This window comes from Sinohyriopsis cumingii, chromosome 19 (genome assembly GCF_028554795.1).
Source record: "Sinohyriopsis cumingii isolate HCF-2022 chromosome 19, ASM2855479v2, whole genome shotgun sequence".
NCBI lineage: Eukaryota > Metazoa > Mollusca > Bivalvia > Unionida > Unionidae > Sinohyriopsis > Sinohyriopsis cumingii.
In genome coordinates, this window is record NC_142979.1 from 37370919 (window position 1) to 37502409 (window position 131491).

General features: G+C 36.3%; 1 protein-coding gene and 6 non-coding genes across 8 annotated transcripts; all 7 read right to left on the bottom strand.

Annotated features, from left to right (window-relative positions):
• Positions 1–2906: 2906 nt before the first annotated feature.
• On the bottom strand, positions 2907–82279 carry LOC149775457 (alpha-tocopherol transfer protein-like). Of its 2 annotated transcripts, XM_089944106.1 has the most exons (9): positions 82223–82264; positions 55495–55608; positions 50636–50803; positions 44717–44950; positions 39405–39481; positions 31057–31173; positions 22939–23049; positions 19993–20094; positions 2907–8751 (listed from the first exon to the last, which is right to left on the bottom strand). In XM_089944106.1, the coding sequence occupies exons 3-9, from the start codon at positions 50790–50792 to the stop codon at positions 8605–8607; spliced, it is 945 nt and encodes a 314-aa protein (XP_089800232.1). In that variant the 5' UTR covers positions 50793–50803; positions 55495–55608; positions 82223–82264; the 3' UTR covers positions 2907–8604. The 2 variants fall into 2 exon arrangements, with proteins under 2 accessions (XP_089800232.1, XP_089800233.1); XM_089944107.1 differs by lacking the exon at positions 55495–55608 and having other exon boundaries at positions 82223–82279.
• Positions 82280–101275: 18996 nt separating this feature from the next.
• Positions 101276–101347, bottom strand: Trnaa-ugc (transfer RNA alanine (anticodon UGC)). The gene has a single exon. It is a non-coding gene; the product is annotated as a tRNA-Ala (tRNA).
• A 3304-nt stretch (positions 101348–104651) lies between these two features.
• Positions 104652–104723, bottom strand: Trnaa-ugc (transfer RNA alanine (anticodon UGC)). Its single transcript has one exon. It is a non-coding gene; the product is annotated as a tRNA-Ala (tRNA).
• A 15669-nt stretch (positions 104724–120392) lies between these two features.
• Positions 120393–120464, bottom strand: Trnaa-ugc (transfer RNA alanine (anticodon UGC)). The gene has a single exon. It is a non-coding gene; the product is annotated as a tRNA-Ala (tRNA).
• Positions 120465–123777: 3313 nt separating this feature from the next.
• Trnaa-ugc (transfer RNA alanine (anticodon UGC)) lies at positions 123778–123849 on the bottom strand. The gene has a single exon. It is a non-coding gene; the product is annotated as a tRNA-Ala (tRNA).
• Positions 123850–127162: 3313 nt separating this feature from the next.
• Positions 127163–127234, bottom strand: Trnaa-ugc (transfer RNA alanine (anticodon UGC)). Its single transcript has one exon. It is a non-coding gene; the product is annotated as a tRNA-Ala (tRNA).
• A 3312-nt stretch (positions 127235–130546) lies between these two features.
• Positions 130547–130618, bottom strand: Trnaa-ugc (transfer RNA alanine (anticodon UGC)). Its single transcript has one exon. It is a non-coding gene; the product is annotated as a tRNA-Ala (tRNA).
• Positions 130619–131491: the final 873 nt, after the last annotated feature.

The window sequence follows — 131491 nt, forward strand, 5'->3', positions numbered from 1 at the left end:
GCCCGCCTAAATAAAAAAAATTGGCATCCAAATACGCGTGATTATAAGCGTTTCTGAGACCTCTGTCAGTTTTCACTAACATGAACCCTACCAAAGATTCACTTCCTTGAATCAGTGTTTTGCTGCCTCTTATGCCAGATTTTTCTCTTCCATAATGCTGTAGTAGGGTTTTAAGTCCAACATTCCCATAGTCTGCTTGTTTAGTCATGGCTATATTTAATAAATATAACCGGCATATTGTCCATCCAACACGTACATCAGACTCACACTCAACATCAATTTTGGGCTCAAAATCACACACTGGTATTTTCAGTGACATTTTTCCAATGTCCAACAGACCGATAAACATGAAATTCATTGTCATCATAGCTATCACCAGCCAGTATTTGCCGACTGAAAAACGTCGTCTGAAGACAAACCGTGTTGTGATTCAACCATTTTGGTTTCCTGTGTGGTCCTTATTGGAAACACGCATTTGTAAAACTTCCACGATGAAAGTAAGGCTAAAACTCCATAAAATATCTGTTCCAGGGCCAATGAATGAATCAAATTTTGTTTAACAGCCATTCATGTTGAACCGAAGTATCCAGATATCTGGATGTCGCATCAAACGTTGTGAGACGGCTGCAGCAGCGCAAATTACGTCGTGAAATGCACTTTTAAAGTTAAAGTTAAAAGTTTAATAAAAATTGCATACTGCGCAAAGAACATTTTTTATATCCCCGGCGTTGACGTAATTTGCCGAACGCGTATCGCTGCTTTAAAAGTACGTGAATTCGTACAAAGTACATGTACTGGCATCATTTTCTGACCCAATGTTTTATTCACGTTAGACCGCTAGGAGGGGATTAGAGGCAATTTTAAATATATATTCGGGTTTTTTTCTTTCTGACAGACCCACCAGCGATTTCTCATTTTGTTAGCACAACCCACAACAGAAGTGATTTTCCTAACCAAACTTCCACTGTCAGAATTAAAATAGTTCGAAACACAACCTCCTACATAAGTTTTTTTGAAGTGCCGTCCCCGGGGGGGATATATGTTTTACTGGAACAGCCCTAACATGACTATTTGTTGACATATCAACTCAAATCACTAACAGGACTTTTTGTTGACATATGGACACAAATCACTAACAGGACTTTTTGTTGACATATGGACTCAAATCACTAACAGGACTTTTTGTTGACATATGGACTCAAATCACTAACAGGACTTTTTGTTGACATATGGACTCAAATCACTAACATGACTATTTGTTGGCATATGGACTAAAATCACTAACAGGACTTTTTGTTAACATATAAGACTCAAATTGCTAAGAGGACTGTTTGTTGACATGAGCACTTAGGTTACTAACAAGGTTGTTATTAACTTAAGGGGGGGGGAGGTGAAATATAACCTATATATTACAGTTAAAACAAAAATCGATGCTTTTTTGTATACTAATTTATTTTTTTCAAAGCACATGTATATTTACATAAATGTGCATAGAATGAAAATACAAAAGTAGGTATAAAAATAGTTTTTATCAACATGTACCTCTCCAATATACCATATATTTACATAATATATTAATTATTGTCTATATATCAATATGCACTTGTCCAATATACCCTTTAGATGTACAATAAGATTACAGCCTGCCTGTATAAAAACATACAAAAATATCTATATACCTGTGTAAACATGCAATTGTATACAGGTTTCCATATAATGGATATTTTACCAGTGTTAGCCCAACAGTAGTGAAAAAAATTATCTGGCCACACAGCACTGGGGGTTGGTTTAGTTAATTTGTTTTTGCCTCTCTCTCATGCATATATATATGTATATGTATAGTCTTTCCTTGGAGTAAAATGTACCCTGATACAAGTAATTGTAAATATGTCATGTACAGTTTAGATGTCAATGCTTATCAAGAAATTCAACATACTACTTCTAGTCAATTAATTAAATGAAAATAGTACAAAGATAAACAAATTGCCTACACTTTAGTCTACTGAATCATACCTTAGAACAGTAGAAAATCGAAGTGAACATGGAAAGATTTGGTAAAAGTAACCACTTGCTGTCAAGCATATCACATCAATTACACAGAACATAAGCAATCCTAGTCACATAAACTCTGTATAATATCAATCATGGTCACACAAACACTTTATAATGAGTCCATATCATTAAATTATGCGACAAGTCATATTGGTGAATACAACTGTTATGTGACATACCCATGTTGTTAAATGTCCTTGTTCTAACACTATTATGTGATAGGCCATGTTGATGAATGTCCCTGTTGTGACACTGTTATGTGACAGGTCATGTTGTTAAATGTCCCTATTTTGAGTTATGTGACAGGCCATGTTATTAGTAAATGTCCTGTACTGACATTGTTATGCAACATGTCATGCTGGTAAATGTCCTTTTTTGTTTTGATACTGTTATGCATGTCCCTGTTCTGATACTACTATGTGACATGCCATTTTGGTAAATGTCCCTGTTTTGACACTGTTTTATTAGCAAAATCATGGCTATACACTGCCAATAAGGCTTAGTTTTTCCCTAAAAGACACAAAACAAATAAAAATCCAAAAGGGGCAAAAAAATTAAAATATAAAGTGGACACTTAAAAGTATGTGTAGCATGCTCTTTTAAAGCAATTCCCTTTTTTACATCTCTAAGTGAGTGCATACTTATAGTCAACATAGAGAGGCATATTTATTTAAGAAAAGCAAGGTCTACATACTTTGGCAAAGTCATTTAATATTCAACCTATAGGTAATCATACTAATGAAAAAATGCAGAGGCGGAACAATTAGTTACCTTAACAAATCAAAATGTAGATAGAATAAACTCAAGGTAAAACAAAACATCTTTTATCAGTTGCATGAAAGCTGTTGTGTAAATACCATTATACAGAAATAAATAAAGATATTAAAAATAAAGATATCATTCAATACATGCATGCATAACCTTAACCATAACTTTAAAAAGTCTGAAAGACAATTTTACCAAAGTACAACAACTGTACCATGACTCTGTAAGTATTGTTACCTTTGTACAAGGTCACAACAATTGTACCATTTCATGACTCTATAAGAATCATCATCAAATAATATAAAGATTAACTGACTGTAATTTAGAGTGAGGTCTGGTGCTAAATTATATAAAGAGATAACAGATGACTGTGAGAAAGGTAAGGAATGGTGTCAAATGATAGAAAGACAGTGAGCTCAGTTGCTGAATTTTTGAAATAATGTCAACTTATTGCAGTCTGTACTTCAAATCATACTCTCACACAAATTTGATTTCTAAACCCTTGCTTATTGCTGACAAAACTTCATAACATACTCACAGGAAATCTGATTTCTAACAACCAAAGCTGTATGGTTAGAAAAAATATAAATCAAATATTTAAATAATTTAAACAACAAGAGTCAATTTAACTGCTCTTCATATTAACCTGAAATGTGCTAACAACAACAATTTTAAATGACATAAAAACAACCATCTAAAAAGATGCAATGAAATTCTATAAAAAATATATTAACAACATTATATTAGTTAGCAACAATGTTTTAGACAAAAATAAAAAAAGAAAAGACTTTTAATGGTCATTTAACTTTTTCTGAAACATACAACAAGAATGGCCAACTTAATGATGTACCATCTACACTTGCTTATAAGTTGAGTCCAACTTAATGATGTACCATCTACACTTGCTTATAAGTTGAGTCCAACTTAATGATGTACCATCTACACTTGCTTATAAGTTGAGTCCAACTTAATGATGTACCATCTACACTTGCTTATGAGTTGAGTCCAACTTAATGATGTACCATCTACACTTGCTTATAAGTTGAGTCCAAATTAATGATGTACCATCTACACTTGCTTATAAGTTGAGTCCAACTGCAAACTGCACAGAACCAGATCTTCTGATGCATAATGAGTCAGTCAGCATGGGTTGATGCAGTTTTTTAAGGAGTAATCAGCAGAGCAAACAACACAGACTTTGATCTACAGCTTTCTGAAGTTGGACTTGACTTACAAGTGAGTATTGACGGCAATTGATTAATTGATTAACACCAAAAACAAAATAATTGAAAGTCCTTTCAGAACAATTTTGTGGAAACCAAATGTCCAAAATGTCATCATAGACTTGTATGAAACAGTCTTTATAACTTGTAAACAATACAGTACTATTAGTCCATTAATTTGCCTTGTATAGATATAAGAAATGCATTTATTTTCTATTTTGTGAAACTAAAATTGAATGGAGGAAGTACAAAAGCATGATAAAACTCTGAAATTGATTTTAAAAATATTTAGAAGAATCTCATTAAAATCCATCATTCTTAGCTAGGTACAAATATAAGATCTGATTAAATGTGGATTTACATTTCAAACAGGATATGAAAAATATCTAGGTCATGGAATAACATAATTTATAAGGATCTGCTTCAAACAATAGATGCTTTGGATAATCAGGTCAAAAGCTGCCTTACCAAGTCCAAGCAAAAAGAATATGATGCCCTTAATTTAGCTGCCAATCAATAATCAGGCCACAGAAGTGTCAACAAGCCCAATCAAAATGTTTATGAAATGAATCCTGTTTTTACTGTTACTGTCGCATCAACATGCCTGAAGACAAAGTATGTCATGCCATCAATCAAGTCAACAGTGTAGACAATAAAGTCAAAGTTGTGTAAACAAGTCCATGTATACAATGCCATCAATCAAGTCAACAGTGTAGACAATAAAGTCACAGTTGTGTCAACAAGTCCATGTATACAATGCCATCAATCAAGTCAACAGTGTAGACAATAAAGTCAAAGTTGTGTAAACAAGTCCATGTATACAATGCCATCAATCAAGTCAACTGTGTAGACAATAAAGTCAAAGTTGTGTAAACAAGTCCATGTATACAATGCCATCAATCAAGTCAACAGTGTAGACAATAAAGTCACAGTTGTGTAAACAAGTCCATGTATACAATGCCATCAATTAAGTCAACTGTGTAGACAATAAAGTCACAGTTGTGTAAACAAGTCCATGTATACAATGCCATCAATCAAGTCAACAGTGCAGACAATAAAGTCACAGTTGTGTAAACAAGTCCATGTATACAATGCCATCAATCAAGTCAACAGTGCAGACAATAAAGTCACAGTTGTGTAAACAAGTCCATGTATACAATGCCATCAATTAAGTCAACTGTGTAGACAATAAAGTCACAGTTGTGTCAACAAGTCCATGTATACAATGCCATCAATCAAGTCAACAGTGCAGACAATAAAGTCACAGTTGTGTAAACAAGTCCATGTATACAATGCCATCAATCAAGTCAACAGTGCAGACAATAAAGTCACAGTTGTGTAAACAAGTCCATGTATACAATGCCATCAATTAAGTCAACTATGTAGACAATAAAGTCACAGTTGTGTCAACAAGTCCATGTATACAATGCCATCAATCAAGTCAACAGTGCATACAATAAAGTCACAGTTGTGTAAACAAGTCCATGTATACAATGTCATCAATCAAGTCAACAGTGCAGACAATAAAGTCACAGTTGTGTAAACAAGTCCATGTATACAATGCCATCAATTAAGTCAACTGTGTAGACAATAAAGTCACAGTTGTGTCAACAAGTCCATGTATACAATGCCATCAATCAAGTCAACAGTGCAGACAATAAAGTCACAGTTGTGTAAACAAGTCCATGTATACAATGCCATCAATCAAGTCAACAGTGCAGACAATAAAGTCACAGTTGTGTAAACAAGTCCATGTATACAATGCCATCAATTAAGTCAACTGTGTAGACAATAAAGTCACAGTTGTGTCAACAAGTCCATGTATATAATGGCATCAATCCAGTCAACTGTGTAGACAATGGTTTGTGTAGGGAGCTGAGGTTTTGGGGAGAAAGCTCTGATCTGAAAGAACAAGCCCTCTGATCATTGGATTAAAATTTCAGACAAAAACCCATTCTTACATTTTAATAAGTAGAAAGCAATGGTCAGTTCTAGGAATAAAAGTTTGTAATGGATACTATCAAAAGCAAGGAGATATAAGCAATGGTCAGTTCCAGGAATAAAAGTTTGTAATAGATACAATCACATGCAAGGAGATATAAGCAATGGTCAGTTCTAGGAATAAATGTTTGTAATGGATACTATCAAAAGCAAGGAGATATAAGCAATGGTCAGTTCTAGGAATAAAAGTTTGCAATGGATACCATCACAAGCAAGGAGATATAAGCAATGGTCAGTTCTATGAATAAACGTTTGTAATGGATGCTATCACATGCAAGGAGATATAAGCAATGGTCAGTTCTAGGAATAAAAGCTTGTAATATACGATTAAATGGTCATGGTTGGGTACTTATAGATGTGTAAAATTTACCTAATAAGTCACAAAGTAAATAAAGTCCAAAGGACTTTATGTTACCTTTTTAAGTGATTAGGTAACAATTTATACATCAATAAATATCCAACCAGGATCATTTAATCCTTATAATTCCAATTTACTTTCTGTCATCATATCAGCAGATTTCATTAACAAAGCATTAAATTTTAGGGAGCTTTAAGTTTTCCTTCATCAGCCTCTTCACTGTAATAGAATACATAGCCCCATCATCATAAGCCAAGAGTGGTAGATTTTTATGTAGTAATATAGAACAGAACATCATAGCAGGACATGCTAATCAGCTTGTTATGATCATTCTTTTATTTGAAAGAAAATAGTTGATGCTGTTAAAACTAGGTTATTCATGTTTTTAACATTATGCTAGCATATGGCAGGTGTTGTTATAGTATCCACTGGTTTTGCTTCCTGCACATTTCGATCGTTCAAAAGCAAACTCTTGTCCATTTTTAGTGAGATCCCCTGTTCATCAAATGACCCTGACCTTTGATAACATCAACTGCACATGTTATTAATGTGAAATGAAATAATTTCTAAAAATTGACTTGTAAAGCCTGCCATATGCCTTCTTCGGCAAAAGGGGCAAGTGTGTGTGTGTGTGATATGGATTTTTTATGTGCTTTAAGAGTTTTTCCGTTATACTGCTACAATGTCTGCAGTGTGGTAGTTTATAGTTATGTCTAGCACTGGATCATCATGTCACACACAGACAGCATGATGTCTCACCCTTTCACATTATCTTGACACCAGCCCAACCAGTCCTAACAGTAGGGGTTTAAAATTTTGATCGAAAATCACAGGGGTTGGAGGGAGGGGGATTGTTGTTGTTATTATTATGGTGTAAGACATTGATATAGATAAGGCTTCCCAAAAAATGACCTGGAAACAATGTGTAAAAACTTTGTGATCAGTAACATGTGATTGTTTAAATCCAATGAAACTGTAGAAAATGCAGTCAATTCATAAAAATTGGAAATAATGAATAATATCAAATGCAAAGAGATATAAGCAATAATCAAACTTCGAACAACCTTTACAGTCAGAAAATAATCCCACATACTGTACCACTAACAGGATTTCAGATGCAAGTTTGACCTAATAAAATGGTAAAATTAATTAAAGGGGAGACCTGGAGTGATGCATGTAAAATCACACAAGTAGGACTACTAGCAGCAAGTAAGAAAAATGGTTGTAATTCAGAATCCAACATATAGAGATATATATGCAAGAGACTGAACTAAGTCAAGTGGTGAATGGCATGCTTTATCACTTTCATACATTTGAAGTCCAGTGCTGAATGACGTGAGCAATCACTTTCATACACTTCCTGTCAAATGCTGAATGCCACAAGCAATCGCTTTCATACACTTCCTGTCAAGTGTGTGGTGTTGTATGGATATGATATCCATGATCAATTGCATGATTCTGAAGGTTGCTTTTGCTTGGTAGAAATCTCTTGAAAGCATTAAATACGCCTGAGATTTCTTGTAATCCAGAACAGTGAGACAGATTTCATTCAATTCTTAGTAAAACATGAATATTGAAAGAAATACTTCTTTAGATTTCTGACAGTTATAACGTGGTTTCAGTACTGGGGGTGCTTGTCAGGTTTGAATGTTAGACTTCAATTAGCATAAACCTTTGCTACGTTCTTGTTTATTTAGCATAAACCCTTGCAATATGCTTGTTTATTTAACATACATCCTTGCTAGATGCTTGTTTATTTAACATATATCCTTGCTATCGGCTTGTTTATTTAACATACATCCTTGCTAGGTGCTGGTTTATTTAGCATGCACACTTGGTAGGTTTTTGTTTGCTTAGCATAAATCATTGCTAATGATTTAAACTACACCAATTAAGCCATTTACAGAGAATGGATGTTGGAAAATCCTTCCTGATCAAAGACATGTAATCAGAGGACCATACCTAGAGAGAATTTCTCTTCTGCTAAAATATGTTCTTTCTAAAAGATCCATATTGCAAAGAATAGTGAGATCAAAGTTTTATCACATTAAACTAACAAAAATAAAAAGCAAACATTTCTACACAAAATACAAACTAATAAAACTTGAAAAAAAAGTATAAACATACAAAATAATACTTCAGGCCTCTTTAGCAATAAATCTGCAAGCTATATTGAAGATTGACTGGTTTGGAGTGACCTCATATTTATGTTTCCAATTTGCGGAAAGATCCAACTACTCCCTCTACTGCATCTTCTTTCGGTTTTGTCTGTAGCGGCTTGTTTATGATCAGTCCATATTTTGCCTCGCTATCGAACTGAGTGTCACAGGACAAAAGGAAGTCAGCCCATTCCTGTTCAAGAAAAAAAATAATAGGATCAGTTTAAAACAGCAAAACGATGAAAAGAGTTCTTAAGCAATTTTGTATGTGTGTGTGTGAGTGTGTGTGTGTGTGTGTGTGTGTATGTCATTTGAATTTTTAATGTAACTTTAAAAAAAATTCAATCATGTAGCAGTTTATAGTGATGTGTAGCACTTGGGCATCATCATGCCACAGACAAGTAGCATCATGTCCCAAACAGTCACGTTATCCTGTCACCAGACAACCCGTCCTAACACTATAACCTCTTAAAGATGAATACCAAGCGAGGAAGTTGCTAGTACCATTTTTATAAGTATTTGGTATAACTTGGCCAGGGCTCGAACCTCTAACCTCCCTCATCCAAGGCAGCTGCTCTAACCATTTAGGTCACTGGAGTGTTTCAATAACTTTGTGACCAAGTTTGATCATACAAAAAACAGGCTGTAAACCAATTTATATGGAAGCAATAAGTTGGCTGGAGACACCCTGGATACAATTGTAAAAGAGCATGTGTTAAGGATCATTCATCTTATATTTGACCATATTTGTCCATGTGCATATAAAGCAGCCACAGGTGCAATAAAGTTGCCTGTGCTATGGCAACATTATGTGGAATGAAAAATCCACAAATAAGTACATACTAATCTGAGTATTAGACACATATACCCAACAAACTCAGAACATCAGACCCATGTGAGAACATCAGACCCATCTGAGAATCAGACACACTGACTTAACTCGTGGATACCATACCTCCTGATGTACACCATCCACGTTTGGTCAAAGAAATTGAAATATCATGCAGATCTTCTTAAGAGTCACTGTGACCTTAACCTCTGACCATGTGACCCCAAATTCAATATATTTCTGTATCTCCACTGCAAGCCAAAAGGCAAGGCCATTGATATCTGGTATACATATTCTTCTTTCTGTACCTTTCACAAAGGACCTTTTGAACAAAATGGATAGGTTTTATTCCTTGCCTGAAATGCAAGTTATTTATAACATTTGGCAATGGTAAAAAGTAGAGGATTCAAGTTATTGTGCAAATGAAAACAGGGAATAAAGACAGATGGGCAGATGCATAAATGAACAACACAGCATGATAATCTCCATTTTATGATGGGCAAATTCCAAAAATACAAGATGAAAATTTTATTTCAGATTTCCCCTGGTGAATTCACAATGTACTTCAGTCTCTGTGGAATGAAGTTAATATTCAACAAAAAAAGTGTTCTAATGAAAACTGGCAGGATATTCAGTTTGTTTAGTCTTCAGGCAGTAAGCATGGGTTCGGTATGCCTGTCTTACACAGGAGGTACGCATAGGTAAGGTATGCATGTCTTACACATGAGGTATACATAGGTAAGGTATGCATGTATTACACAGGAGCTACACATAGGTAAAGTATGCATGACTTACACAAGGGGTACAGGTATGCATGTCTTACACATGAGGTGCACATGGGTAAGGTATGCATGTATTACACAGGAGCTACACATAGGTAAAGTATGCATGTCTTACACAGGGGGTACAGATATGCATGTCTTACACAGGAGGTACACATGGGTAAGGTATGCATGTCTTACACAGGAGAGACTCAATATCACCTATCTCTGCAAGTTATTATACATAAAGTATGCCACTCCACAATAATGGGTTTTATGTCCCAAAGCTTTTGGAGCTAACATATTTATATACAACATACAGATTTCTATATAATATTTAGCATACAATATCAAAACTTCCATCAAACAGCAGCGACCTACAGGGCAGTTTTGGCTACTTTGTCCACTAGTTCACATCCCTTAAAAACAATTTGACGAGGCAACCAAGTGCAGAATAGTTTTTCTTCCAGCTTTTATGAGAAAATCACTCTTCCCAAGTCCTTGAAGGAAAATAAATTGTTTGCCAGGCTTTCTGTGTGGAAGGGAATACAAAGAGCTTTCAGTTTTCAGTATGGAAGTGAATCCAAAAACCTGAACTTATTTGCCAGGCTTTTAGTTGTGGAAGGGAATCCACAACACTAAATTTGTTTGACTGGCTTTTAGAATATGACGGAATCCAAAAAGCTATAAAAGAAATTTGAGGTTTCAATATAGTTCAAAAGATTGTGCAGTAAAAATGGATGTATGACCCAGTAACTAACTTGAGAAGGTCCCATGAGATATGCAACACCAGATGCAACCCAGTCATCATCTTGTAAATAATCTGCATACTGGCTATAATATGATGTTACGGTTCTATAATCTTATAAAAAATAAAATTCAGCATATAATTTATTTTTCTAGAATAAAAAGTGAAATTTGTAAAGACAGTTACAGTATTGTGAATTAAATCCCAAATAATTATAAATGTCATATCACACTTTCCATGAATACAGAATGTTCAAAATGAATTCCATTAGTCTAGAATGTCCTGATGTACCAGAATAGTACTAAATGTACTGGAAAGCAAAGTCTTCAATATACTGATATACCACTGATGCAGTCCAAAATGTCCTTGAATGAATTTACAATAATTCCAAAGTAGTGTATTATTCCAAGGCAATGAGTGCTTCACTAATTCCAATAATTTGAATTCCTTAGAATATATCTAAACACAATAGACTGAACACAGAACATTAAAGAATAATTTTGTATACCACAAACTGACATAAAAACCTAAGACAAAATAACATGACCAGGATGTGGGTCACAAGTTCACTTCCAGAATATTCTAAATTTGTAAATAACGTAAGACCTTCCACTTAAATATCAGTAAAAAAACATATTTACAACTTACAAACAGGACAGACATCAGGTGCACACATCACATAACCTCTATCCATAATCATGGATAAAAGCCAAGCACACAATATAAATAAAATATACATAACAATGATGCTCTGAATTGATCAATTCTGGAAACAATGAGGATTCAAATGGACACTTTTTGTATTGACAATGAGGATTCAAATGGACACATTTTGTATTGAGAAATATCGAATTTAAAAACAATGACCAAGTCAGTAGGCAAAACACCTTAAAGAAACACAAACCAAGTCAGTAGGCAAAATACCTTTTGGAAACAAGGATCAGGTGAGCAGAAAAACTCCTTAAAAAACACTCTGACCAAGTCAGTAGACAAACTCCTTGAAGAAACACAAAACAAGTCAGTAGACAAAATACCTTAAATGAACAATAACCTTGTCAGTATTCAAAACACCTTAAAATGATCTCAGTCAGACTAAGACCCAAACAAGAAATTTTGCTATATTCCTCTGAAGCATATCAAAAGTAAAATAAGCAGCCCATATAAGTCATATTAATCCTCCAGGTAGTTGTTGTCTGAAGGCTTGGCCAGATATTACTTGTATAGGTAGTTGATGTATGAAGGCCTGGCCAGATATCACTGCTTTAGGTAGCTGATGTATGAAGGACTGGCCAGATATCACTCCTCTAGGTAGTTGATATATGAAGGCCTGGTCAGAAATCACTCATCTTGGTAGTTGATATATGTAGCCCTGGCCAGATATCACAGATCTAGGTAGTTGATATACGTAGGCTTTGCCAGATATCACTCATCCAGGTAGCTGATGTATATTAGATTGTGAATGTAAATTCACACAGACTGAAACTGTAGACAGGAAAGAATAACTTTGAGAACATAGATACTACAGCGTCCATTACTGTTCTCATTATTTATTGTCTTTGTTAGACCATATATCGGGGCCCCAAATGGCTGAGTGGTCTAACGCACTCTCTGTTATGGATCACTGCCATCTCGCCTCTGTCTGCGTTGGTTCGAGTCTAGGAATCGGCCAATGTGGGTATGTGAGAAAGCTTGCCAGTAGCTTCTCTTGGGTCAGTGGTTCTTCCCGGGGGTTTTCCGGGTTCTTCCTCCACCATTAATACCAGCCACCATGCATAACCTATTGTGTGCTGAAAATGGCATTAAACCCCACATCAACAAAAAAAAAGACCATATATCAGGGTCCATTATCTTGGCATTAAACAGACAAGTTATTCATACAACCAGCATGGAATCTGGGGTCTGTCAGTACCCTTTGTGACCCAACCCATGTAGTCATAACTTGGAAACCTTTGAGATCTCCACCTATGGGGCATGTTGCAACTCAGTTATCAAGGTACTAGACTTGAAATCAGAAGTTGCAGGTTCAATTCCCATCATCTGGCCAACATGAATCCTCATTAATGACTTAATCAACATGAAACCATTGCCATATCTATCAAGGATGATGTTGTAACTCAGTCATCTAGGTAATGGACTTGGAAACCATTGAGATCTCCACAATGGGGTATGTTGTAACCCAGTCATCAAGGTGCTGAACTCAGGATCAGAAGTTGCAGGTTCAATTTAAACTAAGTGATTAATATGAATCCTCAAGAGTGGATCAACATGAATCCTCAAGAGTGGATCCACATGAATCCTCAAGTTTAAAAAAAAATCAAATTAGAAATAATATCTATAACGTATTCAAGACCAAATCCTTAATATGCATGGAATTTGCTCACAATCAGTCAGATATAAAACCAACTCATTAACATGCATGAATGTTACTCATAATCAATCTCATTCATGTATGTTTTGACTTAATAAGTAAAATGCAAAAAAAATTCTTGGACTGTTCAGGACTACAAAATAAATTTAAGGACCTCAGGCATAATGAAATAAAGGAAACTGCAAATCAGGTTGTTCATATCCAGTAATCAGCAAACGAACCATGTGACCTAACAATGTTTTTTTTATATACAAAAACAAATATCTACAAGAAATAATCAAGTCCATTATCACTCTATTTGATTTTGAATGGAAATCCATTTACAATGCAAAACATAAACTCTAAAGTAATTTTTCAGCACTGACAAGGTCAATGTAGTAGGCATACTACCAGAGCTTGCAGTAAGATTGTTAATTTCAGCTGGCTGAGTAAAACAAAGCTTTTGATTTTCAATCTGTTAATTACCTACTCTCAGTTCTGTACTTGCTTCAGACCTGACCTTGCTTACTTCAGGGCTGTATGTACTTACTTCCATCCAGTACTTGTTTACTTCAGCCCAGTACTTGTTTACTTCAGTCCAGTACTTGTTCACTACAGTCCTGTATTATGTACTTACTACAGTCCTGTATGTACTTACTAGTCCTGTATGTACTTACTACAGTCCTGTATGTACTAACTACAGTCCTGTATCTACTTGATACAGTCCTGTATGTACTTACTACAGTCATGTATGTACTTCAGTCCTGTATGTACTAACTACAGTCCTGTATGTACTAAGTACAGTCCTGTATGTACTTGCTACAGTCCTGTATGTACTTACTACAGTCATGTATGTACTTCAGTCCTGTATGTACTAACTACAGTCCTGTATGTACTAACTAGTCCTGTATGCATTTAATATAGTCCTGAATGTACTAACTACAGTCCTGTATGCATTTACTATAGTCCTGTACATACTTCAGTCCTGTATGTACTTACTACAGTCCTGTATGTACTTCAGTCCTGTATGTACTTACTACAGTCCTGTATGTACTAACTACAGTCCTGTATGTACTAACTAGTCCTGTATGTACTAACTAGTCCTGTATGCATTTGCTATAGTCCTGTATGTACTTCAGTCCTGTATGTACTTACTAGTCCTGTATGTATTTCAGTCCTGTATATACTTACTACAGTCCTGTATGTACTAACTACAGTCCTGTATGTTCTAACTAGTCCTGTATGTACTAACTACAGTCCTGTATGCATTTACTATAGTCCTGTATGTACTTCAGTCCTGTATGTACTTACTACAGTCCTGTATGTACTTCAGTCCTGTATGTACTTACTACAGTCCTGTATGTACTAACTACAGTCCTGTATGTACTAACTACAGTCCTGTATGTACTAACTAGTCCTGCATGCATTTAATATAGTCCTGTATGTACTTACTACAGTCCTGTATGTACTTACTTCAGTCCTTTATGTACTTGCTACAGTTCGTTATGTACTAACTACAGTCCTGTATGTACTAACTACAGTCCTGTATGCATTTACTATAGTCCTGTGTGTGCTAACTACAGTCCTGCATGCATTTACTATAGTCCTGTATGTACTTTCTACAGTCTTGTATGTACTTCAGTCCTGTATGTACTACAGTCCTGTATGTACTTACTACATTCCTGTATGTACTTAGTCCTGTATGTATTTCAGTCCTGTATGTACTTACTACAGTCCTGTATGTACTAACTAGTCCTGTATGTTCTAACTAGTCCTGTATGTACTAACTACAGTCCAGTATGCATTTACTATAGTCCTGTATGTACTTCAGTCCTGTATGTACTTACTACAGTCCTGTATGTACTAACTACAGTCCTGTATGTACTAACTACAGTCCTGTATGTACTAACTAGTCCTGTATGCATTTAATATAGTCCTGTATGTACTTACTACAGTCCTGTATGTACTTACTTCAGTCCTTTATGTACTTGCTACAGTTCGTTATGCACTACCTACAGTCCTGTATGTACTAACTACAGTCCTGTATGCATTTGCTATAGTCCTGTGTGTGCTAACTACAGTCCTGCATGCATTTACTATAGTCCTGCATGTACTTTCTACAGTCCTGTATGTACTTCAGTCCTGTATGTACTTACTACATTCCTGTATGTACTTACTAGTCCTGTATGTACTAACTACAGTCCTGCATGCATTTACTATAGTCCTGTACAGTAGTCCCCCTCTTGAACGGCCCCCCTGAACAGCGGCCACCCGCTCCTTACGGCCAGAATCCGTTGGCACCGACAAGTTTGTGTTCAAAAGTACCCCTCGCGAAAGGCTACCCGGCTAACGCGACCAGCATATCAGTGCAAAATTATAAAATTTACCCCTCATAAGCGGCCGCATTTTATATATGTATCCAGAAGCAGTATTTTATTCATAACGTGTGTTAAGTAATCCGATTTCTGTTTCCCGATGTCATGTTTTCGTTACTGAAAGAAGTGTTGAGTAAAGTACATTTACCACTAAGTTTAATATTATATCATTTACGCCTCACGAGAAGCCATTTATTCCATAAAAACCAAGAAAGACTCAAATTTTAATCCATACAAAAGGGTACGTACATGTAATCCAATTAGCCTTACTGCTGTGTTATCATAAGATGTCCGGTTTAGTCAATCTGATAATTGTTAAGAATACAGTAGTAACAGCTGAGAAGTGGTAGTATCAATGTACAATACCCAAGTCAGCAGGAAAATGGTTTAATAGCCTTTATGGCTTCCCTTAGTAAGATGTTGGGCTTGTTCAGTTTGGTAATCAGTGGATATTACTACTGACAATAATTGTCAAAATTACGAATCTAGCGGCCGCGAAGTCAAATCTGCGTGATGTTAATGGTACATATCGAAGCCGATTTGGCTTCTCTCACTTAGTTTCAAGAAATGTATAAAAACAATAGGGTACCAGACTGCGACTAACGAATCACGTGACAAGATCACTTCCTTTAAAAACACACGGCAATTTGTTTAGATGCATACAAAATTGTTTAATCAGTATTGTAGTTGGCAACATGACTAACTTACTGTAAAAGGATCGACATGTCATCGAGGAAAATTAAAATTCTCAGTTTAGAGGAGAACGTGAAAGTAATTCAACTGACGGGGGGGGGGGCCTCGAGGATCCTTGCAGAAAACTAACGTCGGGAAGACTACGATAAACAATATCGTGAAAGATAATGAAACAATTCTGCAGAAGTGGAAAGGTGAAATGGACGGAGAAAGGAAGATTGTTTGAACCAGGAGACATTTGTATCCTGATTTGAAAGACAAGAAAAAGCAAAAAGTTTGTCAGTTGAATTGGGATATGACGACTTTACCGCAAGTAACGGATGGTTGCACAGATTTCAAGTGCAACACAATATCAAGTGTTCTGTCATTAGCGGCGAATCAGCTGATGTTAATAATGAAGTTGTCGAAGGTTGGAACAAAAGACTAAACGATATATGCAGGGGATATGACAGCAAGGATATTTTTAATGTGACGAGACTGGTTTGTTTTTTCAGACCCTTACCAACAAAGTGACAGATGATGTGAACTGTAACATAATTATAAAGACAGTTTTAAAACTATATCAATGGTTATTCATAGCATTCTTTTGAAAATGATGACAAAGTTTGTTTTACATTTATTTCACATCATGCATGTGATTTTTTAATTAAAATATTAAATATTTAAAATTAAATGTACCTGTGATTTTTTCATATGTATTTACTATTCGCATTTGTCATCCCCCTCTAGAAAGGCCACCCGCATTATAAGGCCACTTCCCTGCTGCATTAGGGGTGGCCTTATAAGAGGGGGACTACTGTATGTACTTCAGTCCTGTATGTACTTACTAATCCTGTATGTACTTACTACAGTCCTGTATGTACTTACTACAGTCCTGTATGTACTAACTACAGTCCTGTATGTACTTACTACAGTCCTGTATGTACTTACTACAGTCCTGTATGTACTTACTAGTCCTGTATGTACTTACTACAGTCCTGTATGTACTGCTGTCCTGTATGTGCTTACTTCAGTCCTGTATGACCTTGCTACAGCCCTGTATGTACTTACTACAGCTAAAGCCCTGTATGTACTTACTACAGCCCTGCATGTACTTACTTTGCTTCATTCAGTCCTGTTATGACTTACTTCAGTCATGTTCTTGCTTTTTAGACTTGTTTACACAATCAAGTGTGTTTTTGACTTTTTTTATGATCTCTCAAACTAACTTTCCCAATTCAATTGCATCAAATGTTTTGTTTGAAAATGCTGGCATCATGCCTAATATCAATATTGGAGCATGAATGAGCTGGTCTTTGAATTAATTCACATATAATAATCAAAGAAATCCAATGAAATTTGCTGATAATATTTACAATGTCATTTAACTAGCAATGATGGCAGCCACTTTGCAATACCAAACTATACTTAAATAATATACTGTACATCAATACAATCCTGTAAAGCAATACTATTAATGTGCATCAATACTATATATGATACTAAAGTAATTTGCATCAATACTATACTGTACATCAAAACTATAATGTACAGCAGTACCATAATGTACATCACTGATATCTACCATACTGTCTATCAATACTATACGTTACAGATATTATAATATACCATACTGTACATCAATACCATACTGTACATCTATACTAGATACCATACTATACATCAATACTACATTGTATCATAATAACATACTGTACATCAGTATTATATACTATACTGTACATCAATACTACAATGTACATCAATACCAGACTGTACATCAATAATATATACTGCACTGTACATCAATACTACACTGCACAACAATACTATATACTATACAGTACATTGATATTATATACCATACTGTACATCAATACTATATACCATAATGTACATCAGAATTATAATGTATATCAATACTATAATGTACAGCAATACCATACTGTACATCAATACTATACTGTACATCAATAATATAATGTACATCAATACTATACTGTACATCAGAACTATAATGTTCACCAGAACTATACTGTACATCAATACCATACTGTACACCAATACTATATATTATACTGTATATCAATACTATACTGTATATCAATACCGTACTTAAATCATGTGTGGAATTATAAGCAATACAAACCATCAAGCTTAAATCATGTCTAGAATTACAAGCAATACAAATCCATAATGCTTACATACCTTAGATCATGAACACAGCTGAACAATATCATGGATAAAAATATGATGACAACATTCCTGGAAATGTATGACAAAAAAGGTCTAAAATAATTTTAGCGAGTGCAAACATCATTTTCATGCACTTTAAAAAAATATATTTTCAAGGATTTTAAAAGCCTTGAATTTAACAATCCCAATTTAAGTCCTCTCTTTTGGGTTTTAAGTAATCATATGAACCCTAATACACATAATTAAGCTGATGATATAAATTTACATACCAAATATAGCCTGTAGAGTGTTCATGGGCTCAGTCAAACAGATGCAAAATCAAATCAATAATATGCAGAAATGCCATTCATAATCAAACTCATACAATGTACTTATCAGGAATGGAATCATTCTTAAAAAAGTTCCTGATAATTCTCCATGAATCTGTAGGGCACGTGAACAGTGCGCAATTTCACAAGCAACTGAAAACTTACACAACACTTTCAAAATCATCAAAACATGTAAGACAAGTTTATTAACTATTACTCTCATTTATTAGTAAACTTGAAAAGTGTTCATTTATGTACAAGAATATAGCTATTGTATCAATATACAAGCACTCAACCTGTTGACATCATTTCTTTCAGCCTGAATGAAAATGCTTTTTCAATCCAAGGACAGTTCTGAATGTGCTATGTGATCTCTTGCAAGTTCTTGAGCTAGATGTAACAATTTTGGAACAATGCACAAAGATCAGCTATGCTCTATGAATAAGCAACAGAGCTTACTGACGTGACATTTTATCTTGAATTTTAATGAATTTTGCTGTTTAAGCCTTTTCTGATGGAATATTAGTTGAGGCTGACACTATTGGCACATTAGGAGCCAGTCCATACACAGCTTGGGGTGCCTGCAAGTAAGGTTCCTCCATTTCTGAATATATCCCGCCAATCCTTACTGACATCCTTTTGTTCTAACCATTTTCATTTGAAAACTTATTTTTACTGACTGGTCAAATTAAGTGATGTCAATACATTTTTCTCTTTCTATGAATTTAAATTCCAAAGAAGCAATGACATTAATTCAAAAGATATGAAGTGTAGGAGACATAACTTGAAGCTGCAACAAAATGCACAGAGAAATTCCAGCATACATGGTACACTTCCGATATATAGTATCTTGGTACTTTCTTCCCACTCAAATTACATCCCAGTAAAACTTCAGATTTAAATAAACAAAAATAGAAAAAGTCTGCTGCAAATTTTTAAAAAAAGAAAGAAGGTAAACTGGTCTGTTTTAAAAGCACTGGAATTCCAACTAAAACCAAAAACGTTCCAAACCTGCCTTATTTACATACTGAATCCAATGAAATGTGAAAGTCAGAAATGAAACCACTAGAGTGCCAACAAGCAGCTGTTGAAGAGTTGATGACAATCCATAAGGAACAAAAGACCATACTATAAACTGACTTGGCCTTTCAGCTAATACAGGTTTAATAATTACAATACCTATTGTAGTTTGTGTTACCTTATTGGAGAAGGGAGGTTGTTTGCCCCCAAACTCCTCAGGAAGGAACTCTGGGTCTATTATGTCTGCTAACTCTTGGACACGGTCACCATGGAAATTTATCTATAAAATCAGATTAGAAAAATGTTCATTTAACCAATAAACATTTATGGTTTTACAATTAAAATACTACCAGCATGAACATGGAGAAAGCCACTATTCTGGTAAGAGTAAAGGAAATAATCAGGTACAAATAAAGCCACTATTCTGGTAAGAGTAAAGGAAATAATCAGGTACAAATAAAGCTACTATTCTGGTAAGAGTAAAGGAAATAATCAGGTACAAATAAAGCTACTATTCTGGTATAAGTAAAGTTTGTATTCACCAATGAATAAAGCTACAGTATTCAAACACAAAGCTAGTATTACAGTGTGAGTCTGGGCAAAGCTACAATTACAGTATGAGTAAAGCTAGCATTACAGTATGAGTAAAGATAGCATTAAACTTATGAGCATGAGTAAAGCTTGTATTACTAAATGAGTAAAATTAATATTACAGTATGAATAAAGCTAGTATTATGGTATGGGTACAAGTAAAGCTAGAGTTACAGTATGAGTAATGCTAGTATTACAGTATGAGTACAAGTAAAGCTAGAGTTACAGTATGAGTAATGCTAGTATTACAGTATGAGTACAAGTAAAGCTAGAGTTACAGTATGAGTAATGCTAGTATTACAGTATGAGTACAAGTAAAGCTAGAGTTACAGTATGAGTAATGCTAGTATTACAGTATGAGTACAAGTAAAGCTAGAGTTACAGTATGAGTAATGCTAGTATTACAGTATGAGTACAAATAAAGCTAGAGTTACAGTATGAGTAATGCTAGTATTACAGTAAAAGTATAGCTAGTATCACAGTAAGGGTATGAGTAAAGCTTGCATTACAGTATGAGTAAAGCTAGTATTACAGAATGAAAAATCTAGTATTATAGTACGAGTAAATTAAGGTAGCCTTCAATTATGAGTAATATTTACAACAAAACATGTAAAAATTAGAACTTGTAGAATGTTTAATTAAATTAATTTGATTCTTCCTGCAAAAGTTTAAACCTCAGGCATAACTGAAAAGAAAAATGTCAAAGTTCAGATATAAGTAAAAAATCAAGTGTTTTTAAAAAGACAAACATGTTCCAGTAATTTTGCTTTTTGTTTTGCCAGGTGATAACAAATTTGCATGATATATTACCAACTATAAAATGTTTCTTTGGTTGAAAAGAGTTAAGCTGATGAGGTGAAGACTGTCATAAAATTCACTATGAGTTAAAACTCCATGCTGATATGCCCATTCATTCAGGATACAACCATGCATCCAAAAATAGTGGTTACAACATGCCCACTGTGGTGGTCATATTGGACATATAAGATGCCCATTGTGGCAGTCATATTGAACATACACAAAGCCCAATGTGGTGGTCATACTGGACATAGAACTTTTTCATTTAAGGCTACTTAGACTCCATAAATGTATCTTGACATGATCATCGATTCAGTAGCCAACTGCATGTCCTATTAGCAACATTTTCATTTGGGACCAACTAGACCATAGGATGAATGAGAATAAATGTTTCATGGCTATCCCCTAATTAATTTAGGAGGATTAGTGACAGCAAATGTATGCTACGAGTGATAATGAACAGACCATCCTACAAGCTCTCCTTCGCTATGGCGAGAAGAAGGTAGAGATTTCCATAAATTCTGGACCTTCCTCCATTGCCTCATAAATTTTGCTAGTTTTGGGTTTTAAATATACATGCCCCATTGTCTTGATATGATTATGCAATGAGAAACTTTATTTACAAGCCAATCATAGTCGCTGAAACTAGCAACACTTTAGCTAAAACAAGCTTATCTGCAGCCTTGAACTTGGCACCCAAAAATTATTTAAAGTTGCCAACGGAAATATACACACTGCAAACATTAAAAGTACCCCCAAAACAAATAATTTTCTTATGATCTATGATGGTTAACATGGGAGCATGGTTTCATACAACCCCCTGGCACTATTTTTCTAAATATGGTAAACGATAAAATGCCAAAGTTCACAGAAAGATTTAAAATATGACGGATTAAAAGTGTAATGAGTACGGCTTATCAAAGCAAAATCTCAGAGGACAACTAAGTCTCAGAGGACAAATAATTAATCTACATCATTGATATTCACTTTGCAAGCACAGATCAAATAAATGACAAGTCTGCATCCCTGTGTGTGTACCAAGTACCTGACTATGCATATTTTTATGTGGATCTCAGCATCCTGGAGAATCCTGATGGTGGAGAACTTGAGTTATTGCTTGGAAACAAAACTGGTGAGACAGACTGAAATTTTTTTAACATATTATAATCTGATGGCAGACATATTAAAACTGCAAAATGCCTTCAGAAAGAAAAGACCTTCTAAATAAACATCAAGACCAATAAGACAAAATATAACCAGTCCAATTCCTTAAAACATATTTAAAAAATAAACAAGACAATTGCAAAAATTTCAAAATCCCTCAATCACAGAGGCAAACTTTGTTACTTAAGCCACATTATTTCAAAAAATTCCTAAACTAACATGCTCCTAATGTTAATTTTAACCCAATAAATATTTTCTAAAATTTTGCTTTGTAACGATTGGTTCTTTCAATAAAATTAAATGAAAATGACTAATCTGCATGCATACTAAAAATGTTACAAATGATCTGGCCCAAAAATGCCCATTTTCCAGAAAATGTTGTTACTCACCTGACTGCCAACCAATTATGTTTGCTCATCAAACTCAGCCAGCCAATCATGGTTACTCATCAAACTCAGCCAGCCAAACATGTTTACTCAACTGTCTCAGCCAGTCAATCATGCCAACTCACTTTACTCAGTCAGCCAATCATGTTTACACACCAAACTCATCTAACCAATTGCTTACTCACCCGACTCAGTATCTTCTCTTTCATGAAAGGCTTGATGAGGGCAAAGATATAGTCAAAGAGCTTGGGCTCATATATATAGTGGACACCCTTAAATCTCATTGGGAAGCAGTCCTGAAATATACAGAATTACTGCTATACAATGGTATACTGATATCCTGAAATATACAGTATGACTAATATATAATGGTACAGTGTGACCCGCTATATCATGCTCCGTTATAACACAAATTCGGATATAACATGGTCGTACTGTGGCTCCCAAAATTTCACATACATGTATTTTATTTGTGCACAAAAAATTCTTTTCTTAAAAGTACGAAAAACGTAAAACGTTTATTAAAATGTTCAGGAAGAGATCGCATATGAATATTACAATACGATCATGGTGTGGCTCCAGAAATTTTATATATAGCTTTCTCATACAGGATAAAGTAGTTTTTTCTTCTTAGAAGTACAAAATATAACATATAAAATGTTTATTCTGGGATCATGTAGGGCTTCACCAATGTTGCAAACTTGGATATTTGTTCCTTATTGGTGGCAAAATATACCGTCAAGTGATTTTTTTTTTTTATCGGCTACATTGTTGGCTGTTTAAATTTGTATATACACTTTTGGTTTTGGAGTTGAGAAATTCAGAGGCCCCATGAAAGGAAGTCGCAAAATGGATAAAAATTGTGCTGAAATTTATCTACTGCTATATAAACAAATTCTTTCTCCATATTGACAAACAATCTAGTAAACAGTGCATTGTTATATCATAGTCCGCTTATCTTGACATCTAGCATGAGCACTGTATGTTGTGAGATATCCAATCTTTTGTTGTAGACATTTCTAGTAACGAAGATCAACCAGACAAGGCATTATCTTGTAATCTATCTTTCATCAAATTTTCGGCCGCTCACTAGTAATTAATATATTTACAAAGACTGACATCTGTATGTGGATGGTAAGTAAAATTCCTCTTCTTTTCATTCAGATTTAAATCCTTCAGTACACTCACATTTTCTGTAATAAACCCTGTCGTCAGACCAGAACACCTGCATCTCTATTATCCATTGACCCTTTGCTAAATTTCTGACGCATGTGTGGAAGGCAGCATCACACTGCTACCACAAATATTAAAAAATAAAATAATAAAAAACACACCTTACTTATTGGTTTATTCAACAGGCAGGGAGGAACAGTAACTAGACTAGTCCAAAACAATGGCCAATTCCATTTTAAAAATGTACACAGATAAAATAGTTTGCTGTAATTTCAAAGGAAACTTATTACCTTTGAAGAACAGATTGTTATGAAAACATGCTCAGCAAATGGGAAAAAAATCAGTCTCAATCATGCAATACAATTATTTGATGTTGCCACTAGAATAAGAAATGGTCATTTATTCGGTTCTCTAAAGCTGGCCTTTAGCGGTGACTTCAATAACGCATGCACCCTTCATCAAAGAGAGCCAACTACAATCTTCAATAAAAACAAAGAACTTTTCTTCAAAGGAAGTCAGTACCAAACTTAAACAAAAGTAATGGAATCTGATGGATTTTTGCATTTTCCAACATGACTGGAACATGTTAACTCTGCCATGAAAGTTTCCATTTTGCCCTGAAAAAGTTTATGCTTATATACGCTACCAACGGCAGCTTAAAACACAAACTAACTTTTACCAACTTGGGACGTACTGAAAATTACATGTGCTTCGTCATTCGTTACGTGATTGTGTTATTTTTTCCATTGAATTAAGACCAATATGACTGTGACAAAATTATTGAATATTTTATATCTCTGTGTTTGCATATGTTCAATGGAATCACTTGTATTGTGGATTCAATGCATATGATGAGATTTGCCAGTGACTACATGGTGTTGATATGTATATATCAATAGTATTCACGTATATGTACCAATTCGTGGTTCTCTAAATAAGGTAAACTATTATCTATGCCATCTCTGTTTTGGCTACTTGAGTTTTTATCATTTAATATGCATCGATTTAACATGGTAGCTGGGCTGATGTAGCATGCATTTTATCTCACACATTTATTACCTACCCCCCCCCCTGCAATTGTTTGGGGTACATGCATCATTTTCATCAGCTAACTGACCTGGTTGCTTATAACATGGTTCGGCCTATACCACAGTTGGCTCCCAACTACAAGTGTTATAGCGGGGTCACACTGTATACTGGTATGGCTGTCATGAAATATAGCAAACAATATACACAAATGACTTGTAAAACCTGATGATGAACCATGCCTAGTTATAAGAAATGTTACTTGTATACATGATACCCAGGGGATTACTGATCATGTGACCTTTCAATTCATAAACTGCAGGCTAGACAAAGCTGGAAACAATCCAAATCCTATCTGCATCTCTTTAAAGCCCCAAATGTCAGCATATTATACAGTGTCATGGCCTTAGGTTACTAAGTGCAACAGTGCAAAACTGTAAGCGTAATACACAGCATCCCATGCCCATGGGTTACTAAATGCATCACTGTATCAATAGAAGACATCTGTATCCTGCCTTTTGGAACCTCAGTGCAACACTATCAACATAAAACACAGCATCCCCTGCCCTGGGAATCCTAGGTGAACACAGTATCAACATAAAACACAGCATCCCCTGCCCTGGGAATCCTGAGTGAACACAGTATCAACATAAAACACAGCATCCCCTGCCCTGGGAATCCTAGGTGAACACAGTATCAACATAAAACAAAGCATCCCCTGCCCTGGGAATCCTAGGTGAACACAGTATCAACATAAAACACAGCATCCCCTGCCCTGGGAATCCTAGGTGAACACAGTATCAACATAAAACACAGCATCCCCTGCCCTGGGAATCCTAGGTGAACACAGTATCAACATAAAACACAGCATCACCTGCCCTGGGAATCCTAGGTGAACACAGTATCAACATAAAACACAGCATCCCCTGTCCTTGGAATCCTGGGTGAACACAGTATCAACATAAAACACAGCATCCCCTGCCCTGGGAATCCTAGGTGAACACAGTATCAACATAAAACACAGCATCCCCTGCCCTGGGAATCCTAGGTGAACACAGCATCAACATAAAACACAGCATCCCTTGCCCTGGGAATCCTAGGTGAACACAGTATCAACATAAAACACAGCATCCCCTGCCCTGGGAATCCTAGGTGAACACAGTATCAACATAAAACACAGCATCCCCTGCCCTGGGAATCCTAGGTGAACACAGTATCAACATAAAACACAGCATCCCCTGCCCTGGGAATCCTAGGTGAACACAGTATCAACATAAAACACAGCATCCTCTGCCCTGGGAATCCTAGGTGAACAGTGTCAATATGAAACACAGTTGCATCCCGTGTCCTTGGAATCCAAGATGAATACATGTCAACATAAAACACAGCATCCCCTGTCCTTGGAATCCTAGATAATACATTATCAACAAAAAACACAGTGTCCTCTGCACTTGGAATCATAGATGAACACAGCATCCCCTGCCCTGGGAATCCTAGGTGAATACAGTATCAAGATAAAAGACAGTATCCTCTGCAATTGGAATCCTATATGAACACAGTGTCAACATATAACACAGCATACCCTTCCACGGAATCCCAGGTGAACACAGTATCAACATAAAACACGGCAAACATCCCTTGCACTTGGAATCCTATGTTAACAGAGTATCAATATAAAACATGTCTCCTACAATTACAATCCTAGATGAACACAGTGTCAACATAAAACACAGCATCCCCTGAACTTGGAATCCTAGGTGAACACAGTATCAACGTAAAACACAGCATCCCTTGCCCTGGGAATCCTAGGTGAACACAGTATCAACATAAAACACAGCATCCCCTGCCCTGGGAATCCTAGGTGAACACAGTATCAACATAAAACACAACATCCCCTGCCCTGGGAATCCTAGGTGAACACAGTATCAACATAAAACACAGCATCCTCTGCCCTGGGAATCCTAGGTGAACACAGTATCAACATAAAACACAGCATCCCCTGCCCTGGGAATCCTAGGTGAACACAGTATCAACATAAAACACAGCATCCCCTGCCCTGGGAATCCTAGGTGAACACAGTATCAACATAAAACACAGCATCCCTTGCCCTGGGAATCCTAGGTGAACACAGTATCAACATAAAACACAGCATCCCTTGCCCTGGGAATCCTAGGTGAACACAGTATCAACATAAAACACAGCATCCCCTGCCCTGGGAATCCTAGGTGAACACAGTATCAACATAAAACACAGCATCCCCTGCCCTGGGAATCCTAGGTGAACACAGTATCAACATAAAACACAGCATCCTCTGCCCTGGGAATCCTAGGTGAACAGTGTCAATACGAAACACAGTTGCATCCCGTGTCCTTGGAATCCAAGATGAATACATGTCAACATAAAACACAGCATCCCCTGTCCTTGGAATCCTAGATAATACATTATCAACAAAAAACACAGCGTCCTCTGCACTTGGAATCATAGATGAACACAGCATCCCCTGCCCTGGGAATCCTAGGTGAACACAGTATCAACATAAAACACAGCATCCCCTGTCCTTGGAATCCTGGGTGAACACAGTATCAACATAAAACACAGCATCCCCTGCCCTGGGAATCCTAGGTGAACACAGTATCAACATAAAACACAGCATCCCCTGCCCTGGGAATCCTAGGTGAACACAGTATCAACATAAAACACAGCATCCCTTGCCCTGGGAATCCTAGGTGAACACAGTATCAACATAAAACACAGCATCCCCTGCCCTGGGAATCCTAGGTGAACACAGTATCAACATAAAACACAGCATCCCCTGCCCTGGGAATCCTAGGTGAACACAGTATCAACATAAAACGCAGCATCCTCTGCCCTGGGAATCCTAGGTGAACAGTGTCAATACGAAACACAGTTGCATCCCGTGTCCTTGGAATCCAAGATGAATACATGTCAACATAAAACACAGCATCCCCTGTCCTTGGAATCCTAGATAATACATTATCAACAAAAAACACAGCGTCCTCTGCACTTGGAATCATAGATGAACACAGCATCCCCTGCCCTGGGAATCCTAGGTGAATACAGTATCAAGATAAAAGACAGTATCCTCTGCAATTGGAATCCTATATGAACACAGTGTCAACATAAAACACAGCATACCCTTCCACGGAATCCCAGGTGAACACAGTATCAACATAAAACACAGCAAACATCCCTTGCACTTGGAATCCTATGTTAACAGAGTATCAATATAAAACATGTCTCATACAATTACAATCCTAGATGAACACAGTGTCAACATAAAACACAGCATCCCCTGAACTTGGAATCCTAGGCGAACAGAGTATCAATATAAAACATGTCTCCTACAATTGGTTTCCTAGCTGAACACAATACCAAGATAATAGCATGGAGAAGTACAACCATTCCATTAGTGATAAACCTTATAAATCTCTTTCCTGTATACTATCAAATACATAAATGAAATGTTAATATAATCCTGGCTAATACCTTCAACCTTCAAACCTGAACATTGTATGAATCATTTATTTAACATGCCTTTCTTCCAATGCTTGAAAATCTGGGTAAAACTCTTAACTGATATAGTGTCATAAAACAGTAGTTGATTTACAAGGATTCAAGGTAAGCTAGTATTTTATATTTTGATGGTTTTAAGAGCACTTTCAATGCATTACTTGCTATATTATGTATATGAAATGGGAGTTGTTGTTGTTATTGTTGAGTATAATGCCATTTTCAGCACAAGATAGGCTATACATGGAGGCCAGTATAAAAAGTAGAGGAAAAACCAGGTAAAACCTCAAGCAGAACAACTGACCCATGAGAAGCTACTGGCAAGCTTTCTCACATTGGCCGATCCTGAGACTCGAAATGGGAGTTATATCATGTCTAAGAAATGGGAGCTCATCTCTAGGAAATGGGAGTTATATCATGTATAGGAAATGGGAGTTGTATCATGTCTAGGAAATGGGAGTTATATCATGTCAATGAAATGGGAGTTATATCTTGTCTAGGAAATGGGAGTTATATATCACGTCTAGGAAATGGGAGTTGTATCATATATTCGAAATGGGAGTTGTATCATGTCTAAGAAATGGGAGTTGTATCATGTCTAGGAAATGGGAGTTGTATCATGTCTAGGAAATGGGAGTTGTATCATGTCTAGGAAATGGGAGTTGTATCATGTCTAGGAAATGGGAGTTATATCATGTCTAGGAAATGGGAGTTGTATCATGTATAGGAAATGGAAGCTGTATCATGTAAAGGAAATGGGAGTTATATCATGTAAAGGAAATGGGAGTTATATCATGTAAAGGAAATGGGAGTTATATCATGTCTAGGAAATGGGAGTTATGTCATGTCTAGGAAATGGGAGTTGTATCATGTATAGGAAATGGAAGCTGTATCATGTAAAGGAAATGGGAGTTATATCATGTCTAGGAAATGGGAGTTATGTCATGTCTAGGAAATGGGAGTTATGTCATGTCTAGGAAATGGTAGATGTATCATGTAAAGGAAATGGGAGTTGTATCATGTAAAGGAAATGGGAGTTGTATCATGTATAGGAAACGGGAGTTATATCATGTGTATCAAACAGGATTTAGGTGCCTTTATCCAACGAGACACACAAAGCCATCTGATTTGGGTCAGCCTGCATATGTATCTAACAAGCAATCCTTGGATCACAATGGGAGTTGTATCATGTATAGGAAATGGGAGTTATATCATGTATAGGAAATTGGAGTTATATCATGTATATGAAATGGGAGTTGTATCATGTCTAGGAAATGTGAGTTATATCATGTCTAGGAAGTGGAAGTTATATCATGTCTAGGAAATGTGAATTGTATCATGTGAAGGAAATGGGAGTTGTATCATTATAGAAAATGGGAGTTGTATCATGTAAAGGAAATGGGAGTTGTATCATGTATAGGAAATGGGAGATATATCATGAGTAGGAAACGGGATCTAGGTGCCTTTTTCCAATGACACACAAAGCCATCTGATTTGGGTCAGCCTGCATAAGTATCTAACCTGCAACCCTTGGATCACAAGTCTAATGCCCAAGCCACTACAACTCATTACAATAACAATTAGAGAGCAAATGAAATTCAATTTATATTACTTGCATATATCTTTATATTAAATTTACATTACTCGCATGTATTTTTATATTAAATTTACATTACTTGCATATATCTTTATATAACAAAAAAGGTGAACACTAATATTCTGTGTGCGTGTGTTTGTGTGTGATTTGGATTTTTAAAGTAGCTTTAACGATTTTTCAGCCATATCACCACAATGTCTGCAGTGTGGAAGTTTAGGGCGATGCATAACACTTGGGAATCAAGCCACAGGCATGTAGCATCATGTCCCACCCAGTCACATTATCCTGACATCAAACTGACCAGTCTTAACACTAACCTCTTATTGTTGAGCACCTAGCAAGGCAGCTGTTGGTACCATTTTTATGTCTTTGGTATGATTCGACCAGGCTTTGAACCCATGACTTCCCACGTCAGAGGCAGATGCTCTAACCACTAGGTTATTGGAGTGGTCCAAAAATATTCTGAGTTGTAAATTCATTTTTGAGTAAATGACTACATCCATAACGTATCTTCATAACTACAAGTATATTACATTACATAACTACATGTACATTACAATACATAACTAAAAATATCTACAAATATGTTGCATAACCATAAATATATTACATTACATAATTACATCTATATTGAAAAAAGACATGAAATGATACTCGCATTCAAACATTTCTTTATTCCAACATCAATTAAAACTAAATGAATGAAAAGGAAGTAATCTTGATGGGTCTGATTGACTGTAATTGATTACATCATATGTAATAACCAGAAGTAATCTTGGGCAGGTCTGTTTAACCATTTCACAAGAATCTTATAGTTGCAATGTGCAAGGTTTCTATTTACCTGCAAGAGACTGGCAATTCTCTTTGTAGTTCTTAACAGGGTTCAAGTTAAATTTTTAAGGTACATATTTACTGATGACAAACAATTCTCTCATTAGCTTTTAAAAAGGATTAAATTTGAAAAATTTAAATTTACCTGCAGGAGACTGGCAATCCTCTTAGCATAGAATGGAGACATGTTCTTGACATGATTCCATCCCATCCCCTTTAGGTCAGTGATCATCACGACTCCATTAATTTGAGTCTCTTCATCCTGAGACAGAAAACAGATCATAATTCTTGTGCTCTGATTGTATCAAAGGATTCCACTGAGAACAAAGCCGCACATGTAGAAAGTTTTATATTCCATGAATGCTGATAACTTTAGAAAAGAAATTCAATCAAAGATTTGACGTTGTGGGCACCACACCAACAAAAGTAAAATCTAACAAAGCATTTGATGTTGGTGACACCACAACTACAAAAGCAAAAGAAAGTATGTCTGAGCAGCATCATTTTCATTTCAGCCTAACTAAACCACAGGGGGAATGAGTGCGCCAAGTTTCTTGGCAATCCCCAGGTATGTTGGAGGAACAGAAATATCAAACGTATGCTACCCGATGATGGACAATGGACACATCCCACTAGTTCTCTAAAGATACCAATCAAATGACATACCAGACCTGATGGTGTCGCAGTCATTAAGATGTTGACAGACCAGACCTGCTGCTATCACAGCCATTAAGCCGTACAAGGAAATGACGGACCAGGTCTGTTACTATCAGAGCCATTAAGCTGTCCAACAAAATGACAGACCTGGCCTGTTGCTATCACAGCCACTAAGCTGTCCAATGAAATGACAGACCAGGCCTGTTGCTATCACAGTCATTAAAACTATCCAGTTTAACAACAGACCAGGCCTGATACTATCACAGTCACTAAGATGTCCAATGAAATGACAGACCAGGCCTGTTGCTATCAGTCATCAAGCTGTCCAATTAAATGACAGATCAGGCCTGATACTATCACAGTCATTAAGCTGTCCAATTAAATGACAGACCAGGCCTGATACTATTTTAGAAAGAAAATACAAGTACAATGCTAACTGAACTAGTAGCTTAGTGGTCAAAGGTGTTCACCTTTACAGATTAATGATATCTCACATCTGTCCATGTGGGTACATGCAAGTCTTGAACTCTTTGAACATGAGTCTGTGAGAAAGCCTGCAAGTAGCTTTACATGGGTCAGTGGTTCTTCCAGGGTTTTTTCCAGGTTCTTTGTCCCCCAGATATACTGGCCACAATGTATTGCCTATCACAGAGTGAAAATGGCATTAAACCCATAAACATAGCACACAAAAAAAATAATATTAAACAGTAATATTAACTACAGATGGACTTTATAATATAATCATGGAGAAAAGTTTAAGTACAATGTTTCTTAAAATTAACTACATACAAATTTGTGTTTGATAATACCATATAGAAAATAGCAAGTATGTTTTTCCATTGCTTTAAAATGTTTATAAAAGTGCCCAAGGCAAGCTGACTGGAAAGGCAAGTTATTTTAGTAACTTATGTTTCTCTGATAATACTTATCTGATAACATTAACATCTGGGAATATAAGCCTGATAAATCCTGAATCCAGCTCTACTAAATGACAAAAATTTGTCTTTTCTGTCAATATCACATATACTATGGGAAAAAACTCTTGCCTATTACCTCCCATTGCTGCAGCTAGGTGTCACAAGATTTTAACTCGAGTAAAATACCAATGAGATACTCACAAAGCAGTGTGGCTGGGAGGGTTTTTAAGTAATGTGATTGGGTAAGTATTCTGAGATTAACATAATTTTACAAAAACCTTAGCTTTCTCCTTTGAATATGTTCCTGATTCATGTTAACCTTAGGAGGAAGGAATGCTGAGTATCCTATCTATACTTCAGGCATCCTTCTAGGGAAGAAAGAATGGTTTCCATGTGTGAATGATAACCCACTCTCCATGGATTCCCTCTGTGAATGATAACCCACTCTCCATGGATTCCCTGTGTGAATCATAATCAACTCTCCATGGATTCCCTGTATGAATGATAACCCACTCTCCATTTATTCCCTGTGTGAATGATAACCCACTCTCCATGGATTCCCTGTGTGAATCTTAATCCACTCTCCATGGATTCCCTGTATGAATGATAACCCACTCTCCATGGATTCCCTGTATGAATGATAACCAACTCTCCAACTTAAATTCCCTGTATGAATGATAACCCACTCTCCATGGATTCCCTGTATGAATGATAACCAACTCTCCATGGATTCCCTACTTAAATGATAGATAACCCACTCTCCATGTATTCCTTGTGTGAATGATAAGCCAGTAGCCATGGATTCCCTGTGTGAATGATAACTCACACTCCAACTTAAAGCAGGGTCCCCAAGTGGCCAAGTGGTCTAAAGCACTCTCCATTATGGATCACTGCCATCTCACTTGTCTGTGTTGGTTCGAGTCTAGGATTCGGCCAATGTGGGTATGTAAGAAAGCTTGCCAGTAAATTCTGGTGGGTCGGTGGTTCTTCCCGGGTTCTTCCTCCACCATTAATACTAGCCGCCATGCATAGCCTATCGTGTGCTGAAAAATACCGTTAAACCCCACAACAACATCAACAACCAACTTAAACCAGCAAAAACCATGGTTACACTATCCATGACCACTATTTCAGGTTAAGAAGATGATAACAAAAATATTCTTGTAGATCCAGAAAAGAGGCTGTGCTGGTTTTACTCAGGTCTGAGCTGCAACAACAGGAACCACCAGATTCATTTTCTGTCTCTGCCAAGCTAAGTCCCTGATTCAAATTCAAGAAGGTTGACTCTGCATGCCAATGAACTCCTTCTTTGATGCTTTAAATCAAAACAGTATGTTTGAACATGAGGCTCGCAGAAATGGCTCTAATTTCATGAGTGGAAATTCTCATGATCAACTGTTATCTTTTAAGACTCCTGAGTACAGCCCACTTAAACCATAAAGACATGGCTTAAGAGGTTACTGTCAGAGAATAAGGCAAGAAATAACTTGCCTTAACATGATTTGATCATTATCATTGTACATGCGTACAACGTTACCTAGGGTGGATAATTGTTTTTCTAGGTAAGCAACTGAACTAGCATGTATCTCATAGATCGCTTGTGGTGAGAGATACAAAAAGCACAGTATACACATATATTTTACCCTTTCTAATACTCATTCTCCTGTAGATTTAAGGCAAGTTTCTTCTCTAATTGACACATCGGTCTTTTGGATCTTGTCAAGGAGTGCACATTCTCCATTTTTGTTCTACAGCTATAGGGTAAGTGTTACATTTTTATTTTATTTGATATGTGAAGCATACTCAGTTTTTAATATCATAGCGTGAAATGTTGCCTTTACCACTACATGGATCTGAAACGTTGCGAACTTTTGAATTGTTACAAGTTGCTATTTGGAGTATAATTTAGTAGCAATGTATCTATAGACTTTAATTCTATACCTGTAATTATGACCAGTTTGGTTTTGTTGTAGCTGTCTGTGAGTATGTGTATGCAGGTATGTCAGGCTGTTGGTCTTGCTGTCTTTATGTCTTAATGGGGATGGAAGCAGGTGTGACCATCAAGGCCATACAAAGATGGAACCGCTGATTTGTAAACTTGTGTGCAAGGTGGATCCATGAAGGGTGTCTATGGCCTATACAAGTGTGGGCCAACCCAAAAATTCAGAAGAACTGGGTGGTTTGACAATGGACAAGTAAACCAGGTCTAAATGTTTCAATTTGCTAGTTTTTACAAGTATTTATTAGCCATACATGGTTGTGAATCATATGGGCTGTTTAAATGACTGTCACAAGTCTTGTTTGGTACAATAGTTATGTTGATTACAATTGAACATATTTGTTTCAATTGATGATGTTGTTTCAATTGAATACAACTGACTTACTTTCATTACATGAGATTATTTGAAACTCACTTTCATGAGATTATTTCGACTCTTACTTTTATTACATGAGATTATGAGTCTTACTTTCGTTACATGAGATTATGTGATTCTTACTTTCGTTACATGAATTATTTGAATCTTACTTTCATTACATGAGATTATTTGAATCTTACTTTCATTACATGAGATTATTTGAATCTTACTTTCATTACATGAGATTATGTGAATCTTAATTTCATTACATGAGATTATATGACTCTCACCTTCATTACATGAAAATATATGAATCCCATTTTTTTTCCCCTAATTGTGAATGTTCTGTAAAGTAACTGAATGAGTCATATATTTATAGTGGGGCCTCGAGTGGCCGAGTGGTCTAAAGCGCTCTCCGTTATGGATCACTGCCATCTCACCTCGGCCTGCATGGGTTCGAGTCTCGGATTCAGCCAATGTTGGTATGTGAGAAAGCTTGCCAGTAGCTTCTCGTGGGTCGGTGGTTCTTTCCGGGGTTTTCCCAGGTTCTTCCTCCACCATTAATACTGGCCACAATGTATAACAAATAAGTAACAGAAATGAGTGGAAACCATGTTTTGTAAAATTCAACAAATAACTTATTTCCCTTAAATTTATGACCTTAAATTATTGTTGATTAAATCCCCAACAGTCCTAAAAACTCTAGCACAATTCCAAATGTATGAAGTTCCAATTGAATTCCAGTGCTGATGTGCCTGTAGTCTTGAATGTGCTGTGTTAATAGCCTTGAATATGGTTAGTGTTAACAGTCTTCCAACATATCACAATAATATAATCCAAAATGTCCTTATCTGAATTCATTACATTTCCAAATTAATGTTTTAGTCCAAGAATATTAATTCCTGTGATTAATAATATGAATAAATAATTCCACCCAAATTTAAAACTGAACACCGCAATAAGACTGAATCGTCTTTGGATGTTAAAGCAATGACGAATAATTCTTAGGTAACATGTAATCATTAAGAAAAGCCAACAAACAAAACAAATTAAATATACACGCAACTCACTCACCATGCATACTAAAGCTAAAGCTATCAGGAAGAAGGCTTAGTAGCATCAGCAAAATCCATTTTAATGGCTCAGATTTATCTGAACAGAACCATATTAAGACACATGCCATATTCCACTTTGGAATCCAGGTGAGGGATTTGGGCCTATTCAAATCAAAACTGGATTGGTCTGATAGATTTTATCATAACCACTATCCCCTCTGCCATGATGCTTGGATGTGTCAGATATTATGGAAAGGTAGCCTCTGATTGTAACTGGGGTTAACTTTTTCTTCTCAAAAAGCAAGAGAAAAACAATTGACAAGTTGAGAGACTGAGGCACTCAGATGAAGGATGTTATTTATTCACCACCAGTTCCTGACAACATGCCATTTTCCCTTATTTCAGAGTTGAGGGCCTATTTACTTGCAAGATTCTCTCTGTGACAGAAGGTCTAAATTCATTCTTTTGCAGGCTGTCCACACATGAAAGAGATGGTTGGAGACAGGGTGGAAACCTGTGACCGCTGTTGGTTGAACAGATTGGAATTGGTCAGAATCTTCCTGCATAGGTCTGTTGCAAGACTGAGTGGATTGTTGACTCTGGACTTGTGCCATAATTATCTTGCTATTCTGACCCCTTACACTCTCTAGTTATTAGGATATGGATGGAAAGAATAAAGCCCATAACCCTAACCAAATGGGTGACAATGGGTACACAGTCAAACTTCCGGGTGGGAAATCTGTGGCTCCATACTGTCACAAAAAAGGCTGATCTATAGTTGCCCTCAAAGTGCACAAATCCAATTAAAATCTGATGGATGATGAGACTATTCCATAGGAATACCCTGACCCTTCTAAAGACAGAGTAGGCCAGGACATTGAGTCTGCCAGGACAATGAGTCACCCAGGAATGTGATGGACTTATATGTTGACCTGAAGTTGGCAACACCAAAGTAGAAAATGCCACACACAGGTCAGGTGATTTGGTGCCCAAGTTTGTGGAGGAAAGTAACCTCTATGGAGTTGTCCAACATAACCAGGATTGACTTTCTGATAAGTTGGTACTTCCATAAATGAAAAATATTTATCATAACCTTGATTTCAAGGAGGTTGATGCAAAGAGGCAGTCCCCTGGCCCACACTTGCTGCAGACCATTACCCAGCAACAAGCTGGCCCCCCAACCATGTGTACTACATAATGTCACATCCAGTTGGGGCTTTTCCAGGATTCCTGTTGTGAGCCAACTGTGGTTGTACCAATGAAACAGGAATAAACATTAATCATATCTCATTTGTGATAATGACCTTTTGGTTTCCTACCTCCTTTGTAAATCCTTCTAGAATGGCACTTAGGATGTAAACGGCACATACAGCCAAATGATGTTGTCCATAGAGCATGCTGAGATTGTAGTGATCTGAAGTGCATGACAAATGACAATGTATATGGTCAATATTGACAGAGGTAATCAGTGCATTCATTACTGAATGATGAACTGCTCCATTAATGGCCCATGCATTTCAGGCCATGTACACCCACCGAGGCTAAATCCAACATCGGAAAATGTTCAAGGTTCATAACCAGCTTTGATGTGTTGTGAAAACCATTCTTATCCACTTTATAAAATAGTGGGACAGACTTGTTAACTGCTGCTAAATTTATATCCAACACTGGAAGTTCAGTATGTTGATGGTGGAATGTATCTTGTACCAGTGCAATCAAAACATTGTTGGTACTTCACAACACGGTTCCCACATTATCAACACCCCTATCTATACTTTACAACCCTCCATTGCTTGATAACACAATTTCCACATTATCAACACTCTCTCATATATAGTATACAATCCCCCCCCCCATTCCTTAATTAGACAGTTCACACAATATCAGCACTCACTTGTTTATAGTTTAGAAACCTAAACCCCATTCCTTGATTACAGAGTTCCCACATAATCAGCACTCATTTGTCTATAGTTTACAATCCCCAGTCCTTGATTACAGTTACCACATTCTCAGGACTCACTTGACTATAGTTTACTACCCCTGTTCCTTGATTACAGTTCCCACAATATCAGCACTCACTTGTTTTTAGTTTAGAAACCCAACCCCCATTCCTTGATTACAAAGTTCCCACATTAGCAGCACTCCCTTGTCTATAGTTTACAAATGCCATTCCTTGATTACACAGTTACTACATTATCAGCACCTCCTATTTATAGGTTATAACCTGCTATGTACCTATATTTTCCCCAACTTAAACTGGAATTGGTGCTTGATACTGTTATAGAGAAACATACCAGTATATTGACATGCCTCTTTCAGTTTGTAGAGCCACTACTATCATCCAAGGACACATCTCTATTAGTTTGGACATGTTGGAGAAAGTCACCGAAACTGTACTACCATTCAGTGACACATCGCTATTAGTTTGGACATGTTGGAGAAAGTGACTGAAACTGTACTATCATTCAGTGACACATCTCTATCAGTTTGGACATGTTGGAGAGAGTCATTGAAACTGTACTACCATTCAGTGACACATCTCTATCAGTTTGGACATGTTGGAGAAAGTCACTGAAACTGTACTATCATTCAGTGACACATCTCTATTAGTTTGGACATGTTAGGGAGATGTATGAAATACATAAAACATTAAATAACACACCACTGTTAGTTTAAATATTTAGAGTTATGTACAACATCCTTGACATTTAGCTGTACTGTAGTAAATAGCATACCTCTATTAGCTTGGAGTTATGATGTACAATATCCTTGACATTCAGCTGTACTGTAGTAAATAGCATACCTCTATTAGCTTGGAGTTATGATGTACAATATCCTTGACATTCAGCTGTCCTGTAGTAAATAGCATACCTCTATTAGCTTGGAGTTATGATGTACAATATCCTTGACATTCAGCTGTACTGTAGTAAATAGCATACCTCTATTAGCTTGGAGTTATGATGTACAATATCCTTGACATTCAGCTGTACTGTAGTAAATAGCATACCTCTAATAGCTTGGAAAGAGTTATGATGTACAATATCCTTGACATTTAGCTGTACTGTAGTAAATAGCATACCTCTATTAGCTTGGAAAGTGTTATGATGTACAATATCCTTGACATTTAGCTGTACTGTAGTAAATAGCATACCTCTATTAGCTTGGAAAGAGTTATGATGTACAATATCCTTGACATTTAGCTGTACTGAAGTAAACTGCAAACCTCTATTAGCTTGGAGTTATGATGTACAATATCCTTGACATTTAGCTGTACTGAAGTAAACAGCAAACCTCTATTAGCTTGGAAAGAGTTATGATGTACAATATCCTTGACATTTAGCTGTACTGAAGTAAACAGCAAACCTCTATTAGCTTGGAAACAGTTATGATGTACAATATCCTTGACATTTAGCTGTACTGTAATAAATAACACATCACTATTTGCTTGGAAAGAGTTATGATGTATAACAGCCTTGACATTTAGCTGTACTGTAGTAAACAGCATACCTCTATTAGCTTGGAAAGAGTTATGAAGTTGGTTCTGAAGATGTCTCCCAGTCCAAATTTCTCAGGATCCCACATACCTGTTGAGAAATAACAGACAAATTATATTTAGGATCTTACAAAAGTTTTCATTATATATAAACACATCAGTATATGCCTATAGCTGATTGAAGTCAATGGCACATCTTATTCTTCGACAAGATTCAAGGAGTTTTATATTTTATTTTATAGCAGAACCGTCATGGATTATTGTTGTTGTTGTTGTAGTTACTGTGGGGTTTAACACCATTTTTCAGCACACGATAGGCTATGCATGGCGGCCAGTATTAATGGTGAAGGAAGAACTCATGAAAACCCTGGGAAGAACCACCGACCAACGAGAAGCTACTGGAAGCTTTCTCACATACCCACACTGGAACCCACGCAGACAGAGATGAGATGGCAGTGATCCGTAAAGAAGAGCGCTTTAGGCCACTCGGCCACTCGGGGCCCCCATCATGGATTATGAAAAATCCATGTTCACATGGTGAACCTATATCCATTCCCGTTTGGGACTGGGTCTATTGGCTGTCATAGGTCGTTCACGTTGTGGCTCAGAGAGGATGGATTAAATTTAAGTACCCAAAGTAGGAGGTCACAGCAATATCATTACATAATAATTGATGTTCACTACTTTGCATGGAACTTACCTCTTGGCTCAGCTACAGTACACAGAAATAATGCTTTCTTTAATGCGAGTTGTATACAGTGTTGTTTAATATTCAAAGACCTGCTCACTAAAATGCATTGTCATACATGTATTGTGAGAGAAAAAAGATAAATTTCTGAGCAAAAAATCCTGAGATATACAAAGCTTAATGATGATAATTCTGTTTTTAACAAAAGGAAAAAGAAATCACAAGTATTATCAGGTTTCATTCCAGGATTTTAAAAAAATCATTTCCAGAAATGCAGTGACTTAGAGTTACATTCCTACAGATACTAAGCAATTGACAGACACTATTAACATCTTAACGTAGAATTTATACCCTTGTACAAAAAATAAATGCAATATGTCCTTTGCTAATCCAACTATTTTCCATCAATGTAAAATTGACTCATGCACACCTAACTCCTTTACAACATGCATTTTACCATCTTAAAGTCTCTTCTAAACTTCCTTCTTTTCCTTCACACAATCAGCTTTCCTTTCCCTAGACATTACCACTTAAATGTATCAATTCACCATTTATCCAAATAATTAAATTAACAGTGTTCTGTCTTAATCCACTTGTAATTACTGATAATACTGAAATCACTGTAAAATCGTATTTCACAATAAAGTGACACTTAATTGCTTTTATGAACCTTATTAGTAGTACATTATACCAATGAGCATCTATCAGGAACTGATACGATTATGTATAATAAATGACACTTGGAATGAAGAAAACAAAAACTGACTTTATAAGACTGATAATATTAAGCTGAAAGTGGATTATCAGGATTGCAGATATGTGTGTGGAAAGAGAGAGAGATTTTGTTGTTGTTGTTGTGGGGTTTAATGCCAGTTTTCAGCACATGATAGGCTATGTATGGCGGCCAGTTTTAATGGTGGACGAGGAACCGGGGAAAAACCCGGAAAGAAATACCGACCCACGAGAAGCTACTGGCAAGCTTTCTCACATACCCACATTGGCCGAATCCTAGACTCGAATACTCGCAGACAGAGGTGAGATGGCAGTGACCCATAACGGAGAGCACTTTAGACCACTCAGCCACAGAGAGAGAGAGAGAGAGAGAAAGAGAGACAAAGATGATGGCCTTGACATTCCAAGTTCATCCCAAATTACATTCCAACATGCATTTTGTAAGGCTTTTCCACATAGTAGGGTCAAAATGGGTCAATTATTCAGGACTAAATACTAATTTCACTTTGCTGTTTAAAAAGCCCTAGATCTAGGCCTATGTTGTATTTCGTGTTTGGAATGAAATTGAGGCCTGAGAGAAAAACTGAAATTTGCAATTCCAAGTGAAATAAATAGCTCTAAAACTTCTGCATTTTCTCCAATGAGAACAGTGAAGCTGTACTTTACTGTCATACCAATGCTTAGGGAAAGAAAGTCAGCTGAAACTAAAGCTTGCACTAAGTTTTATATCGAGACTGCACGTGTTTCTTAATGGAAGTATATAGATGGTAAGCATGTTTCTCGATGAAAGTATAAAGACAGTTAACGTGTTTCTCGAAGAAAGTACATGTATATAGACAGCAAACATTTTTCTCAGCAGAAGTCTATAGATTGTAAGCATGTTTCTAATGGAAGTATATAGATGGTAAGCATGTTTATCAATGGAAGTATATAGACCGTAAGTGTTTCTCAATGGAAGTATACAGACATTAAGTGTGTCTCTCAAATCAATTATATAAAGACTAATCGTGTTTCTTGAAGGAATAATGCAAACTTTGGGCAGTAAGCATGTTTCTTGAAAGAACTGTATAAAGACGGTAAACATGTTTTTCAAAGAAATTATTTAATGATGGTAAGTGTGTTTCTTGAAAAATAATACAAAGGCAGTAAGCATTTTTCTCGAAGGATCTGACAAGAAGAGACTCTGATACAACAGAGAAATAAAACACAAACTGGGAGAATGGAACTGAAGAGTTCTAGACCAGATGTTGCAAAAACTAAGTCATGCTAGTTTCCATTGGGCTGCCTTGCAGTTTCAATTCACTCTATCTCACACACATATACATGAATTCATACCTCCACAGATCATGCCAATAAAAAATTACATATGTCTAAATTACATGCAACTCTTTAATTTGGCATTTATTGAGGACATTTTGGTTGGAAACAATATAAACAACAACTGCTTCAATTTTGGTTAAAGAAATGATTCTTCATTGATAATAAGCAGAAACATCTCCCACCCCCAATCCAGCTTTTAAAAAATAGATTTGTTATCAGTTTTCTTCAGCCCAATTGACTTGAGTATTTTCATCACTTGGCGATTTGATGATGCCCATAAAAAATGGAAACTCTCTCTCTCTGCAAAAATCTTTGTTAAATAGATATATTTATCATTTCCAGTAAACTACAAATTTGACATTTATAGTAAACTACAGACATATTTGATGTTTCCAATAAATGGTAGATATATTTTATATTTCCAGTAAACTACAGACATATTTGACGTTTCCAGTAAACTAGAGACATATTTGACGTTTCCAGTAAATGATAGATATATTTGACGTTTCCAGTAAACTACAGACATATTTGATGTTTTCAGTAAACTACATACATACTCTGACATTTCCAGTAAACTACATTATACATATTTGACGTTTCCAGTAAACTACATACATATTTGACGTTGCCAGTAAATGACATACATATTTTAGTTTTCCAGTAAACTGCATACATATTTGATGTTTCCAGACAGACAATACTGCATAAGCAAAGAAATGAAACCCTTTCCTTGAATAGTGAACATTGTACACTAGTGGACAGGTTGGTGCCACTCCCAAATTTTAACATCAGGAAACAAAAGTAAAAGTAAGTAAACAAAATGAAATTAATGTTGTAGTCTACTTATATGCACATCTCTCCATCCATGAATTTCACTTTGGGCACTTGGTTGTTGTTGTGGTAGGCAATATAACCAATGACCCACAGGAAGATTCTGTCAATCTTTCTCACATACCCACATCAGCCAAGCCTAAGACTTTGTGGAAAGAGGTGAGATGGCACTGGTTGGTAAAGGTGTGTTCCTTACACAACTTGGCCATCTGAGGCCTGTTGGATACTTGGACTATGCAGTGCGCATGTGTGTGTGTGATTTGGAATTTTAAAGTAAATTTTTTAAAAATTCAGTCATACTGCTATGATGTCTGCAGCGTGACAGTTTATAGTGATGTCTAGACATGGGGCATCATGCTGCGGACATGTAGCACGATATCCCACCCAGTCACATTATCCTGACACCAGGCCAACCAGTCCTAACACTAACCTCTTAATGTTGAGCATCAAGCGAGGCAGCTCTTAGTACCATTTTTGTAAGTCTTTCGTATGACTCAGCCAGGGATCTAACCCATGACCTTCCACTTCCGAAGCAGATGCTCTAACCACTAGGCCACTGGAGTGGTAGACTATGTAGTGCAATGGAGACTGCTCATGTGATGGTTTAATGTCTATGGGTCAGTTTCTATTATGTTGTCATGATAACGGTTGTTGTCTTCTGATTAGCTGCATGTAATTGCAGTTTAAAATTATAATAGTTTTCTTTATCTTTGTTTAGATTTCTTTTTGTTGTCTTTATTAGATGCATAACTGAATATAAGGAATGACTAGTTTATTTTTCTACGTTCACTTTAGTATAAACTTAAAAAAATGCTGCGCAAACTGTATCATCCTCAAAATTAAGCTGTCCATACTTAAGTTATCACAGTATTTATTTAGTTCATAGTTCAATCAACATAACGAAATAAATGATCAATCTTTAAACGATTTTAATATAAATGAAGTTTATATGCACTAATTGAATCAGTGCAGAACAGTTAAGTAGGAATTGCTCCCCTTGTAGAACTAAGCAAGTATATTCATAATTAGACATGACCTTATGAAAGTACAAACTGTTTAGCCAATTTAGTGATTAGACACAACAGTATAAACAACACTGTCAATGTTATAAGTTAAGAGATAACTGAATTCTACTCCTTGTTGCTTCTACTAACAAAGTCAGCACATGTCAAGCATTAAACCTTGATAATAAATAAAAGACAACGGTACCTGGAAGCCATCACATGTCATGTATCTCACCCTGATAATACATAAAAGACAATGGTACCTGGAAGTCATCACATGTCATGCATCTCACTCTGATAATAAATAAAAGACAACGGTACCTGGAAGTTGGCACATGTCAAGTATCTCACCCTGATAATAAATAAATAACAACGGAACCTGGAAGTCATCACATGTCAAGTATCTCAACCTGATAATAAATAAAAGACAAGGGTACCTAGAAGTCGGCTTATGTCAAGTATCTCAACCTGATAATAAATAAAAGACAATAGTATCTGGACATCAGCATATGTCAAACATTACATCCAGATAATCAAGAGAAAGAAAACAAGAATATCTGGAAGTCAGCACATGTTTGAAGAAAAAAAGACAAGGATAACTGGTCTTGCAAGCAGTACATCATGATAACAAAAGACACTGGTACCTGGAAGTCAGTACATGTCAAAAGCAAGACACGAGTACCTGGTAGTCAGCACATGTCAAAAGCAAGACACGAGTACCTGGAAGTCAGCACATGTGAAAAAAGGGTACCTGGCCTGAAGATGATGACCTTTCTGCCTTCACGGTCTCGGTGGCGTAGCACACCCGTTACACCTGCTTCAAGCACATGCTTGACAGCTGATGGTCGGAGGTTGCTCATTAATTCTGGGTTCTCAGCCTTCATCTGGTAATGCTTTACAATCAAATTAAATGCTCTTTCAAGGTCAAATTTCTTGGCACGTAGAAATCTCAGAAGAAATCCATCATCTGTTCGTATCTGCAAATCTGTGAAATAAATTCTTTTTTATTCTGCTGCTAATATTTAACAATAAAGTGATGAATATCCTAAACAAGTACAATGTACTGGACAAAAGAAATAATGTAAAAATAAACCATACTCCAAATAATAAAACAAATTTTGATACCAAATTTCAACTTGATGCTAAAAACACCTGTAAAAACCCCAGACTTAGTTCAAACTTTGAATATACTTTAGCTGCTAAATTCCTGACATATGTTGGAACAGATTAATTATGGTTAGAGAGCACTGTAGTAGCCATACCTGTTCGACAAGACTGACAAAATGTCCCAAGATCATGCAAGTGAAAACAATATTTGACATGCACAGATCAAGCCTGACAAAAGACTAATCTGAAGTCTTCGCACCATAAAAAATGCCAACTTTTAAGGCGAATTATTAAAACCAAAATGATTTAGAGATAAGCCAATTAAGAAAGATTATGTTTAGTTGTTAAATATCTAATGCAATTAATGCTACTAATTTATATACACGATCAACATAACATTTATTGTTTGTTTTCATGAATGAAAATCAGGGATTTATTAATTAAAAAGGAATGTGGCCTCAGTTCTGACACTTTGCCGAATTAGAGGGACAGATCAGTGTTCAGAGCATTTAAACATTATGGAGAATCATTCCTGATTGTAATGAACTTGTAGCATCATTCCTAATTGCAATGGACTTGTAGCACCATTCCTAATCGTAATGGACTTGTAGCATCATTCTTAATTGTAATGGCCTTGTAGCACCATTCCTAATTGTAATGGCCCTGTAGCAGCATTCCTAATTGTAATGGACTTGTAGTAACATTCCTAATCATAATGGACTTGTAGCATCATTCCTAATTGTAATGGACTTGTAGTACCATTCCTAATTGTAATGGACTTGTAGCATCATTCCTAATTGCAATGGACTTGTAGCATCATTCCTAATTGTAATGGACTTGTAGTACCATTCCTAATTGTAATGGACTTGTAGCATCATTCCTAATTGTAATGGACTTGTAGCATCATTCCTAATTGTAATGGACTTGTAGCATCATTCCTAATTGTAATGGACTTGTAGCATCATTCCTAATTGTAATGGACTTGTAGCACCATTCCTAATTGTAATGGACTTGTAGCATCATTCCTAATTGTAATGGACTTGTAGTACCATTCCTAATCGTAATGGACTTGTAACACTATTCCTAATTGTAATGAACTTGTAGCATCATTCCTAATCATAATGGACTTATAGCATCATTCCTAATTGTAATGGACTTGTAGCACCATTCCTAATTGTAATGGACTTGTAGCATCATTCCTAATTGTAATGGACTTGTAGCATCATTCCTAACCGTAATGGACTTGTAGTATCATTCTAATCATCATGGACTTGTAGCATTATTCCTAATTGTAATGGACTTGTAGTACCATTCCTAATTGTAATGGACATATAGTGTCACTCATAATTCTAATGGATTTAGGAGTAAAGTTATGAAAGTATCTCATTCCTCAGATTGTTCTTGTTACAAGGACTGTAATTTGTATGTGTAATGACTACACTGATGTGACAGGATTTTATTTTCTGACGGAATGTATGTACAGCCAATTATTTTAGGAAATACATTTATTCAAGACAACAAAACAGATACAGCTTTCTTAACTTTGTGCTGTATCATAATTATATTTTCTCTCTCTTCCTCTTACCATTATAGTTTTTTTCTTCAAATGTGTGAAAATCCCAGTAAACCAAAATTTACCCAAAACGAAAATTTATTTTTGATCCCAGTGATGTTTGGTTTCAAAGGGTTCACTGCATAGCGAAACAAGGTAAATGCTCCTCATCTGGTATCAGTGAAATAAACAGAATGTTAATACTTCCCATCTTGTGTCAGTCAAAACAAGAACAATCCTCTAAATTTTGCAAGTCAGTCAAACGTTAATCCTGCCCATCTTTTGTTAGTCAAAACATGATTACTCTTCCCCATGTTGTGGAAGTAAAAGCAAGAGCAAACCCCCTCCCCATAGGCATTCAGAATTGCTACTTTAATGGTCCAATTTACAGTATACAATCATGTACATATAACTCATGCAATTTCATCTTTTTCCAACAACTGATGTTGATCTTCTCCTGTCATTCCACAATGAAGCAGTGTCACAGGGAATATATACACCTTGGATCACCACTGTGACTCTGTACATAATATGTAAATCTACTACTGTAGTACCTCCACCATGGTGGAGATAGGAGATGGATAATACTAATAATAATAATAAGGACTTTGTATAGTGCCTAATCTTTGGAAGCTCTAATCGCTTTACAACATTAGACAACACCAATAACATAAGAAACATATATAATGATATGATTACAAAAAACAAACACCATGAAATTAGAAAACAAAAAAAACATGCTGAAAATATTTAAGGTAGGAAACATTATTAGGTCTTTAAGTTTGTTCTTGCAGTCGAAATAAGTGAGTTTTAAGAGCACTCTTGAATGGAATCACTGTGTCTTTGAGTCTAAGTTCAGTGGGCAATTCATTCCAATTTACTGTGTACGTGCGTGTTTGATGTATACATGTGTATGTTTGTTGATGTATACATCAGTGTATGTATGTGTTTTTTATGTATATATCTATTTCTACATGTCTGATGTATACATTCATGTATGTGTGCTTGATACACTGAAATTACAATAGCAAAGTCAATAGTTACTGATATATACATCTCTGTGTTTGAGAGAAATAATCTAAAATAACAAACTGCAGAGTTATTTATGTATACATCTATGTGCATGTGTTTGAGAGAGAGAGAGTATGTGAGTGTGTGATTTGAATTTTTAACGTAGCTCTAACCATTTTTCAGTCATATTGCTACAATGTCTGCAGTGTGGCAGTTTACAGTGATGTCTAGCACTGGGGCATCATGCTGCAGACATGTAGCATGATGTCCCACCCAGTCACATTATTCTGACATCATGCCAATCAGTCCTAGCACTAACCTCTTAATGCTGAGCACCAAGCGAGGGAGCTGTTAGTACCATTTTTGTAAGTCTTTGGTATGACTCAGCCAGAGATCTGACCCACGACCTCCCGCATCCGAGGCTGATGCTCTAACCCGTAGGCCACCGGAGCCAAGAGAGAGAGAAGAGAAACCAGGAACAAACTGCACATTTATTTATGTATACCTCTATGTGTATGTGTTTGAGAGAGAGAAAGAAATCAATGACAAACTGCATAGCTATTTATGTATACATGTATCTGTATGTGTTTGAGAGAGAGAGAAACCAATGACAAACTGCATCATTAGTTATTTAATATGAATACATCTATGTGTATGTGTTTGAGAGAGAGACAGACAGACAGAGAGAGAAACCAAACACAAACTGCATAGTTATTTATGTATACATCTATGTGTATGTGTTTGAGAGAGAGAGAAACCAATGATAAACTGCACAGTTATATATTGTTAACATCCATGTGTATGTATTTGAGAGAGAGAGAGAAACCAAGAACAAACTGCATAGTTATTTATGTATACATCTATGTGTATGTGTTTGAGAGAGAGAAAGAGACAGAGACAGAGGTGAGATGGCAGTGATCCATAACGGAGAGCGCTTTAGACCACTCGGCCACTCAGGGCCCCTGTTTGAGAGAGAGAGAAACCAATGATAAACTGCATAGCTAACTTATGTATACATCTATGTGTATGTGTTTGAGAGAGAGAGAAACCAATGATAAACTGCATAGTTATTTATGTATACATCTATGTGTATGCATTTGAGAGACAGAAACCAATGACAAACTGTACAGTTATTTATGTATACATGTTTGTGTATGTTTGAGAGAGAAACCAATGACAAACTGCAGTTATCTATGTATACATGTATGTGCATGTTTCTGAGAGAGAGAGAGAAACCAATGACAAACTGCATAGTTATTTAATATGTATACATCTATGTGTATGTGTTTGAGAGAGAAAATCCAATAAAAAAACTGCATAATTAGTTAATTTATGTATACATATATGTGTATGTATTTGAGAGAATAAGAAACCAATGAAAAACTGCATAGTTAATTTATGTATACATGTTTATGTGTTTGAGAGAGAGAAAGAGAATCCAATGATAAACTGAATAGTTATTTATGTATACATCTATGTGTATGTGTTTTAGAGAAAGAAGCCAATGATAAACTGCAGTTATTTATGCATGTATGTGTACGTGTTTGAGAAAGAGAGAAACCAATGATAAACAGCATACACCTCTCCTTTGATAACTCGCGCACAACGGGGTCCACAAACATAGACAGCACTGTAAGTGAGGCGCGAGTTACAGAGGGACCTCAAAAACTTGAAAATAATTGTTTTGACATCGAGAAACCCGTGGGTGAGGGTTGGCAGCATTAGGGAACTGGGCTGTTTAATGACTGAATCCTCATTTTACAATCACATCGATAATAATTTTAAATAACGCGCTTTTTCTAATAATTTTTTAATTTTCAAAATATCCAACATATGAAAGATCATTCCAACTGGTTTGAACATCCATCACATGTACGCAAAAAATTTGTGTATTACGTCACTGTTTTTTGTTTTCTTGATGAGTCTGGTTCCTGTAATGGTGTTTAATAGTATCCTGCCAAATCGAGAGTCCACAAGCAGGGAACTAGACTAACTGTTAATAAACCACCAAGCAAGATTCCTTTTTTTCAATAAAAACATGACATTTATTTTGTGACACGTCTATGTCGAAACTCAATTTGTTTATTGTTCAATTAGTACAATATTGATGTCATGAGTTCATTGGAAGTAATAATGAAATTTCTTATCATCCCTGAGGATATCTCTAAGTGCCAGTTCAAGAATTATTGATTGATTGCTTGATTGATTGATTTGATTTTTAACGGCGCATTAGCACTCAAGAATTATCTGAAACTCGCTTGCCGACAATGGCCCGTATTTATGAAATCGTGCTCTTTATTTTACAAAGTATTCATTTCGCTTGACTGACTTGTTATCTTTGATAACAGTTATGAAAGAGTCGGTTAATTTAAGGTAGTTTATGTTACATACACAACAACATTTATAATAGTGTTTGATTGATCAAATGAAGTGAGTTCACCCGACATATGACTGAAGCTGCTAGATTTAAATTAACCGACTCTTTTTGTACCAGCGCGATTTTCTTCAAGTTCAACAAATAGGGATCAATTTTTGGGCTATTTTCTGGTTTAAAAAATGGGATCCATGCCAGACACCGCATTATAAGCTGGTTCGCGAGTTATCAGGGCGCAAGTTATCAAGGGAGTGGTGTGGTTATTTATGTATACATCTATGTGTATGCATTTAAGAGAGAGAAACCAATGACAAACTGCACAGTTATTTATGTATACATGTATGTGTATGTGTTTGAGAGAGAGAGAAACCAGTGACAAAGGAGTTGTGCATCTGGAAAGGCAAGTTCACTAGTTTTCTACTATAGGTCACAAAATATGAAGAAGATCAGTTTGTAGTCACTACAAGCATCAAATATTCACTGTTCATGTTACATCATCTCATAGCCAGAAAGATTAAGGACTATTTTAACACACGATGCAGCAAGACTGAAAGGATTCTGATAAAGAGAAACTGCAACATACAAAGTCAATCAAGGAAATAAAGAAAGAAAATAATTTTAAAAACCTTTTCTTTTCTCCACCATGTTTCGGAGTTTCTGAATGTTTTGTGCTCTCTGGGTAGGTTTCTCATTGAGTTCTTTCTCTGCCTTGGCCTGCAGTTCCTCGTTCAAGGTACAGACATAACCTCCATAGATTGCAGGGTCAACACTCGAGTCTGCCATTCTGCTTGGAACTGAAACATACAGGACAGGATCAATTAGGATACTGGTAATATACTGGACATGATAAACTAGTGTCCTGATGTCCGACTCGGAACCAGTACATGAAATATACTGGACATGATAAACTAGTGTGCTGATGTATTGTTTTCTACCATACTCAACAGTAAACAAATTATATACTGCATAATAAACTATGAAACACACATGCTGAACTGTACCTACATTGTTGTTCCCCCATGGAAACCAAAATGGCTTAAAATCCAACAACTGGCTAATTAACAGTCATGCCAGTGTTAAGATGACTATTTGTTAGAATCAAGACATTCCTGACACCTTCCCTGCTATTAACATATACAGTGAAACTCCTACAGAGAATGGGGTGTGAACTCCAAAGGAATAAAGAACACAGGTGTGAATTCTTAAAAAAAAAAAAAAGAGAGAGGGGAGTGTGAACTCTGAAAGGGAGGAAGTGAACTGATAAAGATTAATGAAGGGGGTGATCTCTTAAAGGGGTCTGTGAACTCTTAAGGTAGGTGAACTAAAGAGAGGTCGGTGTGAAGAAAGAAGTGGTTTAACCTATAAATTCCTCAAAAACAACAAAGACACACACTGCTGCTGTGAAATGAATAAGAATTCTGCTTGCCTTTGGATGACAGAAGAAATGGAGGAGGAATGCAGCATGGCCATGAGCTGACAGAAGGAGAAAGGATAAAGGACCACAGGACACCAATGGACTGACAAAATGATGATAGGATACCCATGGACTGACAAAATGATGACAGTTGAAGAGGAAGAATTTAATAAGTTTTTGGGCGAAAGAATAATGGATGCCTAATCATATATAAATTTTCAGTTGTGTAGTCTTAACACCAATGAGAGAAACTTCAACTAAACTTTGGTGAAAATAATACCTCAGTTATGTTCTTTATTTTCAGTGAGTGTTCATCATGTTTAGCTATACTGGCTGGAACCGTACTAAACTTAGTGTTAGAAATGCATATCTGAATAATAACCATAGTTCCCTCATCCTTACCCCATGCCTGATCAGCATTTCTCTGGCTAACAGAATTAATGTCTTTCTAAATCTAGACATAACACAATTCCAATGGCTCAATCCCAGATATGCAATTCTTTTCTGTCAAAATCATCTTTTTTTTCATCTGTTTCTACAGAGTGCATATCAATCTCGGAGTGTCTGGTTTTCAACAATTGTGAGAGTGATTGTAAAGGAATCAGATGATGTTGGTTGTAATTTTGAAAAGGGATCATATCATTGCCACAGGAAGTGTATAGGTCAGATATTATATGGGGCGAAACAATTCATCGATATATATCGATACTTTTGCTGAAATGATACACTTATTGATACAGGAGATAGAGAATCAATACAAAACAATACTTACAAGTATTGTTGTTATCTTCTCATCAATGAGCACATAAATATATAACTATATGTTTATATGTAGTCTGCATGCTGGAAATAGGTTCGGAATGTCAACATACATGTAAGGGCACCACCTACCTTCCAAAAATGGCAAGAACATCAAGAACATATGTGTATCAATATGAATCATATCGGTAGCTGCATATCATGAATCTTATCAATACATGGCACAGGAGTATTGTTTCACCCCTATAACGTCCAGGTCAAGCATTACTGTGCCCAGGTCTGACACATTACAGCATCCTGGTCAGGCATTACAATGTCAAGGTCAGACATTATTGTGTCCAAGTCAGACATTACAGTCTACAGGTCAGACATTATACTGTCAAAGGTTGGCAATGATATAGATGATAAAGGACTTTAAATCCTTGCTTGAAACACTCACAAGTGTAATGTATGAATTGAACCAAGATATGTGACTCCTCCTGGAACACTTACAAGTGTACTGTATGAATTGAACCAAGACAATGGGACTTCTCTTGGAACACTCACAAGTGTATCGGATGAATTAAATCAAGGTTTTGGGACTCCTCTTGGAACACTCACAAATGTATCATATGAATTGAACCAAGAAACTGGGACATCTCTTGGAACACTCACAAATGTATCGTATGAATTGAACCAAGAAACTGGGACTCCTCTTGGAACACTCACAAATGTATCATATGAAATGAACCAAAAAATTGGGACTTCTCTTGGAACACTCACAAATGTATCATACAAATTGAACCAAGAAAATGGGACTTCTCTTAGAACACTCACAAATGTATCATATGAACTGAACCAAAAAACTGGGACTTCTCTTGGAACACTCACAAATATATCATATGAACTTAACCAAGAAACTGGGACTTCTCTTGGAACACCCACAACTATATAATATGAAGTGAACCAAGACACTGGGACTCCTCTGTATTCTACTCTTTTTGTAATGCTTTTATTTTGTTTGTTGGAGAAATATGAACTCCTATTATAGGGTTCATACAGAATTCTAAATGATAAATTCAAAAACTTTTCCCAAACTTTCAAAGACCACAAACATAGATTTCCAAGACCTATTTTTGCTAACATTTTGTATACAAGTTACGTTATATGAGAAAACAACGAATGCAAAATGCTAAAATATTGTTTAATGATAATTTTCAAACTATAGTTAATCAAAAGAAAGAAATCAGGATAACATGACTACGTCCAAATCTAACAACCTTGGACAATTGTATTTGTGATTATGTAAAAAAAATTAAAATGTCTGGCTTTAATTCAATTTTCAAAGACTTTTAAAGATCTCAGGGTAATCTACTCGATTTTCCCAAACTTTCAAGGCCTTGAAAATGTTACCTCATTTTCCCAAAATTGTCAGTGCCTTCAAAGACCATAAGAACCCTGCTATAGAACAGCCATCAAATCCGTTACCTTTAGTGTTATATGCAACATGCTCTTTTTCTCCATATGATAAATCTCTTTGTTTCCAGGGCAACAAGTTTGGCTTTTTGTCTCACTAGTCCAAGAGAAGTAGAATCCTAAATCAGTCAAGTCTACATTAGCCATGGATAGGTCCAGTGGCATAGTCTGACATGCAAATATTTACTATGGTGCATTGCCATACATAAAAAAGAAAAATAACAAAATGAATGCAAACTCAGAATTCAGATAACTACTCAGCTTCTTATTAAGTCCTAGAAATATTTTTCTAACCTCAAATTATTAAAAGTTTTAAATCATGTGATCATGCCTTCTGTTAGTTGACCCTCTTTGAATTTCAATGCTGTAGTTAACTAGAACTTCAAGTTTACATATACTCAAAATAAAAAAAAGGAGATCAAACACCCCAAAAAACAAAGTAAACACATTTGCCTTTCAAAGCTTGTTCATTAAAACACATGGTAAAACACCCCTATATGCTGGCAGTAGTGCCAAAGGTAACAATTCATAGACAACACCCCTATATGGTATCACGGTACCAATTGTTTTTCCATATACCTCAATGCCAATGTTTTGTGAAATAAATATACTTTCTGTCCTACTTGGGCATGCATGTCACACACTGTCATATAGAACAATGCTAGATTGTCAATTTGACAATGACATAACCAGGTACTCCATTGCATTTAAGAGAGATAACTCTACTGGAACTAGACAGGGGTAAGAGTTATCTAGTCACAACAAGCACATTTTCAGCCATGTCTACCATATTTTTAAAAAATCATAAAAATACAAAATATGATCTAGATAGAAATTAACACAAACTCACATGTTGCCAAGAGGCTCAACTTTTTTTTAAGCTAAACAGAAAGTACAACTCTTACATAATGCACCAATCACAGCTAGTGTTGTTCTTTAATTCTGAATACAATGTTCCATACACCTTAAGCTCCGCCCACCTGGACTTGCACAATTGGTACCATTATACCTATAGCAAACCTTAATTTTTCCAATAATCTCTGAAATAGTTCGGGACTGTGTAAGTAACAAATATACTTAGTCTCACTTGTGAAAAACAATTTGATGAGGTACTAACCTATGTCTTATATGAATGTGTATAGAAATGTCATTGAGCTGTTTGAACACTTGTTTTCATACTTTTGCTTCACCATCAAAATCATCTTTTGAAATAAAATGAATTCTTTCAACTATGAGTTGTATCTTATTCATATCAGCACTTACTGAACTTCACATAGGTGATATGGGATAAATCACATTATGTCATATTATGTAATAACTAGGTCAAAGGTCAATGTACCAAAATAGTATGTACCTGTCCTACTTCAAAATGTACAATTCACCTAAAAGAAAGGAATTTATATTTGTTTGATAGATGCAGAACTTAACATCAGAGACAGGTGGACATGACCCAATCTTATTATAAAGTATAAGCTTTCACCACTTTACATTATCTGCAGATACAAGAGGTCACTAACCACCAGTCCTCACACAAAGGTCCACCTACCCATCCTCTTTGTAACACAAATAGTAAGCTTTCCTCCTTTGTAATGTGAATAAAATTGTTTCAATAAGCCAATCAGTCACCAAATATAGTAAATCACAGCTTCTAAGTGGTTATGTTGGATTGGGGGGTGAAATTAGGGGAATAAAATACAGAAAAATGCCAAATATAAACATTAAGTATAGCACATCAAATGGAGTTAAAAACAGGAGGAAAGTGTTTATCTAAAAGGGAGAGGTAGCTTATGATAAAGGAATTAAAGGAGGCAAAATCAGCAATGCAAAAAATGAAAAGTGAAAGTCTGATGACCTTACCTTGGACAAATATATGGGGCAGGGCCCAACAGGTCCAAGGACAGCCCAAAGGCAACTGTGCTATAACATCCCTTACAGGACCCAAATTTCAAGTGAAGTTGTGTTCATTTCCATCTAATATAAAAGGGTGAATAATTTAGATAATATAGATACATATAAAGTATATTTCTTCTACATAAGAATTTAATAATAATTGGCATAAGATAGAGAGAAACTTATCTCAGATCCAAGCAGAACATACCTTATCAGTTTTTAAACTTGTAAACTTTACTGTGAGAAATTATTAAATTGCTTCTACTTACATTTGTATCAAGATTTAGAGGTACTAAATAAAGGATTTCATATCAATCCTGAGAATGTTGTTTTAGATTATTTTCTTTTCTTAAATCTTTCTTTCTTAACAGTGTGCACCTCAAGAAGCCAGACTGTACTGGGTGAAAGTTGCATCTATAAAATCCATATTGTACCAGGCGAAAGTCACATGTTTTGAGAAGCACCCCTAGAAGCCAGACTGTACTGGGTGAAAGTTGCACCTATAAAACCCATATTGTACCAGGTGAAAGTCACATGTTTTGAGTAGCACCATTAGATGAGAGACTGTAATGGATGAAAGTCCCAGGCTCTGAGTAGCACCTCTAGAAGCCAGACTGTACTGAGTGAAAGTCCCATGCTTTGAGTAGCACCATTAGATGAGACTGTACTGGGTGAAAGTCCCAGGCTCCAAGTAGCACCTCTAGAAGCCAGACTGTACTGGGTGAAAGTACCAGGCTTTGAGCAGCACCTCTAGAAGCCAGACTGTACTGGGTGAAAGTCCCAGGCTCCGAGTAGCACCTCTTGAAGCCGGACTGTACTGGGTGAAAGTACCAGGCTTTGAGTAGCACCTCTAGAAGCCAGACTGTACTGGGTGAAAGTCCCACACTCTGAGTAGCACCTCTTGAAGCCGGACTGTACTGGGTGAAAGTACCAGGCTTTGAGTAGCACCATTAGATGTCAGACTGTACTGGATGAAAGTCACAGGCTATGAGTAGCACCTCTAGACTACTAGGTGAAAGTCCCAGGATTTGAATAGCACCCTAGAAGCTACACCAAACGCTAACCCTAATTCCTTGCAGTCAACTCATATCATTGCTATACCATTCATGTATCCAAGACACAAGTTAACCTTTTGATGGTAACCAATCAATATATACAGCTGTCCTGGGCTTTAACTCATTCGGCCCCAGAGGTTTTTGTCGTTTTTGCTTGAAATGTGCGTAGGAACGAGATTTGGGGGGCTATTTCTGAATACATCGCAATACAGCGGTTTCTACGGATTATCCATGAGAATAATGCCTAGTTGTATTAGAAACATCAATTTCCATTGGTTATTTTGCTTGCGCATGAGCAGAAGGGTAAAAGTTGGAGTTCTTTTGTTTTTTTTTGCTTAATAGACCCATCATTTTCGTATGCAGTTGAGACCGGTATGCCTTAGATCTGAGGCCAAAAGGTCTAAAATCCGGACACAAAATCGCATTCCGATCTCGAGCGAATTTTGGGTGGAAAAAAAAATGGGTCCAAAAAGTGAGCTTTTTCTAACTGTATTTTGTAGTGCAACTAGAACTTCCAGATTTTTAGATACCATTTTAGAGCTATATCTGTCTGCTTTTTTTTAATACCACCCATGTTGGTCTATCTTAAATGGCCTTGATGCTGCAGGGCTTTGAAGTAGGGTACAGCCTCATCACGCCTACAGACGGGATCGGGGCCGAATCGGTTAAGGGAACCAGGTTCCAAATAAAAGATACAAGAAATTTTCCAATGATGCACCTCATTTCTCCATGTAATGTGTCCCCGTGATGCCCCTCGTTTCACCATGAAACGTGTCCCCATCATGCATCTTTTCTCCACGTAATGTGTTAACATGATGCCCCTTATATCTCCATGTACTGTGTTCCCATGATCCACCTCATTTCTCCATGTAATGTATCCCCATGATGCCCCTCGTTTCTCCATGTAATGTGTTCCCATGATGCCCCTTATTTCTCCATGTAATGTGTCCCCATGATGCATTTCATTTCTTCATGTAATGTATCCCTATGATGCCCCTCATTTCTCCATGTCATGTGTTCCCATAATGCACCTCATTTCTCCATGTAATGTGTTCCTATGATGCCCCTCATTTCTCCATGTAATGTGTCCCCATGATGTATCTCATTTCTCCATGTAATGTGTCCCAATGATGCATTTCATTTCTCTATGTAATGTATCCCTATGATGCCCCTCAGTTCTCCATGTCATGTGTTCCCATAATGCACCTCATGTCTCCATGTAATGTGTCCCCATGATGCATCTCATTTCTCCATGTAATGTGTCCCCATGATGCATCTCATTTCTCCATGTAATGTGTCCCCATGATGCATCTCATTTCTCCATGTAATGTGTCCCCATGATGCATTTCATTTCTCTATGTAATGTATCCCTATGATGCCCCTCATTTCTCCATGTCATGTGTTCCCATAATGCACCTCATGTCTCCATGTAATGTGTCCCCATGATGCATCTCATTTCTCCATGTAATGTGTCCCCATGATGCATCTCATTTCTCCATGTAATGTGTCCCCATGATGCATCTCATTTCTCCATGTAATGTGTCCCCATGATGCATCTCATTTCTCCATGTAATGTGTCCCAATGATGCATCTCATTTCTCCTTGTAATGTGTCCCAATGATGCATTTCATTTCTCTATGTAATGTATCCCTATGATGCCCCTCATTTCTCCATGTCATGTGTTCCCATAATGCACCTCATGTCTCCATGTAATGTGTCCCCATGATGCATCTCATTTCTCCATGTAATGTGTCCCCATGATGCATCTCATTTCTCCATGTAATGTGTCCCCATGATGCATCTCATTTCTCTATGTAATGTGTCCCCATGATGCATCTCAATTCTCCATGTAATGTGTCCCCATGATGCATCTCATTTCTCCATGTAATGTGTCCCCATGATGCATCTCATTTCTCCATGTAATGTGTCCCCATGATATCTCATTTCTCCATGTAATGTGTCCCCATGATGCATCTCATTTCTCCATGTAATGTGTCCCAATGATGCATTTCATTTCTCTATGTAATGTATCCCTATGATGTCCCTCATTTCTCCATGTCATGTATTCCCATAATGCACCTCATGTCTCCATGTAATGTGTCCCCATGATGCATCTCATTTCTCCATGTAATGTGTCCCCATGATGCATCTCATTTCTCCATGTAATGTGTCCCCATGATGCATCTCATTTCTCCATGTAATGTGTCCCCATGATGCATCTCATTTCTCCATGTAATGTGTCCCCATGATATCTCATTTCTCCATGTAATGTGTCCCCATGATACATCTCATTTCTCCATGTAATGTGTCCCAATGATGCATTTCATTTCTCTATGTAATGTATCCCTATGATGTCCCTCATTTCTCCATGTCATGTGTTCCCATAATGCACCTCATGTCTCCATGTAATGTGTCCCCATGATGCATCTCATTTCTCCATGTAATGTGTCCCCATGATGCATCTCATTTCTCCATGTAATGTGTCCCCATGATGCATCTCATTTCTCCATGTAATGTGTCCCCATGATGCATCTCATTTCTCCATGTAATGTGTCCCCATGATGCATCTCATTTCTCCATGTAATGTGTCCCAATGATGCATTTCATTTCTCTATGTAATGTATCCCTATGATGCCCCTCATTTCTCCATGTCATGTGTTCCCATAATGCACCTCATGTCTCCATGTAATGTGTCCCCATGATGCATCTCATTTCTCCATGCAATGTGTCCCCATGATGCATCTCATTTCTCCATGTAATGTGTCCCCATGATGCATCTCATTTCTCTATGTAATGTGTCCCCATGATGCATCTCATTTCTCTATGTAATGTGTCCCCATGATGCATCTCAATTCTCCATGTAATGTGTCCCCATGATGCATCTCATTTCTCCATGTAATGTGTCCCCATGATGCATCTCATTTCTCCATGTAATGTGTCCCGATGATGTATCTCATTTCTCTATGTAACGTATCCATATGATGCCCCTCATTTCTCAATGTAATGTATCTCTAGGATGCCCCTCATTTCTCAATGTAATGTGTCCCCATGATGCACCTCATTTCTCCATGTAATGTATCCCTTTGATGCCCCTCATTTTTCCATGTCATGTGTTCCCATAATGCACCTCATGTCTCCATGTAATGTGTCCTTGTGATGCACCTCATTTCTCTATGTAACGTATCTCTAGGATGCCCCTCATTTCTCCATGTAATGTGTCCCCATGATGCACCTCATTTCTTCATGTAATGTATCCCTTTGATGCCCCTCATTTTTCCATGTCATGTGTTCCCATAATGTACCTCATTTCTCCATGTAATGTGTTCCCATGATGCATCTCATTTCTCCATGTAATGTGTCCCCATGATGTATCTCATTTCTCCATGTAATGTGTCCCAATGATGCCCCTCATTTCTCCATGTAACGTGTCCCTATGATGCCCCTCATTTCTCCATGTAATGTGTCCCCATGATATCTCATTTCTCCATGTAATGTGTCCCATGATGCACCTCATTTTCTTCCTTGACTGTACCCTTTTTTACATTACATAATTTAGTCCTGCTTTTACAATAAAGATATAAACAAATTGCCAGGATCTATCCACTCACCAGGTTTATTAAATCTAGGCAGGATAGTATGAACACTAGTCAGGATAGCATGAACACTATTTAGGATAGCATGAACACTAGGCAGGGAATTATGGTTACTGAAAGCTGTGTTTCATGATTCTAGGTACAACAGTATGGTCACTGAAAGCCATATTTGATGATTCAAGGTATGATAACTTGGTCTAATTAAAGCCATGTTTGATGATTCTGTGTATGATAGTATGGTTACTGAAAGCCATGTTTGATGATTCTAGGTATGATAGTATGGTTAATGAAACCAATGTTTCATAATTCAAAGCAAGATATTATGCTTACTAGGTTGAGTAATATGCCTACCAGTTAATGATGATATGCATACTATATAGGACAGAATGCCTACTAGATAATGATATGCTTGCTATATGGGACAGTATGCCTACAAGGTAATGATGATATGCCTACTATATAGGACAGAATGCCTACTACATAATGATATGCTTGCTATATGGGACAGTATGCATACTAGGTAGTGATGATATGCTTGCTATATGGGACAGAATGCCTACCAGGTAAAGATGATATGCTTGCTATATGGGACAGGATGCCTACTAGGCAATGATGTTATGATTACTATATGGGACAGTATGCCTATTAGGTAATGATATGCTTGCTATAAGGGACAGTATGCCTACTAAGTAATGATGATATGCTTACTATATAGGACAGTATGAATACTAGATAATGATGATATGTTTGTTATAGGGGACAGTATGCCTACTTATATATATATATATATATATATATATATATATATATATATATATATATATATATATATATATATATAGTGTGTGTGTGTGTGTGTGTCTGTGTGTGTGTATGTGTAACTATGCACATGTACTTTGAATGTAAATATGCATATGACAGGGCCACAAGAAGGATTACTTGCATGCAACTGTCACCCTAAAGTCAATATCAGTATTATTATTATTATTATTATTGCTGTTATTATTTGTATTATGTGGTCATGAAGTATATGCAAAATAACCCAAGTTATTAAAATGTGAAATAAAGGCCAGTGAACTTTTTGTATGGGTATGTTACAAAGAGAGATGTAGTGTTTAATGAATAAAGCATGCATTTGCATGAAAAATGAAATATAGGTCACAGTTACCTTTCTATGTTTATAGTATTAAGAGAGATGTATAGTTTAATGATTCAAGCATGTACTTTCATGAAGAAAGAACTATTGGTCAGTTACCTTTCTCTAGGTATGGTAGTAAGAGAGATGTATAGATTAATGATTCAAGCATGCACTTTAATGAAGAACTATTGGTCAGTTACCTTTCTCTAGGCATGGTAGTAAGAGAGATGTATAGTTTAATGATTCAAGCATGCACTTTAAAATGAAATATAGGTTACAGTTACCTTTCTGTAGGTATGTATTAAGATGGATGTATAGTTTAATGATTCGAGCAAGCTCAGTGAATGATGCATCAAGATGATCCTCACACAGAATTTCATGACACCACTGTACAAGTTTGTTTTCATTCTGTGGGGTTCAATACCATTGTTCAGCACATGATAGGCTATGCATGGCAGACAATATTTGGAATGAACATGATTGTGAAGACCCTAGGAAAAACCACCAATGCATGAGAAGGTACTTGCAAGATTTTTATTTACCCATATTGGTTTAGCTGAGACTTGAACCCACACAGACAGAGGTAAGCTGTGATTGATCTGTGAAGGAGAGTACCTCAAAACACTCAGACACCCAGGGCCCCTCTAGATGTAAAAGTACAGTACAGGAGGCAAACAACAACCCCACCCCAGCAATGTATCTAATCACAAGCCAATTGCAAAAATCTAAATGTAAGCCAGTTAAATGAAAAATATAGGTCACAGTACCTCACTTCTGCTGTAAGGATGTGGTACTAGCAGAGAACCATGCAGTTACCTGGCTTCATGATTGTGGCATAAACAGTATTTAAGATGAAAGCCAAATTTTAGTGAAGCATACAATATTGATCCCAGTGACCTAATTTTGCAATGAGGAAGTAATACTCATTATGATTCTGGGCACAACAGTATTAATACAGTGTACAAACAGCCTGAGCTAAGTGCAAAAATTCTAATCAAGAATATGCAACTAATGTACATGCCTATGTGCTATGAAACCCACCCCAACTGCTGTCTACCTAGCAAGACTGGTTGAGATTCAGTACACATATATACACAAACACTGATTTAGGCGTTAGTATATCAGCGTATCCCCGGGGAAGGGGGAGGGGGTACAATTAAGGGTCCAACATATCATTGGTGTGAGAACTGGGGGTCAAGTGAAATATGTGGGGGTCAAGAATGTATTGACAAATTTTCATCTGACTCATACTTTTTCAGCTTAAAATAGGAAATTGCAACTTGCACTACATAATCTCTCTCTCTCTAAAAAATACAAATAAACAAGCACACGTAATTAACAAACAAATGTATTGTCCTTTCATAGAGTAATATTATTCATTTTCCTTTAAGTTTATAGTTGTGCTTTAAACAGTCTCCTTCATCCTTTCTGAGCAATATTATAAACCAACACATTACATACAGCATATATAGCACATTACATGCAGCATATAAAACCAACACATTACATATAGCATATATAACCAACACATTACATATAGCATATATAACCAACACATTACATATAGCATATAAAACCAACACATTACATGTAGCATATATAACCAACACATTACATATAGCATATATAACCAACGCATTACATATAGTATATATAACAAGCACATTACATACAGCATATGTAACCAATAGAAAACCCAAATAAATATTTTTTAACCAAATGGCAGTTAATTTATTGCTTGTCATAAAGCATGTACTTTCATCACTTTTATTGTCCTTCATCCAAGGACAAATTTATTCAAAAATCAAAAAGGCTAATGATTCATCTTCTTTTACTGTAAGTTACTTTTAAATCTGTCTCTTACTGCAGTAAAGCTACAATCCAACAAAAACTACACTGACCACTACACTTAAGTCCAAATAATGCAATTTACTGTAATCTTACTGATCTGTTGTGAAAGAACGTCTTAGCTGATAATGTGTTCTCCAGATATCTTGTGGCAAACAAAAGCAGATTTTTTAAAATTCTTAAACCTTGTCACAAAAGAACTGTACACTTTTGCAATCAGCGCAATCACAAGTCATACCGGTAATCGCAATGGATGTGCCATATTCCAGTCAAGGAATTATTTTCTACATTTTTCATTAAACATACGATCCACAGTTGCTCTGTTGTGTTCTGCTTCTTTCAGGGGCCCCGAGTGGCCGAGTGGTCTAAAGCGCTCTCCGTTACGTATCATTGCCATCTCACCTCTGTCTGCGTGGGTTCGAGTCTTGGATTCAGCCAATGTGGATATGTGAGAAAGCTTGCCAGTAGCTTCTCGTGGGTCAGTGGTTCTTTCTGGGGAATTCCCGGGTTCTTCCTCCACCATTAATACTGGCCACCATATATAGCCTATCGTGTGCTGAAAAATGGCGTTAAACCCTACAACAACAGCAACAACTGCTTCTTTCACTTTTGTGGCTACTGATTAGTGCATGCTGTTTTCATCTGAAGATCATTTTCTAGTCTGACAAGTATTGAAGTTTTTTGTCTGGATGATATGTTGTTGAGCTTGATGGAAATCGCAAGAGAGCTCATGAAATTTGGAGAACCTAAACAGAGGCATAACAATGCCTATGCTCAAAATATACACGATACCATCCTTCATTCTAAGCATTCAATAATAAAAATAAATTCTGATTCAGTATGCGAATCCTTTGCATTAATAATATGTGTGTCAACAAAATGTGCATGCCAGATATCTCCAACATTCATCTCTGATGCACAGATGTGCATAAAAGGAAACGCCGACGTATCTATCAACACTGATTCAGGTCTTAGTACATGCAATAAAGAACATTCATTTTCTTTAATATTTCACTGCCAGTGTAGAGGACATGGCCACTGGTGGTAGTGGTCACTAATTGGTTAATAATGAAAAGTAAAATTTTTATTAAAAATATCTTTTGAGATCTCATCCTATCTGTTATTTTAAAAAAATATAGACAAAATTCTATTGATGCAGTCTTAGTATTTTTACAGACTTGACTTAGGAGCACTCAATAATAAAAGTAGCACCCGATTCATTTGATGCAGAATCGATAACATGTGTTTCATGCACATGTAGATGAAAAAAATGCAGCAGCTCATATGGTGTTCTCAACATAGAAGATTGCACCAAGGATTATTGTGCATGGAGAAATATAGGCTTGATCATCAGCACCAAGAAATTTTAAATTATTGAAATTTGAATATGATGGTGTTTCCATATGTTTACTATGGGAGTTGAATTAGTACCGTAAGTCCTAAAGAGTAATCAGCTTTCCTATTCGGCTATATTCGGCCATATCATAGATGCCCCACCTCTGATTTCATTGCAGTATCAAAAATGGACTCTTCCAGGACATACGGTACTAATGATATGGAAAAATAGGAACCAGCCTGGAAATGGGTGAGCATAAAATAGAGCATATATGGGTTTGGCTGATCAGGATTGGTTAATAATGTAAGTTATGTTTTAGGAAAAAGAATCTTTTGAGAGCTTATCCTAGTTGTAAGTGAACAAAAATAGAAACATTGTTTTATTGATGGAATTTCAGTCCTTTAACAGTCTTGAGTTTGAAACACTCATTACTAAAATTTGTACCTGATTCCTTGGTGCGGAATTGAAAGCACGTGTTTCAAACACATGCAGGTCCAGAAAATGCCACGCCTCATATCCTTACCTCTGCACAGTCCTACAATGTAAGACACAGCACATGTTGTTTTTGTTTTAGTGCTATGTCTTACTATCCAAATAACAGCCTTGCATAGCGTGTTCCTATGTCGTTGACATCAAAATGAGTAATCAAAGTTTCAGGAACATCTCACACACTTGGCAAGCAGCAGAGGGGGCGAATCGGACATTTTGTCCAATCGTTATTTTGCTTAATTATTACTTTCTGCACTCAACGATCTAGTGTCGTCAGCGCCTGGTAAAAAAAAAACGACGTCGTCGTTGGGGGATCGTCCAAACGTCATTTGGTTTAATTAACACCTTCTGCGCGTCGATCCCCAGCGTCGTCAGCGTCCGGTAAGCACGTCGACGACCGCGTCGATGTCATTGCCCCCTCTGCTGCTTACAATGAAAATTATTTACAACTAACCGAATATTTGGTCAAGTCCGATACGATATCGTGTCCGAGGATCATGTAAATTTATCGTTACGAATCCATGTGGGGTCGACTGAGCATGACTAAAAAAGTTTCGAAAAACATTAAAGTCCATGTCACCGCCGCACCATGTCTGCCAAATATTTCGTAGCGTGTGTGTATCAACGCCGTTGAACACAGCAAGAATATTACAGTTGTCTCTAATTACTTTTGGAATCTGAGTGTATCGTTGAGTGACATATATCACGTCAGTGTTTTTATGCCTGCCTCTGGAAAATATCCTAGCTGGTTTTTTTTGATTGTCTAACATAACATCATCGTACACGACTAGATTGTTAACGTCGCCATCAATATCATCAATACCCGGTGCATCATTGATATCCGTAATAAACTCAATAACATTTTTTTTAGCGATCGCTGATGCATTCTCGTTGAAATCTTTCAACACCTCGTAGCATCGTTGATCATCTACGCTAGGAGCAACCAAATACAACTTATCCCACTTCATCCATCTCATTATTAAATTGAGTAACAATTGCGTCTTGCCGGATCCAGATGGTCCGATGATAATCATCCGGATCGAGTTTGGTAACGCTGCAACATGCTTAACTGGTTCTCTTGTTTTAGTCGCCGAAAAATCAATTATATTCATATCTCTATACATAAATTATGGATCTATATTGTGTGAAGTGTAGAGTACGTACTGGCACAAATGATATGACAACCGCTACAACAAGAAATAACAGATCGGCCCTTACTGGCAAGTGTGTACAATGCGGTACAAAGAAATTTAGATTTATTTCTATTAGACCCGGAGATGTTTTAAAAAAAAGCGAGGAGGTGACATCGCAGCCAAATTGGCAAAACTCCCCGGAACACCGTGGGCAAAGTATCCAGGAGAAAAACACCTCCCAGGATATAACTACTGTGGCCCCGGAACACGATTAGATATCAGACTCGATGATCAAAATCAGCCCAAACCCGGTGAGTATCCAATAAACGCTATCGATAAGGCGTGTCATGCTCATGATGTTGCTTACAAAAGTAGCGATCTGCAACAGCGTCATATCGCGGATGTAAAATTAATTCACGCATTAAATGCTATTCCTGATAAATCCGTCAAAGAAAAATTTGCCTCATGGTTGGTAAAATCGGCTATGAAAGGTAAATTAATGATTGGAAGCGGAGCTTCTGGCGCTGGTAATTGAAAACGATAGCGTTTATAATAACAACATGGAATCCATCTATTATTCTCCGAGAGGATACTGGAAGGGGAAGGCCGCAATTGGTAAGCTTGCAAGCGCTGCACAGGTAACAAAGACCACTGCGGCTAATTGGTTATCCAAACAGGCTATATGGCAAATCTATCTACCACCGCCTAAACAAATCAACTTCTCGCGCTTTGATGTCAGCGTACCTAATGAAGTTCATCAGGCTGATATACTATTTTTGCCGCATGACAACGGTTACAAATACGCGCTAACCGTAGTTGATGTTGCGAGTCGATACAAACAAGCGGAGCCGTTAAAAACAAAGTCGGCAACTGAAGTAGCCGCTGCGTTTGAAAGAATTTATCGAAGAGGCCCTCTGCGCTGGCCAAATCTATTACAAGTTGATCCCGGTAGTGAATTTCGCGGCGCTGTTTTATCAACGCTGAAACATTATAGCGTCGCGATACGACGAGGTCATACTGCGCTACATCGTGATCAGGCAATTGTTGAACGATTCAATCGGACTCTCGCTGAACGGTTATTTGGATATCAATACGCGAAGGAATTCATCCAAGAAAAACGATCTCGTGAATGGGTTAAAAGGTTGCCAGGTGTAATTGCAGCGTTAAATAACGAGATTACCCGAGCAATCAACATGAAGCCCAGCGACGCGATTAAATACGAGTATATACCCGGAAAATCAAAAAATAAATAGCGTTTCCAAGCCGATTCTTGGCGATGTCACTGTTAGATATCTATATGAACCAGGAGAGCTTGAAGGCGGTAAAAAAAGAGCTACTGATCCTATTTGGAGTGTTACCACACATAACATATCAACGATAACACGATCAACTGGTAGACCACCGATCTATAGACTGGATTCAACTGCTCCTCAGCGCGGATTTACACGCGAGCAACTACAAGTGATACCTAACGATACTCAATTGCCCCCACGTGGTCTTAACTAGCGCCGTTGCGTCTATTGCACTCAAGACAGGTCAACCTCACATTGTTTTTGACATGACCGAGACTGTTATCGATCCTATCCACGGTAAATTGGCGAGTGTCTTTATCCGAATAACTCCAACTCATTATACAATTGCAACTCGCGCAGTGATTATTCTGTTGTTGTCGTAGCGAGATTATTAATTCGGCATCAATATCAAAACGCCGCTGTTTTTTTTTATCCTGTTGGCGGTAACCCGAGAGTTTTCTATCAATGACGCTTGCATCGATGGTGACTTTGTCGCCGGCTTCGTCGGTGGCTTCGTCAATAACAATTCTTCGAAGCTGATTTATCCTTCGTACTCTGGACACTGCAAGATAGACTAGATTCGACCATTCGATGCGATTATCAACTATCCAAACAATTGTGTCCGTGATGGTTAGTCCCTGCGGGGAATGTATTGTTGTTGCGTATCCTAGCGTCCACGGGGATTTATCAGCACGTAGCGCGTCCTTGACGACACCGATATCAACGAGCACGATATCATTCAGCACGAGAATTTGTTTTTCTGTCCGGCCTGGAATTTCAACTTCAATGTTCTGCCGCCGTGTGTCCGCGGGTCTATAACATAACGGCACTGGACGCGTTGGAAACTTTTCCTTATGCAACGTAAACAACTTCCGCTGAAGTGTGTCTCTGACTATCTTTCTACTCGCTACAATCAAATCGTTTGGTCTCCATGTTTCCCAGAATTCATTCAACGGCGTTTCCGGAATCACCTCGCGGATTATTTCACACTGAACTCTATCCGGCTGTAATCTGATTAGTTTTTTAACCTCGCGCAGTTGTTCATCAAGTGCTCGGTAATCAGTATCGGTTTCTTCATAATAGTCCACGAACCCGCTCAACCAATCATGTGGACCCTCGCCGACAAATGGTGGTGGTTGGCCATGGTCCCCACACATGATTACCGCTGTATTCGCGCGCAACAACCACTCAAGAAACATTTGTAAAGTATCTAACGAAACAGTACATATCTCATCCCAGATGATAATGTCGGGAATAAATTTTTCACCCATTCGATCAGGAGTCCACTCACCGCCGCTGTATCGAAAAAAGCTGTGATAAGTAACGGCGTCAACATTTCGTTGTTTTATCTCTCGCGCTAGTCTATGGGTCGGTGTAAGCACGATTATACTTGCCCGCGTTCGAAATAATTCAATTGCCCGAGTCGTCTTTCCTGACCCGCCACAGCCGCTTAAATAAACCGTCTTGTGTCTACAAATTGGATCAGAACACGATGGTGCATTAGACCATTCTGACAATTTATCACCGCGTAAGTAGTTGTTCTCAACGGTGACATCTGCTGACGGGGAATAATCGCGTCGTATTTCATTTTTAATTCTCCATGTACCCCAACTCTCGTCCGGACTAGTAAACTCGGCTACGTTTCCCTTATACGCTACGTCAACATAAAACGAATCAACGGCTACTCTAACCGCGGTATCGGGGAATCTATTTATCATCGAGAATAAATTGATAGCGGCATAACCCAGCATAGACGCCCTCAAATGTGGATACGCCGGGCTGTCTCCATCGCTGTAGGTAACAACTGTACCCAACCTCGTTCCATTGGACAAGAAAGCTGTTTTGCAGTTCACGTATCTATTTTTTGCCACTGCGTCCTTGATTACGAAATCATATTCTGCGTCATCTATAATCAGCCGTGAGCAATATCGTTTGTAGTCGTAGTTTTTTCCACCTTGTGTGAACTTACCGATTATTCTTCTACCGAGATCTTTTGCCTCGCGGTTTCGTTGGTTAAATATCCTCCTGGACCATTCGATGATATATTCCTCGTCGGCATCAATGCGCTTTCTGGACTCGTCAATTATGCTATCTAGACGCTCCGGTTCTGGTAACCAGACTTCAGTCTGTGCCCGGTATGATATAATCGCGTCACTGACAATCAACGAAACTAGCATGCTACAATCAATCATATACCGTAGCAGCGCTATTGGCAGCCACTTCTTTTCAGCCATGTGTCTACCGATCCAAATATAGCAACAGCGATGGAGTCCTGCCGCGAATTCAAATGATACTATGCGAGCGAATCCGGTTAAATCAAAATCAGGCAGTGGTCCATTAATAGCAACACGAGTCATTTCATGTCTGGGGTGTCCAAATCGTTTGAAATACTCAGCGGCGGATCCATACCCGAGAAAACTCGCTGGATAACAGGCAACCATATCAACGGAAATCATAGCGTCGCGGTTGTATTCAGTGTTCCATAGTCCACCGTGATAGTATTCCAAACAACTGGATTGTACATCCGGTAGAAATTCCTTGCGCGTTGGTCTCCACGCATTTTTCCTTGCTGCAACATGAGCTACAACCGATGGAATCGTAAAACAATTTGTTAGCAGTTGTTCATCATGCTCTTCAAATTCTATGGCGGTTTTTTTCATCCTGTTGTGAAATGCTTCAGTGCGATATAATTCACCGTTTGGTCTTACAAACTGATCAAAGGTATCCGCATCGTTTTCAGCGCTGCGAAGTAACCACATTGATACAGGGTCGTTTTTACACAAGTAGGCAATAGCATCAAATAGTTTCCTCTCCGCGAGAAAACCGTCCTTGGAGAATTGTTCTCCCAGGAATTCTTCGGGTATATACTTTACTGTTCTATCCCGTGGAAATATTGTGATCGCGGGCGTCCATGCATGTTCGTTATGATCAAAAATTTTGATTGGGGCTCCCTTCGATTTATACTTCGATTCGTATAATACTTCACCGGTTATCGTTGTAACGGTTATTGGAAATCTCAGCGATGTTTCTAATCTCGCTATGTCGCTGATGGTTGCTCCACGCTCTTTTACGGTTAGTTCCCACTGGTTGATTTTGCTACGTCGTAAATCAGTCAATTTGTTTCCTCGACATGCATTTGTAAAATGCTCTATTATTCGTTCTGCTACACAATTTATCCCAGTTGACTGTTTCATCGGTTTCAGTTTTCGGATATCAGGTTTCTTATTTAACGGGTATATTCCATAAACAACTGCTGTTTCAGGATACGCTCGTTCATAGTATGGTTTGTCAATTCCGGTTAACAACCCCGGCTTGGAGTCGCGGCTAACAGTGACTGTTTTCTTGTCGCTGAGAACTGGTTCAAATTTATCACGTATGATCCAATCACCTGATTCCACCCGGACAATGAATTTTACTCTGAAGAAATACTTTTTACCGTCAAGTTGTGATATTATCATTGCTGCGCGGTTGTCGTTCATGGTAGCATCAACAACACCATCAATTCGAAATGTTGACCAACTATGAGATGCACCATCACGCTTGAATTCATTGATACAATCGCGTATTTTACTCAACAGGGTTTTATCGTTTATTAACGCTTTTGGTGTGTCCTTGAGGACTCTATCGAGATTGAACTTAATATTTTTCCAGGGCTTAATTACTGCTAATCTCTCAAACTCATCCATATAATTAAAACAAGTATTTAAATAAAAGAATATAGTATAATGAATCACTGCAAATGGTTAATGATTGGGTCGGTAACCCCGTGCAATAAATCATGTAGAGGTGAATTCTGCGGGTATCATTTACAAAGCGTTCGTAATGGTTCTCTTGGCCCCCTCCCGTGCTTGGTTTGCCACGTTGGTGTAAGAGGAAAATCGCAGTTGTGTATCAATTGTGTCGGAAAGCGATACAGGGAACTAAAACGCTATTATGACAAACGAATTAAAAACGCCGTCATTGACCCCACCGCTGACTCCATCATCAAAACCCCTCAAGACTACGTTGAAAGATTCATAATTAAACCAAATAATAAATTAGACAAGTAGTATTATTATACAAATGGACCAAGAATTTCAGCCGCATCCCCTGCTCGTCAATTACGAGGCATCTCGCGACGGCATTGTTAGAAATCGTAGACTGAAGAAGCCGGTTGGATGGAAAAATAATCAGGGGTATTTGATGTTTGGTGCCGGAAAAAAGAAGTATTTTGTTCATAGGGCGGTATTTGAAGCATTTAACGGATTAATCGAGAATGGGCTTGTTATTGATCATATTAATAATAATAAGACTGATAATTCTCTTACAAACTTGCAAGCTATCTCGCAAAGTCAAAATACCAAAAAAGGGGAAACTGGTAAATACTCAAAGAAAGCAAAACCCGTAAAGTCATTTGATACAACAACTCACGAGGAAAAAATATTTCAGTCGATGAATGAGGCAGGAAAATATTTTGACATTTGTATCGCCTCAATACGAAGAGTAGCAGAACGAGTATATCAAACAGCGATCTCAAAAAGGACCGGACACAGAATTCGATTTTCATATATAACATCAAAGGGAGATAACTCGTTTTGTGATAGCGTCGCATGACAAGAGTTACGTCCCTTGAAGTCCAATTAATGTTGCGATTAATTAATCATTTTACGATGAAAACTAATGAAATACACGCTGTTATCTAACAGCTGTATTCTTTTTTTTAATGTTTTATTTGAGTATTTGGTTTCATTTAAATGCCGTGAAACACCATTAATAAGTATTTAAGGATTCAACGATTCAAGGGAATTCAAATTAACACACACCTTGTGACTGACGCCGCTGTATTAGTCACTTTATATATAAGATGACTCGTTATAAGCCTGGGGCTTTCGAAAGCCAATTCAACTAATCAAAACTAACCCACGCTCTTGACCCGGGCGTGTGGTTGTCTTTTGTTCACAATCATGCAACCGGGTTAATTTAATTGGGTTGCTTTTGATTGGTTGAATTGGCCGTAGAGTTCCGCCCCGCCGTTTTATGTTTGTGCTGTCTTGTGCCGTCCCATCATCCATCAATCATTTCATCGTAAATATATTCATCCTTAATTAAGTACATGTAGTGATGTCCCCCCAAGCGTATCTTCTGGGCGGTCTACGATGACGTTTGTCACCCTAGGCCTCCCTCCCGGAGATGTATGCTTTGGGGTTCCAAGATGTGAATGTCCTTAATTAAGTATATGTATATGCCTGCAATCTGCCACAACACTCGAGTGGAGATTTACGGCATTGTACTGTCCATGTATGCCTGTAATCTGCCACAACACTCGAGTGGAGATTTACGGCATTGTACTGTCCATGTATGCCTGCAATCTGCCACAACACTCGAGTGGAGATTTACGGCATTGTACTGTCCATACAAAAAACGGGGTCAAAAATGACCCCCAATAATTTTATTAAAATTTTTGATATTAGAAATAAGATGTTTATAAGAATATGGATTCCCAAGACATCAATAATATATTAACTGAGATTTCAAAATTAAAAAATCAAGGAATTGAATTATCTGATGGTCTCGACAGTGAAAAAATATTATCCGATTATGAGATTATTAACGAACAGTCGAAACGGGGGCGTTTTACCCTGGCCCGCGAGTACTTTTTTATAAAACGATTACAACATACGATTAATGAGAACCTGTACCACAATGACGCAAATGCATTCATTGGACTATTCACTGCCGTTGAAATAATACGAAAAAAACTCGGACGTGTTTATGAACGACGCCGGGAGATTTCTAGTAAGATCAAAAACATTAGAAGGATTATAGACGAAAACTCCGTGGAGCCCCCGATGGTACACTCGGCGGAAAATTAGAAATTTGCGGAGCAATTTGCAATAATGGTAGGTGAATCACTTACTACTCGGCTAGCCAGAGAGCGACTAGCAGCGCTTAGAAAGTTTATACCGTTACGAGACAGAGTGAGAGAGAAACTTCAAACGCGACAACAAATGCAAACTGATTTTGCTGTTGGAAGTGAACAGTTATTTGCCCCGGTAACTAAAGCGACTAAGGATGTTACGGCGGTAACTGTACCCGTTCTTGGTGCGCTTGAAAAGATAGCGGCAGAGACAAAACAAACAAAAAGGTCTTTAGAAACACTCCCTGCAAAAATAGCGGCTGCTACAACACGGAGGCCACCACCACTCGCTATAACCGAACCACAAGAACCTTATGTTACAATGGCCGACGAAGAAGAATTAGGTGCTACTGCGAAAGAACCAGAAGAAGAAATACCCGAAGAAACACCAGAAGAAGAAACACCGAAAGAAAAAAAGAAAGAGGGAAATATACCCCGTAATGTTCTTAAAAAGTCCGCAATAGATCAAATTAGAGACATCGACGACGATGAAGAATTAGTTAATTTTGTTGCTACAACATCAACTAAGAACATTCGAGATGAGTATATCAATGAAGGTTACAAGAAAAAAATAACCTCGACGGAATACTGGGCAAGAATAGTGTATTTAGCGAGTAAACATAGAGACGCATTACCACATCGTGGTGATCCCGATTACGATGAATTCCTCGAGAAAGTTAAAAGTAGAACACCAAAAAAAGGAAAAGGATACTCTGTTGGTAAAGAATCCTACGGCGTTACCTGCCCTAATAGTGTTCTCAGTGATATATCACGGCTGGAAGTACTAATCGGAGGAAAACGAGCCGGAAATAACTCTACGGAAATAATCAATGAGGCCGCTGATATTTGCAAGCGGTTATTTACAGGCGGTATTATGGACATTAATGCATATCGAACGCTCATAGACGAGCTCGTGGATGATTAATTGGAAAACTGGTGTTTTTAATAAGGATGATCATACACTACAACCACGATAAACCAGTACTCGTCTACGTGGTAAACTCGCGATTGCCTGTTTACCGCGCGTACTATGGAGATGGTCTCGGTAGCACCATTGCGGGGTTATTTACAAGAATGGCTCCAAAAGTAGCGCCGTTAGCCAAACAATTAGGAATGAAGGCTATTGATGTTATTCGTGATAAGGGTATTAGTGCTATTGGAGATGTTGCCGGAAAGGCGCTTTCAGCCGCGCGGAACAAATTAATGTCATTGGTGAAATCCAAGAGATTTTCAAAAAGAAAACAGATGCCATCAACGATAGTGATGCCTGCAAATGTCAGTAAAGTAATAAATAACGCCGTGGAAGAAAAACTAGAGTCGTTGGCGGCGACTCAGTCGTTGGCGACGACTCCGTCGTTGGCGACTTCGCCATCCGCCGATGCGGCAACCAACGCGCTCATGAACGCGATAGTGGGAAGTGGTCTACGACGAAAAAATCGCAATTGAAAACATCAACATGATAAATAATAGAATGTTTGCGCGTACCGCTGATCCCGCGTTTGATATGGACGCCCCAGTGCGCAGGGATGATTCTGTCCGTGATTATCAATATTATTCTTATTATGCAGCGCAACCCGACCTACGATCGCGAATTGAACTTCAGGTCCAAGATACCAGTAAATATTTTTTGCCGTGTGAAGCGTTCATCGAAATTGAGGGAGAACTCGTGACAAATGCCGCCGATAATGCACCATACGCAGATGACCATCGTGTTCGAGTTGGCTTCGTCAACAACGGTATCATGGCGTTATTTGAGAGCGCCAGATATCTTATTGACGGGCGAGAAATTGAATCAATAGAACGCGAGGTTGATGTTGCAACGACGATAATTGGGTTGGCGAGATACTCGGATGATTATACAAGATCGGCGGGCCCATCTATGATGTTTGCGAAGGACACCACTAATAACGCTGATCATCTTCAGTACATCAACGTGCTGGCGCAAAAAGATATCGCAGGTGATCAGGCTGAAGCAGCCAATCCAGACCGCAGAGCAAAACCGGACGTTGATTTCACTGTTACAAAAAGTCTTAACGATAATTACAATATGGGATTCGCAACACGAGTAGGGATGTTGCAAGGACCACGCCGACAGTTTTCATGCGCGATTCCACTCCATCACATATTTGGATTCTGCAGAAATGTTAGAAAAGTCATCTATGGGGCTAAGCATACAATCGCGCTGACGCGAAGGGGCGATGATAACAATGCAATATGGCGTGCTGCTGGCGTCGCTGCCGGTAAAGTCGTGTTAACTAAAATGGCATTGTGGATGCCGGTGCTGACTCCATCGGTTACCACGGAAGCACGATTGTTAGCATTTATGGAACGGGGGGGAAATCGTTGTTGAGTTGGCTAGCGGTAACAACTGATGCTAAAGAGGATAACGTCGCCGATACGTTTACATGGCACTTGGCGTCAAAACAGGGTGTTTCAGCCCCGCGTCATATATTCATAGCGCTACAGAATAGGGAACGATTGGGCAGTCAAGAACGCAGCCATATGATATTTGATCAATTAGGAGTCAGGGATGTTTCGCTGAGAATAAACGGACAACAGGAACCATCCGAGGACATACAGCTTAATTACGGCGACAACCATATCGCACGTGTGTACCATCGATTGCTGTCATATATGGGTCGTGATCAAAACGTCGACACTGGTTTGCAAATATCGCAACTTGATTTTAAAAACCTGTATCCGATTTATTATTTTTCGTTGGAACATCTTGATTTAACGAGACAATCCGTCGTTGATATACACTTCCGAGCTCGTATAGCCCCGGGTGGTGTTAATTATAGAGCGGTTGCTGTCATTCTCAGCGATAAATCAATGCTGCTAGAAGGTGTTGGTGGACGAATGAGAATCGTTGATGCGCCAGTGGAAAACATGTAATTGAAAGCACAAAACGCGTTTACAATAAATGTCGTATAGTGTCGTCAGTGTAGAGTTGACTGATGGTCAAGTCAAGAAATTACGATCAAAGTCGGCTAAACAATGTGGAACCACAATAACGCTGAAGCCGTCACAGATGGCGGGTGGTAATCATAAGATATCGTTGACGGCGCGTCAAATAAAACATTTCAATGATGCGATGAAGAATAAAAAGGGAGTTCAAATAGATTTTTCAGCCGCAGCAATTAAAAACATGGAAAAGACCGGTGGGATATTTCCGCTGTTAGCTGCGATTCCAGCGTTGATTGCCGCGGCGGCCCCAGCAGTGGCTAAGGCGGCGGCGTTAGGAGCCGTTGCTACCGCGGCGGGAATGGCATTGAAGAAGGCAACCGGGAAAGGCTACAAAAAAAAACGACCCGTGGCCGGAAAGGGTCTAAGACTACCGGGGACCCCGTATTCATGGTACTCGGGAAAGGGTCTAAGACTACCGGGAACCGTTTATTAACTCAAGAGTCTATGACTCCAATGTCTAATTTTGATTTAATAGACGCCGCAAACGCGCTAGAGATAAAAAACTTCAGAGGTGTTTTTATGAGGGATCAATTACCGGCGGCACCAAGGAATATTGAAACCGGTATAATTAACCTCGATGGGTCCTCCGGAGCGGGAACTCATTGGGTTGCATACGCGATTGATCCGCGTGCAATCGTCTATTTTGATTCATACGGGTTAGCCCCGCCGAAAGAGTTCATGCGGTATGTCCGGGCGTGTTCAGCCCCGGCGTGTTCAGCCCGGGTTTTTTATTCCACGCTGCCAACACAGCAGTTAAGTGACCCACCGATATGTGGCCGTGAGGTATTGAACGTACTCGCGGCGATTTCATCATCGCGAAAACCACCTCATGTGGTTGTAAACGAATACACTAGTGGGGTCGTAGAAGCTCAACGGATTTTAGAGAATAACATTTACAATAATAATGATTGATATCTGGGGGCGACCGGTTTCGGCGCTGAAAGAATCCACGGAAACGGCCGCCGCCGACATAAAAAAACTAATTGAGGATGAAATCGCTGATATGTTGAATCTAACAAGTGTTGACCCGGGCGAAATAGTTGTATTTCAAGACCGCCAGGGTAAATTGAAATCCGGTAATGTGTCACTGAATGACGTTTTAACACGACAGCGTGATGCCGCCGAGAACGCTATCGTGTTGTATACCGGCGACGGACGACTCAAACCGGGTGAAGATATATCGATGATAACGGATAGGATAATATTAACCCAAGACGATCTTATAAAGTTGAGGGAATTTATGATCGAACTCAACGTGCATGTGAAAAAAACTACCGATAGTTTTTTTGGGATCCCGACGGTAACCGAACCAAATCTTGCAACAATAAAAAATACTATTTCGGAGTTTACAACGCTGTCGGGCCAATTTTACACGTTACGAAAAAATTTTAACAGGGTTGATAGCGCCGTTGATAAATTCCTTGGTAAAAAAAATACCAAGCCGGATGAGATTACAATAACTATAAATGATATCACTGCGTATAGACAGGAAATAGAAACAATCAAAACTGATGTTGCAACGAACAAAAAGGGTGTAGACTCGCATGAACGGGAAATAGAAATAATCGGCGCTAATGTTGCAACGATCATAAATAATGTAGACTCGCATGGACGGAAAATAGAAACAATCAAAACTGATGTTACAACGATCATAAATAATATGGACGCGCATACACAGGAAATAGGAACAATCAAAACTGATATTGAAGCGAACAAAAAGAGTGTGGACACGCATACACAGGAAATAGGAACAATCAAAACTGATGTTGAAGCGAACAAAAAAAATGTAGACGCGTATTGGCGGGGAATAGGAATAATCAAAACTGATGTTGCAGCGAACAAAAAAGGTATAGACGTGCATACATATGAAATAGGAACAATCAAACTTGATGTTGCAGCGAACAAAAAAAGTATGACCGAGAATACACGGGAAATAGAAACAATCAAAACTAATGTTGCAGCGAACAAGAATAATATAGACGCGAGTTGGCGGGGAGTAGGAATAGTTATAACTGATGTTGAAGCGATTAAAGACAGACTACCGAGAATGGCAGAGCAACTCGAAAAAATAAAAACCCCTCATGAAAACATCATCAACACAGTATACACAATTCGGCATGGATCATTCGATTGGACTCCTACACAGAATACAGTAAATATTACCGCAACTGTTAAGGGTATTTATCGATTGACACTGGTTTCAATGATGCAGTTTAATATATTATCGTCGAGTTCATCCGGGTTTAACAATACAATATCAACAATTATAGACAAGAACGCAACTGAACAGTTTACAATTTATGCCGTTGATAGAAATCTAGCCGGGGCAAACATTACATGGTATGTGGAATTTGCAGCGAATCTAAGTAATTAAAAACACTAGCTCTTTTAAAATAAAAATGACCACCAAGGAAATTGAATCAGAGGTATCACCGACGTCACATCAATATCGATTCGATACCGCAAAAGAATTCTCCGCGAACTTAAAAACGCTTTCCGAACAATACCGTGTAAAAATAAAAAAATACCGCCGAAAAATAACCGCCATCGACGCGGTCGTGTACTCAGTGTCGGGCATAGTAGCTGGCGCCGGTGTTATTTTATCCACGGTGACCACGATAGCCCCGATCGCTGTTCCAATCGCTGTCTCCGCGATGACAAGAGTTGCTGGAGTCGCCAACGCAATCACTAGGAAGATATCATCGTGTTTTCAGAAAAAACTCAACGAGTATACAGTAAAACATCAAATAGTATCCGACGCGTACTCGAAATTATCCGGGTTGATCTCGTTGTCGATTGATAATTTGTTCGTATCCGATGTTGAATTCTCCACGATGGTCCAGTTGTATAGCTCCGCGATGTCAAAAATCGAGGATTTTCAACTGGAAGCCGGAACCACCTGGTTGTTGAAATTAGACACTAAAGACAACGAATAATAATAATGTCGCTGAACCCCGAAGGGTTTCAGTTGCTTCAACGGATCGCGGAGAACACCACTCCGGTACAAACAAATATGATATCAATAACGTCAACGAAACCCGAATTTAGTGTGAACTTCCCATCGCCGGTTCCAGTGAAGGAAATAGCGCTGGCAAAATTGCGAGTATATCACAGTTGGCCTAATATTCGAGCGGACGCATTTAACGGACAACAACCTAATAACTCGCTGGTTTTTGCACGGACAAATAAACCCGATGGAACCCCAAACTGGGAGGAGGTTACAATACCAACTGGGTCATACCAAATAGAGCAAATCAATAAAGAATTTCAACGCAGGATAAAATCGATCACAGGAAAGGAATCAAAAATCGCTATTACGGTTCATGAACCGACGTTATCGTCGACGATTGAAATAAGTACACCGGGGTATATGGTTGATATTTATAACAGTTCAATAAGAACCATACTAGGATGGCCTGAAAATCCACCCGCGGACGCCCCCCCCCCCCCCCATCAACTGTCCTCAGACACGATAACGGAGATGATGGCAGGCATATTGCTCCATACAACGTAAATATTGCATCGGTGATAGCGATTAATCTAGTGTGTGATGCTATCGAAGGAAGTTACCAGGTGGATACCAAGCAATCAAATCAGGCTCAACAGGGATATATCCTTTATTCGTTTTCACCAACAGCCCCTCCGGGATTTTTAATCGTTGAGAGTCCGATTAATCCGGTCTATATGCGATGCCATGATCGGTTTTTAACGGGAATTAATTTTAGACTTACCGATCAGTCAAATAACCTAATTGATCTACAAGAGGAGGAGTTAGTGATCACTCTGTTTGTAAGATCATGAGGATCTTCATTGTAAGCAGCAGGGGGGGCAATGACATCGACGCGGTCGTCGATGTGCTTACCGGACGCTGACGACGCTGGGGATCGACGCGCAGAAGGTGTTAATTAAACCAAATGACGTTTGGACGATCCCCCAACGACGACGTCGTTTTTTTTTTACCAGGCGCTGACGACACTAGATCGTTGAGTGCAGAAAGTAATAATTAAGCAAAATAACGATTGGACAAAATGTCCGATTCGCCCCCTCTGCTGCTTGGCAGCCTATACTGACACTCTTCCACTAATTTACATGTAATTAATGTACTTACTGTGCCGTCTTTATCCTGGCAGAACGAAAATATGATACAAGCAAATGGGCACATTTTCATGTTCCGTTGACATACATTTGAATTTGCTGCAATGCAACGGTAGTTGAGGTATGCCAAAGTAAGTTCAAGTAGATACATGTTGGGGATGTTTCTTGAATGAAATGAACTATTACTTACAGTTCCAATAGGCATAATATATTTTTATTCATTTTGTTAAAGAATAATATTTCAACTTAACGTGATTCTGGCATTCCAGGCTTTCATCACTTTCCAGCCAACTGAAATGTAGGCCAACGAAACTTGAAAACAGGTCCATTTCTTTACTGAGAATTTGAATTTATTTGAGAAAGACATCAGAGTAAGTAAAGTCTGACTAAAACATTATGACTTTACTTTGTAGAAAAGTGTCATTATTTTAGTTATCAGTTGAGTGAAATATTCCTGAAAATTTGACTTTTGTAACTATGTTAGTCGACATCAAAACACGCTATACAGCATCGTTAGTTAGGCTGTAAGACCTTGACGCCCACAACATAAATATAATAATAATAATAATAATAATAATAATGAGGACTTTGTATAGCGCCTAAGCTTTAGAAGCTCTAAGCGCTTTACAACATTAGACAACACCTATAAGACAGAAAACATATAATAATATTATTACAAAAACAAACACCATGAAATTAGAAAAACATTAAAAAATAAAAAACATGCTGAGAATATTTAAAGTAGGAAACATTATTAGGTCTTTAAGTTTGTTCTTGCAGTTGAAATAAGTGAGTTTTGAGAGCCCTCTTGAATGTGATCACTGTGTCTTTGTGTCTAAGTTCAGTGGGCAATTCATTCCACGTTGCTGGGCCCAAGTATGCAAAAGAATGCTGTCCATATGACTTTGTTTTCATAGTGGGAATAATGAGCATACGATTGTCAGAAGAAGAGCATAAGTATCTTGCTGGTGTGTACACATGGGTGAGGTCGGATAGGTATGTTGGACTAGAGTCCAACAGTGAAACGTAGCACAGAGAACAAATTTTGTGTTTGATTCTGGATCGAATGGATAGCCAGTGTTGGGTACAGAGCAGCAGGGAGGTGTGTTCTGATCGTAGTACTCTAAGTATGATCCGAGCAGCTGTGTTTTGAACTTTTTGAAGTTTCTGGAGTAGATATCGAGATGAACCAGACAGAATTGAGCGACAATAGTCCAGTCTTGAAAGTACTAATGAACACACAAGTGTTTTAGTGGCACCAACTGAAAGATATTTGCGAATTGAGCTGATGCGTCTCAGCTCAAGATATGCATCCTCCCCGATCAGCGTCAAGGTCCAACATGTAGGACTATTCCTCTACACAGAAGCTGACATCCAGGCTTTATCTATACTGTTCATAAGCACTAAAAAAATTTAAGTTATTGAATGTTTAATATCATGTTGTTTACATAGGTTTACCACGGAAGCTGAATTAGTACCGTGAGTCCTCCAGAACTCTGGACGAACAAGATGGAATATATGATGACGTGTTTTCAGGAGGTATCGAATGAATGGTATTGAGCTGATTGTCAATATGAATTATTTTTAAACATTCGTGCACGAAACGAATTAGACAATTCGTTGTACATTTCGAGATGCATAAGTAACAATTCAGTGAAAAACAAACGCGATATAATTCGCGACGTTGTGCGGAAAGAACTTGGATGGGCATTGGAGTTAACGATTGCGACTGAAAATATGAAGTGATCAGAATTTTAGCACGATTCAAGGTAAATATTTTTAACCTTTTTAAATTAATTTTAGTTTTATTTTAATTATTCTGCTTTGGTTGATGAACACCTCTCCTTAATTACCTGCCTGATAGAAAAAAGTCTCTCCTAGTTTTTATAGTTCCGGTGCCCGACTAGAATGGATCATCCGGTCCTCTTCTTCATTTATCGCTGCAATTCTATTGTATTGTTAAGAACGTCTGTAAATCCCTCCTGCACTTCATCAGAGAACCATTTTGATTGATAATGTCTACAGTAATAATAGTATTTTTCGAGTGTTATACAGTTTTCTTTTGTTCTTATCTAGGTCAAAGTCTTCTATAACCCTATCATTTTTTGCCATTAAGAATTTGTGCACATGCCTGTGAAATTCTATCTCATAGGTGGCAGGGCGCCCCATGGCAACTTGCATGGTTTACACTCGAGTGCGATGTAACTATGAAGTACAACCAATTGTACAAGAGTCTCGAGTGACGCCTTTGTACAAGAGTCTCGAAGTTTTCAGTACAACTGATGGGTAGGCACTGGCAGACTAGGCTGAGGCTATTTTTGTAACTATCAACATTTGCTAATCATTTTACAGCGCTATACTCCTTCACATGCAGCAGAATTTGTCAAATAAATACTGAATGAATTTCATAGATGAAAATTTCAGTATTGTTACCGAATCGATGAAGTTCTTCTGATATTGACACAGAGCGCGCACACACACACACAAACACACACACACACACACACACACACACACACACACACACATTCTCTTTATTTTAATGTCCAGACATTCTGGCTAGCTACAGTGTAGTAAGACTTTGGAAAACAGATTTATTGCATTTATCAGCTGTTTACGGTTTATATTCTGCATTGATTTGTGTACATGTTCGCATCTTAAATCTGAGTAGCTTACTTCTTTATGAAATAAAAATAACAAAGCATACGCTTAAAATGTACGTTGTACTGTAAATGTGAGTAATGTAATTAACCCTAACCCTATTTCTTAATTCAAGATATAAATTTACAAAGCATACACTAAAATTAAAAAATAACAACGAGGAAAGTGCGATTCGATGATTGGTCTTTTTGCGTGAGATGTCGATATATTTTCATTCGACAACAGTGATTACTATGTTTCACGATAACATTTTTTTCTCACTTTCCTTATGTTTGCCTAAAAAGACAAACATTTTTGAATCTCATATGATATCTGTAATATCCAGTTTCACTCTGTTGGGGAAAACCAGATTCACCAGATAGCCTCTAAGAACATTTTCATTTCTTTATTATTATTTTTTTTCTTCTTCTATTTTTGATGTTTGTAGACATAAAATTGGTCAACAAAACTGTAAGGATATTGATGGGTCTGTGTCGTGCTTAGCTCAGTTTACAAAGCTGGCAATAGTTTTTACTCGGCCCTAATATGTTAACTGGTCGGCGTGCGGATAATCTTTTTTTTTTTTCTTATATTGTAATCACACGGCGCCTATATATATATATATATATATATATATATATATATATATATATATATATATAGCTATGTTAAAAATCCAAATCACACACACACACACACACACACACACACACTATTAACCAAATGTAGAGGATTATTTAAAAGAAAATGTGTCGGCTGAAAAAGATAATTTTATTTGTGCATGGCTCTCTGTTTCTAGTCGTCTTTGTTTAAACCGCTTGGTTTCAATATTCTAAGGCGGCGTATCCAGTAAGATTCCTTTTCTTACCTGGTTTCGGAACTCCGGGTGGGGTTGTGAGCAATTGCAATAAGTGTTGTATCACTGAAAGTGTGGCTAAGGGAGGAGAAACGTTCTGTGACCGGGCTTCTGTACAGCTTCTTTGTCATCCAATCAGATCTATGAAGGATGATCTTTTGTGTAGCTTTTCAGTTTCTCCGACATATTGAAGGTGCAGCAGAGAGGGTGAACAGACCTTTTGCTCGAACGTCATTTTTGAAAAAAATAAAGCTTCCTACAAAAACGAAAAAATAAGGTCTATAATGCCAAACAAAAGCATCTAACTTACCGACAGTTTCTATATTTGGGTTAGTTTATTTTGTTTCTTTATTTTTGTCGTTAGTGTTTTATAAAAAGTATGTGCGTTTTCGTTTATCCGCCGGACGTTTTATTGAGGTCGCACCCTCTCTGCTGCTATAATTAAATCATTGTTATATCAGCCTCTCAAACAAATATTTTATCAAGTCCTATACGATATTCTGATCAAGGATCATGTACATTTATTGTTATAAATCCGTGCGGATCAACTAAATCATTACTTATATAATAATGGTGCCAGCTACGGAATCTTATACAGCTAGATTATCTCGAGAGCGACTAGAGGCAAAAAAGAAATTTCTTCTTGTCCGTAATTATGTCAAATAGAAACTGTAAGAACGTCAAGAATCTCAAGCTGAATTTGCAGAAGGTACAGAACAGTTATTTAGACCTATTGCAAAAATTACTGAAAGAGTTGTAAAAGCTACTGAAGGTCTTCTTCCACCAGTAAGACAAACGGCTGAGCCAACTAAACAAATAGCAAGAAGAACTAAGAAAACAAAAAAACAAAAAATTGACGAGAACTTCAAACTGAAATTGCTACCGCATAACCATCCCCTGTAGGTGAAGAAATGCTTGAAGGTATTGGCAAACTTCATACTGAAATAGACGATGTAAAAAAGATCTTGCGCCTAAACCTAAAGTAAGAAAATAAAATGCTGAATTAATTAAACAATTTATTGAAGGCATTATTGAGGAACATAAAGAAAAAATTAAAGAGAAAGATTTGTCTCGTGTTGCATTTAATAGCATTATGAACCGTTCATGTCGAAGGGTTCTATATCAATCACGGGCCATTCGGCCAGCCCTATCCCTATCAAAATGTTAAGGGACACGGGAGCTTCTCAGAGTCTTTTATTAATATATCATGAGTAAAAACAAGTCATAGAGTATGGTCGTGCTCCTTTAAAGACTAAAACAGCAGGACGAAAACGATGGTCATGGGTGGAACGAAGTATTTGGAAGTTACTTAGCTTTTCTCTTAGATAGTATGATAGACAGGATCCTATGTTAGAACGGGTTTTTTGGGATAATCTGAAGTATTTGTATTACTCTGTACGATTTTTTCCCCTTGAGATTATTGTTTTTTTTATCCAACATCAAGCACGCGTCGAGCACCTTTGAGTGGTGATATGCAGAAAAGCTTTGAAAATGCAATATCGTAAAAGAAAGCGAGATTAAATAGCACTAACCTTAACTTTTATCCTAACAAAATTTGATCAAATTTCGATGTTAAGATAACTAATATTGCTATACGAAATTTTTAATTGATTATAATACAAATGTTATGAAAATATGAATGTACCGCAGAGATGAGTGTGAAGGGAATATAAGGCGGAGATGTAGCTCAGCGGTAGAGCAATCGTTAATGCGAAACACCTGGCATCTCCACGAACATTTGTCTTAATTTTTAAGATCTTTTTTATGCATTTTGCTAGCGAATGTTCAGGGAACAACCCCAACATTTATTAGCTCATTCCGATTTTACTTTTTTCGTTAATAAACAGTCCTAAAACTTGCCTCTTTTGACCGATTCTTGAAGGCACTACCTCATTAGTTACACGCATGTTAAAGAAATGTTGTCATGATAGCGTAATTAAGTTTTGTTCTTTAAAGGATTTTAATTTAAATCGCACGCTTTTTAACGTCACGCGGACATAATTTCTTTTCACAGAGAGAGAGAGAGAGAGAGAGAGAGAGAGAGAGAGGGAGAGAGAAGTGAAATATTGTTGAAAGACCTAATGGTCACCTCGTAAAGAATATCCTTAATAATGTAGCTCACAAACACAAACCAAATCAAAGATGTAATGATATAGGGCCTACATACAAAATTACGTATGTGTTTGTTCCTAATGGTCGGAAAGAACGACATTGATACGGTGTAAGAACTTCGTAGCCGACAGGCCGAGATGTACCTATGTTCCGAGACGTTCCCTATGTTCTTACGCGTATTAAACGAGTTCTTTTCCCCGACTCGGAACTAAACATTTACGTGGTTTTGTATTTATATGATATCATCCTTTTATTCACACATTCATTAATTTTTGCAACGTATACTTTAAACAAAAATGAATCAGACATTTGGCGTTTTATGAGAGATAGTACACTACCCCCACGTAAGTTAACGGGTCTTGGCCGAGATTTATACTGTGCAGTTGCATCACTGGTCTATCCGCATTACATATAAAAATTGACTCTTTAGCGATGATATTTAAAATATGTTGCATGGAATTTAATTTCCAGTCCACAGGCAAGTGGATTTTTTCTCACTTCTGATATGAAACGGAGGTTTTGAACCAGTAATTGGCCATTATCCATACACTCTAATTACTAAATACATTTTATTTTAATGTATATATCAGGGCAAATTTCACAGACTAAACATAAATAAAAATATTCAGTTTTTTAGAGAAATCTCATTAAGTTACACTGCATTGAACTTACAGCAATAATTGAAGCATATATATATATATATATATATATATATATATATATATATATATATATATATATATATATATATATATATAGTTATGTATATTTGATTTATTGACATCTGATTCAATATATATTTATTTCATTTTAATTGTTTGTCAGGTTTGTTTTCATTGCAAACTATTTTAATGTAAATTTATTTACTAGAGATGATACTTTTTTTCAGAAAGTAGTTTGACCTTGACAGTTAGGTAATAAACACCAGGTGTTGATCTAAATCCTGGCCTTGTTTCAAAATTTCTGGCAATCACGTAAACAAGTTTTATCTTTATTTTACAATCATTGGTTGTTATTTAGGTCATAATGGGACTTCGTGTTTAAGATGCAAAAACATTTTTTAGATTTTATTTCTTCGAGTAAAACGATTGGTTTTTGTATGGGTCACACTGGCTGTACGTGACCTTTAACAGTTACATGGTTTCTATAAGCTTCGAGAAGATGATAATGTGACCCTTTGTTTACGTTTAGGAGACGTTATGACCTATGTTTTAGAGAATTATTCTCAGTAGAAGCTGGGCTGTGAAACTAGAAATTGTATGTTGTGCTGTTTTGAGTTACTTCAAATTTGTGTTGTGCTGTTTGGATTTATTTCAAATTACTTGGACTCAAAAGGGTTAATTCGTTATTTTGCTGGACAATACGTGCGTTCATGTCATATTCTTAATCAGAGACATTGCTTATAAGAATTTTTTTTTGATTTCCAAAACCGGAACGATAATTCTTGTTTCTACAAGGGAATGTAGATTTCAACCACACAGATTGCACCATAGGCCATCCTAATCCATCTTGGATTCATCGGCGGTATTCGAACAAGAAATCAGAAGAACATTTTGTTATTAGGATTTCAAAATTTTATTCATGGATTATTTTTGGATTTGATTCTATAAAACCGTTCATATCTTTTCATTTTTACAGAATTTTTCCAGGGAAATAAATTATTGTATTTTTTTTCTCAAAGCTTGCTGTTGTCACTCTTTCTTGTGTTATTGTTTATCCAAGCGTAAACACCTAACATAAGAATATATTTAATGGGATTTAATTTCCAGTCTACATGCAAGTGGATTTTTCCTTACTTCTGATATGAAACGTAGGTTTTGGATCAGTAACTGACCCATTTTCTTACACTCTATTTACTAAATACTTTTTATTTTGATGCAAGTATCAGGGACAATTTCACAGACTAAACGTAAATAAAAATATTCAATTTTTTAGAGAAATCTCATTAATTTACATTGCGTCGAACTTAAAGCGATAATTGAAGTACACACAAACACTCACACACACACACACATATATATGTATAGAGAGAGATAGAGACAGAGACAGACAGACAAAGATATTTATTTATTTATTTAAAATGTTTGTTATTTTGTAAAAAAAAATATTCCATTACATGATATTGTAATGTAACATTTATTGCTGGATTTGAAATTGTCCGAAACTGAGTTCAGTTCTGTTTGACCTACTTGATTTTCCTAATTGTTTTTTAAAAAATTCATTGATTTAAACAACTAATACTAGCTTTATTATTATCTATTGGGTATGAGCTAATTAACCGAATCATTATTCAGGTAAACTGATATGGGTCATGGTTTTGGAGATTTCAAAGGGAATTTTTCAGGCTATTGTGTTTTAAATAAACAAGACTCATTAAATGACGCTGTAAAGTTGTATTCTGTCACGTAATGGTTGTTTTTAGAAAATACTACTTTGGACCTGGGGTTAAAAAGACAACTCTGGTAGGACACAACGTAGTATATTCTAACAACAACCATTACATCACGTACATTTCTTCCTGACGGCTCCGAAATTCTTACACCATATCAATGTCGTTCTTTCCGCCCATTAGGAACAAAGACATAAATAATTTGGTTTGTATATTATTACATTATTGACTTGGTTTGTGTTTATGAGCTACAATATTAAGGAAGATCACCATTAGGTATTTCATCATTATTTCACATTTCTGAAAAGAAATTATGTCCGTGTGACGGCAAAAGCATGCGATTTAAATTAAAGTCATTTCAAGAAACAAACCAACTTAATACTCAATCGTGAAAACGTGTCTTTAACATCAAGAACCAGTCCTCAAAAGAGGCAACTTTTAGGACTGTTTCTTAACGAAATAAATAAAATCAGAATGAGCTAATGAATGTTGGGGTTGTTCAATGAACATTTGCTAGTAAAATGCATAAAAATAGATCTTAAAAAGCAAAAATCAATTACCGTGGAGATGCCGGGTCTCGACCCAGCGGCCTTTCACATGCAAAGCGAACGCTCTACTACTCAGCTACATACCCGATTAATCCGACTCATATGACTTTTAGAATCATCTCTGCGCTACATCGATATTTTCAAAATGTTTGTTTTATAATCAATTACAATTTTTGTACAGCAATATTAGCTGTCTTAACATCGAATTTTGATCAAATTTGGGTTAAGATAAAAGTTAAGGTTAGGACTATTTAATCTCGCTTTCTTTAAAGATATCGCGACTTTCAAAGCTTTTCTACAAAGCACCACCAAACGGTGCTCGACGCGATCTTGATGTTGGAAAAAACAAACAATGATCTGAAGGAAACAAATCGTACAGAGTCATAAAAATACTTCAGGTTACCCACATAACCCGTTCTCAGATAGGACCTTGTCTATAATACTATAGAAGAGAGTGGGTAATTAACTTCCGAATACAACGTTCCACCCATGACTCTAGATTTCCTGCTGCTATTGCCGTTTCTCCTTAGATATGTTTCTATTCATCAAGCAATCATTGACGTTTCTGCGTTTCACCAAACTGAAGTTACGGGCTTTGAAACTTGTGAATTTCGCGAATTGTGCCTGCAGGGACAACGTTACGCTCAGGTGAAAACCGGTGAAAAGAGCTCCATATACCATGTGTACGAGTCGATGATAAATCCTTCTTTAATTACAGAACACTGGTCGATTCTAAAGTAAGTTTTTTTTTTTTTTTTTTTTTTTTTTTTTTTTTTTTTTTTTTTTTTTTAAACATTTACTCGATCTAACTTTAGGAGTCCTGTTCCATGGAAAATTTAAAAACTGTCTTCTTCACTCCACACTTGACTCTCATTTTCGAAACATGTACACTATGCGGCACACATGTCAACGAAATATGAAAAATTGGAGAAATAAATATGTCAGTCATTATCAAACGTACGATCACTAAAATAATAATGATTGTATTACATCAAATAATAATTTCCAAAATTACGTTATACTGTACATTTGTATTACTCTGATGCAATTTATACAAGTATAACATTTTGAAGCAACCATATTTCGCTTTTGATGGGTGTGCCGCATAGTGTGCATGTTTCGACAATGAGAGTCGCTTGTATGTTATGATCGTGGAATGAAGAAAACAGTGTCTGATTATTCCATGGATATTCGTAATATTGATAAAATTTCTTGGCAAAGCAGCACCTATCAAGTAACTGCTATTTTCTCTTGCAAATTCGACATGAATTTGTCCACTTTCATTTTTATAATTCCTGAATTTTTGCCGATAAGCCATAGGGACTAATGGATAACCCTTTAAGATGTATTATTTCACCAGATGATAGGAAGCGCTTTTCTGTACTGTCAGGGAAGAACCGATGTCTCGGTCTTTGCTGAAAAGTGCAGTCTGTAATAATCGACTCAAATGTTCCGTTGGCCATTTCGAATTTTTCAGCAATTTTTTCAAAATGTCGAAAATATTTGTTTACTTCTTTCTCTTTAAAATGGAAAACTAACCTAATATTCATAGCAACATCAAAAATTGAATTTGTACATAAATTGGTGATGTGTTTTTCATTTGTCAGCTGCAATTCTCTTGATCTAAATTGAAATTCTCTTTCTTCTTTTCTTTTTTGCATTTGCATTTGCATCTGTCTCTCTCTCTCTCATCTTTCACTAAATGCATTTGACTCATGTCTCTCTCTCTCTCCACTTCCACCAGCAACACTTGTTTCTCTTCTTTCTGTAACTGCATTTGTTTCTCTCTCCCCTCTTTCTCCAACTGCAAATGCATTGGTTTTCTTCTTTCTATAACTTCATTTGTATTTCTCTCTCATCTTTCTCCAACTGCAACTGTATTTTCCTCTCATTCTCCTCTTTATCTAATTGTAGTCGCTTCTCCTCTTTTTGAAGTTCAAACTTTCTTCTCTCTAATTCCATCTTGTATTTTGACTTAAATTCCTTTACATTCATATTAAGTGCTGACACAGACCGTAGACATACTAACCAAAACCAAGGCACATTTATCCAAACCATTCTTTTCCACCAAATATTGGATGAAAATATTTTTTCTTTCAAGTTTCGTTAAAAGAGGTTTTGCCTCAGAAAGATCATATTTTCTGGCAGGTTGAAGCAATTCATCTTGTTTCAAACAATCTAACTGCTCCAGGGTAGGATTTGAAATACATATCTCCATTTTTGAAAGGCATTGCAAAAAGCTTGCTGATTGTATTTAAGATTTCTAAAACGTGAAATAATACATGGGATTTAATAATTCTGAAACCAGGGAAATTTCAGTTTCAAAAACAAAGATTTCTGATATATTTTTGCTTAATTCATATCCCAATGACGAGCTGTCAGTTTCCTGTTACGAGTCTATGCTCTTAAAATAAGAAAAGGAAAAGAGTGAAGACAACCAGCTTTGCAAAGTTTAACAAATAATTTATTTCCCTAGAATACAAAGTAAAAAATGAGAAACGTGTTTTGCAAATTGAATAAAAAAGTTATCCAAAAATTAAAGACAAAAGTCATAGAAACAAAAAGTCCTCAATTAATCCCAGTGCAAGTCCCAAGGAAATTTAAAAGTGAAGGCAATGATGTATATGTCATGACCTGCTTTGTATTTCTTTGCCAACAGTCTCGTGTTGAATCACATAAATATAATGCCTGATGATAATTCTGTATCACTTCGAATGAATGTCTTTATCCAATAATTTTATCAGAGCTTTTTGGTATTTCCAGAGAAAAGAATTAATTGAATCCAAATATATGAATGCAAAAAGAAGCCTAAACTGGCCGAAATATAAGAGAACTTCCAATGCCAGATGTTAAAGCACAACTGGTAAAATTCTGACAGTCACAAGATACCATAGTTGTCTGTTTAACCGCAGGACACAACGTAGTATATTCTAACAACAACCGTTACATAACGTACATCTCTTCATGACGGCTCCGAAGTTCATACACCATATCAATGTCGTTCTTTCCGCCCATTAGGAACAAAGACATAAATAATTTAGTCTGTATGTCATTACATTATTGACTTGCTTTGTGCTTTTGGGCTACAATATTAAGGCAGGTCACCATTAGGTCTTTCATTATTATTTCACATTTCTGAAAAGAAATTATCTCCGCGTGACGGCAAAAGCGTGCGATTTCAATTAAAATCATTTAAATAAACAAAACAACTTAATACGCTATCATGATAATGTGTCTTTAACATGTGTGTAGCTAATGAGCTAGTACCATCAAGAACCAGTCCTCAAAAGAGGCATCTTTTCGGACTGTTTCTTAACGAAAGAAATAAAATCAGAATCAGCTAATGAAAGTTGGGGTTGTTGAATAAACATTTGCTAGTAAAATGCATAAAAAAGATCTTAAAAAGCAAAATCAATTAACGTGGAGATGCCGGGCCTCGAACCCGGGGCCTTTCGCATGCAAAGCGAACGCTCTTTTTTTTTTCTTTCTTTCTTTATTTAAAAAACGTTCTCTACAGTATATAAGTTAAAAGTATACAGTCAGTATGTACATAGTAGTTTGTAATGCTATATTACAAAATAATGGTTCTACAATAGTATTTTGTTAAAATATATTACAGAACAATGATTCTAAAATTATATTTTGTAATGCTATAGTACAAAACAATGATTCTACAATGTAATAAACAGTTTATCCTCTTCCATTCTCATTAAAGGAGTATCTTTTACAAAATACTTCGTCATCAAAGTCTGATTTTTGTCTTTGTAATGTTGATGCGCATATAATATATATTTTCTAGTCAAATATTGGAACAATCTTTCGATGTCTATTTGTTTCCCTAATAACGACATAATGTTTCTTCTTTTGTAAATGCACAATCGAGCAATGCTCAGAATGTAGTTCAAAAAATAACTATTTACTGATTTTGTTTCTTTGTTATATCCTATCATGAGCATTTGTTCAAAAGAAGTGCTATTGAGAACACCAACTCTACAATTTTTGAAAAGCATCTCAACTATATAAACAATATAATTCTTAAAAGAGCTTAATTCAGGACATTTCAAAAACATGTGAAATAAATCCTCTGTTTCCAACTGGCACACTGGACATAAGTCATTATCAATTTTGCCATAGTATTTTAGTCTCTCTTTTGTAAATATTCGATTGTGCATTATTCTGTAATCCAAATCTATACAATCTGGGGTCTTGAAAGGTAGGTGTATCAATTTCCAGTATTTATGCTTTTCCAAACTAAATATCTTACTCCAAAAGGAAACAGAAGCTGGTTCTTGAAATATCAACGTACATAAAAGCTTGTAAAATAGTTGTGTTGTACATAAACAGAGGTCATATAATTTTGTATCAACTCTGAGAAACATTATTTCTCCCATTGGTTACAGTGGGTTTTGACTCTGTGGCAACAATATTTCTCCAGCCTAATGGTATACTTTCTATTATGCAATTATAGTCTTTTTTTATCTTATCTGTTTTGATCTCAGAATTTGATTTGTATATCATTTCTTGAATAGCTCTATAAGGTAGTATTCCAGGTACAAATTCATATGTAATATTCTGAACACGAACAATTCCTGCTTCTATAAATTCTGCGAAAAACAACGTTTTACCAGCACATGTAATATTAGGATTTAAAAAGAGAGGTTGTTCAAAAACATTCCTCGCATCAATATTTGTATCGATATTATTTCTAAGTTTTTCCCATGCCTGAAACATTTCTCTGTAAAATATAGGTAGGGTATTCAATTGTTGCTTATTTAAAGACATGAGAAACAACTCTTTGGTCAACCTCATGTTCAGAACAGTAGATAAAAAGTGATCAAAGGTATTTTTCCACATAGCATGGCAATTCACATCAAAGTATCTTTTTAAAAATTTTAGTCTGAATGCATACATTTTCATCTTTATATCAGTTAACTGTAGTCCGCCATTTTGCTTATCACCAATTATTGTATAATAGTGAACCAAATGGGACTTTCCTGACCAGATAAATCTGAGAAATAATTGCTTCAATTCATCAGCAATCATATCAGGAAGAGGCTGAACTGACACTATGTACAATACTCTAGAAACTAATAAGTTATTAACAACTGTTACTTTTCCTTGTATTGTCAAATATCTCTGTGACCACAGTTGCAATAAGTTTTTAATTTTAGACAATCTATCATTCCAGTTAAGTTGCTCACATAACTTTGCACATTTTCCAACATAAGCTCCCAAAATTAAGATGACTTGATCACACATTTGAATTTGTAATTGTTTGCAATAATCATCAGTAAGTTTACCAGATCCAATACACAGAAGTTCTGTCTTTTCCTTGTTCACCTTTGCACCAGATCCTTTACAATACAAGTCAAGTACATTAAAAGATTGATTAATGGATTGTGTAACCGCTAATGTCAAGGTTGTATCATCTGCATGTTGAAAGACTTTACTTGTATTACTAGACCGTGGGAGTGGAATACCTTTGATAGTGGGATTTGCTTTGATAGCGAGTCCTAAGGGTTCTGCTGCTAATACATATAACATTGCTGATATAGGACAACCTTGTCTGACTGAATTTTTAATTAAAAAGGGTTTCGTTAGATGACCATTGCATTTAACACTACTTTTAATTTCACTATAAAATATCTTTATCCACTGAATAAAATTGTCACCAAACCCGAACTTTCGTAAAACAGAAATCAAATATGAGTGGCAAACTCTGTCAAACGCTTTTTCTTGATCAATTTTTAAGATATATCCCTCAAGATTGTCTCTCTCAACCATATCTATAATATCTCTTACAGTGACTATAGTATCAGCAATATCTCTCCCAACTATACAACATGTCTGAGTTTGAGAAATAATTTTGGGTAATACCATTTTTAAACGTGTAGACAAAATCCTTGCCAAAATTTTATAATCTACATTAAGTAAACTGATAGGACGCCAATTTTGCAATCTTCTATTATCCCCCTTATTTTTATAAATAAGTGATATAACCCCAAATCTCATTGATCTCGACATAATATTGTCATTCTTAACACTCTGAAAGATGTGCAACAGAATATCATATATACAATCATAAAATTTACAATACCACTCTACTGTCAATCCGTCCGGGCCGGGGCTTTTTATTTTAGCCATCCCTTTTATAGCTGTATGTATTTCATCAACTGTTATTATGGCATCACACATATCTTTATCCTCCTCAGATACAGAACAGTTTACAAAATTTAAAAGTGAATCAGTACAATTATCATCCACAGTTACCGAAGAATATAAATGACTATAAAACCGATGTATTTCATCTAAGATTCCGGTTGTATTTGAAATAATTACACCATCATCATCAATCAATTCATTGATTACATTTTTGTTGTGTCGATATTTCTCAAGATTTAGAAAGTATTTAGTATTTCTATCGCTTTCAATTGCCCATTTCGCCTTAGATCTCAATATAGCACCCCGACAAAAATCAGTTTCATAGTCACTTAGCTTATGTTTTAGTTCTTCATATTTGTTAATGTCATATGATTCTTTATTTGCAACTTTTTCTGAAAATGATTTTAATTTATTTTGCAATGTAAAGTATTCTTGTAATCTTTCCCTATTTCTTCTTGTACAGTATACTTGGGAAAATTTTTTAATTTTGTATTTTACATTATCCCACCAAATGAGTGGTTCACTAAAATACATTTCGTCAGTTTTTCCCTCGGTAAGAATTGATTTCACTCTTTGTACATATTTTTCCTCAAAAAGAACATTGTTATTTAGTATCCATAATCCGGGCCCTGTTTCCACTTTGCAGGTATTTAGTTTAAGGTATACAAAAGAATGATCACTAAAGGATGTATCTGCATAATAAATATTTTGCACATTGGAATGCAATTTTGAGGAAATCAAAAAATAATCTATTCTACTCTGCTTCATTTCGCCTAGTACAACTTGTTTTCTGGAGAAACTACGAGTACTAGGATTTTGTGATCTCCATAAATCGGTAATATTCCTATCATGAATAATTTTATAAAGTTCACGCACTGCTACATCATCAATATGTAAGGCTTTGTTATGTCGATCAATACCTGCTAAAGCTGTATTAAAATCACCAGCCAGGATAGTGCTATCACTAGTACTGTTATGCAAATATGTCTTTAGCTTCATGAAAAAGTTATACCTTTCCTTCACAACATTTGGAGCCTAAATATTGATTAAATCAATCACTTTATCATCAATAGCTATTTTAATATGTAAAATCCTACCCTTTGCAATCATTTCTTGTGTCACCTGATTTCTCAATTCTCTCACAACTAAAACAGCAACACCTGCCCTCCTATTGTCAGCATTACTATAGAATATGTCACCATTCCAAATCTCATTTTCTCTAATACTTTCAGCAAAATCATCATCCCAAAAGGTTTCTTGCAATAATAAAATATGGCCTCTTTTCTCTTTAAATATTTCTAAAACAGACTTTAGTTTATTCAAATTACGCAAGCCATTTACATTTAGAGATACAATATTTAAAGCCATGATTATGATGAGTGTATTGAAAGTATTAAAAAATGTTGAGTGTTTGATCATTTCTTAATAGGTGTTCGTCGCATACTATTCATTTTCAGGTTAGGTACTGGATTAAACCTTCTCCTTCTCCTTTGTACTACTTTGAAATTTTCGATATTAGTACCGTTTTCTTGACACGTACGTGATTCGTTTGATCTTTCAACAACTTCTGCAGCCATCTTCCTGTCATCATCTGAATCTGTCCCCGATCCATCACCAATTGTATGATTGTTGTTTACTTCCTCCTCAGATTCTATTTCTACATTGGTCATATCAACTCCGCTTCTTTCATTTTCTTCCCCACTTTCTCCACTCTCGTTATCTTGTTTTGCATTCTCAATTTCTTCCTTATCATCTTCGTCACTCGGTAACTCCAATATGTCTTCCCTCGTAGCATCATCAACTTGCGAATGAATGCCTGCAATGGCCTCTCTATAACACATACATGTTTGCGCCTCTTTGTGGCATTTGTCGCATATCCTGCATGTACACATCAGAGGAAAACTTCCACAACTGTCACATCTTTGCCTTGTGCAATTTTTTGCTACATGGCCTTGCTCCCCACACTTGTAACATACAAAATCAGGGCAGTCTTTCATAACATGTCCCGGATCTAGACATCTAGAACATACCTTAACTTGGTTATCGTGTAATACTCTAAAGTATTGCTGACCATTGACAGTCTGAAATTTCAGACTGTAAGGCAAGGATTTTACCTGCTGTAGAAATTTACATTTTACATAACGAGTCCCATCAGCCACACTAGTCCCAGGATAATATCTGCGTTGAATGGGAGAAAGAAGTTCTACTCCGTATTCACCGAGCTTCATACTTATATCATCATCGGTGATGTATGCTGGTAAATGAAGAATTGACACAATAATACTGTCTGAATATAAGAGAGTACAATCAAAGTGTTCACTTCCAATATCAATTCCACACAAGACATTATATGCTACTTCTTTGCTCGGTAGTGTGACCTCATACAAATTTGCACCTTTGGGCACAACTGCATAGACCGACATATCTCCGGTTAATTCTTCTACACTTCTAATAATATCACTTGCCTTTATTTTCTTCACATAATTTACATCAATCACCACGGTACATTCTTTCCCAAAACCACGAAAGCTCCTGTCTGTCTATCGATGTTACTCGACATGCCATTCTTATTGCTAGCTATTCCACTGGTGTCATTAGAATTTGAGTCCGCTCCCTGTGCTGCACGTGCAGCACGACCAGGCTTTGAATTCATTGTCACAGAAAATAGTATTTTGTGTGGTGGATAAAGTTATCCACACACACAAAACATATCTAACTTCTATATGAATGCGATCACACGAATCTAATAAACGTACCTGTAACAACTTAAAACAGAAAAAATGTCTATTAAAGGAAGAAAACTTGAAAATTCACGGAGCGATCATCAAACGTGTTTTCCATCTGATCTCATAACCGGAAGTCTCAAAGCGAACGCTCTACCGCTGAGCTACATCCCCGACTCATTTTCCCTTTAGAATCATCTCTGCGCTACATTCATATTTTCATAATCTTTATTTTATAATCAATTACAATTTTTTTTACAGCAATATTAGTTGTCTTAACATCGAATTCTGATCAAATTTGGGTTAGGATAAAAGTTAAGGTTAAGACTATTTAATCTCGCTTTCTTTTACGATATGGCGATTTTCAAAGCTTTTCTACAAAGCACCACCAAACGGTGCTCGACTCGAGCTTGATGTTGGACAAAAACAATGATCGGAAGGAAACAAATCGTACAGAGCGATAAAAATACTTCAGGTTAAACCCATAACCCATTCTGAAATAGGACCTTGTCTATCATACTATAGAAGAGAGTGGGTAATTAACTTCCAAATACTACCTTCCACCCATGACCCTAGATTTCCTGCTGCTATTGCCGTCTTTAAAGGCACGCGATAATACGTTATTATTTTTTTTCTCCTTAAATACGTTTCTATTCATCAAGCAATCATTGACGTTTCTGCGTTACGGGCTCTGAAACTTGTGAATTTCGCGAATTGTGCCTGCAGGGACAACGTTACGCTCAGGTGAAAACCGGTGAAAAGAGCTCCATATACCATGTGTGCGACTCGACGATACATCCATCTTTAATTACAGAACAGTACTCGATTCTAAAGTAATTTTTGTTTTAACATTAACTCGATCCAGCTTTAGGAGTCCTGTTCCATGGAATATTTAAACATTGTCTTCTTCACTCCACACTTGTCGCATACAAGTGACTCTCATTTTCGAAACATGTACACTATGCGGCACACACGTCAACGAAATATGAAAAATTGGAGAAATGAATATGTCAGTCATTATCTAACGTACGATCACTAAAATAATAATGATTGTATTACATCAAATAATAATTTCCAAAATTACGTTATACTGTACATTTGTATTACTCTGATGCATCTTATACAAGTATAACATTTTGAAGCAACCATATTTCGCTTTTGATGGGTGTGCCGCATAGTGTGCATGTTTCGACAATGAGAGTCGCTTGTATGTTATGATCGTGGAGTGAAGGAAACAGTGTCTGATTATTCCATGGATATTCGTAATATTGATCACATTTCTTGGCTAAGCAGCACCTATCAAGTAACTGCTATTTTCTCTTGCAAATTCGACATGAATTTGTCCACTTTCATTTTTATAATTCCTGAACTTTTGCCGATAAGCCATAGGGACTAATGGATAACCCTTTAAGATGTATTATTTCACCAGATGATAGGAAGCGCTTTTCTGTACTGTCAGGGAAGCACCGATGTCTCGGTCTTTGCTGAAAAGTGCAGTCTGTAATAATCGACTCAAATGTTCCGTTGGCTATTTCGAATTTTTCAGCAATTTTTTCAAAATGTCGAAAATATTTGTTTACTTCTTTCTCTTTAAAAGGGAAAACTAACCTAAAATTCATAGCAACATCACAACTTGAATTTGTACGTAAATTGGTGATGTGCTTTTCATTTGTCAGCTGCAATTCTCTTGATCTAAATGGAAATTCTCTTTCTTCTTTTCTTTTTTGCATTTGCATCTGTCTCTCTCTCTCCAATTTTTCTAATTGTTTTGATTCATCTCTCTCTCTCCACTTTAACCAGCAACACTTGTTTCTCTTCTTTCTGTAACTGCATTTGTTTCTCTCTCCCCTCTTTCTCCAACTGCAAATGCATTGGTTTTCTTCTTTCTATAACTTCATTTGTATTTCTCTCTCATCTTTCTCCAACTGCAACTGTATTCTCCTCTCATTCTCCTCTTTATCTAATTGTAGTCGTTTCTCCTCTTTCTGAAGTTCAAGCTTTCTTCTCTCTAATTCCATCTTGTATTTTAACTTAAATTCCTTTACATTCATGTTAAGTGCTGACACAGACCGTAGACATACTAACCAAAACCAAGGCACATTTATCCAAACCATTCTTTTCCACCAAATATTGGATCAAAATATTTTTTCTTTCAAGTTTCGTTAAAAGAGATTTTGCCTCAGAAAGATCATATTTTCTGGCAGGTTGAAGCAATTCATCTTGTTTCAAACAATCTAACTGCTCCAGGGTAGGATTTGAAATACATATCTCCACTTTTGATGACATTGTAAAAAGCATGCTGATTGTATTTAAGATTTCTAAAACGTGAAATAATACATGGGATTTAATAATTCTGAAACCAGGGAAATTTCAGTTTCAAAAACAAAGATTTCTGATATATTTTAGGAAAATTCATATCCCAATGACGAGCTGTCAGTTTCCTGTTACGAGTCCATGCTCTTAAAAAAAGAAAAGGAAAAGAGTGAAGACAACCAGCTTTGCAAAGTTTAACAAATAATTTTTTTCCCTGGAATGCAAAATAAAAAATGAGAAAGGTGTTTTACAAATTGAATCCAAAAGTTATCCAAGAATTAAAGACAAAAGTCATAGAAACAAAAAGTCCTCAATTAATCTCAGTGCAAGTCCCAAGGAAATTTAAAAGTGAAGGCAATGATGTATATGTCATGACCTGCTTTGTATTTCTTTGCCAACAGTCTCGTGTTGAATCACATAAATATAATTCCTGATGATAATTCTGTATCACTTCGAATGAATGTCTTTATCCAATAATTTTATCAGAGCTTTTTGGTATTTCCAGAGAAAAGAATTAATTGAATCCAAATATATGAATGCAAAAATAAGCCTAAACTGGCCGAAATATAAGAGAACTTCAAATGCCAGATGTTAAAGCACAACTGGTAAAATTCTGACAGTCACAAGATACCATAGTTGTCTGGTTACCCGCAGGACACAACGTAGTATATTCTAACAACAACCGTTACATAACGTACATCTCTTCATGACGGCTCCGAAATTCTTACACCATATCAATGTCGTTCTTTCCGCCCATTAGGAACAAAGACATAAATAATTTGGTCTGTATGTCATTACATTATTGACTTGCTTTGTGCTTTTGGGCTACAATATTAAAGCAGGTCACCATTAGGTCTTTCATTATTATTTCACATTTCTGAAAAGAAATTATCTCCGCGTGACGGCAAAAGCGTGCGATTTCAATTAAAATCATTTAAAAAAAACAAAATAACTTACTACGCTATCATGAGTACATGTCTTTAACATGTGTGTAGCTAATGAGCTAGTACCATCAAGAACCAGTCCTCAAATGAGGCAACTTTTCGGACTGTATCTTAACGAAAGAAATAAAATCAGAGTCAGCTAATGAATGTTGGGGTTGTTCAATGAACATTTGCTAGTAAAATGCATAAAAAAGATCTTAAAAACAAAATCAATTATCGTGGAGATGCCGAGTCTCGAACCCGGGGCCTTTCGCATGCAAAGCGAACGCTCTACCGCTGAGCTACATCCCCGACTCATTTTCCCTTTAGAATCATCCCTGCGCTACATTGATATTTTCATAATATTTGTTTTATAATCAATTACAATTTTTTTACAGCAATATTAGTTGTCTTAACATCGAATTCTGATCAAATTTGGGTTAGGATAAAAGTTAAGGTTAAGACTATTTAATCTCGCTTTCTTTTACGATATGGCGATTTTCAAAGCTTTTCTACAAAGCACCACCAAACGGTGCTCGACTCGAGTTTGATGTTGGACAAAAAACAATGATCGGAAGGAAACAAATCGTACAAAGCGATAAAAGTACTTCAGGTCAAACCCATTCCGAAATAGGACCTTGTCTATCATACTATAGAAGAGAGTGGGTAATTAACTTCCAAATACTACGTTCCACCCATGACCCTAGATTTCCTGCTGCTATTGCCGTCTATAAAGGCACACGATCTTACGCTATGATATTATGTTTCTCCTTAGATATGTTTCTATTCATCAAACCATCGTTGACGTTTCTGCGTTTCACCAAACTGAAGCTACGGGCTCTGAAACTTGTGAATTTCCCGACTTGTGCCTGCAGGGACAACGTTACGCTCAGGTGAAAACCGGTGAAAAGAGCTCCATATACCATGTGTGCGACTCGACGATACATCCTTCTTTAATTACAGAATAGTGCTCGATTCTAAAGTAAGTTTTTTTTTAACATTAACTCGATCCAACTTTAGGAGTCCTGTTCCATGGAATATTTAAACATTGTCTTCTTCACTCCACACTTGTCGCATACAAGTGACTCTCATTTTCGAAACATGTACACTATGCGGCACACACGTCAACGAAATATGAAAAATTGGAGAAATAAATATGTCAGTCATTATCTAACGTACGATCGCTAAAATAATAATGATTGCATTACATCAAATAATAATTTCAAGAAATACGTTAAACTACTTTTTATTACTCTGATGCATCCCATACAAGTATCACATTTTAAACCAATCATATTTCGCTTTTGACGTGTGTGCCGCATAGTGTACATGTTTCGACAATGAGTGACGCTTGTATGTTACGATCATGGAGTGAAGAAGACAATATCTGATTATTCCATGGATAATCATAATATTGATCAAATTTCTTGGCAAAGCAGCACCTATCAAGTAACTGCTATTTTCTCTTGCAAATTCGACATGAATTTGTCCACTTTCATTTTTATAATTCCTGAATGTTTGCCGATAAGCCATAGGGACTAATGGATAACCCTTTAAGATGTATTATTTCACCAGATGATAGGAAGCGCTTTTCTGTACTGTCAGGGAAGCACCGATTTCTCGGTCTTTGCTGAAAAGTGCAGTCTGTAATAATCGACTCAAATGTTCCGTTGGCCATTTAGAATTTTTGCAATTTTTTTCAACATGTGGAAATTATTTGTTTACTTCTTTCTCTTTAAAAGGGAAAACTAACTTAATATTCTTAGTAACATCAAAACTTGAATTTGTAAATAAGTTGGTGATGTGCTTTTCATTTGTCAACTCTAATTCTCTTGATCTAAATTGAAATTCTCTTTCTTCTTTTCTTTTTTGCATTTGCATTTGCATCTGTCTCTCCCTCTCCTCATTCACTAATTGCATTTGACTCATCTCTCTCTCTCTCCACATCCACCAACAACACTTGTTTCTCTTCTTTCTGTAATTGCATTTGTTTCTCTCTCCCCTCTTTCTCCAACTGCAAATGCATTGGTTTTCTTCTTTGTATAACTTCATTTGTATTTCTCTCTCATCTTTCTCCAATTGCAACTATATTCTCCTCTTTATCTAATTGCAGTTGCTTCTCTTTCTGAAGTTCAAGCTTTCTTCTCTCTAATTCCATCTTGTATTCTGACTTAAATTCCTTTACATTCATGTTAAGTGCTGACACAGACCGTAGACATACTAACCAAAACCAAGGCACATTTATCCAAACCATTCTTTTCCACCAAATATTGGATCAAAATATTTTTTCTTTCAAGATTCATTAAAAGAGATTTTGCCTCAGAAAGATCATATCTTCTGGCAGGTTGAAGCAATTCATTTTGTTTCAAACAATCTAACTGCTCCAGGGTAGGATTTGAAATACATATCTCCACTTTTGATGACATTGCAAAAAGCATGCTGATTGTATTTAAGATTTCTAAAACGTGAAATAATACATGGGATTTAATAATTCTGAAACCAGGGAAATTTCAGTTTCAAAAACAAAGATTTCTGATATATTTTAGGGCAATTCATATCCCAATGACGAGCTGTCAGTTTCCTGTTACGAGTCCATGCTCTTAAAAAAAGAAAAGGAAAAGAGTGAAGACAACCAGCTTTGCAAAGTTTAACAAATAATTTTTTTCCCTAGAATACAAAGTAAAAAATGAGAAAGGTGTTTTACAAATTGAATCCAAAAGTTATCCAAGAATTAAAGACAAAAGTCATAGAAACAAAAAGTCCTCAATTAATCTCAGTGCAAGTCCCAAGGAAATTTAAAAGTGAAGGCAATGATGTATATGTCATGACCTGCTTTGTATTTCTTTGCCAACAGTCTCGTGTTGAATCACATAAATATAATTCCTGATGATAATTCTGTATCACTTCGAATGAATGTCTTTATCCAATAATTTTATCAGAGCTTTTTGGTATTTCCAGAGAAAAGAATTAATTGAATCCAAATATATGAATGCAAAAATAAGCCTAAACTGGCCGAAATATAAGAGAACTTCAAATGCCAGATGTTAAAGCACAACTGGTAAAATTCTGACAGTCACAAGATACCATAGTTGTCTGGTTACCCGCAGGACACAACGTAGTATATTCTAACAACAACCGTTACATAACGTACATCTCTTCCTGACGGCTCCGAAATTCTTACACCATATCAATGTCGTTCTTTCCGCCCATTAGGAACAAAGACATAAATAATTTGGTCTGTATGTCATTACATTATTGACTTGCTTTGTGCTTTTGGGCTACAATATTAAAGCAGGTCACCATTAGGTCTTTCATTATTATTTCACATTTCTGAAAAGAAATTATCTCCGCGTGACAGCAAAAGCGTGCGATTTCAATTAAAATCATTTAAAAAAAACAAAATAACTTACTACGCTATCATGAGTACATGTCTTTAACATGTGTGTAGCTAATGAGCTAGTACCATCAAGAACCAGTCCTCAAATGAGGCAACTTTTCGGACTGTATCTTAACGAAAGAAATAAAATCAGAGTCAGCTAATGAATGTTGGGGTTGTTCAATGAACATTTGCTAGTAAAATGCATAAAAAAGATCTTAAAAACAAAATAAATTATCGTGGAGATGCCGAGTCTCGAACCCGGGGCCTTTCGCATGCAAAGCGAACGCTCTACCGCTGAGCTACATCCCCGACTCATTTTCCCTTTAGAATCATCCCTGCGCTACATTGATATTTTCATAATATTTGTTTTATAATCAATTACAATTTTTTTACAGCAATATTAGTTGTCTTAACATCGAATTCTGATCAAATTTGGGTTAGGATAAAAGTTAAGGTTAAGACTATTTAATCTCGCTTTCTTTTACGATATGGCGATTTTCAAAGCTTTTCTACAAAGCACCACCAAACGGTGCTCGACTCGAGTTTGATGTTGGACAAAAAACAATGATCGGAAGGAAACAAATCGTACAAAGCGATAAAAGTACTTCAGGTCAAACCCATTCCGAAATAGGACCTTGTCTATCATACTATAGAAGAGAGTGGGTAATTAACTTCCAAATACTACGTTCCACCCATGACCCTAGATTTCCTGCTGCTATTGCCGTCTATAAAGGCACACGATCTTACGCTATGATATTATGTTTCTCCTTAGATATGTTTCTATTCATCAAACCATCGTTGACGTTTCTGCGTTTCACCAAACTGAAGCTACGGGCTCTGAAACTTGTGAATTTCCCGACTTGTGCCTGCAGGGACAACGTTACGCTCAGGTGAAAACCGGTGAAAAGAGCTCCATATACCATGTGTGCGACTCGACGATACATCCTTCTTTAATTACAGAATAGTGCTCGATTCTAAAGTAAGTTTTTTTTTAACATTAACTCGATCCAACTTTAGGAGTCCTGTTCCATGGAATATTTAAACATTGTCTTCTTCACTCCACACTTGTCGCATACAAGTGACTCTCATTTTCGAAACATGTACACTATGCGGCACACACGTCAACGAAATATGAAAAATTGGAGAAATAAATATGTCAGTCATTATCTAACGTACGATCGCTAAAATAATAATGATTGCATTACATCAAATAATAATTTCAAGAAATACGTTAAACTTCTTTTTATTACTCTGATGCATCCCATACAAGTATAACATTTTAAACCAATCATATTTCGCTTTTGACGTGTGTGCCGCATAGTGTACATGTTTCGACAATGAGTGACGCTTGTATGTTACGATCATGGAGTGAAGAAGACAATATCTGATTATTCCATAGATAATCATAATATTGATCAAATTTCTTGGCAAAGCAGCACCTATCAAGTAACTGCTATTTTCTCTTGCAAATTCGACATGAATTTGTCCACTTTCATTTTTATAATTCCTGAATTTTTGCCGATAAGCCATAGGGACTAATGGATAACCCTTTAAGATGTATTATTTCACCAGATGATAGGAAGCGCTTTTCTGTACTGTCAGGGAAGCACCGATGTCTCGGTCTTTGCTGAAAAGTGCAGTCTGTAATAATCGACTCAAATGTTCCGTTGGCTATTTCGAATTTTTCAGCAATTTTTTCAAAATGTCGAAAATATTTGTTTACTTCTTTCTCTTTAAAAGGGAAAACTAACCTAAAATTCATAGCAACATCACAACTTGAATTTGTACGTAAATTGGTGATGTGCTTTTCATTTGTCAGCTGCAATTCTCTTGATCTAAATGGAAATTCTCCTTCTTCTTTTCTTTTTTGCATTTGCATCTGTGTCTCTCTCTCCTATTTTTCTAATTGTTTTGATTCATCTCTCTCTCTCCACTTTCACCAGCAACACTTGTTTCTCTTCTTTCTGTAACTGCATTTGTTTCTCTCTCCCCTCTTTCTCCAACTGCAAATGCATTGGTTTTCTTCTTTCTATAACTTCATTTGTATTTCTCTCTCATCTTTCTCCAACTGCAACTGTATTCTCCTCTCATTCTCCTCTTTATCTAATTGTAGTCGCTTCTCCTCTTTCTGAAGTTCAAGCTTTCTTCTCTCTAATTCCATCTTGTATTCTGACTTAAATTCCTTTACATTCATGTTAAGTGCTGACACAGACCGTAGACATACTAACCAAAACCAAGGCACATTTATCCAAACCATTCTTTTCCACCAAATATTGGATCAAAATATTTTTTCTTTCAAGATTCATTAAAAGAGATTTTGCCTCAGAAAGATCATATCTTCTGGCAGGTTGAAGCAATTCATTTTGTTTCAAACAATCTAACTGCTCCAGGGTAGGATTTGAAATACATATCTCCACTTTTGATGACATTGCAAAAAGCATGCTGATTGTATTTAAGATTTCTAAAACGTGAAATAATACATGGGATTTAATAATTCTGAAACCAGGGAAATTTCAGTTTCAAAAACAAAGATTTCTGATATATTTTAGGGCAATTCATATCCCAATGACGAGCTGTCAGTTTCCTGTTACGAGTCCATGCTCTTAAAAAAAGAAAAGGAAAAGAGTGAAGACAACCAGCTTTGCAAAGTTTAAAAAATAATTTTTTTCCCTAGAATACAAAGTAAAAAATGAGAAAGGTGTTTTACAAATTGAATCCAAAAGTTATCCAAGAATTAAAGACAAAAGTCATAGAAACAAAAAGTCCTCAATTAATCTCAGTGCAAGTCCCAAGGAAATTTAAAAGTGAAGGCAATGATGTATATGTCATGACCTGCTTTGTATTTCTTTGCCAACAGTCTCGTGTTGAATCACATAAATATAATTCCTGATGATAATTCTGTATCACTTCGAATGAATGTCTTTATCCAATAATTTTATCAGAGCTTTTTGGTATTTCCAGAGAAAAGAATTAATTGAATCCCAATATATGAATGCAAAAAGAAGCCTAAACTGGCCGAAATATAAGAGAACTTCCAATGCCAGATGTTAAAGCACAACTGGTAAAATTCTGACAGTCACAAGATACCATAGTTGTCTGTTTAACCGCAGGACACAACGTAGTATATTCTAACAACAACCGTTGCATAACGTACATCTCTTCCTGACGGCTCCGAAATTCTTACACCATATCGATGTCGTTCTTTCCGCCCATTAGGAACAAAGACATAAATAATTTGGTCTGTATGTCATTACATTATTGACTTGCTTTGTGCTTTTGAGCTACAATATTAAGGCAGGTCACCATTAGGTCTTTCATTATTATTTCACATTTCTGAAAAGAAATTATCTCCGCGTGACGGCAAAAGCGTGCGATTTCAATTAAAATCATTTAAAAAAAAAAAAAACAACTTACTACGCTATCATGATTACATGTCTTTAACATGTTTGTAGCTAATGAGCTAGTACCATCAAGAACCAGTCCTCAAATGAGGCAACTTTTCGGACTGTATCTTAACGAAAGAAATAAAATCAGAATCAGCTAATGAATGTTGGGGTTGTTCAATGAACATTTGCTAGTAAAATGCATAAAAAAGATCTTAAAAAGCAAAATCAATTATCGTGGAGATGCCGGGTCTCGAACATGGGGCCTTTCGCATGCAAAGCGAACGCTCTTTTTTTTTTTTTCGTTCTTTATTTAAAAAACGCTTTGTACAGTATATAAGTTAAAAGTATACATTCAGTATGTACATAGTAGTTTGTAATGCTATATTACAAAATAATGGTTCTACAATAGTATTTTATAATGCTATATTACAAAACCATGATTCTACAATATTATTTTGTTAAGCTATATTACAGAACAATGATTCTAAAATTTTATTTTGTAATCCTATAGTACAAAACAATGATTCTACAATGTAATAAACAGTTTATCCTCTTCTATTCTCATTAAAGGATTATCTTTTACAAAATACTTCGTAATCAAAGTCTGATTTTTGTCTTTGTAATGTTGATACGCATATAATATATATTTTCTAGTCAAATATTGGAACAATCTTTCGATGTCTATTTGTTTCCCTAATAACGACATAATGTTTCTTCTTTTGTAAATGCACAATCGAGCAATGCTCAGAATGTAGTTCAAAAAATAACTATTTACTGATTTTGTTTCTTTGTTATATCCTATCATGAGCATTTGTTCAAAAGAAGTGCTATTGAGAACACCAACTCTACAATTTTTAAAAAGAATCTCAACTATATATACAATATAGTTCTTAAAAGAGCTTAATTCAGGACATTTCAAAAACATGTGAAATAAATCCTCTGTTTCCAACTGGCACACTGGACATAAGTCATTATCAATTTTGCCATAGTATTTTAGTCTCTCTTTTGTAAATATTCGATTGTGCATTATTCTGTAATCCAAATCTATACAATCTGGGGTCTTGAAAGGTAGGTGTATCAATTTCCAGTATTTATGCTTTTCCAAACTAAATATCTTACTCCAAAAGGAAACAGAAGCTGGTTCTTGAAAAATCAACGTACATAAAAGCTTGTAAAATAGTTGTGTTGTACATAAACAGAGGTCATATAATTTTGTATCAACTCTGAGAAACATATTATTTCTCCCATTGGTTACAGTGGGTTTTGACTCTGTTGCAACAATATTTCTCCAGCCTAATGGTATACTTTCTATTATGCAATTATAGTCTTTTTTTATCTTATCTGTTTTGATCTCAGAATTTGATTTGTATATCATTTCTTGAATAGCTCTATAAGGTAGTATTCCAGGTACAAATTCATATGTAATATCCTGCACACGAACAATTCCTGCTTCTATAAATTCTGCGAAAAACAACGTTTTACCAGCACATGTAATATTAGGATTTAAAAAGAGAGGTTGTTCAAAAACATTCCTCACATCAATATTTGTATCGATATTATTTCTAAGTTTTTCCCATGCATGAAACATTTCTCTGTAAAATATAGGTAGGGTATTCAATTGTTGCTTATTTAAAGACATGAGAAACAACTCTTTGGTCAACCTCATGTTCAGGACAGTAGATAAAAAGTGATCAAAGGTATTTTTCCACATAGCATGGCAATTCACATCAAAGTATCTTTTTAAAAATTTTAGTCTGAATGCATACATTTTCATCTTTATATCAGTTAACTGTAGTCCGCCATTTCGCTTATCACCAATTATTGTATAATAGTGAACCAAATGGGACTTTCCTGACCAGATAAATCTGAGAAATAATTGCTTCAATTCATCAGCAATCATATCAGGAAGAGGCTGAACTGACACTATGTACAATACTCTAGAAACTAATAAGTTATTAACAACTGTTACTTTTCCTTGTATTGTCAAATATCTCTGTGACCACAGTTGCAATAAGTTTTTAATTTTAGACAATCTATCATTCCAGTTCAGTTGCTCACATAACTTTGCACATTTTCCAACATAAGCTCCCAAAATTAAGATGACTTGATCACACATTTGAATTTGTAATTGTTTGCAATAATCATCAGTAAGTTTACCAGATCCAATACACAGAAGTTCTGTCTTTTCCTTGTTCACCTTTGCACCAGATCCTTTACAATACAAGTCAAGTACATTAAAAGATTGATTAATGGATTGTGTGTCCGCTAATGTCAAGGTTGTATCATCTGCATGTTGAAAAACTTTACTTGTATTACTAGACAGTGGGAGTGGAATACCTTTGATAGTGGGATTTGCTTTGATAGCGAGTCCTAAGGGTTCTGCTGCTAATACATATAACATTGCTGATATAGGACAACCTTGTCTGACTGAATTTTTAATTAAAAAGGGTTTCGTTAGATGACCATTGCATTTAACACTACTTTTAATTTCATTATAAAATATCTTTATCCACTGAATAAAATTGTCACCAAAACCGAACTTTCGTAAAACAGAAATCAGATATGAGTGGCAAACTCTGTCAAACGCTTTTTCTTGATCAATTTTTAAGATATATCCCTCAAGATTGTCTCTCTCAACCATATCTATAATATCTCTTACAGTGACTATAGTATCAGCAATATCTCTCCCAACTATACAACATGTCTGAGTTTGAGAAATAATTTTGGGTAATACCATTTTTAAACGTGTAGACAAAATCCTTGCCAAAATTTTATAATCTACATTAAGTAAACTGATAGGACGCCAATTTTGCAATCTTCTATTATCCCCCTTATTTTTATAAATAAGTGATACAACCCCAAATCTCATTGATCTCGACATAATATTGTCATTCTTAACACTCTGAAAGATGTGCAACAGAATATCATATATACAATCATAAAATTTACAATACCACTCTACTGTCAATCCGTCCGGGCCGGGGCTTTTATTTTTAGCCATCCCTTTTATAGCTGTATGTATTTCATCAACTGTTATTATGGCATCACACATATCTTTACACTCATCAGATACAGAACAGTCTACAAAATTTAAAAGTGAATCAGTACAATTATCATCAACAGTTACCGAAGAATATAAATGACTATAAAACTGATGCATTTCATCTAAGATTCCGCTTGTATTTGAAATAATTACACCATCATCATCAATCAATTCATTGATTACATTTTTGTTGTGTCGATATTTCTCAAGATTTAGAAAGTATTTAGTATTTCTATCGCTTTCAATTGCCCATTTCGCCTTAGATCTCAATATAGCATCCCGACAAAAATCAGTTTCATAGCCACTTAGCTGATGTTTTAGTTCTTCATATTTGTTAATGTCATATGATTCTTTATTTGCGACTTTTTCTGAAAATGATTTTAATTTATTTTGCAATGTAAAGTATTCTTGTAATCTTTCCTTATTTCTTCTTGTACAGTATACTTGGGAAAATTTTTTAATTTTGTATTTTACATTATCCCACCAAATGAGTGGTTCACTGAAATACATTTCGTCAGTTTTTCCCTCGGTAAGAATTGATTTCACTCTTTGTACATATTTTTCCTCAAAAAGAACATTGTTATTTAGTATCCATAATCCGGGGCCTGTTTCCACTTTGCAGGTATTTAGTTTAAGGTATACAAAAGAATGATCACTAAAGGATGTATCTGCATAATAAATATTTTGCACATTGGAATGCAATTTTGAGGAAATCAAAAAATAATCTATTCTACTCTGCTTCATTTCGCCTAGTACAACTTGTTTTCTGGAGAAACTACGAGTACTAGGATTTCGTGATCTCCATAAATCGGTAATATTCCTATCATGAATAATTTTATAAAGTTCACGCACTGCTACATCATCAATATGTAAGGCTTTGTTATGTCGATCAATACCTGCTAAAGTTGTATTAAAATCACCAGCCAGGATAGTGCTATCACTAGTACTGTTATGTAAATATGTATTTAGCTTCATGAAAAAGTTAAACCTTTCCTTCACAACATTTGGAGCATAAATATTGATTAAATCAATCACTTTATCATCAAAAGCTATTTTAAGATGTAAAATCCTACCCTTTTCAATCATTTCTTGTGTCACCTGATTTCTCAATTCTCTCACTACTAAAACAGCAACACCTGCCCTCCTATTGTCAGCATTACTATAAAATATGTCACCATTCCAAATCTCATTTTCTCTAATACTTTCAACAAACTCATCATCCCAAAAGGTTTCTTGCAATAATAAAATATGGCCTCTTTTCTCTTTAAATATTTCTAAAACAGACTTTAGTTTATTCAAATTACGCAAGCCATTTACATTTAGAGATACAATATTTAAAGCCATGATTATGATGAGTGTATTGAAAGTATTAAAAAATGTTGAGTGTTTGATCATTTCTTAATAGGTGTTCGTCGCATGCTATTCATCTTCAGGTTAGGTACTGGATTAAACCTTCTCCTTCTCCTTTGTACTACTTTGAAATTTTCGATATTAGTACCGTTTTCTTGACATGTACGTGATTCGTTTGATCTTTCAACAACGTCTGCAGCCATCTTCCTGTCATCATCTGAATCTGTCCCCGATCCATCTCCAATTGTATGATTGTTGTTTACTTCCTCCTCAGATTCTATTTCTACATTGGTCATATCAACTCCACTTCTTTCTTTTTCTTCCCCACTTTCTCCACTCTCATTATCTTTTTTTGCATTCTCAATTTCTTCTTTATCATCTTCGTCACTCGGTAACTCCAATATGTCTTCCCTCGTATCATCATCAACTTGCAAATGAATGCCTGCAATGGCCTCTCTGTAACACATACATGTTTGCGCCTCTTTGTGGCATTTGTCGCATATCCTGCATGTACACATAAGAGGAAAACTTCCACAACTGTCACATCTTTGCCTTGTGCAATTTTTTGCTACATGGCCTTGCTCCCCACACTTGTAGCATACAAAATCAGGGCAGTCTTTTATAACATGTCCCGGATCTAGACATCTAGAACATACCTTAACTTGGTTATCGTGTAATACTCTGAAGTATTGCTGACCATTGACAGTCTGAAATTTCAGACTGTAAGGCAAGGATTTTACCTGCTGTGGAAATTTACATTTGACATAACGAGTCGCATCAGCCACACTAGTCCCAGGATAATATCTGCGTTGAATGGGAGAAAGAAGTTCTACTCCGTATTCACCGAGCTTCATACTTATATCATCATCGGTGATGTATGCTGGTAAATGAAGAATTGACACAATAATAGTGTCTGAATATAAGAGAGTACAATCAAAGTGTTCACTTCCAATATCAATTCCACACAAGGTATTATATGCTACTTCCTTACTCGGTAGTGTGACCTCATACAAATTTGCACCTTTGGGCACAACTGCATAGACCGACATATCTCCGGTTAATTCTTCTACACTTCTAACAATATCACTTGCCTTTATTTTCTTCACATCCTTTACATCAATCACCACGGTACATTCTTTCCCAAAACGACGAGAAGCTCCTGTCTGTCTATCGATGTTACTCGACATGCCATTCTTATTGTTAGCTATTCCACTGGTGTCATTAGATTGTGAGTCAGCTCCTTGTGCTGCACGTGCAGCACGACCAGGCTTTGTATTCATTGTCACAGAAAATACTATTTTGTGTGGTGGATAAAGTTATCCACACACTCAAAATATATCTCACTTATATATGAATGCGATCAAACAAATCTTATCAACGTACCTGTAACAAATTAAAACAGCAAAAATGTCTATTAAAGGAAAAAAACTTGAAAATTCACGGAGCGATCATCAAACGTGTTTTCCTTCTGATGTCATAACCGGAAGCCTCGCATGCAAAGCGAGCGCTCTACCGCTGAGCAACACCCCGACTCATTTTTCCTTTAGAATCATCCCTGCGCTACATTGATATTTTCATAATATTTGTTTTATAATCAATTACAATTTTTTTACAGCAATATTAGTTGTCTTAACATCGAATTCTGATCAAATTTGGGTTAGGATAAAAGTTAAGGTTAAGACTTTTTAATCTCCCTTTCTTTTACGATATGGCGATTTTCAAAGCTTTTCTACAAAGCACCACCAAACGGTGCTCGACTCGAGCTTGATGTTGGACAAAAAACAATGATCGGAAGGAAACAAATCGTACAGAGCGATAAAAATACTTCAGGTTAAACCCATTCCGAAATAGGACCTTGTCTATCATACTATAGAAGAGAGTGGGTAATTAACTTCCAAATACTACGTTCCACCCATGACCCTAGATTTCCTGCTGCTATTGCCGTCTATAAAGGCACACGATCTTACGCTATGATATTATGTTTCTCCTTAGATATGTTTCTATTCATCAAACCATCGTTGACGTTTCTGCTTTTCACCAAACTGAAGCTACGGGCTCTGAAACTTGTGAATTTCCCGACTTGTGCCCGCAGGGACAACGTTACGCTCAGGTGAAAACCGGTGAAAAGAGCTCCATATACCATGTGTGCGACTCGACGATACATCCTTCTTTAATTACAGAATAGTGCTCGATTCTAAAGTAAGTTTTTTTTTAACATTAACTCGATCCAACTTTAGGAGTCCTGTTCCATGGAATATTTAAACATTGTCTTCTTCACTCCACACTTGTCGCATACAAGTGACTCTCATTTTCGAAACATGTACACTATGCGGCACACACGTCAACGAAATATGAAAAATTGGAGAAATAAATATGTCAGTCATTATCTAACGTACGATCGCTAAAATAATAATGATTGCATTACATCAAATAATAATTTCAAGAAATACGTTAAACTACTTTTTATTACTCTGATGCATCCCATACAAGTATAACATTTTAAACCAATCATATTTCGCTTTTGACGTGTGTGCCGCATAGTGTACATGTTTCGACAATGAGTGACGCTTGTATGTTACGATCATGGAGTGAAGAAGACAATATCTGATTATTCCATGGATAATCATAATATTGATCAAATTTCTTGGCAAAGCAGCACCTATCAAGTAACTGCTATTTTCTCTTGCAAATTCGACATGAATTTGTCCACTTTCATTTTTATAATTCCTGAATTTTTGCCGATAAGCCATAGGGACTAATGGATAACCCTTTAAGATGTATTATTTCACCAGATGATAGGAAGCGCTTTTCTGTACTGTCAGGGAAGCACCGATGTCTCGGTCTTTGCTGAAAAGTGCAGTCTGTAATAATCGACTCAAATGTTCCGTTGGCCATTTAGAATTTTTGTAATTTTTTTCAACATGTGGAAAATATTTGTTTACTTCTTTCTCTTTAAAAGGGAAAACTAACTTAATATTCTTAGTAACATCAAAACTTGAATTTGTATATAAATTGGTGATGTGCTTTTCATTTGTCAACTCTAATTCTCTTGATCTAAATTGAAATTCTCTTTCTTCTTTTCTTTTTTCCATTTGCATTCATTCACTAATTGCATTTGACTAATCTCTCTCTCTCTCCACATCCACCAACAACACTTGTTTCTCTTCTTTCTGTAACTGCATTTGTTTCTCTCTCCCCTCTTTCTCCAACTGCAAATGCATTGGTTTTCTTCTTTCTATAACTTCATTTGTATTTCTCTCTCATCTTTCTCCAATTGCAACTATATTCTCCTCTTTATCTAATTGCAGTTGCTTCTCTTTCTGAAGTTCAAGCTTTCTTCTCTCTAATTCCATCTTCTATTTTAACTTAAATTATTTTACATTCATGTTAAGTGGTGACACAGAACAATGGCAAGCTTATCAAAACCAAAGCACATTTATCCAAACCATTCTTTTCCACCAAATATTGGATCAAAATATTTTGTCTTTCAAGTTTCGTTAAAAGAGATTTTGCCTCAGAAAGATCATATTTTCTGGCAGGTTGAAGCAATTCATCTTGTTTCAAACAATCTAACTGCTCCAGGGTAGGATTTGAAATACATATCTCCACTTTTGATGGCATTGCAAAAAAACTTGCTGATTGTATTTAAGATTTCTGAAACGTGAAATAATACATGGGATTTAATAATTCTGAAACCAGGGAAATTTCAGTTTCAAAAACAAAGATTTCTGATATATTTTAGGGCAATTCATATCCCAATGACGAGCTCTCAGTTTCCTGTTACGAGTCTATGCTCTTAAAATAAGAGAAGGAAAAGAGTGAAGACAACCAGCTTTGCAAAGTTTAACAAATAATTTATTTCCCTAGAATACAAAGTAAAAAATGAGAAAGGTGTTTTACAAATTGAATCCAAAAGTTATCCAAGAATTAAAGACAAAAGTCATAGAAACAAAAAGTCCTCAATTAATCTCAGTGCAAGTCCCAAGGAAATTTAAAAGTGAAGGCAATGATGTATATGTCATGACCTGCTTTGTATTTCTTTGCCAACAGTCTCGTGTTGAATCACATAAATATAATTCCTGATGATAATTCTGTATCACTTCGAATGAATGTCTTTATCCAATAATTTTATCAGAGCTTTTTGGTATTTCCAGAGAAAAGAATTAATTGAATCCAATTACATGAATGCAAAAAGAAGCCTAAACTGGCCGAAATATAAGAGAACTTCCAATGCCAGATGTTAAAGCACAACTGGTAAAATTCTGACAGTCACAAGATACCATAGTTGTCTGTTTAACCGCAGGACACAACGTAGTATATTCTAACAACAACCATTACATAACGTACATCTCTTCCTGACGGCTCCGAAGTTCATACACCATATCAATGTCGTTCTTTCCGCCCATTAGGAACAAAGACATAAATAATTTGGTCTGTATGTCATTACATTATTGACTTGCTTTGTGCTTTTGAGCTACAATATTAAGGCAGGTCACCATTAGGTCTTTCATTATTATTCCACATTTCTGAAAAGAAATTATGTCCGTGTGACGGCAAAAGCGTGCGATTTCAATTAAAATCCTTTAAATAAAGAAAACAACTTAATACGCTATCATGATAACGGGTCTTTAACATGTGTGTAGCTAATGAGCTAGTACCATCAAGAACCAGTCCTCAAAAGAGGCATCTTTTCGGGCTGTTTCTTAACGAAAGAAATAAAATCAGAATCAGCTAATGAATGTTGGGGTTGTTGAATAAACATTTGCTAGTAAAATGCATAAAAAAGATCTTAAAAAGCAAAATCAATTAACGTGGAGATGCCGGGTCTCGAACCCGGGGCCTTTCGCATGCAAAGCGAAAGCTCTACCGCTGAGCTACATCCCGGACTCATATGCCCTTTAGAATCATCTCTGCGCTACATTCATATTTTCATAACGTTTGCTTTATAATCAATTACAATTTTTGTACAGCAATACTAGTTGTCTTAACATCGAATTTTCATCAAATTTGGGTTAGGATAAAAGTTACGGTTAGGACTATTTAATCTCGCTTTCTTTTACGATATCGCGATTTTCAAAGCTTTTCTCCAAAGCGTCACCCAAAGGAGCTCTACGCGAGCTTGATGTTTGGAAAAAAATACAAAACATTGATCTGAAGCAAACAAATCGTACAGAGTGATACAAATACTTCAGATTACCCCCATAACCCGTTCTGAAATAGGACCTTATCTATAATACTAAATAAGAGAGAGAGAGAGTAATTAACTTGCAAATACTACGTTCCACCCATGACCCTAGATTTCCTGCTGCTATTGCCGTCTTTAAAGGCACGCGATAATACGTTATTATTTTTTTTTTCTCCTTAAATACGTTTCTATTCATCAAGCAATCATTGACGTTTCTGCGTTACGGGCTCTGAAACTTGTGAATTTCGCGAATTGTGCCTGCAGGGACAACGTTACGCTCAGGTGAAAACCGGTGAAAAGAGCTCCATATACCATGTGTGCGACTCGACGATACATCCATCTTTAATTACAGAATAGTGCTCGATTCTAAAGTAATTTTTGTTTTAACATTAACTCGATCCAACTTTAGGAGTCCTGTTCCATAGAATATTCAAACATTGTCTTATTCACTCCACACTTGTCGGATACAAGTGACTCTCATTTTCGAAACATGTACACTATGCGGCACACACGTCAACGAAATATGAAAAATTGGAGAAATGAATATGTCAGTCATTATCTAACGTACGATCACTAAAATAATAATGATTGTATTGCATCAAATAATAATTTCCAAAATTACGTTATACTGTACATTTGTATTACTCTGATGCATCTTATACAAGTATAACATTTTGAAGCAACCATATTTCGCTTTTGATGGGTGTGCCGCATAGTGTGCATGTTTCGACAATGAGAGTCGCTTGTATGTTATGATCGTGGAGTGAAGAAAACAGTGTCTGATTATTCCATGGATATTCGTAATATTGATTACATTTCTTGGATAAGCAGCACCTATCAAGTAACTGCTATTTTCTCTTGCAAATTCGACATGAATTTGTCCACTTTCATTTTTATAATTCCTGAATTTTTGCCGATAAGCCATAGGGACTAATGGATAACCCTTTAAGATGTATTATTTCACCAGATGATAGGAAGCGCTTTTCTGTACTGTCAGGGAAGCACCGATGTCTCGGTCTTTGCTGAAAAGTGCAGTCTGTAATAATCGACTCAAATGTTCCGTTGGCTATTTCGAATTTTTCAGCAATTTTTTCAAAATGTCGAAAATATTTGTTTACTTCTTTCTCTTTAAAAGGGAAAACTAACCTAAAATTCATAGCAACATCACAACTTGAATTTGTACGTAAATTGGTGATGTGCTTTTCATTTGTCAGCTGCAATTCTCTTGATCTAAATGGAAATTCTCTTTCTTCTTTTCTTTTTCGCATTTGCATCTGTGTCTCTCTCTCCTATTTTTCTAATTGTTTTGATTCATCTCTCTCTCTCTCCACTGTCACCAGCAACACTTGTTTCTCTTCTTTCTGTAACTGCATTTGTTTCTCTCTCCCCCCTTTCTCCAACTGCAAATGCATTGGTTTTCTTCTTTCTATAACTTCATTTGTATTTCTCTCTCATCTTTCTCCAACTGCAACTGTATTCTCCTCTCATTCTCCTCTTTATCTAATTGTAGTCGCTTCTCCTCTTTCTGAAGTTCAAGCTTTCTTCTCTCTAATTCCATCTTGTATTCTGACTTAAATTCCTTTACATTCATGTTAAGTGCTGACACAGACCGTAGACATACTAACCAAAACCAAGGCACATTTATCCAAACCATTCTTTTCCACCAAATATTGGATCAAAATATTTTGTCTTTCAAGTTTCGTTAAAAGAGATTTTGCCTCAGAAAGATCATATTTTCTGGCAGGTTGAAGCAATTCATCTTGTTTCAAACAATCTAACTGCTCCAGGGTAGGATTTGAAATACATATCTCCACTTTTGATGACATTGCAAAAAGCATGCTGATTGTATTTAAGATTTCTAAAACGTGAAATAATACATGGGATTTAATAATTCTGAAACCAGGGAAATTTCAGTTTCAAAAACAAAGATTTCTGATATATTTTAGGGCAATTCATATCCCAATGACGAGCTCTCAGTTTCCTGTTACGAGTCCATGCTCTTAAAAAAAAGAAAAGGAAAAGAGTGAAGACAACCAGCTTTGCAAAGTTTAAAAAATAATTTTTTTCCCTAGAATACAAAGTAAAAAATGAGAAAGGTGTTTTACAAATTGAATCCAAAAGTTATCCAAGAATTAAAGACAAAAGTCATAGAAACAAAAAGTCCTCAATTAATCTCAGTGCAAGTCCCAAGGAAATTTAAAAGTGAAGGCAATGATGTATATGTCATGACCTGCTTTGTATTTCTTTGCCAACAGTCTCGTGTTGAATCACATAAATATAATTCCTGATGATAATTCTGTATCACTTCGAATGAATGTCTTTATCCAATAATTTTATCAGAGCTTTTTGGTATTTCCAGAGAAAAGAATTAATTGAATCCAAATATATGAATGCAAAAAGAAGCCTAAACTGGCCGAAATATAAGAGAACTTCCAATGCCAGATGTTAAAGCACAACTGGTAAAATTCTGACAGTCACAAGATACCATAGTTGTCTGTTTAACCGCAGGACACAACGTAGTATATTCTAACAACAACCGTTACATAACGTACATCTCTTCCTGACGGCTCCGAAATTCTTACACCATATCAATGTCGTTCTTTCCGCCCATTAGGAACAAAGACATAAATAATTTGGTCTGTATGTCATTACATTATTGACTTGCTTTGTGCTTTTGAGATACAATATTAAAGCAGGTCACCATTAGGTCTTTCATTATTATTTCACATTTCTGAAAAGAAATTATCTCCGCGTGACGGCAAAAGCGTGCGATTTCAATTAAAATCATTCAAAAAAAAACAAAACAACTTACTACGCTATCATGATTACATGTCTTTAACATGTTTGTAGCTAATGAGCTAGTACCATCAAGAACCAGTCCTCAAATGAGGCAACTTTTCGGACTGTATCTTAACGAAAGAAATCAGATTCAGCTAGTGAATGTTGGGGTTGTTCAATGAACATTTGCTAGTAAAATGCATAAAAAAGATCTTAAAAGCAAAAATCAATTATCGTGGAGATGCCGGGTCTCGAACCCGGGGCCTTTCGCATGCAAAGCGAACGCTCTACCGCTGAGCTACATCCCCGACTCATTTTCCCTTTAGAATCATCCCTGCGCTACATTGATATTTTCATAATATTTGTTTTATAATCAATTACAATTTTTTTTACAGCAATATTAGTTGTCTTAACATCGAATTCTGATCAAATTTGGGTTAGGATAAAAGTTAAGGTTAAGACTATTTAATCTCGCTTTCTTTTACGATATGGCGATTTTCAAAGCTTTTCTACAAAGCACCACCAAACGGTGCTCGATTCGAGCTTGATGTTGGACAAAAAACAATGATCGGAAGGAAACAAATCGTACAGAGCGATAAAAATACTTCAGGTTAAACCCATAACCCATTCCGAAATAGGACCTTGTCTATCATACTATAGAAGAGAGTGGGTAATTAACTTCCAAATACTACGTTCCACCCATGACCCTAGATTTCCTGCTGCTATTGCCGTCTATAAAGGCACACGATCTTACGCTATGATATTATGTTTCTCCTTAGATATGTTTCTATTCATCAAACCATCGTTGACGTTTCTGCGTTTCACCAAACTGAAGCTACGGGCTCTGAAACTTGTGAATTTCCCGACTTGTGCCTGCAGGGACAACGTTACGCTCAGGTGAAAACCGGTGAAAAGAGCTCCATTTTCCATGTGTGCGACTCGACGATACATCCTTCTTTAATTACAGAACAGTGGTCGATTCTAAAGTAAGTTTTTTTTTAACATTAACTCGATCCAACTTTAGGAGTCCTGTTCCATGGAATATTTAAACATTGTCTTCTTCACTCCACACTTGTCGCATACAAGTGACTCTCATTTTCGAAACATGTACACTATGCGGCACACACGTCAACGAAATATGAAAAATTGGAGAAATAAATATGTCAGTCATTATCTAACGTACGATCGCTAAAATAATAATGATTGCATTACATCAAATAATAATTTCAAGAAATACGTTAAACTACTTTTTATTACTCTGATGCATCCCATACAAGTATAACATTTTAAACCAATCATATTTCGCTTTTGACGTGTGTGCCGCATAGTGTACATGTTTCGACAATGAGTGACGCTTGTATGTTACGATCATGGAGTGAAGAAGACAATATCTGATTATTCCATGGATAATCATAATATTGATCAAATTTCTTGGCAAAGCAGCACCTATCAAGTAACTGCTATTTTCTCTTGCAAATTCGACATGAATTTGTCCACTTTCATTTTTCTAATTCCTGAATTTTTGCCGATAAGCCATAGGGACTAATGGATAACCCTTTAAGATGTATTATTTCACCAGATGATAGGAAGCGCTTTTCTGTACTGTCAGGGAAGCACCGATGTCTCGGTCTTTGCTGAAAAGTGCAGTCTGTAATAATCGACTCAAATGTTCCGTTGGCCATTTAGAATTTTTGCAATTTTTTTCAACATGTGGAAAATATTTGTTTACTTCTTTCTCTTTAAAAGGGAAAACTAACTTAATATTCTTAGTAACATCAAAACTTGAATTTGTATATAAGTTGGTGATGTGCTTTTCATTTGTCAACTCTAATTCTCTTGATCTAAATTGAAATTCTCTTTCTTCTTTTCTTTTTTGCATTTGCATTTGCATCTGTCTCTCCCTCTCCTCATTCACTAATTGCATTTGACTCATCTCTCTCTCTCTCCACATCCACCAACAACACTTGTTTCTCTTCTTTCTGTAATTGCATTTGTTTCTCTCTCCCCTCTTTCTCCAACTGCAAATGCATTGGTTTTCTTCTTTGTATAACTTCATTTGTATTTCTCTCTCATCTTTCTCCAATTGCAACTATATTCTCCTCTTTATCTAATTGCAGTTGCTTCTCTTTCTGAAGTTCAAGCTTTCTTCTCTCTAATTCCATCTTGTATTTTAACTTAAATTCCTTTACATTCATGTTAAGTGCTGACACAGAACATAGGCATGCTTATCAAAACCAAAGCACATTTATCCAAACCATTCTTTTCCACCAAATATTGGATCAAAATATTTTTTCTTTCAAGTTTCGTTAAAAGAGATTTTGCCTCAGAAAGATCATATTTTCTGGCAGGTTGAAGCAATTCATCTTGTTTCAAACAATCTAACTGCTCCAGGGTAGGATTTGAAATACATATCTCCACTTTTGATGGCATTGCAAAAAGCTTGATGATTGTATTTAAGATTTCTGAAATATGAAATAATACATGGGATTTAATAATTCTGAAACCAGGGAAATTTCAGTTTCAAAAACAAAGATTTCTGATATATTTTAGGGCAATTCATATCCCAATGACGAGCTCTCAGTTTCCTGTTACGAGTCTATGCTCTTAAAATAAGAGAAGGAAAAGAGTGAAGACAACCAGCTTTGCAAAGTTTAACAAATAATTTATTTCCCTAGAATACAAAGTAAAAAATGAGAAAGGTGTTTTGCAAATTGAATCCAAAAGTTATCCAAGAATTAAAGACAAAAGTCATAGAAACAAAAAGTCCTCAATTAATCTCAGTGCAAGTCCCAAGGAAATTTAAAAGTGAAGGCAATGATGTATATGTCATGACCTGCTTTGTATTTCTTTGCCAACAGTCTCGTGTTGAATCACATAAATATAATTCCTGATGATAATTCTGTATCACTTCGAATGAATGTCTTTATCCAATAATTTTATCAGAGCTTTTTGGTATTTCCAGAGAAAAGAATTAATTGAATCCAAATATATGAATGCAAAATGAAGCCTAAACTGGCCGAAATATAAGAGAACTTCCAATGCCAGATGTTAAAGCACAACTGGTAAAATTCTGACAGTCACAAGATACCATAGTTGTCTGTTTAACCGCAGGACACAACGTAGTATATTCTAACAACAACCATTACATAACGTACATCTCTTCCTGACGGCTCCGAAGTTCATACACCATATCAATGTCGTTCTTTCCGCCCATTAGGAACAAAGACATAAATAATTTAGTCTGTATGTCATTACATTATTGACTTGCTTTGTGCTTTTGAGCTACAATATTAAGGCAGGTCACCATTAGGTCTTTCATTATTATTTCACATTTCTGAAAAGAAATTATCTCCGCGTGACGGCAAAAGCGTGCGATTTCAATTAAAATCATTTTAAAAAAAAACAAAACAACTTACTACCTTATCATGATTACATGTCTTTAACGTGTGTAGCTAATGAGCTAGTACCATCAAGAACCAGTCCTCAAAAGAGGCATCTTTTCGGACTGTTTCTTAACGAAAGAAATAAAATCAGAATCAGCTAATGAATGTTGGGGTTGTTGAATAAACATTTGCTAGTAAAATGCATAAAAAAGATCTTAAAAAGCAAAATCAATTAACGTGGAGATGCCGGGTCTCGAACCCGGGGCCTTTCGCATGCAAAGCGAACGCTCTACCGCTGAGCTACATCCCCGACTCATATGCCCTTTAGAATCATCTCTGCGCTACATTCATATTTTCATAACGTTTGCTTTATAATCAATTACAATTTTTGTACAGCAATATTAGTTGTCTTAACATCGAATTTTCATCAAATTTGGGTTAGGATAAAAGTTACGGTTAGGACTATTTAATCTCGCTTTCTTTTACGATATCGTGATTTTCAAATCTTTTCTCCAAAGCGTCACCCAAAGGAGCTCTACGCGAGCTTGATGTTTGGAAAAAAAAAACATTGATCTGAAGCAAACAAATCGCACAGAGTGATACAAATACTTCATATTACCCCCATAACCCGTTCTGAAATAGGACCTTATCTATAATACTAAATAAGAGAGAGAGAGAGTAATTAACTTGCAAATACTACGTTCCACCCATGACCCTAGATTTCCTGCTGCTATTGCCGTCTTTAAAGGCACGCGATAATACGTTATTATTTTTTTTCTCCTTAAATACGTTTCTATTCATCAAGCAATCATTGACGTTTCTGCGTTACGGGCTCTGAAACTTGTGAATTTCGCGAATTGTGCCTGCAGGGACAACGTTACGCTCAGGTGAAAACCGGTGAAAAGAGCTCCATATACCATGTGTGCGACTCGACGATACATCCATCTTTAATTACAGAATAGTACTCGATTCTAAAGTAATTTTTGTTTTGACATTAACTCGATCCAACTTTAGGAGTCCTGTTCCATGGAATATTTAAACATTGTCTTCTTCACTCCACACTTGTCGCATACAAGTGACTCTCATTTTCGAAACATGTACACTATGCGGCACACACGTCAACGAAATATGAAAAATTGGAGAAATGAATATGTCAGTCATTATCTAACGTACGATCACTAAAATAATAATGATTGTATTACATCAAATAATAATTTCCAAAATTACGTTATACTGTACATTTGTGTTACTCTGATGCATCTTATACAAGTATAACATTTTGAAGCAACCATATTTCGCTTTTGATGGGTGTGCCGCATAGTGTGCATGTTTCGACAATGAGAGTCGCTTGTATGTTATGATCGTGGAGTGAAGAAAACAGTGTCTGATTATTCCATGGATATTCGTAATATTGATCACATTTCTTGGCTAAGCAGCACCTATCAAGTAACTGCTATTTTCTCTTGCAAATTCGACATGAATTTGTCCACTTTCATTTTTATAATTCCTGAATTTTTGCCGATAAGCCATAGGGACTAATGGATAACCCTTTAAGATGTATTATTTCACCAGATGATAGGAAGCGCTTTTCTGTACTGTCAGGGAAGCACCGATGTCTCGGTCTTTGCTGAAAAGTGCAGTCTGTAATAATCGACTCAAATGTTCCGTTGGCTATTTCGAATTTTTCAGCAATTTTTTCAAAATGTCGAAAATATTTGTTTACTTCTTTCTCTTTAAAAGGGAAAACTAACCTAAAATTCATAGCAACATCACAACTTGAATTTGTACGTAAATTGGTGATGTGCTTTTCATTTGTCAGCTGCAATTCTCTTGATCTAAATGGAAATTCTCTTTCTACTTTTCTTTTTTGCATTTGCATCTGTCTCTCTCTCTCCTATTTTTCTAATTGTTTTGATTCATCTCTCTCTCTCTCCACTTTCACCAGCAACACTTGTTTCTCTTCTTTCTGTAACTGCATTTGTTTCTCTCTCCCCCCTTTCTCCAACTGCAAATGCATTGGTTTTCTTCTTTCTATAACTTCATTTGTATTTCTCTCTCATCTTTCTCCAACTGCAACTGTATTCTCCTCTCATTCTCCTCTTTATCTAATTGTAGTCGCTTCTCCTCTTTCTGAAGTTCAAGCTTTCTTCTCTCTAATTCCATCTTGTATTTTGACCTAAATTCCTTTACATTCATGTTAAGTGCTGACACAGACCGTAGACATACTAACCAAAACCAAGGCACATTTATCCAAACCATTCTTTTCCACCAAATATTGGATCAAAATATTTTTTCTTTCAAGTTTCGTTAAAAGAGATTTTGCCTCAGAAAGATCATATTTTCTGGCAGGTTGAAGCAATTCATCTTGTTTCAAACAATCTAACTGCTCCAGGGTAGGATTTGAAATACATATCTCCACTTTTGATGACATTGCAAAAAGCATGCTGATTGTATTTAAGATTTCTAAAACGTGAAATAATACATGGGATTTAATAATTCTGAAACCAGGGAAATTTCAGTTTCAAAAACAAAGATTTCTGATATATTTTAGGGCAATTCATATCCCAATGACGAGCTGTCAGTTTCCTGTTACGAGTCCATGCTCTTAAAAAAAGAAAAGGAAAAGAGTGAAGGCAACCAGCTTTGCAAAGTTTAAAAAATAATTTATTTCCCTAGAATACAAAGTAAAAAATGAGAAAGGTGTTTTACAAATTGAATCCAAAAGTTATCCAAGAATTAAAGACAAAAGTCATAGAAACAAAAAGTCCTCAATTAATCTCAGTGCAAGTCCCAAGGAAATTTAAAAGTGAAGGCAATGATATATATGTCATGACCTGCTTTGTATTTCTTTGCCAACAGTCTCGTGTTGAATCACATAAATATAATTCCTGATGATAATTCTGTATCACTTCGAATGAATGTCTTTATCCAATAATTTTATCAGAGCTTTTTGGTATTTCCAGAGAAAAGAATTAATTGAATCCAAATATATGAATGCAAAATGAAGCCTAAACTGGCCGAAATATAAGAGAACTTCCAATGCCAGATGTTAAAGCACAACTGGTAAAATTCTGACAGTCACAAGATACCATAGTTGTCTGTTTAACCGCAGGACACAACGTAGTATATTCTAACAACAACCATTACATAACGTACATCTCTTCCTGACGGCTCCGAAGTTCATACACCATATCAATGTCGTTCTTTCCGCCCATTAGGAACAAAGACATAAATAATTTAGTCTGTATGTCATTACATTATTGACTTGCTTTGTGCTTTTGAGCTACAATATTAAGGCAGGTCACCATTAGGTCTTTCATTATTATTTCACATTTCTGAAAAGAAATTATCTCCGCGTGACGGCAAAAGCGTGCGATTTCAATTAAAATCATTTTAAAAAAAAACAAAACAACTTACTACCTTATCATGATTACATGTCTTTAACGTGTGTAGCTAATGAGCTAGTACCATCAAGAACCAGTCCTCAAATGAGGCAACTTTTCGGACTGTATCTTAACGAAAGAAATAAAATCAGAATCAGCTAATGAATGTTGGGGTTGTTCAATGAACATTTGCTAGTAAAATGCATAAAAAAGATCTTAAAAAGCAAAAATCAATTATCGTGGAGATGCCGGGTCTCGAACCCGGGGCCTTTCGCATGCAAAACGAACGCTCTACCGCTGAGCTACATCCCCGACTCATTTTCCCTTTAGAATCATCCCTGCGCTACATTGATATTTTCATAATATTTGTTTTATAATCAATTACAATTTTCTTTACAGCAATATTAGTTGTCTTAACATCGAATTCTGATCAAATTTGGGTTAGGATAAAAGTTAAGGTTAAGACTATTTAATCTCGCTTTCTTTTACGATATGGCGATTTTCAAAGCTTTTCTACAAAGCACCACCAAACGGTGCTCGACTCGAGCTTGATGTTGGACAAAAAACAATGATCGGAAGGAAACAAATCGTACAGAGCGATAAAAATACTTCAGGTTAAACCCATAACCCATTCCGAAATAGGACCTTGTCTATCATACTATAGAAGAGAGTGGGTAATTAACTTCCAAATACTACGTTCCACCCATGACCCTAGATTTCCTGCTGCTATTGCCGTCTATAAAGGCACACGATCTTACGCTATGATATTATGTTTCTCCTTAGATATGTTTCTATTCATCAAACCATCGTTGACGTTTCTGCGTTTCACCAAACTGAAGCTACGGGCTCTGAAACTTGTGAATTTCCCGACTTGTGCCTGCAGGGACAACGTTACGCTCAGGTGAAAACCGGTGAAAAGAGCTCCATTTTCCATGTGTGCGACTCGACGATACATCCTTCTTTAATTACAGAACAGTGGTCGATTCTAAAGTAAGTTTTTTTTTAACATTAACTCGATCCAACTTTAGGAGTCCTGTTCCATGGAATATTTAAACATTGTCTTCTTCACTCCACACTTGTCGCATACAAGTGACTCTCATTTTCGAAACATGTACACTATGCGGCACACACGTCAACGAAATATGAAAAATTGGAGAAATAAATATGTCAGTCATTATCTAACGTACGATCGCTAAAATAATAATGATTGCATTACATCAAATAATAATTTCAAGAAATACGTTAAACTACTTTTTATTACTCTGATGCATCCCATACAAGTATAACATTTTAAACCAATCATATTTCGCTTTTGACGTGTGTGCCGCATAGTGTACATGTTTCGACAATGAGTGACGCTTGTATGTTACGATCATGGAGTGAAGAAGACAATATCTGATTATTCCATGGATAATCATAATATTGATCAAATTTCTTGGCAAAGCAGCACCTATCAAGTAACTGCTATTTTCTCTTGCAAATTCGACATGAATTTGTCCACTTTCATTTTTATAATTCCTGAATTTTTGCCGATAAGCCATAGGGACTAATGGATAACCCTTTAAGATGTATTATTTCACCAGATGATAGGAAGCGCTTTTCTGTACTGTCAGGGAAGCACCGATGTCTCGGTCTTTGCTGAAAAGTGCAGTCTGTAATAATCGACTCAAATGTTCCGTTGGCCATTTAGAATTTTTGCAATTTTTTTCAACATGTGGAAAATATTTGTTTACTTCTTTCTCTTTAAAAGGGAAAACTAACTTAATATTCTTAGTAACATCAAAACTTGAATTTGTATATAAGTTGGTGATGTGCTTTTCATTTGTCAACTCTAATTCTCTTGATCTAAATTGAAATTCTCTTTCTTCTTTTCTTTTTTGCATTTGCATTTGCATCTGTCTCTCCCTCTCCTCATTCACTAATTGCATTTGACTCATCTCTCTCTCTCTCCACATCCACCAACAACACTTGTTTCTCTTCTTTCTGTAACTGCATTTGTTTCTCTCTCCCCTCTTTCTCCAACTGCAAATGCATTGGTTTTCTTCTTTGTATAACTTCATTTGTATTTCTCTCTCATCTTTCTCCAATTGCAACTATATTCTCCTCTTTATCTAATTGCAGTTGCTTCTCTTTCTGAAGTTCAAGCTTTCTTCTCTCTAATTCCATCTTGTATTTTAACTTAAATTCCTTTACATTCATGTTAAGTGCTGACACAGAACATAGGCATGCTTATCAAAACCAAAGCACATTTATCCAAACCATTCTTTTCCACCAAATATTGGATCAAAATATTTTTTCTTTCAAGTTTCGTTAAAAGAGATTTTGCCTCAGAAAGATCATATTTTCTGGCAGGTTGAAGCAATTCATCTTGTTTCAAACAATCTAACTGCTCCAGGGTAGGATTTGAAATACATATCTCCACTTTTGATGGCATTGCAAAAAGCTTGATGATTGTATTTAAGATTTCTGAAATATGAAATAATACATGGGATTTAATAATTCTGAAACCAGGGAAATTTCAGTTTCAAAAACAAAGATTTCTGATATATTTTAGGGCAATTCATATCCCAATGACGAGCTCTCAGTTTCCTGTTACGAGTCTATGCTCTTAAAATAAGAGAAGGAAAAGAGTGAAGACAACCAGCTTTGCAAAGTTTAACAAATAATTTATTTCCCTAGAATACAAAGTAAAAAATGAGAAAGGTGTTTTGCAAATTGAATCCAAAAGTTATCCAAGAATTAAAGACAAAAGTCATAGAAACAAAAAGTCCTCAATTAATCTCAGTGCAAGTCCCAAGGAAATTTAAAAGTGAAGGCAATGATGTATATGTCATGACCTGCTTTGTATTTCTTTGCCAACAGTCTCGTGTTGAATCACATAAATATAATTCCTGATGATAATTCTGTATCACTTCGAATGAATGTCTTTATCCAATAATTTTATCAGAGCTTTTTGGTATTTCTAGAGAAAAGAATTAATTGAATCCAGTTACATGAATGCAAAAAGAAGCCTAAACTGGCCGAAATATAAGAGAACTTCCAATGCCAGATGTTAAAGCACAACTGGTAAAATTCTGACAGTCACAAGATACCATAGTTGTCTGTTTAACCGCAGGACACAACGTAGTATATTCTAACAACAACCATTACATAACGTACATCTCTTCCTGACGGCTCCGAAGTTCATACACCATATCAATGTCGTTCTTTCCGCCCATTAGGAACAAAGACATAAATAATTTGGTCTGTATGTCATTACATTATTGACTTGCTTTGTGCTTTTGGGCTACAATATTAAGGCAGGTCACCATTAGGTCTTTCATTATTATTTCACATTTCTGAAAAGAAATTATGTCCGTGTGACGGCAAAAGCGTGCGATTTCAATTAAAATCCTTTAAATAAAGAAAACAACTTAATACGCTATCATGATAACGGGTCTTTAACATGTGTGTAGCTAATGAGCTAGTACCATCAAGAACCAGTCCTCAAAAGAGGCATCTTTTCGGACTGTTTCTTAACGAAAGAAATAAAATCAGAATCAGCTAATGAATGTTGGGGTTGTTGAATAAACATTTGCTAGTAAAATGCATAAAAAAGATCTTAAAAAGCAAAATCAATTAACGTGGAGATGCCGGGTCTCGAACCCGGGGCCTTTCGCATGCAAAGCGAACGCTCTACCGCTGAGCTACATCCCCGACTCATATGCCCTTTAGAATCATCTCTGCGCTACATTCATATTTTCATAACGTTTGCTTTATAATCAATTACAATTTTTGTACAGCAATATTAGTTGTCTTAACATCGAATTTTCATCAAATTTGGGTTAGGATAAAAGTTACGGTTAGGACTATTTAATCTCGCTTTCTTTTACGATATCGTGATTTTCAAATCTTTTCTCCAAAGCGTCACCCAAAGGAGCTCTACGCGAGCTTGATGTTTGGAAAAAAAAAACATTGATCTGAAGCAAACAAATCGCACAGAGTGATACAAATACTTCATATTACCCCCATAACCCGTTCTGAAATAGGACCTTATCTATAATACTAAATAAGAGAGAGAGAGAGTAATTAACTTGCAAATACTACGTTCCACCCATGACCCTAGATTTCCTGCTGCTATTGCCGTCTTTAAAGGCACGCGATAATACGTTATTATTTTTTTTCTCCTTAAATACGTTTCTATTCATCAAGCAATCATTGACGTTTCTGCGTTACGGGCTCTGAAACTTGTGAATTTCGCGAATTGTGCCTGCAGGGACAACGTTACGCTCAGGTGAAAACCGGTGAAAAGAGCTCCATATACCATGTGTGCGACTCGACGATACATCCATCTTTAATTACAGAATAGTACTCGATTCTAAAGTAATTTTTGTTTTGACATTAACTCGATCCAACTTTAGGAGTCCTGTTCCATGGAATATTTAAACATTGTCTTCTTCACTCCACACTTGTCGCATACAAGTGACTCTCATTTTCGAAACATGTACACTATGCGGCACACACGTCAACGAAATATGAAAAATTGGAGAAATGAATATGTCAGTCATTATCTAACGTACGATCACTAAA

Excerpts from the sequence above, each read along its gene's own strand:
- LOC149775457 (XM_089944107.1), bottom strand. The coding sequence starts at position 50,792 with ATGGCAGACTCGAGTGTTGACCCTGCAATCTATGGAGGTTATGTCTGT. Across the intron at positions 20,095-22,938 it reads AAGAGAAGATACTGAGTCGG|ATAAATTTCCATGGTGACCG; the intron begins GTGAGTAAGCAA and ends CTGATTTTATAG. Across the intron at positions 8,752-19,992 it reads AACCTCCCTTCTCCAATAAG|GAATGGGCTGACTTCCTTTT; the intron begins GTAACACAAACT and ends TTTCTTGAACAG.